The sequence below is a fragment of the Panthera tigris genome, chromosome A1 (genome assembly GCF_018350195.1).
Source record: "Panthera tigris isolate Pti1 chromosome A1, P.tigris_Pti1_mat1.1, whole genome shotgun sequence".
Classification (NCBI taxonomy): Eukaryota; Metazoa; Chordata; class Mammalia; order Carnivora; family Felidae; genus Panthera; species Panthera tigris.
Window position 1 is genome coordinate 215,786,363 of NC_056660.1, and position 144,179 is coordinate 215,930,541.

General features: G+C 35.2%; 1 long non-coding RNA gene across 2 annotated transcripts; it reads right to left on the reverse strand.

Annotated features, from left to right (window-relative positions):
• Positions 1-11,960: 11,960 nt before the first annotated feature.
• Positions 11,961-87,072, reverse strand: LOC122231862. Of its 2 annotated transcripts, XR_006209131.1 has the most exons (6): positions 86,859-87,072; positions 65,623-65,730; positions 46,656-46,765; positions 42,756-42,822; positions 36,339-36,446; positions 11,961-12,020 (listed from the first exon to the last, which is right to left on the reverse strand). It is a non-coding gene; the product is annotated as an uncharacterized LOC122231862 (long non-coding RNA). The 2 variants fall into 2 exon arrangements; XR_006209132.1 differs by lacking the exons at positions 65,623-65,730; positions 86,859-87,072 and adding an exon at positions 52,569-52,647.
• Between the last annotated feature and the right edge of the window lie 57,107 nt (positions 87,073-144,179).

Consider the following 144,179-nt stretch of genomic DNA (forward strand, 5'->3'; position numbering starts at 1 on the left):
TACATGTAAAAAAAGTAGTTGATTGGAATATGCTGTAAAATCAATTTGTGTAACGAAAGCCTGATTTCAACAGTTATGGGCCATAGTCTGCACACGTTATGGAAGCTTCATTATTTGGAGATGACAAGAGAAGATATAAGCTTTTGCAATGTGTGATCCATAGAACAGAAGTCTTCTGAAATGCCATATATTATATTCCTTATTGGATACCAGAACCACACATTTTTACATGAATAGCTCTGGGGAGTCTTACATTAACAAAATCTATTTAATCCAATATTTCTCAAACTTACTTAACAAAAAAATGCTTTTTCACTCAACCGTTACTAACCTTGTACAAATGCTATAGTTCATGGGACATGACTGGAGAAATGTTGGCATGTGAGACAACTTGTGGGCTCTAAAAACTGACAGACTAAAAATGACACATAATAGCTGTTTGGAAATGAGAAATTCACTTACATTTTCTTAGATTAGGCGAAATCAGATACAAAATGGGTGTAATAATAACCTATCACAAAGAACCATGAAAATAATTTCATAAATGCAAATATATGCAAATAAATCTATGTCTATGTATGTCTGTGTATTTAGGGCTTACATTAGAATTAATGATATTGTTAAAAATCTTAAATATTAAAAAATACACATGCACGACCACTTTGGGAGTGAAAGTGGGATCGAACTTCTTGGAAATTGTATAATTTTCATCTACATGAAGTGCTAGCATTTCATAATCGGTATAGATTTCCCATCCTATTTAATTACCCTGAAGTCAATACATGTATCCAGCAATTTTTCTTCTGCCTATTACTCCTATGTTTATTGGTTAATTTTCCCAGGCTGCAGTGGTTTTGTTCTTGGAACTTATCATAATATCAAAAGACTAACCAATTACATGATGATCTCTGCCTTGTTTTCTCTTAAACATTTCTTTGCATTTGAACATTGGGTATGAAATGCTTCCTGTATTTCACTGAGGTAATCTTATCAATTGCAACATTTTGTGTCAGCCTTTATGAGTGAAAATTATTGGGTAAAGTCAAAACAAGTAGCAAAAAAAGCCAGAAGTTGTAAAGAAAACATATTGTTGGTTATTCTGAACTCATGGAAGTGGTAAGAACATTTTGAGTATAATGTGCAAATGATCACTGATAGAAAAATATTAGAATTTTTCTAGTGCTCATTAATTTAAAAAGTTACTCAGAATCCATGGGGTAAGCATACCAAAATAGTTATAAGGTTATCTATCTACCTATCTATCCATCTACATATACACATACATGTATGCATACGTATATGTGTCTGTATGCATACTTCATATTTATCTATATTTAGAAAGATATAGGTAAATACATATATATTTAATGGTCTCTCCTTTATAAGCATTTCAGGATTTAGACTATTATAATGAATCAGAGGACTAGGTCTGTCTGGGATAGTGCTAAATGGCGTCTATAGATATCGATCTTTATTATAGCATTTATCATTTTCTATTATTTAATAAATAACACATTTTCAATGTCTCAAAAGTCACAGATCTAGCATTGGAGATTCTGTTAATTTTGATTACCCCAGACAAAAGAATTTAGGAGACAAATTGGAGAAAAATAAACTAAAACAAATAAAATAGTAGTGCTGGATGAAAATTGAAAAATCATCAAATATGTCCTGTATAAAGAGCTGAGAATCTTGAGCTCTACCCAATTTTGTAGAAATAAAGATAACCTGAGTGATTTGGTTTTGAATGTATATTGCTCTTTATATATGTCCCAATGAATTTATCCTAGGTGTGTAGAGAAAATTGCTATTGATTTTAGAAAACAAAATTTCTTTGTAATCAAGTTAGACTTTCATAACTAACAGGAGAAATGATATGCTATAAAATAAAGATAACAGTGAAATCTGAATGTAAATACTGTTTCTGTCATTTCATGGCTACATATCTCCCATTAAGTAGCTTATCCATGTTAACCTTCTTAGCATCATATTTAAAATGAATGCAATAATTGATTAACCTCTTAAAGTATGGCTGTAATGATGAAAATAGATACAAGTTGAGAAGGGCTTAGCTTAACAAAATGTTTAGTATGAAATGAATTCCAAATAAATACCATTTCAAAAGTAATTGTGAGGAAAAGTTAAGTCAAAATTCCAATTCAACTAAATTCCTACAAAGTTATTAAAGGATAAGTATAAAAACCGGTTTAGAAATCATCTCATACATTAATTCATTGTGAATTATAAAAATTACCGGTATAATAAATTTTATATGTCAACTTGACTAGGTCGTGAGTTATTTCAGATATTGGGCCACATACTATTTCTGGTGTGCCTCTGAAGGTGCTTCCTGATGAGATTTACAATTCAATCAGTGAGCTCAGTAAAGCAGATTGCCCCCCTAGTGTGGGTGGGGAGCATTTAATCCACTGAGGGCCTGAATAGAGCAAAATGTGGAGGAAGGAAGAATTCACGTTTTTTTTCTGCCTGACTGATTGAACTGTGGTATCAGTCTTCTGAGCTCAGATTGGGATTTAAACCATCAGCTTCTCTGGTTCTTAGGACTTTGAGGTTTGAGGACTTTTGGGTTCTCTTGGACTCGGACTACATTTCACGACTGGCTTTCCTTGGGTTAACTGCTTGCAGAGAACAGATTGTGGGATTCTCAGCCTCCATAATCACATGAGCTAAGTCTTTACGATAATCTCTTTCTCTACATGTATCCTATTGGTTTTGTTTTGTTTTGTTTTGTTTTGTTTCTGGAGAATCCTAACTACTACAGATTTTGGTGCCAAGAGTGGTTCTAGAGGAACAAAATGTTAATGGTGAGCTTTTTGAAGTGGTCACAGTTTCTAGAATAGATGTTCTGAGTAGAGTTAAAGATGTTAATGTCTTTACTTTAAGTAGCAAAGAAAGCACTGATCATCAATGTCATTGTCTAACAATAGAAATATGCAAAATGCACTGGATGCCACTAATTAACTAATTATAAGAGGCAAGGAGCTTGGTGACTTTCTATATAATGCTTTTGAAGATTTTTAGAAAACTAATATAAAGGGGTTGGCTGGTTGCCCCTAATGTCACTGAACAAAGTGGTTCAAGATAAGAATGAGTTCAGGGATTCAAATTCCCAGGTAAAGCACCAGTAAATGATCTAAGAGCTTCTATGTGTGCCTTGAAGATTTTTATCTCCTATAGCAACATGGTTGAGACTGCTAAATACAACATGCAAAATGTCAGCCCAAGACTAGCTGAATGACAGTACAAGTTGAACTATTTAAGTAAGGGCATTGATTGGGAAAGAATGGGATCCTTCCAACTGGGATAGGGATTTATGGAAAGACTCTGATGAAGCTAAAGACATTAAGTCCCTAAATTCTGAAGAGTCTTCTTTGCCAGTGGAAGAAGGCTCCCTACCCTCAATAGAATAGGCCTCCCCACCATCAGAAATGGTGTCCTAGCTTCCAATAGTATCAGCCTCTCCACCCTACTCAGAGGGAATTAACCCTGTATTCAATGAAGAAACTGTAATGGCCCCTCCTGAGGCAGTTACCTTGCAGGACAATGCATATTCTGCCCAAGATCCACCCCTTGTTACCCTTCTTTGTTTTTCAACCTTTCGTTTTGGGCTTCATTCTCAGGAGGCCCTTAAAGGTGAAGTACAGAGTGTGACCCATACGGAGTTGTACTTCTTTCCAAAATAACTACGTAAGTTTTCAAATATAGAGGTAGAAAACCAGAGAATAAATGTGGCCATGGTATGTTCCTGGAAAGAACATAAAGTTGGATCACACAGAATGTATTGACATGAACTCACTTGGCAGACATCCTGTATTTCATATGGCAGTTCTCTAAGTTAGAAGGGCTGTCACTATTTGTTTGCCCGGGTGACTGAAACATGCACCAAAAGGTGAGCAAATCAGAAGTTTCAGACCTGCCTTGCTTTGATGTAGAGAAAGAGATTCAGCCTAGTGAGTTTGGAAAGTTTGAGTTGATTTGTCATCTAAGACCTACTCGACTACACCGGAAAGAGCCAGGAAACATACATTTTACCACGACAAAGATAAATGATTGTATGAGGGGATCAAGTCCCAGAATCCTTGAAGAACTCTATCATCACTCTTCTCTGCAGGCCAGACCTCAAGGTGGTAACTGTAGTCACTGAATTGGGACACCTGAATGAAACAGAACCAACTAGATCCCTAGGTGTCAGGGGCTAAGCGGTGGCACTCAAATACCATAGGCAAGGTAAATGCGATTTACCATAATAGCAGAGTCAAAACAGAAATCAAAATAGTCTGCTGTCACAGATCTATGGCATTTGATAGTTGATCAATGTGTCTCAAGAAGCAAAAAGCCTACTAAATTATTACTTAACCCATGTAAAGCAGTGAAGTTCTATTCCAAATGAACAAAAGTCTAATCTGAATTATAAAAACAAAGCCATGACCCCTGACTTGAGCCAGTTCACAGACCCAAAACCCCTTGAAAGAAGGGGAGGCCGGGTCCTTTAGAGAAAGGACATCATTAAACCGCCAAAAATTTATATTGTTAATCTTTCTTCTAGCCTTTGCCAAGGACACTTACACACCTTACCAAGGACACTGTGCACTGGGAAGAATGAAATAATCAGAACTTTCAAGAACTACTGGACATTATAACTGACATTAAGTCCAAGAGACCCAAAACATCACTGTGGCCGACTAATCAGAGTAGGGCCTGAAAGCAGTAATAAGTGGAGTTTTAGCTCAAGTTCATCTCAGAGTGGGCCCAGTGGTTTCCAAGACCCATTTTGTGGTCTACCCTCTCCTAATTCCAGAATGTGGAAATGAACAGACACTCAGCAGCTGACAGAATGCTATATTGTTTCCTTGATCTGTGCAGTGAGACCCATTATTGTGAGAAGGAATGTGGAAGCCACTAGGGTTTCCTCTACCATATATATGATTTCAACCACATTTCCATTCAATGCACCCATTTAGCCAGTGCAGAAGAAAAATGAAATTTGGAGAATGACAGTAGGTTTAACCAGGTGGCAACTACCATTGCAGTTGCTATACCAGATATGGTCTCATTGCTTGAACAAATTAATACGTCCCTCAGTACATGGCACGTAACTAATGATCTGGCAAATGCCTTTTTCTCCCTCACTGTCAATAAGGTCAGCAGAAGCAGTTGGCTTTCATCTGATGACGCCATCAATATCACTGTCCTACCTCAGGGGTATATCAGCTCTCCAGCTCTACGTCGTAATTTGGTTGATAAGGATCTTGATCATCTTTCTCTTCCACGAGTCGTCACACTGGTTCATTACATTGATGACATTTTGCTGATTGGACTCAGTAAAAAGTAGCAACTACTCCAGATTTATCAGCAGGACACTTGCATGCTACCTGGTAAGAAATAGATCCAACAAAAACTCACGGCCTCCTATCTCAGGGAAATTGCAAAGGGGTGGGGAACATATGGAGTTAACCTCTCCAAGTTGAATAATCAGTTATTGCATATGGCCCTTCCTACAGCCAAACAACAATACCAACAAAAAATAAGAATAACGTCTAGTGGACCTCTTTGATTTTTGCAGGCAACATAGTCTCCATTTGGGCATGTTACTCTGCTCATTAACTGAGTGACCAGATAAGCTGCTAGTAGGGGGACCCAGAAGAGGAGAAGGGTCTGCAAGAGATCTATACAGCTGTGTTAGCGGTCTGCCACCAGGCCACAGGATTCAGCAGATCCAGTGGTTGAAGTAGCAGTTGCAGATACAGCTGTTATTTGGACTTTGGGCAAATACTTACAGGTGAATAATAGCTCAGGCCCTTAGGAGTTTAGATCGAAATGTGCCATCCTCTGCAGATAAGTACTCTCCCTTTGAAAAATATCTCTTGACCCGTTACTATTCCTTAGGAAGATTGAACACTGACCAGGAAGCATCCAGTTACTATGCAACCTGAGCTGCTCAGCCTGATGATCACACCCGGATTCCTGGGTTAGCTGACCCATCAAGCCAAAAAGTAGGAGCAGCACTCCATCATCAAAGGGAAGCTCTGGATATGTGATCAGACCCAACCAGGCTCTGAAGGCAGCCTGTAGTAAATTACATAAACAAGTGACCCAAATATCGACGGATCCTTACTTCTGCTATCAGACCTCTCTCCCAGCCTACAAGCATGGTCCCATGGGAATTTCTCTTTGATCAGTTGGCAGAGGAAGAAAATACTCCAGCCTGGTTCAAAAAGGGTTCTGTGTGACCTGTACACACCATCTAAACATGAACAGCTGCAGTACTGTAGCCCATTTCTGGGACACCCCTCAAAAACAATGATGGAAGTAAATTCCCAGAGTGGAGAAATTTTAAGCAGGACACTGGATGTTTACTTTCCTTGAAAGGATAAATGGTGGGGCGCCTGGGTGGCTTAGTTGGTTAAGTGTCCAACTTTGGCTCAGGTCATGATCTCACGGTGGTCAGGCTCAGTGCTGACAGCTCAGAGCCTGGCACTTGCTTCAGATTCTGTGTCTCCCTCTCTCTCTCTCTCTCTCTCTCTCTCTCTCTCTGCCCCTCCTCTGCTCGCACTCTGTCTCTCAAAAAATGAATACACTTAAAAAAAATTAAAGAAAAGATAAATGGTAATATGTGGCATTATATATTGATATATATTGATTCATGGGCTATAGCCAATGGTTTAGATGAATGGTCAGGGAATTAGAATGAAAATGCTTGGAAAATTTCTGATAAGAAAATTTGGGGAACAGATATATGGATAGACCTCTCTGAGTGGGCAAAATAAAAATGAGGCATTTTTCTCCCATGTGAATGCACACAAAAGATTTACCTCAGCGAAGGAGAATTTTAATAATCAATCAGATAGGATGTCCTGTCATGTGGATACCAGTCAGTTACTCTCCCCCAGATTCCTCTGTCATTGTCCAACAGGCTCATGATCAAAGTGGCCATGGTCGCAAGAATGGAAATTACACATAGACTTAGCAACCCCATTCACAAAGGATGACCTAGCTACAGCCATCACTGCATAACCAATCTGCCAGCATAACAGAGACCAATACTGAACCCTTGATATGACACTATTTCCCAGGATAATCAGCTTACTACCTGGTGGCAAGTTGATTACATTGAAGTACCCCCGTCATAGAAAGACTGCATTTTGTTCTCACTGGAATAGACAGCCTGGATATGGATTTGCCTTCCTTGTACACATGGTTCTCCCAAAGCAACTGCAGTCAGACCTATAATGCCTTATCCACTTTCATTGTATTCCACACAGTATTGATTCTGAACAGAGAACTCATTTCACCACAAAAGAATTGTGACAATGGGTCCATGCTCATGATATTCACTGTTCTCACCATGTTCCACACCATTCTGAAATAGCCTTCTCGATAGAATGGTGAAATGGCCTTTTGAAGACTCAGTTACAGGAATAGCTAGGTGGCAATACCTTACAGAGCTGGGACAGGCTATCTACAAGGCTACATCTGCTCTGAATCAGAAACCACTATATGGTGCTCTTTCTTACAGCCAAGATTCATGGGTTCAGGTGTCAAAGGATGGGAATGGGAGCGGCACTACTCAATATTAACTTTTGTGACCCACCAGCAAAATTTTTGCTTTCTGTTCCCTGACTTTATGCTCTCCTTGCCTGGACGTCTTAGTTCCAGAGGGAGGAATGATTCCTCTGGGAGACATAACAATGATTTCATTGAATTGGGAATTAAGATTGTCACTGGGCCACTTTGGGTTGCTCATGCTACTGAGTCAACAGGCAAAGAAGAGAGTTACTTTGTTTTGGGAAACTGGTCATGGCTACCAAGGGGAGTAGAGGTAAGGAAGAGTATACCTGGAATATAGGAAATCCCTTAGAGGATCTCTTAGTAGTATCATGCTCTATGATTAAGGACGATGAAAAACAACAACAACAACCCAATCCAGACAAGGTTCCCAATGGCTCAAACCCTTCAGGAATGAAGGTTTGGGTCACCCCACCAGATAAAGAACCATGACCAGCTAAGGTGCTTGCTGAAGGCAAAGAGAATACAGAGTGGGCAGTGGAAGAAAGTAGTTATAATAAACACCAGGTATGACCACATGGCTGGTTACAGAAACAAGGTCTGTAATTATTGAATTATTTCCTCCTTAGTTTGTTATTAATACATTTGTGTGATGTGTGTGTGTTATAAAGCAAATGTCTCTTTCTTTCCTCTCTTATTCTCCTATCATATAACATCATAGATGCTGAATTTATATTACAGTTTTTAATATTTTTAATTTTACATCATAGTATTCAAGTTATAGCATATCAAGAAGAAGAGTGAACCTCACACAAAGACTTTGTCTCCTTTCTGGGTAAGGGATTAGTGCATTTTCAGTATGTAGGATGGTTATATCATGCTAGACAGAGTTATGACCTTGTTGTTGCCTTTATTTAGAAATTAAGTATAGTTTAAGGAGGTGTGTGTGGGCACTGAGTTGATAAGAAGTAGACTTGAGATAGTTAATTTTATGTGTCAACTCGAGCATATTACAGAGTCCCCAGTTATTTTGCTAAACATTATTTCTGGGTGTGTCTGTGAAGGTATTTCTCAATGAGATTTGCATTTAAACTTGGTGACCTCAGTAAAACAGATTACCTTTCCTGCTAAGGATAGGCATCATCCAATCCATTGAGGACCTGAATAAAATAAAATGTGGAGGAAGGTAGAATTTATTCTTTCTTTTGCCTGACTGATCAAGCTAGGACATCAGTCTTTTCCTGACTTCAGAACGGGATTTACATGATTGACTCCCTGTTTCCCAGGCCTTTAGACTTGGACTGAAATACAGCACTGATTTTTCTTGGTCTCCAGCTTCTAGACAGCAGAACGTGAGGTTTCTTGGGCATTCATATTAACCTATTTCTCATAATTATCTCTCTCTCTCTCTCTCTCTCTCTCTCTATCATCTATCTACAGATATTTCCTATTGGTTCTGTTTTTCTGGAGAACCCTGACTAATACATACCTAAGATGCATGATAAAATGATTTTCTAGGATCTTTTCTGGAGGTTTTGATTCAGAGCATACAGAGTGGAAGTCAGAGATACATATTTTAAATAAGTACTTAAGGCCATTTTTACCATCACTGTTCATTCTAGTTCAGGCCTAAAAAATAAAAATAAGTGGGTTCACCTATCAGGTTTACTTGTCAAAAAGTTCTAGTAAAATTCTATTTACTAGATATTTGAATATGTATGTGGCACTAAATCTCTATATCCATAACATAGGGGAAATTATGCTTATTTCATAAAATTATTATAAGAATCAAATGAGAAAAAAGTGTATACTGAGGATGTAATACAAAATATTGGTTTTTGTGTAACATAGAAACCTCTTTTTCACCTCCACTTTATCACCTTATATATCCATACATCTAACTATCCATGTACCTACGTATCATTTATCTATCATCTATCTACTTATGTTAGAGTTTTCTAACCATAAATGACCTAATGTTGATATATATTACTAAAATAAGGAAATGCCAGAACTCCATGTAATTAAAGGTGATTCATGGCTCAATCAAAAATTAATGAATTTACCTATTTTGTTTCTTTTTATAATAAAGAAAACCTTATTGAACAAATCTTCAAAAAAAGATAATAGAAATCAACCTTAATTCCACAACTTGGATATAAAAATGTTAACATTTTGGATCCAAATGACGGTTTTGTTGTTGTTGTTGTTGTTGATTTTGCATGAATAGGTATGTGTTTATCACATTAATGTTTTATTTCAATTTTTGCCAACGACAGAATTTCCACAACATCATTGTGCAAATGATTTTTGCTTTCCCATTAATTATAAATTCTCTTTATAACATATATTAAGCACTTACAAACTTTAAAGCTTATGTACGTGTAAGCATCAATAATTATATAATATATTTATATTAATTAACATTACATTTGCATCACTAACATATAAGCTATAGCTGTTAAAATATAACAGACATTTTTGCCTTATATGAAAGAATTGTTGCATATGATAAAAATTAAATGAACTAGAAACCATTAAACATATTTTCTATGTTAACAATCGAAAAGAAAAACTTCATAAATGTAAATTAATTACTCCTTGGGAAGAAATGATTCTAGCTGTCATCCAACCAAAAGCATTACTCCTGTTCGTTTTCTCATTCTAAGATATAAGCAGTGCTACAGCAGATTGCAACACAAACTGCAGTTTGAAAAATATATATTATTAATTGGTTTTCGTTGGCATTCCATTACTTCCATTTTCAAATTCTGAAGACCTATCGTCCTTGAGGGACTTTGAACCAAATAAGTCATCTTTATTATTTGACAAAAGTTTATCTCGGATTCTCTGCTTCTTCTGTAGTGAATTTTGTTCTTTTTATTTTTCTCTTTAATCTCCGATAAGAATTGCTTTCAGTATCCCATACTTTCATTCTGAAGCAGAGACCTGCTGGTTATTGGCTAGCCCAGGAGTGATAGGTGGTCACCAAATGCTCTCAACTGCCCATTACTTACCCATTGACTTGGCTTGGCTTAAATTTAATCAGGTTTTATTTCGGATGACACATTAGATTTGCCCCTAAATACTCTGGTTCCTCTTCAAATAGTATAAATCGTTTGCCTTTTAGGTTTGCCTCTAAGCTTTAAGTAAGAAGTAAAATGCAGAACATCTTCCCCTTACAGCTCATCCTGAGAACAGACTGACTCCAGCGGGGAAAAATCTTGTTAAACATCCCTCATAATACCATCTGTTCACCCCCACCGGCTATAAAGTTCTGCTACAAAGTTCCCGCTAGCCTTACACAGTGCTACTCCTCCTTATTTAAAAAAAGAAAAAAAGAAAAGAAAAAGAAAGAAAAAAAAAGAAAAGAAAAAGAAAAAAAGTTTTCCTTTGGTTTGCTTTTTAAACTGCAGACCTTGTGGTTACAACATTCTCCTTATGCAATAGTCTTTTTATTTTTTTATTTTTTATTTTTTTAATTTTTTTTTAATGTTTATTTATTTTTGAGGCAGAGAGAGACAGAGCATGAATGGGGGAGGGTCAGAGAGAGGGAGACACAGAATCTGAAACAGGTTCCAGGCTCTGAGCTGTCAGCACAGAGCCCAACGCGGGATTCGAACTCACAGACCGCCAGATCATGACCTGAGCCGAAGTCAGCCGCTTAACCGACTGAGCCACCCAGGCGCCCCAGCAATAGTCTTTTTAAATAAATCTCTCCTGAGTTAAAACTTACTGTTTACTTGATAATTACAATCTCAACTTTAGGGGAAAAATGAAGGTAAAAACGAAGATTTGGTAGGATGAGAAGAACTTCATAGAGAGAGAAATATATCTATTTCTAGAGAAAGACGAAGAGAGAGAGAGAGAGAAAGGAAGAGAAAGGAAGAATGACATCTCAAATGCCAAGATTCAAGTGAGAGTCTTAGGAAAATGAAATGTGAATGTTTCATAAGTAAACATTTGCGTTGTTTCATTAGACTTTAAGCATATTAATTAATTAAATGTTCACAATAGCTTTATGTAATATGAACTATGATTATTTCATTTTTTACAAATGAGTAAAATGAGAAACAGAGAAGCTAAGTAATTTGCTCAAGGTCACGGTTTTCAAATGAGATTGCTTGGACCTTAGCTGGCTGACTCAGGATCTCTCCTTCCAAACATCACATTCTCTAATTCATTCTATTGGTGATTTAAAAAATCCAAGTTTGAATCATAAGAACATGGCAACTGATTATTTCTAAACTAGTACACATAAAAATGGAAGCGAATTATCAATTGAGTGCCTCAGAATCACTCTACTAACTTTGTCTCAAGAAAAGTAAGGACATTTTGTACTTTGATGCAGCTTTCACTTCAAAAGAGAAACACAATCACCTAGTATGATTATACTTATTGTTTTGGTCATTTTTTTAGGGGATATGGAGTTGCTTTCTCACCACCATTCTAGATTTCTACATCATTGTAGATTGCCACATTGCCAGTGTTATCTGCAAATTATTAATAAGCATATTTTACTTTGCTGGAGCACTAATTCTTTTGAAATAAAACAAAAAAATGTTCTGTATAAAATGGATACTGGTGAAAAAGAACGACGTCGACAAGAGCAGATGTTTCCATTTGATTCTTAATCCCCTTCTAAGTCAATTCAAATGTTCCTGACTCCCTGAAATTCCAAAAATAATTAGTGAAAAAAAGTGCTTGGAAAGACATCCAACTTTGATAATATCATAATCTTTCTCTTGAGATAAATCTGACTAGGACTGGATCTGAACAACAACTGGCAATCAGTGACACATTCTGTATTTTCATAACTTAAAATGATGTCAACTCTTTTTGTAACCAAATTTTAAAAATAGTAATTGAAAATAGCAGACATTTATTTTTTACTATTCCTTTTGTAGATTTTAGTTTAGAAAGTCAAATTAAAGTACTGAAAATCAGCTCTTATGTTCACAATTGCTTCAATTTACATAAATAGTTAACACTTATCTTTAGGATAAATTCTCTAATATTTAAATCAGCTTACATTTGACTTTTGATTAAAATGCTTTCCTAGTTTAACATTGTACCATGTTTCTGTCTGAGCAGAAGTACCAGAGTATATCTTATACTTTATTTAAATTGATGATGTTTATTGAAAATCTTAACAGAACTGCAAACTTGGCTTAAATATAATATATGACTTAGGAAAAGTAACAAAATCATTTAATAAAAGTGATCAAAGAGCAAGAAAATTACATTTTATATCCAAAATGTACTGTTTTCTAAATCAAACCCACCCTCTAAATGTTTATGTCAAAGGATTTTTCATTTTTAAATTATTGTCCATTTTTATTTATAAAAAATTTGAAAACCTGTATGTCGTTCATTTCTTGTGACCAATTGTTAATGTTTCTGCAGTTTCCATTTCTTAGTATTTCATTATTTTTCTTGCTCTCTTTCCCTGTATTAACCATTTGAAATTTGCTAACATCCTGGTCCTTTACACACTTTAGAATGCATCTCTGGGGCGCCTGGGTGGCTCAGTCGGTTAAGCGGCTGACTTCGGCTCAGGTCATGATCTAGCAGTCCGTGAGTTCCAGCCCCGCGTCGGGCTCTGTGCTGACAGCTCAGAGCCTGGAGCCTGTTTCGGATTCTGTGTCTCCCCCTCTCTCTGACCCTCCCCCGTTCATGCTCTGTCTCTCTCTGTCTCCAAAATAAATAAACGTTAAAAAAAATTAAAAAAAAAAAAAAAAAAAGAATGCATCTCTGAAAAATACACCCTAATGATAATATAGTTATTGCACCAGAGACTTAATACTGAAAATAATACCATCTAATGTAGAGTTCCTTTTCAAATTTGCTTTTCAAATTTGTATATTTTATACCTGTTTATTTTTGTTTATTTGCCTTTTCAATCCAAGACCCAATAAAAGTCCAAGCATTATATTTAGTTATCATGTAACTTGAGTCTCCTTTGATATTATGTGTCTTCCCTATTATTTGTGTCTATCATGATACTGATAGTTTTGAAGAGTCCTGATGGATTTATAGGTTTACCTTAGCATCTTTTTTCTTAGAAGATGCCAGCATGTCTAATTCATTTCACCAGTTCATGTCTTACAGATTGTGTGTTAGCCCACAGAATTTTTTGGCTTTTTTCAAGGATGAGAAGGAGTCAACATTGATTTATTGCCTACAATTCACAATGTAATATTTTTATAAAAGTGTACTACTTATTTATAAATATATATATGTTATCCATATACATATACTATATGTATTTTTGTGTGTACATATACTATATATACACACAGATAACATAGCATACACGTGGGTTTGTTTGTTTGGTTTTTTTTCATGAATGTTCATCAGTATTTATTTTCAGGTAAAACGTATCACCATTTTTGTTATGAGATGAATGGAGCTCAGTTGTTAGCATGTTATCAAGACCATTTTTAAGTGGAAGCTGGGATTTTAACTCAGGCTCTTTCCATGAAAACACACTGCTTACTCATTGGGCAGCATGCTGACAGAGAAAACCTATAAAGTATTTCTATTTTATTTTATTTTATTTTATTTTATTTTATTCTTTTTTTTAAGTTTATTTATTTATTGAGAGAGAGAGAGAAAGTGCCAGTGAGGGAGGGGCAGGGGGAGAGAGAGAGAGAGAGAGAGAGAAAGAGAGAGGGAATCCCAAACAGGTTTTGCACCATCAGTGCAGAGGCTGATACAGAGCTCGAACTCACAAACCATGAGTCATGACCTGAGCAGAAACCAAGAGTCAGACAGAAAACCAACTGAGCCACCCAGGCACCCCTCATTTCTATATTTTAAATCAAGAGTTCACCACGGGGGGGGGGGTGGGGTGGGGGGGTGGGGGGGGGGGATGAAGTACAAAATACCATGTTAGCTGTTGGAACAAGTGAAAGTAGGCCTGGGGTTGTCCAGGAAAGCCTTTCTATTAAGCAAATTCTGCTCAGTTAACCTTTGTCATCAATCTTTTAGAAACACTCTATTCAAAAAAAAAACAATTGTATTCAGTATTTTCAGTTTGATAACCATGGTGGTATTACTTAATTGTTATAAGTAAATTGTCTCACGTCTGTAATGTATATAATTGAATTGAGTAAACTTTTAAGTTAGAAGTATGTCAGTGTTTATTTTAAAACTTAACATCAATGCACGTATATTATTTATATTCTGAGGCACAAACGTACCAGAGTTAGGCCCTCTGATGAAGTGAAATAAATTTGCAACCAATGTATCCGGGACCAGAGAGTATAGAGAGTAGTCTGTAGCTAGACCTGAAGTTAATCTGACCTTGTTGAAACTTTGTTGCAGCCTGAGAAGAAAAAAAGATCAGGTGTTTCTCGGTTTCACCTTTGCTTCTGAATCCTGATATGGCTTTTTATCCAAGGTTGATAATTAAGGAATATTTTTTAAGTAGTTATTTTTTACTTTAATTTAAAAAAAAACTGTATATTTAAGATATACATGATGCTCTACTGCACATATATGTAGTGAAATGATTACTATGGCAAAACTCATTAGAATGCTCTCTCTCCATATAGTTACTTTTCTTTTAATTTTTGAAGAATTTGTTGAATTTGTTGAATTTGTTTCTTCAAAAACTAGGGGCAAACGTGGCCTTCAAAATTTGTCTTAAGAACTACAGTAAATTGAGAATCCAGTTTCTCAAAATATGCTCCACCGGAGAGGCTGCATCACAATCGCCCGCGATTTGAAAGTGGAAGATTCTAGGCCTCAAACCTAGATTTCCTTCATCTGGATGTCTGGAATTTGATCCCGATATTTGTGTTTTAAGTGTTTATTTATCTAATTTGAGAAAGAGAGAGAGAGAGAGAGCAGAGGATTGGTAGGCAGAGAGAGAGAGTGGAAGAGAAAGAATTCCAATCTGTCAGCACAGAGCCTGACATGGGGCTTGAACTCACAAACTGTGAGATCATGACCTGAGGTGAAATCAAGAGTTGGATACTTAACCAACTGAGACACCCAGGGGCTCCTTGATATTTGTGTTCTAAAAAATCACCTTGGGGTTTTGGTCAGCATTAAAGTTTAAGGATGATAGGGGCGCCTGGGTGGCTCAGTCGGTTGAGCGTCCGACTTCGGCTCAGGTCACGATCTCGCGGTCCGTGAGTTCGAGCCCCACGTCGGGCTCTGTGCTGACAGCTCGGAGCCTGGAGCCTGTTTCAGATTCTGTGTCTCCCTCTCTCTCTGCCCCTCCCCCATTCATGCTGTGTCTCTCTCTGTCTCAAAAATAAATAAACGTTTAAAAAAAATTTAAAAAAAAAAAAAAAAGGAAAGTTTAAGGATGATAGGATTGGAGGAAATGAGGGACCCGCCCCCCCCCCCGATGATTTCTGGGTTCAGAAGATTCATGCAAAACTGATTTCTTAAATATGCTTTTTAGGTCAGAAAATAATCACCACAATGATTTTGGTAGTTCCGAAAATGTCACAAATTCTTTTGCAATTCTACAGAAGCAAAAGTGCCTATCTTTATGGGTTTGGGACAAACAGGAAAAATGATTCAAGAAAAAGATAGGTTTCTCCAGCTCTGGATGGCGGACAGAGAGAGTATTTAGACATTCTGGAAATTGCTGGACAAGGTTGCTGTAATGGAGAAAAGAAAATAAGTACAGAGCTTTGGAAATTAGGGAAGTTACAGGCTAGCATTTCCGCTGACTTGTCAATGTCAAAGAGATAAGGTTGTAGAGTTGGGATAACATCTCCAAGAACCAAACACTATTTACACTGTGTTTCTGCAGGTTTTCTCATAATTATCATGTTCTGATCAGCCAAAAACACAAAGTGCTAGCGTAGCCCCACCATTGATCTCTTTACATCTCTGCCTCGAAGACCTAACCCTATGAACTCCAGATGAGAAAACTTCTCATGTTCCCTGCCTGAGCATACCCAATACCTTCTCTTCTTGTATCTGCTAACTAACCCTCAAACTTGAGGGCACCAGTTCCACTGAGGGTTTCCATTATGATGGCTGTTTATTTCCCCCCCACACCTGTCACTTTTACTGCAAGAGGTGGGATTTATATACTATTTGATCCATATATATCCAAAGAGATTTTTGGTGGTATTTTTTTCCTAAGAATTTCTAATATTTTGAGGTTTCTACCATTTCACAATGAGAGCAAGCATGCTCTCACTTTCCTTTTAGTTATTCTTAATTTATTGAATAATAATAGTAAACAAGTAAAGAAAGGAAAGATGGAAGGAAGGATGGAAGGAAGAAAGGAAGGAAGGAAGGAAGGAAGGAAGGAAGGGAATAAGGGAGGGAGGGAAAGAATTGCTACTTGACTTAAAGTTGTCTTTTCTTTTCCATGTTTTATAACCCTCCTGGTAATTCCAGCATCCATGAAATAAACTGTTAAGCTCTTGGCCCTTTAGCAATTCAGATTTTCTATGTATAAAATTCTTTCTCATTGACTCCAATAATAAGATACAGCAAAACTCATAATCCGTTTTATCACTTATCTTGCTTCACCATCAAAACTGCTCACACACACACATCCCATTCCCTACATACAAACAGGATCCTTGCATCTTGTTTCATTCAATCTTCAATTGTTCTCCAAGCTCGTTCAGAATATTCTGCTTTCATGATATTCATTCGCTCTTTATGTCCCTCATTATTAATCTCAAATTTCTCGGTCCATCACTTCAAAAATAGCTTTCTATAAATCCCAACTTTCTAGTGCTCTGTCCTTTTGTTTCACAACTGGAACAATCCTCACATCCTAGTTGAATTTCACTGTCTGTTCTCTCCATTTCAGAATGAGAGCAGACTATGTGTTACTCAAGGAAGTCACACAACAGAGAATGTGGACATGCGGGTTCATACATGTTATGTAAGCAATAGCTAATCTCTGTACTCTTATTAATATTCTCTGATGAATACACTCTCCCATAATCCCCCTTTTATCACTGCTGTGTACATGGAAAATAGAATTTGATTGAAATTTACCCATTTCACAGATACTAAGTATCTCTTTTTCTTTTCCAGTTGTTAAAACAAAGATAGCCCCATTTCTATTCAAATATCTTCCAAGTATTTTAGATTCCATCCGTACCAAGTTTTTTACTTTCTCATCTAATATATATCGAAACTCTCCCAGACTACTAGATCTTTCTCACATGTATATATGTTTTAATATATGTTTTAGTATATACGTAGCATTTCTTTCAACAACAAAGGTCACAAGGATACCTATGGGAATCTTCTTACCTATGTCTCTATTTAATAATCTTGAAATATATTGCTCAACTCATGATTTTATCCCGCATGATCTCCTGACTAAAATTAGCAAAAAAGTTCATCCTGTCATTAGAATCTAGATGGTGAACCAGCCCTGAGGATTATTATTAGAAATATAAGACAAAATGAAAATTCAAGACAATGTTAAATAATTATATAACACTTACTGTATGTTGCTGTTATACCAACTGATGTGTATGGATTATCTAAAACCATCCTCATCACAAATTATTTTTATTATATCCTCAAGTAAATTTCATTTTTAATGGAAAGTGGCAAAAGAAGACAAAGAGGTTCTTGAGGATATCGCGATATCAAAAAAGAATGAGTAGTCAAACCAGAGTGAAGGTGGTAAGGAAGATTGGTAAACCTTTAATTAAACTATTAACAATGTTATAAAGGTCCTATTGTATATTGTATATAATACTTTCTTGAGAAAAAATAAAGTGGAAAGACATTCTAAATTTTTCACTGTGTAATGCAAATAGAAATAGATTTTGAACTGACTTAATGGCATTGAAATCTTGTGCCAATAGCATCTCAAATTTCATCAACATTGCTATTAGTACTCTAAAAATTATTTTTTTAAGAATGCCCAAACTTTTACGTAACATTGTACTTCTAAACTTTTTTTTTTTTTTTTATCGCCAACATAGTGCATATTGACTCTGTACGATTTAAGAGTATTTTGCTTTGTTGTTGTAAGGAAATAGGTAAACTAAATATTCTTTTCCATAACATTTTTAAAAGGGGAACCAATCTATAAAATTAAAAGAAAACATTTGCAAAATTGCAGTTTCTCTTATCTTAATGATTATTACAAGCTTATATACATCATCGCAGTTTTAAGTACCTAAACTTTCTAAAACTAATTTAGACTCTTTTAGTAATATGCATACTGAGTAAGAACAATGTTCACTGAATGTTCTATGAATTAGAAATCAGTGCTGCAAAGACTGTGCTCAAAAACATAAGCAGCCATAGAAACAGCTGGAAAAAAATTATGCTTATCCAGCCTTATGAAATGTAGTTTAAAGTGAAAGAAATGAGGAAAATGTTATTCATAATTTCTTTTAGACACAAAAGAATCATAAAAAGGCCTCCCAGAGGACCACTGCAGTCAAGTCCCCCTAACGCTAAAGAATAGAATCCACAAAAAGTCTGTGAGAATACAATAACGTGACTTGTCAAAACTGGACTTGTTTTTAGTCCTTATAATTTGGAAGAAAAAAGTAAAGGCCTTGTTCTGAAATACAGAGCAAAATTAAAGTTATAATTTTACGAAAGACCACATAGTGGCAGCTGCAAAATGCCTTATATTACTCCCGAACTTTAACTCCCAGAATTAATCCTGATCTTATTGACTGCCTTATTAGCTGCTGTAAATAGCAAAGCAAAGTGCGTTTGTGGGAGGAAGTTGGAGGTTCTGAGTATAGGATGACAAATGACATTGTGATAATGTATTCTCCCCATCCTCAATGATATATTCAATTCCCAAATATACGAAAAAGCATATCAAAAATATTGATAATAATATCAGCAGTTTATTACTTTTGTAATTAAACTTGATGTATTTGATATTTTTTAATTTTACATGGGCAAGGAGCATCTGTTCTGCTGATTTGTTAAAGAACACAGAATATAATATAATCATTGCAATTTTCTCCCCTAGTAATTTTACCCTAATTTTTCCTGTATTAAACTAGCTGTTCTTTGCTTTTCAGTCACACAATGTCAGTTGCTCACAACTATTTATTATGGCCTCGCCAAAAACCCAATATTTTCATTCAGCGTGTGTTATTCTATCATCTGAAATTATGCTATTTGGCACACTCACTTGTTTTTCTCTCTGCTTTGGATCTCTCAGAATTTTGCATAGTGGATATTTTAAATAAGTTCCTAATATGTATTTTTTTTAAGTTTTTATTTATTTATTTTGAGAGAAAGGGAGAGCACGAGAGAGGGAGGGGCAGAGAGAAGGAAGAGAGAGAATTCCAGGCAGGCTCTGCACTGCCCGCGGAGCCTGATGCAGAGCTTGAACTCACCAACCTTGTGAGATCACGACCTGAGTGGAAATCAAGAGTCAGAGCTTAACTGACTAAGCCACCCAGACGTCCCACAATTCTCAGATTCATCCTGTACCCTGCACTCCAATTTCTTCTATCCATTTGCATGCATAATCTTTCCCTTGCATTTCTAACAGTATTTTAAACCTAACAAGTTACAAACCTAAATCTTTTTTCCCCCTAGAACATGATACAGCGTATGCCCAGTTCTCCATTTCAGTAAATGTCATCACCAGCCATCCAACTGCTTCATCCTGAAACCTTGTTTCTCCTTATTTATTCCTCTTCTCAAGATAAAGCGCACACACACACACACACACACACACACACGTATACAGTTTGGAAAGGAAGAAGTAATGTTACTATTTTTATTCTCAGAGTATTTGATCATCTATAGAGAAAACTTTTTCAAAAAAGAATAAGTTTGTTTACAACATTTGTGGGATAGAAAATCACTTTAAAAATAAAATTCATTTCCATGTAATGTAAAGTACGTTTAGGGATTGAAAATTATGCTCCCATTTATTCTGATAAATTATGATATATTTATGTGAGATCTTTACACACAAAATGGAAAAAAAACACATTGATGAGAAAAATTAAAGAAAATCTAACATTTTAAAAAGTACTATATTATGTTCTTATAATTAAAAAACAAAAAAACAAACAAAAAAACAAAAAAAAAAACCCACCTCGGGGCACCTGGGTGGCTCAGACAGTTAAGTGTCCAGCTCCGTTCAGGTCGTGATTTCACAGTTGGTGAGTTGTAGCCCCATGTCTGACTGTCCACCGTCAGCACAGAGACTGCTGTGGATACTCTGTCTCCCTCTCTCTCTGCCCCTCCCCCACTCATGCTCTTCTGCTCCTGCACCCTACACGCATGAGCCCATGAGCTCACTCTCTCCCTTTCTCTCCAAATATAAACAGTGAAAAATAAAAAAAAAAAAAAACCACAAAAAACAAACCCTCAGTATAGTTAAATGATACTTCTCTCCCAAAACAATCTGTAGATTCAGGGCTATCCACATCATTATCTTAGCAAGCAGGGTTTTTTAATATTTGTCACAAATTGAGGAACTATTTCCAAAATCCATTCATAAATGCAAAGAACATAGAACAGCCAAAACTATTACCAAACAACAACAACAACAACAACAAAGAGAGAGAAAAGAAAAACAAATTTGGAGACTGTATACCTTACTCTTTGACTTCATGCTTACTATTAAGTTACAGTCATTAAGAACACATGGTATTAACATCAAGATTGACAAATAGATCAATAGGACAGAATTTCACAAATAGAGCAACAAAAATAAGATTGATTATCAATTCATTAAAGAAAGGACAGTCACTTCCACCTATAGTTCTAGAACAACTGGGAAGTTACATGATGATAAATAAACTTTAATCCATAATTTGTATCTCGTAAAAATTAACTCAGTTTATCATAGACATAAATTTAAAAATCTAGATCTGGAAGAGGAAAGCAGAAGGGAAAATCACTTTAACTTTAGGTTAGGCAATGATTGTTTTGCAAATAATATCCAAAAAACCCCCAAAACTTCATAAAAGAATAAATTGATAAAATTGATTTTATCAAGTAAGGACTGCTGTTTTAAATACACTGTGAAAAAATGCAATAATCAGTTTGGGGAAAATATTAGAAAACATATATCTGGTTCAAGCTTGTATCTAGAATCCATAAGGAACCTTTGAAATTAAATCATAAGACAACAACCATTTTAAAAATGGAACAAATAATTCAAACAGAGAGTTCATCAACGAAGACACGTATGAATGACAAACACATAAAAAGACGCTCAGCACCACTAGTCACTAAAAGATATTCAAATTGAATCAACAATAAGATAAAAATATTAACTGTTAGAACAGCTGAAGTTAGACTAATTTTAACAATTGTTGCAGAGGAAGCAGTTTTCAAAGCCTGCCTATTTGAGGTGAGTTTCCTATTATATTGAAATTGTTCCAACCGATACCAGTTAGAAGCTACTCTAGTGAAGTATATGCTTTGAAATTATCTTTATAACTCATAATTCTCATTTCCTTATGAGGCGGGTGATCTTTTAGGAAAAGCTTGCATGAGAAATAGGTCTAGAGGTAAAAGTTTGTGACACTGAAGTCTGTAACAACAGAGAGGTCTATAGAAACCCTAAATATAGCATTGGTGATGATATGAAGTTAACCGGGCTGAAGATTTAGGTAGGTAATTTTTTCCTGGCAAGAAAATATAACAGTATTTGAAGATCAGATAATCCTCTTGAAAGAGACTAGTTTAGGAGCTGCAAAGAAAAAAAGAAGGAATCAGTAGGTGAAAAATGACAGATGCTGGAAAACCAGTTTCATTGACTCACCACTTATTCAATCATTTAGCAACCATCTTGAATGACTTATTTGTGACTAGTATCGCTTATTATACTGAGGATACCACATGAAATAAAGTTGAACACTTTTGCCCTCATAGACTTAGGTTAAATAACTTTCCCATGATAAAAACAGCACACAGGGGCGCCTGGGTGGCTCAGTCTGTTGAGTGTCTGACTTCAGCTCAGGTCATGATCTCATGGTTCATGGGTTCGAGTCCCACATCGGGCTCTTTGCTGACAGCTCAGGGCCTGAAGCCTGCTTCAGATTCTGTTTCTCCCTCTCTCTCTATCCCTCCCACTCTTGTTGTCTCTCTCCCTCGCTCTCCCTCTCTCTCAAAGGTGAATAAACATAAAAAAAAAAAAAAAAAAAACACCCCACACAGGTTGTCTGTCACTATGCAGACCTTTTTACTGAATAAACTGTAATTTTATGAGGCACTTATAATAAACATTGTCTTGCACTATTCAACTAAATTATATTGCTAACTGTTTAAGAATGACTATTAAACATGGATTTGCATTCTCGTTTGACTACAAAATCTTGGAATATATTTTCAACAACATAAAGCCATATCTTATTGAGAAACAATATGCATTTAATTCAGGCAGATGAGACACTGTACTTTGGAAACATATGTTTCCAGGTTTAACAGGAAGCAGCGCTACAGCCAATGGCCAATGGCTACTAAAGCAAGGGGCCCCTGAGATATTCAATTATATTTTATATAAAAATGTGGATTACATCAACAAAGGGTGCCAGTCCAAGAGGTAGTCCAAAATGCTGTTTATCATGACTTAAAAGACAATCAAAACGTTGCAGAAACTATCTTGCTTCGCATAATTTCATGCTGACCAGCCATTATGATTCCATAAAATCTAGACTCTCAAATCATGTCTGGGTGGTTGGAAGCAGTGAAGTTTGGTGAAGGAATGAATGGTGAATGGTGGTGCACCATACTCCTCTGTGTGGTGAGGCTCTTCGTTCTCAGCACGATGCTTTTGGTAGAACTCCTTTGTCTGAATCTGTTACTTGGGAAGAAGCCATTAAATTCAAGAACTAAGTGAAGTTATTATCACAAATATTATAGTATATAGGGGGTTTGTTCTCTGCTAAAAGAGCAGGACTGATAGGCATACAACGCATTAGCACAAAATTCTTGTGTAAGCTCCGAGAAAGATGATATCCCTAAGAAAATGATAACATGTGTTTAAAAGCAACACAAACTAAAATTATATGAGAAAGAGGGAAAAAAAAGTTGCTTTCAGGGAAAACAAAATGAGAGCACAAATTGAAGAGGTGGATTAAAATCTAGCATTTTAATTTTATAAACCAAGAGGACATATTTGAGAAAAGAAGATTGTGATTAATGCTAATAAAACTGTTGTTTGTGGATAGAAACAGTGCCTGTTGCTCTTACAAAGCTCTCATTAGAGATAAAATAACATACTAAAATCGGCACCACAGAATTTCTAATTATGTATTTTTCACCAACCAAAATATTTTATTGGATTCATTATTTGTTCAGCTATAAAAGACTCCAGAAAAACTAGTTTCAAGACAAAACTTTCAGGAGATTGTATGTCTAGTTCCTAAAAATAAAATAAAATAAAATAAAATAAAATAAAATAAAATAAAGTAAAGTAAAATAAAATAAAATAAAATAAAATAAAATAAAATAAAATAAAAACAAAATAAAATAGTTTTCTGCAGAAAATGATATTGAAAATTCCAGGCCTGAGCAATTTTGTTCTTAAAGATAAAATGAAATTGTAACATTTGTCTGGATTAGGAAGTCTCTGGTTAGCTTTCATGGAAGTCTCAACATAAGGAAACCATATAAACTAGCACATTCAGAGATGAGAAAGGGATATTCCTAAAACAATTGGATTAAGACCCATTGTAGGTTAAAACTAGATTTCCCCTCATGCTAAAATTGTATCCCTCTTCTGGATTAGTCATTTCCCTAGCAGGAAACTGGATATCATTTTAATTTACATCTTTCAGCACAAAGGTGCTAAGGGATGAGATTTTTACCCAGACTATAAAATTTCAAATCATGAGGACTGAATAATTTACCTGAGTGAAATGTATACTATTTCTCAATAAGATATGGTGCTGTGCTGTTGAAAATATATTCGAAGATTCTATAGTCAAATACGGATGCAAATCCACATTTAATAGCCATTCTTAAACAGCAGCACAATCTGGTTGATTTGTGCAAGATAATGTTGGATATAGGTGAACTCATAAAATTGCAGTAATAAGTATCAAATGCATTTTGGAAAGTGCAAAACTGATGGATGGTACTGTTGTGTATAAATTGTCTTACGTTTAGAAGTTTTACATTTTTGCATTATTTATTTAGTAAATGCCCTAATTACCCATGATAAAATCAAGACAATCCTGATTTTCTACTATAGATTTGACATTACATTACAATTAAATTAAAAAATAAACATCCCACACCTAACCTGAGTAGTCACATACGATTGATGAACATTGCTTTTATTTATTTTTTTGAGAGAGAAACAGCGTGTGAGAGGAGCAGGGGCAGAGAAAGGGAGACAGAGGATCTGACATGGGCTCTGTGCTGACAGCAGAGATCCCGATGCAGGGCTCAAACTCACAAACCATGAGATCATGACATGAGCCAAAGTCAGATGCTTAATCGACTTAGCCACCCAGGCGCCCCTGACTGACAAACATTTATATGATGATGGATTATGTCAACATTTCTAAGGCTCAAATGCTATTTAGGAATATTGTTTTTAAATTTGCTTAACGAGATTAAAAGAACTTGACTCAGTGATAGTGTTTGTATATTCATCACCTCATTCATTCCAATGAGAACGCAGAAGTATTGTGTTGAGAACCAAAAACCTAGGCAAAGTGTCTGTTCATAAGAAACCTGTTGTATTTTAAGTGGAGAGAAGCAAGCCTTGTATATTTTTTAAACATAATAAGAAAAATTCATATAAAAATATGAAATGCACAATAAAGATGACAACTTAGAACAGGATAATGCGACGAAGACAGGAGGCTGGGGGAGGAAACCTCTTTCACTGGTTATTCAGGAAAAGCAGTTTCTGAGAACTTAACCATTTATTTGCTCACAGGGAGCCAACTTTGAGACAACAAGGCAAACATCTGGAGGCCTGATTCAAGGAAATGCCTCAGGGGGAAAGAGCAGCCTGGTCCTGACAGTAACAGAACCTAAAGGCAGTAGTCAGGGTTTCTGGTTCAAGAATGGACAAACTGGAAAAAAAAAAAACTCCAGACTAAAGAAAACCGCTTACTGTGCGTAGAAGATCTAAGAGGAATCAAGAATCAGAATCTAGAAAGTTTCAGGTATTAAAGGCTGAACTCACTTTAACATTAAGCAGAGAATGAGGGCAAGCTGCCTATCCAAGATTAGCATAAATATTTATTCAAATGGAAAGTAGAAACCTAGAAATTAGGAATAAAATTAAACTCTCCTCTGCAATGCTGGAAGGGGTATAAAAGACATGTGAGGAAAACAAAACTGAAAAAAAAAAAAACAAGTAGGCAAAGAAATAGCATTTCTGTAGATCTTATGTCAAATAGCAGCATACACACAAACATAGAACAATTTAGAACATAAAAAAAAATCATCTAAACTATCCAATTGGCAGAATTGATCTTTTTACGTATTCTGATAATTCCTTTGGTCTATATTATTTGTTCATTTTTTTTGTTTGTTTGTTCGTTTTTCAAATCAAGCTAGAATTTTACAACAATGTAACTGTTTGGAAATCAGAAATTCTTAGTGTATATGTTTACTTCAAATAATGGGACAAGATTGTTACCTTCTCTGTCAATCGGAGACTTTAATCTCCATCTAGCAAATCATTTATATCAGTGTATTTCGGTCCCAACCTACATCCACAATAGGGGGACAACTATTAGAGATAATACACAGATGTATATTAGGAGAATCATTTTGCTTTTTACAATTCCACAATATGCCAAGAACTTAGACTCTAAAGGCAGGGAATGATCATTTTACCATTAATACATCATTAAATGTGTAAATGCTTCAAAACACTTTGGTGAAGAAAATGGTTTCTTTCTAATAAAAAAATATTTAAAATCATTTGATCTTGTATAAAATTAAACATAAACTTTGGAAATATTGTTATAGCACCACCAAATCATATGCTATATAAATGGCTTTAAAGGCAAAGTAACAGCCTAATTTGGAAAAATCAGGAATTTTTTTTCCTAAGGCTTTACAGGAATATAAAAGTCTCTACCTCTGTCAATGATATTTTATATGTCACCAATAAAAAAACAAATATTTTCTAAGCATTGGGAGGCATTGTATTTATGGGTTAGGCCTTGAATTCTTGACAGATTTGTGACCATTTGGGGCAGGAAATCATTGGGTCATTTTCTCCTCTATAAACAAGTAAGCATCTATTGCAACTGATAACCAGGCTTTCGTGGATGTTATAGATGAAATTCTAATAATTTAAATGGTTAAATGACTGCAACATATTACTGGAATCACATTTTAATCGGCTGTATAAGAAATATATGACAGCAACCAGAAACAACACCATTCGTGAAGAAATTTTCTTGACGTATGTGTAGGTTTCATCTCTTGCTGAGGGAATCATGAAGTTGTCAGTCATATTTAGCATCATATAGTATGAGGATGTTGATCCTGCTCTAGCAGTGTTCTTCTAATTACCTTGGTTAGTCAGCTGTTGTTATTTTGCTCAATCAATGGGCACTTCTGTAGTTAGCTTGTTATTGTTACCGTTATCGATGTTATTATTACTGTTATTGTTGTTCTATACTGTGCTCTTACCATAAGCCAGAAAGCTTTCCATGCATTCCATTAGATTGCACATACCATGAAACCAGACTATGTACCTGTCTTTTACAGAGTCCAAGTTTATGTCATTAATCTGTGTTGCCTCCTCCTGTAAAGCATGTATGTGTTCAGAGTATTTCACCTGGATACAGGTGATGTTACATACAGAGGAATACATAATAGCTACAAGACCTAGAAAACCGCTACTGTATTAGCTCTCTTTCTCCCCAATCCCAGAGGGAAAAAAGGGTCTTATGTTGTAGGACAATGCTCAGAGTAGAATGGTAGCTCCAAGGATAATACCCAGCTTCTTGGGGTTCAGAAAACAAATAAACAAAAATGCACTTGCAGAGGACTTTGATGAAATAAAGCCTCTGCATTAATATATTGTTGAAAGATATACTTGGAGTAAACTTTGAATATTTACGGGATCCAGTTAAAAGAGGACCACCACTGGAGAAGTGAACATTTCATCAAAGTAGAACCTGAGAAAAATACACTAAGTCATATGAAAGGAGATCAAAAGACAGAAATTCAAGTGAGACAGTCAACCAGTATATAAGAAATGCATAATATATGTGAGAAAATCCGCCTGGAAATTGTAGCAATTCCAAGGAAGAAAACTCTCTCTAGTTGTCAAGGAAATGCATAGTTGGATAAACAATGGCCTGTAACTATACAATTGAGAGTAATCAGGAAAAGTTAAAAGACCAGCAAGACCCAATGCTATGGATGGAAATGAGGAGAATAATCTCATAGATAATGGTAGAAATATAAACGGTTATAGCTTTCTTTTGAAACAATTTGAAAAAATGCATAATATGAACACATACATATGCAAATATAAGTTTGTGTATATATATACATATATATACACACAGATGTGTGCAGCAGTGTGTGGTAGAAATATATTTCATATCAGTGTTATAAATGACAGACTATATTAATAAATGGTGAATGTATGCCCCAGAATATCATGTAGATATTATATAGTTGGGACACATGGAAAACTGTCTATTACATGTTATGAACTGAGAAAATTGTACATAATAAAATCCCCTAAAATGAGTGAGAACAACTTTCCAGTATGCGTGATTTTATTTATTTATTTATTTATTTATTTATTTATTTATAATGATGACGATGAACATGAAAAGGTTTGGGATACCACAGAAACGACTTTTAAAATGGGGAGAGCCTGGGGACTTCCAAAGGGGAATAAAACAGTAGGAGCAGGTGAGTTACCATGAAAGACCTTTGAAATTTACATCCAAAACTAAATAGCATTAAGATCCTGTTATGTTCCACAGCTTTAAATACCCCTTAGTCTCAGCACACTTGTAATTTGTATTAACATCCCTATATCTTCTCCTGAACCCCAGGCTCTTATATTCAAATGTGTTTTTGATTTTTATTTGTTTATCTAATAGTCATCACACATTTGGTAAGGTTTAAACAACACTCTTGATTTTTCTCTACAAATATGTTTCTCTTCACAGTTTCCCCATGAGGAAACAGCAAAACCATTCTTCTAAATGATTCTTAGAGCTCCTCTCAGAAAGTCTTCTCTCCTGTCTCTTTAAATTACATCCTGATTCTGATTATTCTCACAGTCCCCTACAAAGAACTATGCAGATCCAAGCGACCGTGATTTTTCTCCTAGGCAATTGCAACAATCTCCTGGCATTTCTCCTAGCTGGCACTCTTTGTTTCTCTAGTGTCGGTTCAAAAGCACAAACACTAAAAATAAATAAAAAAGAAAGAAGCAATATGTCAGTGTTCTGTTAAGCTCTTGCTATAGTTTTCAATCTTGTGTAGAGTAGTACCCATAGACCTACCAAAAGCTTAGAAGGTCAGCTTCCAGATTTCTTCTCTGATCTCATTTTTTAAGGCTCTTATTCATTCTGGTGCAGCCATTCTGGCCTCATTGCTGCTAATCAAACTCATCAAGCATATTCATTCCCAAACCATGGCCTTAATTCTTGCTCATTCCATCCGGTATATTTCCCTCCTGATATTCATGTCTTGTTCCTCAGTACCTTCAGATCGCTGCTCAAATTTCACTTTATCACAGTGGTTTTCCTATGTGACTTACATAAAGTGGATCCTCCCTGTCTCTTACACTATCCATCACTCCCACTACTCCATATTATCACCACCTCAAACACCCCCCTACACACACGCACACACACACACAGATAATAGAAAAAAAGATAGATGATGGATGGATGGATGGATGGATAGAAAGACAGACAGATAGATACATACATACATACATAGATACATAGAAAATAGATAGATAAATAGATAAAGTGATAGTCTCCCCCAGTAACCTTTCTCTCCACCATATCTATGAAACTTTGTTTTTAGAAATGAACATAGTAGAAATAGCAGATTTATTAAAAAATAAAGGTATCATGTTATTACTAAAAATGCCAAATTATTTTATATTTTTCAAAATAGTCTCTTTTTCTGGTTGCCTTATATTTTTACAATGGCAATGATGGACTACAAACATCTCCTCTGACTCCTCAATACAGACTTAGGCACACCCTCTCCATTAGATGACTCTCATGCTTACAAGGTGCCAGCGTCTTCTTTTTATTCTCACTACCGCCACGGCGAGAGAATTATCTCTAATTCTCTGTCTCCTAGATTCCACAGATCATATCTATTTGAAATTCATGAACATTTTTGTTACAATTTCCCTACCTAATTTCTAAGCCCTCGTCAGGTTTGTGGCATACAGTATTTTTCACCTTGATTTTGTAGCCCCCTTCTCTATAAATACGCTACCTACAGTGTATTTATACGATGTATATCTACAGCATACTGTAGATACAGTTGTATCTACAACTTTCAAATCCTCTCCTTTTATTAGGGCCAAGTGTTATTATATTTCTTCCCTAGAAACATTAGCTAAGGTTGATCTGTTAGTTGCACTCAGCATTTTCGACTTTTATCACATCCAGTATGATATAATAGTTCTTTGCATATATCATAAAAGAGGTACATTTTTGAAAATATAAACTGATGTATTCACCTATACATATTTAAAATATTATTCAGCTCAAAGAGATAAAGTGTATCTATAAATAATACAAAATCCTCTAACAAAATTAAAGTTTAAATGATAAATTGAGGGGCGCCTGGGTGGTTCAGTCGGCTAAGCGTCCGACTTCAGCTCAGGTCATGATCTCGCGGTCCATGAGTTCGAGCCCCGTGTCGGGCTCTGTGCTGACCGCTCAGAGCCTGGAGCCTGTTTCAGATTCTGTGTCTCCCTCTCTCTCTGACCCTCCCCCGTTCATGCTCTGTCTCTGTCTCAAAAATAAATAAACGTTAAAAAAAAAAAATTAAAAAAAAAAAAATAAATGATAAATTGAGTGAAATGTTATCACAATAAAACCAAGGAATGGTTAATTTTATCTACTGAACAATGGTAAATAGATAAGGGTAGTACATTCGAAACTACTGGGTGGATGGTAAGGAATTTAAAAATATATTGTTTAACAAATTATGAATATGGAAGCTTCATTTAATCTATTTCGCTCTGAATTGGTCCCTAAGGTATCTATAACTGACAGTATTGAGTTGGTTGTTTTAAGTTTTTGGGGTTTGGGGGGGGTTGTTTGTTTATTTTGAGAGGGAGCACAAGTGTGAGCTGGGAAGGGGCAGAGAGAAAGAGGGAGAGAATCTCGAGCAAGCTCCGTGCTCAGTGAAGAGCCTGATACGGGGCTAGATCTTACAAACCGTGAGATCATGACCTGAGCCAAAATCAAGAGTCAGATGCTTAACAGACTGAGCCACCCAGGCGCCCCAGGATGTCACTCATTCTTGAGGTCCCACCCAAATGACTTTGCACAGCTGAAGCTATTGATATTTTTTCACTGAATATGAACCGTCTGCACGTGTCCCTGGCTAACATTCCTCCTTCTGCTGAAGAAGTTTGGAGAGGTTTACAGAAAAGCCTCCTCTCTATCTTGCTCTGTTTTGATATGTATCTATGTACTCCGAGACTTCGTGGCTCCATAGACGTCTGACGTGATGACATCTGACAAATGGGTATCTCGCCTCCACTGGCTGCATTTGTTAGATCTCTTGTTTCTTTGGTAGAGGTTACACAACAAGAAATGCAAAGGAAAAAAATAACCTACTTATGTAAATAAATCTATCAAATGTACCAGCCCGTCCTATTAACTGATGGTCCTATTTCTATAAAGTATTATTTGGTAGAGATATAAGAATTCATGATCCTCCTAATATACTAATACCTTCCTCCAAATTATGGAGTCTATTTGGCATAATTAAGCTTCCTAGTATTTTCCCCATGATTCGAATACATACGCATAGAACTCTAGAGTATCTGTCTAAATATTTTCCCCTTTGCATTTCCTTTAAGAAGACATGTATATTTAAAAATGTTTAGACATACCAACTTACAAGTCAAAATAATTAAATGTTGTCACTTACTTTGTCACAGAACACATGCTATGGCTATAAGGAATATAATTCATCACTTAGCAGTTGAGATACCCAAAAAAAAGATAACATGAAAGCACTCAATTTTATGTACTAGAAACTGAATAAAATGCAAAAAAAAAAAAAAAAACCCAAAAAGGTAAGAAAAGAAAAAAATAAAACAAAGTATTTTTGCTGAAGAATGATATACTTCTTTGAATAGACATTCTCTTGTGAAGTTACTAAAATTGTATTATTTCCAGAAAAGGCAAACAGGAGCTCACAGGGTGTGATGTGTGGCTTCCGGTGACTGTGGGGAGTGAGCGCGGTCCTGGTGGAGGGTCAGGGAGAAGGTGGGATACACTGAGCATCAGAGAGTGTTCAGAGAATGGCCCAATCAGGCTGGACGCAGAGGCTTGCAGGACCCTTCCTTCCAGAGGAATCCTGAAAGAGCAGGATCTCAGAAGTTCTACAGGGACCGCGGGGGAGTCCTGTGATGAGAAACACCAGGAGGCCCCTTGTCCCAGGTTCCTCTGTGAGGACTTTGGCTCGGGCCACCTATCAAACTAACCACAATCATTGGTGATGCTTCCCCTCCCTAAGCGTTACAAAGCAGCACTCAGAGAATCAGTTAATATCTACTTAAAAGGCTTAAAAAAAAAGATATGGAAGTGCAGGCAACAGAGACACAAGTAAAAAGAAATAACTCAAAAAGTAGAAAAGCTGTGATTTAAATGGACAGATGACAAAATGTGGAAAACAATAAAATATCAGTTAATTATGAAATCTATGGTTATAAAACAGAAGGCAAGTAACCTTGAACTTAGAAGCAGTAATACGTACACATATATATATTCATACATGCATTTATGTTTAAAATATGTGTACATGTAACTGAATTGGATGCAAAGAGAGTGAGGGAGAGAGACACAGACAGACAGATAGACACCAATTTCACAGAATATACCAAAACAAATATACAGAAGGAAAAGTAAATGAGCGATATTATAAATGAACTATCTGTGGCATTCTCAAATATGGAATTCATTTGTGCTATTTTATTTATTTATTTATGTATTTATTTATTTATTTAGAGAGACAGAGGGAAAGCAAGCAGGGGAGGAGCAGGGAGAGGGAGAGACAGAATCCCAAGCAGGATCCGCCCTATCAGGGTATAGCCAGACGAGGGGCTCGAACTCACAAACCGTGAGATCGTGACCTGAGCTGAAACCAAGAGTCGGACGCTTAACTGACTGAGCCACCCAGGCACCTCCATGTGAACATTGTTGCATGTTAATCCTTTAAATATCCAGAGGGATAATACAAAAATAAAAAGACTATAATAGCACAATATAAGAGAAAAAAAAAAGTATGCAAACAATGAACGTGGCAGAAGGTCAAAGAATCCAATAAAAGTACATTTTCACCACTTCTGCTACTATTCCTTGATCCGAACTCCATCAAGATCATTGCAAGGGATTTCCTGCCTGCTCATGTCTCCCTATATATCCTAGTGTCAATACAGCAACCAGATTGAACTTTATAAGATAGTAGAGCATTTTAAATTTCTTCCCTGGCAAGTACATTCAAATGGTGTCTTAGGTCACTCAAAATAAAAGTCAGTCATTTCCATAACCAAAGAGACTTTTGTGGTTCACCCACTTTTAATCCCCTTTACCTATCTAAACTTATCTACTATTCCTTTCAATCCACTGCATTTCCTTAAACATTGCCCGATGCCAGTGTCCATGCTGTAAGTGTAAGCACTATCTTATATTGCTATAACAGAAGGATAGAAAGAAGAAACAGTTTATCCATTTTCTTTTCATGCAATAGTATAATCCTTGAAATGAATTTGATAGAAATGTTAAAGAGAAAATAAAACTAGATGTCCATTTCATTTATAAGCTTGCACACAAATATTACTCGCAAGTGTTCCGTGTTCTATGCTCCTTCTTGCATTTGCTAAGGTTTTTTTTTAAAGAGTGTCCCATTGGTGTCTTCTTTTTTTTTTCATGTTTATTTATTTTTGAGAGATAGAGAGACAAAGCACAATCAGGGGAGGGGCAGAGAGAGAGGGAGATACAGAATCGGAAGCAGGCTCTAGGCTCTGAGCTGTCAGCACAAATCCCAACCCACAAACACACACACAGCTCTGAGCTGTCAGCACAGCTCCAACCCACAAACCGCGAGATCGTGACCTGAGCCAAAGTCCGATGCTTAACTGACTAAGCCATCCAGGCACACCACCCTCCTCTCCCCCCTCCATTGATGCCTTCTGCAATGTGACAAGGACGTCCTGACCCTCACTGGTGTCCTTCTGGTATGCACATCTGGTTCTCCAAGCCTGTCCATTGCCTCTGTTATCACCACCTCCCTCTTTCTTACTGTCTATTCTCAACAGTGCATGCTAAAACTTGGGTCAATTCATGTCATTTCACTCTTTGGAGCTACGTAACTAATTCTTAATTTACTCAAAAAGTTCAAAATTCTGACCCTTCAGGATTTATCCCGTAATTTTTCTGACATCATCTTCCAATGCATCTCATTTATTCTCTCCACTCTGGCCAAACAGGGCTTCTAACTGTTCATCCTGCCCCCACACGGTCACTTCATACAACTTCCAAAAAACTATTTTCCTTCGATATCCAGATGTTATCCTTTCCCCTTACTGTACCTACTTCCTTTATATCTCTCTTCAAATGTTGACTTTCAGTGAGGTACCCCTAGGACTCCTATGTGTCCTTCTTGCTCTCGACTTCTCATATACATGTATATTGCACATTTAGTCTATAGCTATATTAAACACCTACAAGGGCGCCTGGTATATAAATGGAGCTCAATAAATATTTACTAAATGAGCATGTGGCTTTGTATCCTGTTCTCAATGATTTTAGACAATTTATCTTCACCCTTATTAGTCTTTCTCAATAATATCATTCTCAACTTGATTTTGTCCTACTTCTATGTGTCTAGTCTTCAAACAGTTTATTATAGCGACTTACGTTTCACAAGCAGGGACCCAAGTCATGGAGATTACTGACCATCTGAGCATTAGAAGTACCAAGAAGAGGAAAATACCTTGGATAAGTCACTGCTTCTTAGAGAAGGGATTTTAGATTTTTCCAGCATCTATGTGATCCCTTGAACCCGTTAAAGTGACTCTTTATTCACGCATTATGTTTTCACGAGTATAAAATAAATACTTAAAAATAATCCATGAAGTATAAAGTACAATATAGATTTCATTTAGGTAACTCTAAGTTAGATTATGTGGGCTGTTGGTCAGCAAACGTAGCTGAGATGTTCAATTGATGCCTCTACTAACAGTGAAATTTTATATGAAAAAAAAAGTGAACCATGTAAAGGATTTGTTATTAGTTCCTCTCTTAATTTAGAAAATTATACTATGAATTAACTTTTCTTAATCTAATTTTCCTTGATATAGAGGGTACCCTATTCTTTCACTATTCATTTGTTGATGCTTTCAGTAAATGAAGAAATAATTACCAAGCATCTATTTGTGTCATTCAATGGGGTTTTATAAGGCTGAAGCTCACCATGGAATTTCAGTAATGAAGTCACAAATAGGTGTTTAACTCAGTATCAGACACTCCATGGAGAACTTAGGATATAAATAAGAAGAGATAGAATATTAATTAACTGAATTGTTACTTCAATTCAATAATTTAGGATGAATATCCCTTTTTTACAAATGGGAACCAGAAGAAGAAAGAAGGTCCCTCGTTTGTTCAAGGCCACGTAACTCATATTTTTGAAAATTCATCTCAGAACTATTTGGTTCCAGAATCCTTGTTCCAAAAGACTAGAGTCTACTTTCTTGAATATGAATAAATACAATTCCTGCTGCCAAAGAGTTCAGAGTCTAACAGGAAAGATGAGAATATAAAATATTTAATATTATGGTATAAGTGCTATAATAAAAGTTTGTATGGAATTTTACAGAGGCTCAGATTAACAAGTAATTTGCAAATGTGTAATAGGTAGCAAAGCATGGGAAGCTAAAGTCTGATGATGACCTCACTAAATTTGAGAGATAATTTAGCAAGGATATCCAGCCTCTCCTAGAAAATAAGAAAAAAACAATTATGATGAATTATTAGATGAGTTTGTGAGGTCACTTCCAATTCTCTGTGAGTTGTTTTTATCTCTGTCTCCACGAGATAGCTATCTTATTACTCTGAGGTGTGAATATCTATTTTTGGAGCATTTAACTTTATAAACACTTGAAGATTGGAAGGGAGAGTATTAACATTCATTAGATGAATCCTTTGTTCACTGTTAACGTGTCTCGTTTCTCTCCTTCTAAATACAAGCGGTACCTTTCAATTCCACATACAGTAAAAGATAATTGGGTACTTGGAAATAACATAACCAAAGATGAGATCCATGAACATCCCATTGTCAGTCTGTCGCATTAATAAAAGCGCAATCATCTTGCTTTACTTTAAATATGCTGTGTGAGAAAATACAAAAAGAAATCCAGCATCCCTAGTATGCACCATTGTTATTTTTATTGCCAGGTTATTCTCTAATGCAAAAATCACAGATGTTGACCAAAATTAAAGTAATAGTTCACTCTCATGAAACTAGTGCTTTACAGATTGCTTAGATAATGTGATAACTATGAACATAGCCATATGCTTTATGTCCAGCCATTAGAAATGTTACTACATTTATTTGATTTAAAACTTTACATTGCATAATCAAGCGTTCCAAACGTTTATATGAAAATATTTTTACATTAGATAAGATGGTACCTTATGTTTTCGACTTTGGGTATTATCCTACACAGTTTCAGTTTATCTTCAGGACACCTGGAATTACTGGAAGTTTCTTTGTCCGCATCCATTCCTACTAGCCATGAGCTGAAAAGTAATGAATTGCCTCAGCTTTTAATTTTTGTAATTAATGAAAATAAAAATAAAGCAATACCATCATTTAGCCCCTCCCTGTTGTTATCTAATTCTAGACAGATCCTTGCTTCAGCCAGTTCAAATACAAATCCTGCAATTTTGTACTGAGTTTCACTCTATCTTAGTGAGCCTCTGAGTTTTGGAAAAAGAGATATAAAAATGACACGGAAACATCTTTTCTGAAGGAGATTCATAGAAATAGACAATGACACATATCACCAAACAGAATAATACCATCTCGTTATGAATTCTGCATAGATAGTGAAAGAGTGATGATAGGAAATTCTAGCTGGGATTATTTTGGAAGGGTAAATGTGTTGCACTTACGTTTGTGTGTGTGTATGAATGGTGTCCTGAGGAGGTAACATAAAAATCCAAAATACACTTATATACTGTCATTTCTTCAATTAGAATACATTCTAAATTTGTACCATGACAAATGAAAACCAACAAGGCCAGACCAAGTAATTTTCTGTGAACTCTTATAATACCATTCTGTTCTGAGTATGCTCAGCCATATTGATCTCTTTTCTGAAATTTTAGAGGAAGAACCATTAGGTATGAATTAAATATAGAAGTAGAGCAATTGCATATGATTACAAGTGAAAGAAAAAGAAAAGAGAAGTGTTGACCTCCTAGGGTTTGGACCCCAGTAACTGGGAGGATTTTGGAGCCATTATGGAGGAACTATGTTTCTCTCCTTCCTCCTCTCTTCTTCTCTCCTTCCCTTTCTTTCTTTTTTTTTTTCCCTCCCTCTTTCTCCCTTCCCCCACATCACTTCTCTCTCTCCTTTCCTTCCCTCTTTCCTTCCTTCCTTCCTTCCTTTTCTTTGTTTTCTTTCCAGAAGTAAAGATTTCAATATATTAATCTTAAAATAATTTTAAATATTCTAGTGGTTCTTAATCCCGCTCACCCATTCATCCCCACGTCTGTATGCTTCAATTCGGTAATATTTACTTTATTTTTTTATTAAAAAGTTTTCTTTTAAGTTTATTTATTTGTTTTTAGAGAGAGAAAGAGAAAGAGAGGGACGGAGAGAAAGAGATCATGTGCCAGTGGGGGAGGGGCAGAAAGAAAGAGAGAGAGAGAGAGAGAGAGAGAGAGAGAGAGAATCCCAAGCAGGCTCTGCACTGTCAGCCAAGATCAAGAGTTGGACACTTAACCAACTGAGCCACCCAGGTCCCCCAGTTATATTCGCTTTAAACTAACTTGTCTTTTCTGTTATTTACATATCTATGTCTCATAATATACTTGTGCTCTTACTAATAAATGTAGAAATGTTAAAATTAAGAGACTAAATACAGACATTGCAGGGTAAAAGAAGATACCTTGTAATTATGAAAAAATTAAATTTCAATTTAATTCCACCTAAGATTGGCCAGAGAAATAAAAAGGCATTTCACAAAAGAAGGTATCCATGTGGCCAAATAATCATATGAAAAGATGTTCAAATTCAGGAATAATTAGAGAAATCCCAATTAAAACCACTAGAAGAAACTAATATAAACTCATAGAATGCCTGAAGTTAGAAGATTGACAGTTACAAGTATTGAAGGGGAGGTAAAGTAATGGAAACCTTCAAAACAATCTCAATATACTGGTAGAAGTCTTACATTTGATGTCTTTACCTTGGAAAAACTGTTTAGCTTATCTATTCAAGTTGAAAATCATTACATCCTGTGACTCAACAATTCCATTTCTAGGCAAGTACCCAACTCGACTGCATGCACAAGTGAATCAGAAGACATTTCCAAGAACGTTCCTAATAACATTTTTCATAATAACCTAAAACTGAAAAATACCTATGCTCGTCTACTGTTTAATAAATTATGATTTATTAATATAGTGAAGTATCACACACATGGTAATATGAACAAGCTACAGGTGTACACATCCAGATGGATGCAACAAACACAGTCTTAAAAAATAATTCGATCACCAAAAAAAAACGCATGGTAAAATATAGGGACCTGATACTTTATTCTGTTTGAAAATGAGTTTGGCTTGCTTCTGCATTTTAATTGAGGTTGATCACCTAACCATAACTATAGTTACACCAAATTAATATTTGACCTGAACAACCTATTTTGAACTGAGGGTTAATTGTTTCATTGACCCATTAAATAGAATGTGCACCTCAAAAATTCAATTCCACAAGGGAAGTATTAAATAGAGTGACCAGTATGAAAGGTTCAAATGGTATGAGCAGGTTCAGATTTCTGTTATACCTGTCCATACTCGTATTGGTTTGCTAGGACTACCATAAAACATATCACAGATTGGTTGGCTTCAATAACAGATATGTTTTTTCACAGTTTTGGAAGCTAGAAGCCCAAGAGCAACGTATCAGCAGATTTGCTTTCTTCTGGGACCTCTTTCTTTGGATTTAAAGAATCTTTTCACTGTGAATTCAAATGGTCTTTTCGTATGTGGGCATCCCTGGTATTTTTTTTTTTGTTTGTTTCCAAATTTTCTGTTTTTATAAGGACACCAGTCAGGTTGGATTAGGGTCCACCCTAATGGACTCATTTGAACTTAATCACTTATTTAAAAGTCTTATTTCAAAATAAAATCACATTCTGAGGCACTACAGGTTGGGGTTTCAACACGTGAATTTTACAGGGACACGATTCAGCCTACGACACTATTGTTTTGTCATCACACCCTAGAATCATTCTGTGGCTTCATGGAATGGTACCTATCTATTGATTGAAATGAGAAATAAACATAGTCTAGTCTTCTGCTTAATCATCACAGAATGCTGCTTATATGTAGTATTCTATATGTAGTAGTTCATAGACAGAGGCTAATATCTTATCTTGCTGTTTAAAGACCTGGAAAAAAATTCAAATTTAGCAATATAATGGGAAGATGCTGTTTCTTTCTTTAATGCCCATGAAAATATTTATCCCAGTGGAAGAGGATCTAAATCAAAATGCAAATGTTAAGACCCATCTTTGTCAATGACATTCAGCCCCTTCCTCTGTTTAGTGAACCTGTGTACCTAGCAGTTAAGATGGCAAAGACCAAGGCCAGTGCTGGGTTCAGCAGTATGAACTTCCACCCACCAACTCCAATTCGATTATCTCCACTGATCAGTGCCCACCATTGCAGAGGCTAACACATAACTCCAGAAGTGGTGCCATTTCATGGACATTGTTCAGTGGAGAGCAATCAGATAGTTCTCTGGGAGCGGAAGAATAACACTAAACACTGTTTGTCATGGAAGGCTGGTGCTTTCTCATCATGTGAACAGAGACACATGTCAGGGAATAGACTTGCACTCTTTGGGTGCAACACTTCTGCTGGCACTAACATTCATGGACATACAGAATATCTTATCTATCCCACATGGATAGATGTGGGATAGATCTCATACAAGATCTTTTCTATGTAGACAATCCATTTTGTGATTATGGATTCCTGTGGTACCTGGCTGCCTCAATCATGTAAGCATCCAACTCTTGGTTTCAGTGCAGGTCGTGATTCTCAATGTTTGTGAAATCAACCCTCGACAGTGCGGAGCCTCCTTGGGATTCTCTCTTCCCCTCTCTCTCTCTGCCCCTCCTCTCTTCTCTCTCTTTCAAAATAAATAAACTTTAAAAACAAAAAGACAATAAATAATTTATCCTGGAATCAGTTTATTTGATAGGGTAGTGAAATAACTTGCTGAAAAGTCAGGTACCACACCAACTGGGAAATAGAGCCCTAAAAACGTGAACAGTTATCTCGGAAGATAGTTTTAGACATGACTTAAACCAGAATCCAGTATTTGGTGACATTTTTGTCATAGCAAGGAAACAAAGGATAAAACTAGCAGTTGTTTTGGTTTTTTTAAGTCATAATTATCATAACCCTTCAGAGATTTTGTTTTCTTCCTGCACCATGATTTTGAACTCAGTTGATTTGAAAGCATCAGCGACCTAAAAGAAGGCTTTTAATAAGGAACCTCTTCATTCTTTCACTGAATCTGACATCGAGACTGTCCTAGGGCTATTGATTTACTACTGAATAAGCAGATATGGCGACATCGACTAGGGAATCCTAACTGCCATAGGGAAAGTGGATTGCTGCTAGACATTGCAGGAATGGAAGATCATATCTGAACTCTAAAGGAGTCACTAAAATTACTTCTGGTACCTTCATGTCCAATCATCCTAGTCAATAGATAACTAGACAATAAAGATCAGATCAGCAGAGACTCAACTCCTATAAGACTAAAGTTTTGAATCATTCCACCAGATAGAGGCCCTGTTAGGTGATGTGCTGGGAGAAGAGAAATGGAATATAGAAAGCCTGGTAGAGGGGGACAGCAATGATTATCAACTTAGACTCAGGAACAGTTGTGGAAGTGAGACAGTAGAAGCTATCCGTAATGTTAATCTCTTTGCTGTTTTATGTGAAAAGCCCGGTGGTACCTAATATTTTAAGTTGCAGGTGGACATGTGACTTAATTGTCACATCTGATAGCTGATAGGCTTTTTTGTGTTCTCTGATACACAGTTTTTCAACTGAGAGATGACAATAGTGGATGTAGTGAAGCAGAAGGGATGTAATGTACAGGATATTTTCCATTCATTCAACCCCACTTTTGTGGTGAAGACGGACAGACCTTGATTAAGTCAAAAGTCTTTCTTGCTCTCTGTGCTCTGGTGACCAACGACCAAAGATGGGTGCCAGCAGGGATGAAGGTGAGTGAGGTTGGGATATTTATTGTCTAAGCTCCATCTATGAGGGTTTATTTCATTATGATGTCATCCTCTTATCAAAAGTCAGTGCTTATATAAGGTAGCTCTCTTTAAACAGAGAGGTGTTCTGGTAACACCTCTTCCCCTCCTTTATCCTGCTGCTTCAAATCCCCGGTGGTTCAAGTTCCCCACTGTTAGTAGTTGTAGGAAACTACCCTGTTCACACAATCATCATTAGGCCATATGTTCAACTCTTTTAAAGTTAGCATAGTTTATTGGTTCGTGTGACTGATTCAGATATTAGGAATAAAATAGGATATTAATAGAGATTTTATAAATATAATTAGTTTCGTATGGGTATGCCCACATAAAGTCAACTAACATCTCAAACAACCTTGAAAAAACAGTTGGGATTTTCTTTACATTGTCATAAATTACTTTCACTTGACATCTAAAACTATTAGTATATATTGATAGGCAGAATTGTCTACCAAAAGACTATTAATGTACAAGAGAATCAGGCAAAGAAAAAAGTGTCATTTTAGGAGAAATTTAGTAACTAATGGCACTTTGCCAAGCAAGAAGCAGATGTTTAACTATAACTGTCAACAAAACATGAATAGAAAAAGAAACAGCATCATATTATGGAAGTTTTAGTTTAGAAAGTACAAAATCTGAACCCTAAATAAACACCAAGATGGAAACACAAAGGTGTAGTGAAATCAGTCACTATTTCTGGAATGTTTCTAAAGGAAAGATGGTTCCTTTTTTAATGCAAACACTATTATAATAAGAGTGATTGCAAAATAAATAAATGTGATGGTTCACAAGATTTTTTGGAAAGTTTAGAATAAAACTTCTGGCAAGTAGTGAGAGCAAAGTTCAGTGATGTGGCTAGACTCTATTAACATTTGGAACAGATAGGGATATAGAATCCAAGAAGCAGTGTGCCCGTTTGTAGAGCTCAACAAAAACCACTGATCTAGAAAGACTTGTTTTATGAAAACAGTCTTTCACCAGAGAATTAATATCTTTCACCAGTGAGTTTATTCAATAAAATGGAGAAAAAAAATACATTCCCTTATATGAAAAGTGTCAGTTCAGAGATCCTTCTACGCTCAATTTACAGATCATTTCATGGGCAAATGTATAAATCTCTTTTCCCCTTGGCCATATAGCATGCATTCATTATGCTTTCATGGATATTGAATAGTAACTACAAAATGGTTATCCCTTAAAAGGCTAAATTTTATATTTGGTAACATAACCTTGCCAAGTGTGCAACAGCAATCTTAAAAGTGTAGCCTAAGTTATTTATTATATTGATATGTAATGACCCTTGGTTTGTTGGAACATTCTCTTCATTTTTTGAGCATTCCTCCTCCCCCCAAAAATAATAATATTGCAGCGAATGTAGGTGTGGAAATTTGTATCCAAAGGCAAAACTGGCATTTTATGTGATAAGTTTTGAGAATAAAAGTCAAAGATTCAGTATACTTTAATGGTTATTACGCCTTACACACTCACAGGTATGATTGCGTACTGTTGTTTCCACTAATAACCAGTGTTATACCTACAGTCCACTCCCTGGCAGATGGTGGAACAGATAATGCTATCCTCCCACTGCTACACATCTGAGTCTGTAAAGAACAATAGTGCATTGTTAAAAGAAACACAAACCGGCAAGCTTCTTTTCACACATAAACATTTATTTGAGTTTAAATTATCCATTTAAAATGGTAAGTACAATTTCTTTTTTTTCTTTTGTAAAACACTGTTAGCAGTCTTAATGTTTATGTAGGTGTGTGCTTGAAGCCTAAGGGGGACTTTTTTCCATTCTTTTAAAATGTAGTTAAGAGTCAGAAGTGAAAAATACCCGATATTATTTCAACCAACACGTCCAATTTTATATCTACACTGTTCACATAGGCATAGGGTATTTGTAAAAGACAATAGAGACAACCCAGGCTGTTACGTTTATTCTCTAAATGTGAAAACTGACAGTCAGATAGCTTAAGTGACATGTGAAAGGGCACAAGGCTAACTAATGACAGAACATCATTAGAGTTCAACATCCTGTTTCCAAAATGTCTCCACCAATTCTACATTCCCACCAGAAATGTGTAAGTGTTCCCTTTTCTCCATACCCTCATTAACAATGATTTTTTGTCTTTTCGATGATAGCCGTTACAACAGAGGTGAGGTTACATTTCATGGTGGTTGTGATTTGCGTTTCCTTGATGATTAGTGAAAAGAATTCCAAACAAAACTACTAAATGATCCAGCAATCCCTCTTCTGGATATATATTCAAAAACATGGTATCGGGATCTGGAAGAATTATCTTCATCCCCGTGCTTATGGCAGGGTTATTCACAACAGCCATATATGAAAATAACTTAAACGTCTGTCAACAGATGAATGGGTAAAGAAAATGTGGTGAATATGTACAGTGAGTATTCAGCCTTATAAAAAAAAGGAAATTCTGACATTTACAACAACATTTGTGATGAACCCGAAGGACATTATATTAAATGAAATAAGCCAGATGCATGAAGGCAAATACTCCATGATCCCCCATACGTGTGGAATCTAAAATAGCCAAACTCATGAAGCAGAAAGTGGAAGGGTGGTTTTCGGAGGATGGGGGGGAAAAGTGCTGTTGGTCAAAGGATATGGTGATATGAGTTAACAATATTGTATCATATACTTGAAATGTTCTAAGAAGGTAGATCTTAAGTGTTTCTCACCACATAAAAAAAGAAAATGATAACTATTTGAGGTGATTGGATATATTAATTAGCTTGATTGAGCTGATCATTTCAAAATGTATCCATATACTAGGGTGGCTTGGTGGCTTAATTGGTTAAGTGTCCAACTCTTGACTTTGGCTCAGGTCATGATCTCCCAGTTTGTGAGTTAGAAACCCTCATTGAGCTCTGCTATTCTCTCTCTCTCCCCCTGTCTCTGCCACTCCCCACTCATGCTCTCTCTCTCTCTCAAAATAAATAAACTTAAAAAAATTTAATGCATCTATACATCAAAATATCAGGTTGTATACCTTAAATAGAGACAGTTTTTATTTGACAATTATACTCCCAATAAAACTAAAAAAAAAAAGTACAATGTCTTGAATCATAGTTAAGAATTTTTTTTCTTTCCACTGCTAATAATTTATGTGACATTTTCCAAAATTTATATGTCTTTAGAATGCACTTATTTTCCATAGTATATATTCCGCTTTAGGAACTAAAGACCTAAAATATTTTTAATTTACACAAGCATAAGAGATTATTTCCAAAAATGTGAGTTAGAAGAAAGATTTCACCAATTACATTGTTATTCTGAGAAACATATTAGCGAATACAGAATATCAATAGGGGGCACATTACTAAATACATGATAAATGGCAAAATATGTGTTACCTGTTTTAAACAAAATGGAGACCTGATTATTGACAAATTAATACAATATTGAAAAAAGTGATCATCTTCGGCTGAGCTAGTTGACATTATGCAGTTCAATAAACTGAACGAAATCTATAAGCCTAAGAAAGAGTGTGAAGAAAATCACTCATCAAGTGTGAAGAATTTGTCTGTGTGGTGCAGGCAGCTGAGACATCTACTCATCAGAAAATACCTACTCTCCTGATTTCCTTCCCACATATACTATCACAGGTCATATTTCACTGCAATTGGGTGAAGTCATAAAAAGCATGCCTCTCCTGCTACTCAACACGTATCAATTTGTGTTTGTCATAAGACACTGAGACTATGTTGGTCAGTTGCCCAGTCTGGACAACAGCCTTTTGTAAGTGTGACAAAAGACTCCATTTGGATTTTGTTTCTTTACTGGTCACTTGATATGAGTGTAACCTGTTCAACACCAAATGAAAAGGGTGGACCCATCAAGATGCAAATAAATCCACTGAATGTTATGCTTCCTTCTTATTTGTGGGATCATCCTTCAAACACAGTGTTTTGTCTTCCAATGCTTGGGGAAATCATACAGCAATTTCCTAAAATTTCATACTGATGACTGGCCTCTGAATTTAGCTGGCTGCAGAATGTGTCAACCAACTTCTATATGTTGTGTCAACAATTATTCTTGGTAAGCCACCCATTTAAGGCTAGCTACATAACTCGTGAAGACCAGCACAAAATAAAAATTCAGGTCCTCGGGGGCACCTGGATGGCCAGTCAGGTAAGTGTCCAACTCTTGATCTCAGCTCAGATCATGATCTCATGGTTTGTGAGATCGAGCCACTCACCAAGCGGCTGACAGTGTGGAGCCTGCCTGGGATTCTCTCTCTTCCTCTCTTTCTGCCCCTCCTTTGCATGCTTGCACTCGGGTGCATTCTCTCTACCAAACAATAAATAAAAAACTTAAAACTTCAGGTTCTCAGCAAAGAACCCAGGAATTCTGTTCCACGGTTGTTACTGACTGAATTTTGCCAACAGCCTCAAAAGCTTAGAAGCAAATCCTTCCCTAGGTGAGCATTCAAATAAGTCTCTATCCATAGCTAATATCTGGATTCGAGCTTGTGAGAAACGCGAAGGTAGAGAACCTCGTTAAGACATTTTCCAAATTCCTGACTTACAGAAAGTATGACTTAACAAACACGCTGTGTTTCAAACACTAAGTTTGTGGCGATTTGTTAGGTAAGAATATATAACTCACTTTTAATAAACGTTGACTATCACATCTGATTATTGATCAGTTAGTACTCATCAAGTAAACCCTTGATAATGGTATATCTCTTATGAAGTTATTAGACTCCTACTCATTTATCCTGAGAATTCAAAATAGTAAAGACTCTTCAGGCATCCTTTATTTTTACGTATATATGCTAATTATTTTACACTGTAGTTTCAGTAGATAATTCTTTATTCTTACACTGTCTCTGGACAGCTGTAAATTTTGTTATTAAATGTCTCATGGATAGCACTATAATTATGATATTTTTAAGTCTCATAGAAGCTTTGGATGGCAATATGAGCCGGCTCTTATTTCCAATACTAATCTTAAAGTAATGTGATTAGGGTCTCCCTCTTCCCTGGTTATTGGATTCACTTTTGCCAATGCTTTCTGTGGCTGCCAGGATTAAGAGCATTTATAACTTTCCTGTCACTTTGGCTTTCTTTTTCTACTAATTTTGCCATTTACAAAAGGATTATATGAATAATCTAAATTCCATTGATATTGCCTGTCACATGCCACTGAATTTTCATTAGCTCAAACTTGGATCAGTTGGCAACCATTCAAACATAAAAATATTGAAAGTACTTCTTTCCTTATCATATTTTAAATCCAATAAACCTTTTATCCCTGTATTTATGGGGAGGGGGATGTCTTTGCATGAATCTCACTATTGTTATTAATCTGCATGCTACATAGTCAGGAACTCAGTATTAGTTGGTTTTATGTTCAGAATTCACAAAAGTATCCAAGAGAACACTTAACTAAAATGCTTACACAGCAAGTAACAGAGATTTTCACAGTATTCTGAGTGCAACTTCCAGGCTTCTCGACGACATGGTGGACAGGATGAGCTGGTTCTCAGGAGACATGGTTCTCAGGATGAGCTGAAGAAGATAGGAACAGTTTCATATTATACAAGCTATATCTTCAATTCTCTACCTATCTTTTTTAAAAAAAATTAAAGTTTATTTATTTTGAGAGAGAGAGAGAGAGAGAGAGAGAGAGAGAGAGAGGAGTAGAGAGAAAAGGAGAGAGAGAGAATCCCTATCAGGCTCTGCACTGGATTCACTTTGGCCGACATGCTTGAACTCACAAACTGCAAGATCATGACTTGAGCTGAAATCAGGAGTTGGAATCTCAACCAACTGAGCCATCTGGGCGCCCCTCTACCCCTCTTTTTTGTCATGCTTATTCTGTAGCTCCTCTGAGAGCACTTACTACTAAGGTTCACTCTTCTTGAGCAACTTTGTATTATCAAAGTATTCAGAATAATAAATCCCAAACACCAAGTACAGTCCGAATGCTCCATCTTTGTGTCAACTGATTTTGCCAAGCAATATTTCAAGATAGATCAATGTCATAATATCAAGTCTCCCTGAGATTCTTCTAAAAATGGAAAAGGGAACAAGAACAAAGAAACAAAATTGAATGGAGCCATGACTATGAAATATATAAATAAATAAATAAATAAAGTCCATTATCTACAGATGTTTTCAAATGGAAACATCTCTAGCAGGTAGGACTAGGAACTAATAGAAATAACAAGTTATGTCAAAAGATCAATGTATATTCTTTGTCTATTGTTAGCCCATTATTTTTATAGATTAGGTGGAAAATATGAAAAATTTAACTTTGAAAGATACTCTCTCAATACTAAGATTATAAAGTTTATATTTATGCTTATTCTTGATTATAGAAGTTAGACTCTTTTTGTCAAAGCACTTTATAAGAAGAAATAGAGTCATACCATAAAAGCATTGGCATAATTGAAATCCTTCAAAAGTAAGCACATAACACATAGCAACAGAACAAACAATAAAATGATAGTCATATATTTCAAGCTAATGGCTTTTCCAGATAATGCTTCGTCTTTAGAAGGGGAAGCCGTATATGTCTAAAATACCAATGGCATTATCTATAGATTCAGCCTATTTATCACCATCCTAAAGGTAGAGCTTTGGGTAAGGAGAACACATGATTATTTTCCCATAACAAGTTTTGCTAGCTCTCTGTTTTAGCCCTGGGCTGATGTTGTCGCTAGCTACCAACATCACTGAACAGGAGGAACTTCTGTCTGTCTGTTTGCTTGTTTTGCTTTAAACAACCAACAGCTTTCTTGGAGTTCTGGAGGCTGGAAAGTCCAATATCAAGGTGCTAAGTGAGTTCTTGGTGAGATTTTCTTTTCTGTCCTGCAGAAGTTCATCTTCTGGCTCCCATGGTTGAGAGAGATCTTTGCAGCAAGCTCTCTGTTGTCTCTTCTTATACGGACACTTATAAGATCTCATTATGAGGGCCCCATCCTCATGATCTCATACAAACCTGTCTCCCAAAGGCTTCTTTCCCAACTACCATAATACTAGGGATTAGGGCTTCAACATAGAAATTTGGAGGAGGCACATTCAGTCCACAGCAGTATTTTTTAAATTGCAAGATGACTGAAATTACTGAGTTGCAAGGGAGTCTAGAAAATATAGTGCCCTTTCTTTGGATTCTTCATCTTCTGGAATAAGGAAGGTACTTTAAAAGGGGATAAGGGGAGTCTGGTACCATCTGATGGGCATGACCTGAAGGCGTCATCAGAGACCGCATAGAAGCTGATTCACCACCCACAGACACCTCTCCATCTATCACCCAGAGGAACTCCTATTGGTACTGTTTTGTAGTTCTTGTCGACTTTTAATCAACATCTATTAACAACTAGGTAAATAAATGAGATTATATGCAACATATAGCTCTATGGCTATTTATCCACTTGATACATTATTGAATTTTTTTCTCACATCATAAACACTCACTTATTAATTTTAAGAGCCTCCAGACATTTCAGAAGGGATAAACCATACTGTATTTAACAAAGGCCTACGGTCAGAATTTTTAGCAATATATGTAGATTGTTTCCAAATTTCCCCTATTAAAAATAAAATTATGAAGCAAATTTCAGAAGTGAAATCTAATGATAAAGGTCTGAAAGCAATATTGCTCAAAAAATACGTAGTTTAGACTTGTATATGCAATACTAAATAGTCCTCCAGAAAAATTATATCAAATTATACCTAGGGGCACCTCAGTGACTCAGTTGGTTAAGCAACTGACTTGATTTCAGCTCAGGTCATGACCTCCCTGTCCTTGGGATTGAGTCCCGTGTTGGGCTCTGGACTAGCAGGACAGAGACTGCTTGGGGTTCTCTCCCTCCCCCCTGCCCCTCATCTGCTCATGTTCTCTCTCTTTCTGTCTCTCAAAATAAATAGATAAACATTTAAAACATATATATACCTATGAGTTGCATTAGACACTGCTTGTTTGCCCGTATCTTCAACAACACCATGTATTATCATTTGTATTTTTTCCTATTTGACAGGGAAAAATCTCCTCACCCTGGTTACACTTCTTTTTCTAATTAAAATATAATTTACATATAACATTGTTTAAGGGTACAACCTGCTGATTTGATACATTTATGTATATTGCAATATGATCACCACTATTGTGTTAACTAACACTTCTATTAGTGGCATAATTATAATTTCTGTTTTGTAGTGAAAATATTTAAGATCTAGTCTTATAGCAACTTTGAGTATAACCACAATGCTATGCATTAGATATCCAGAACCTGTGTTTTAACTTCAAGTTTGTAATCTCTGGCCAACATCCATTTCTGGAGCCTCTGTGTTTGAAAAGTGAGAGCTTTTCAGAGCTGGGAATGATACTAGCAGCAAGGTGATATGAAGTTGATAACAGCCCATCCTAAGATCTAGGCCTCTCATGAAAGCAATAAATAATTCTAAAACCCCAGATAGGGATTATCTACACTTGAAAGGAAACTAGAGAGAATATTTACATACCATGCATGAGTTTGCATAATTTACATAATATTATTATTAAAACATCATGAGATAATTTGTACTATGCACTTAATATGTTATAGGTAATTTACATGTATTAAATTAATCACCACAACAACTTCTGAGGCAGGTAGATCAGTATTCCCATTTCCTTGATGAGAGAAATAAAGCACAGGGAGGATAAATAACAAACAATGTCACTCACCAAAGATTTGAACAATCTAATTCTTGAGTTCATACCTTCAACCATGGAATTATTATGTTGCCTTTTCCAAACACTTAGTGGGTAGAACAGTGCTCACCGATTGAGAATTAGATATTGGAGACATGGCAGTATTTCTATACCAAGGGAAGTATTGATAAAATACTGATATTTTATTATTTGTTTCACACTATATTAAGTGTACACACTTCTAACATACACACACACACACACACACACACACACACACACAGAAAGTAATTTTATGAAAAATTGGCAGGAACATTGTTTTAATTATGAAACATACTTTTTAAAGTTTATTAATTGATTATGAGACAGAAAGAAAGCATGGATGGGGAAAAGGCAGAGAGAGAGAGAGAGAGAGAGAGAGAGAGAGAGAATCCCAAGCAAGCTCTGGACTGTCAGTGCACAGCCTGTCACAGAGCTTGAACTCATGAGCTGAGCCAAGGTCAAGATTCAGATGTTTAACTTACTGAGCCACCCAGGCGCCCCAAGAAATATTATTTTTAAAAGAGTGCTGGAATAACAATTACAAGTTACTTGACAAAATGGAGAAATAAGAGTGAAATAAGGCTGATGAACACAGAGATCAGTTCACTGGACATTAACAAGTTTTTTATCTGTGTGGTTCCAAAAAATCTATTTCTACATTGGTGTGATATCATTATAGGAATACTTTGCATGTGGCTTATGTTAATATTTTATGATTTTTCCTCTTTTTACATTCTATTTTTAAGCAAAGTGCGTTTTAGATTTTTAAAATCTGAACGTTTGTGAAACAAAGATATTGCAAAATTAAGTCTAATTTTTTCTATAATCTTACAAAAATATTTTCATAGTTACATACATTTATTACAAATACCACAACAGAGACCAATTAATACCAAAGCTGTTGAAATGTAAATTGGTTGTATTTTTAATAATGAAATAATAGTGAAACAAATGTTTTGTATACTCTTTTCCTCATAGGTTACCATTTTAACCGTGACTCTTATCAGATTTTGATTTATCTCTTTATCCATTCTTGTAGCTAATGGGGAACAAATTACTTATTACTCATGAAAGACACTAACTACCTAGTGTTGCAGAAAAAGAGAATATTACAATTTACATTTAAATGAGATTTGAAATGTTAATGAACAGATCCAGTATTCTAATTATCTCTACAAATACTTTAAATTAAGGTGAACTTTTGTAGATGGATCATTCCTTGAGTCTTAGTCTAGAGTGCCCTACAGGGTTGCATATAAAGTGTAGAGCATACATATTAGGTACATGCATTATTATAATGTAAATTATATAGTCAAATAACTACAATTATTATTAATAAATATACTATTTTACTGTAATGAAGGATCATAACCAAATAAAATATTTTTAAATTAAAATATTATGACAGTATTGATTTGAGGGTTTTATTCATTTCTTTTTCTCTGGTTAAAACAAATAGAGACATGGACCGCCTGCGTGGCTCAGTGGCTAAGCGTCTGACTTCGGCTCAGGTCACGATCTCACAGTTAATGGGTTCAAGCCCCACATCAGGCTCTGTGCTGACAGCTCGGAGTCTGAAGCCTGCTTCAGATTCTGTATCTCCCTCTCTTTCCGCCCGTCCCCTACTCACTCTCTCTCTCTCTCAAAAATAAATAAACATTAAAAAATATTTTAAAAAATAGAGACATGACTGATTAGAAAGATAGTTTTGATAAAAATTGCCCATACAACGTAGATATTTCCTTCTTATCTTAACATAATACTTTTTACAATGCATCAATGCATCAGTAAGCAGTGTATAAGAGCAAAATATACATTGTGAGCAGTGTATAGAACAAAATTTACACTATAAGCGGTGTATGAGAACAAAAATGTAATTTTTCAGGAGTTCACTATGCTTCGAGCTACCAATGAATGTGAATTCAATAGAAGAACCTTCCATCTGGCTAAACATAGTGACTCACAGAGAAAAACATAAAACGCAAACATTGCATCTTTTTTTTTCATATCCTGTTTAAATATTTGCACTCTCCTAGAAGAGGGCATTGTGCTTTCCCCCCAAATTTACGCAATTTTCTTGACAAATGTATTTGGTGAAGCGTCCCAAATATGACAACGTCTCCAGGATACAAGAACTAAGTAGTGACTAAATAAGAGGGGCCATAAATACTATAGAGAAGTTAATAAAACATTTTGAAAAAAAAAAAAAAGAACAATAGGCTTAAAGGAGTTTAGATTGCTCATAGACATTGAGGGTAAGAGTGGCAGGAACAAAAGCTTAATATATCAAGTTAGCATAGTTATGATCTGCTTTAAATAGGATTGAAAAAAAAATTCAGTGAGCTGAAAGTAACGGCCATAACACTAGCACTGCCAAATGCCACGTCATGGTATTTGGTCTTATTTGGGCATAAGAGTAACTTCTTCCTCCATGGAGGAAGCAAGCACATCAAACATTAGACTTATGTTTTAAATCGGGGCAAAGAAGAAATAGGAAAGTGAACCACAGTCATCGATCCTCCCTGACGTCACAAAATTTCATGCGGATCATGATGATGTCTTGTATTCGTTTGCGCAGGCGCTAAAACAAAATCCCATAGAATGGTAGCTTAACAGAAATAAACTTCTCACAGTTTTAGAGACTCAGGATGCCAGCATGGTTGGGTCCTGGTGAGAACCTTCTTCCTGGCTTACAGAAGACTCCCTTCTTGCTGTATCCTTACATGGCAGAGAGAGAGGGAGAGGAAGTTATGTGGTCTCTTCCTATAAGGACACTAATCCCATCATTAAGACCCCACCTTTATGACATCATATAACCTTAATTAACTTTCTTTTTAATTTTTTTTTAACGTTTATTTATTTTTGAGACACAGAGAGACAGAGCATGAACGGGGGAGGGTCAAGAGAGGGAGACACAGAATCTGAAACAGGCTCCAGGCTCTGAGCTGTCAGCACAGAGCCCAACACGGGGCTCGAACTCACGGACCGCGAGATCGTGACCTGAGCGAAGTCGGACACTTAAGCGACTGAGCCACCCAGACGCCCCAAACCTTAAATAAATTTCAAAGGCCCCACCTCCAAATACCACTGTGGTGGGGGGTTAGCGCGTTAACCCACGAAATTTGGAGGAACACAATTCAGTCCATAGCATTTCACCATTTTTGTGCTCTCAAAATACGACAGTGAGACAGGCAGAGGACAGACATTCCAGTCTGAAAGGGAGAAATAGGAAAGAAAGAAGGGGTGACGGGTCTTAAGCAAGTTCAAAACCTAGCAAAGAAAATTCTATTAGATCTCAGCACACAAGAATAATACTTCTTGGTTTATTATTCTGCCCTGCAAGCCCACCAGGGTGGCGACTGGAGTCAGAGAGTCGGCCCTATTCTTTGAAACGAAAACTGAAGAGGAACTAGTCTTGCCCCCCAGCCTGTGATGGGAGTAGCAGCCCTGATGATCTTCGCATTGCCTTTGTCCTCATTCCTTCATTTTCTTGGGGAATAATGCCTATTCACAGCAGAATAGCTCTTTGTGCTTTCTTTTAGAGTCCAAGAAGTTCCAATGGCATTCCTTCATCCGTTTCCTGTTTGATCTGCCCCTTTTAGTTCAAACTGGCAGTGTCTTTGCTGGTATAATCCTGTCTCGATTCCTAGCATAGCCGCTTAGGTTTACAAATCACACCCATAATCTCTATCAAATGATTGCTGAGGCATCCCTTTAGCGTTTCTTCCGATTAAGCCTTCTCCCTTTTTGCAGTATAAATAGGCTCTTCCTTTTGGCTTAACAAACCCATCTTCAATTTTCTCTCTCTCCTGTCACGTTTTACTGGAAGCACTCAGGACAAACCAAGGTTCTCTCTCATCGTTTTGCTTGGAGATGTCCTCAAATTATCCAGTTTCATCTCTTCCAAGTTGTACCTTACACAAAAACTAGGACACAGTTCAGCCAGGTTCTTTGTAACAAGAAAATCCCTTTCCTCCTGTTTCCAATAGCATCCCCCACATTTCTGTGTGAATGGCCTTTACTGTCCCTATTTCTACGAACATTCTGTTCATGATTATTTATGTATTCTCTCAGAAGGTGGTAGATTTCTGTGCAGCTCTCCTCTTTTGTTTTTTTTTTCCTGAGACGTCATCAAAATCACCTTTAAATAAGTCCCTTCATGTCAATCTCAGCTTTCCTGACATGCACCTCAGAACAGTTCCAGCCTCTACCCATTCCGCAGTTCCAAAGACACTTCCACATTTTTAGGTGATTGTCACAGCAGCACTCCTCCTGTGGTGCCATTTCTCGTCGTAGCTCAGGTTGCCATAACAAAATGCCACATACTAGGTAGCTTAGACCACAGATAGCGATTGCTCACAATTATGAAGGCTGGAAGTGTTAGTGTAGGCAGTTAGTTAATTCTAAAAGGATGCCTGTAGGCTAGCAAAGATGAACTCATGGCCAGCTCTGAGGGAATCAGACGCCTGTCAGGCAGCTCTCCAAAACAAAACCACCGGAAGCAGGATTAAACCAGACAGGCCCAAGGTGGATGACACAATAGGCCAAAATTCACATTATTCTTTCATTATACTTTATTACCATACGAAAACCTCCTCCCTAAGGGTGCCAAGACAGGAAACCCTTGACCAAACAAGGAAGAAAAAACATGTAACCTTGTTTCCAAAAAATCCCTGCCTCGAGTAATGAATATTCCACCCCCTTGTTAACAACTGTCAACAAAAGAGAGAAACCCAGACTCCAGGGGCACAGCTCTCCCTTAGGCTCACCTGCTCTCAGACCTGAGATCTGCGCTCCACTTTAAGAAACTTTCCTATTTGAGGGCACTTGGGTGGCTCAGTTGGTTAAGCGTCCAACTCTTGACTTTGGCTAGGTCATGACCTCACTTCACCGTCTGTGAGTTTGAGTCTGCATGGGACAGTGCGAAGCCTGTTGGGATTCTCTCCCTCCCTCTTTCTGTGCCCCTCCTCCACTTGCTGTCTCTTCCTCTCTCAAAAATAATAAAAATAAGCTTTACAAATTATAAATAAATAAACTTTCCTGTTTGTACTGCCCATCCACTGTGTTATGTCTGCCCTTAACTTCTTTCTCATGGGGAGACCAAGAGCTTCCAGTGACATCTTTTGGATGGGCTGGGCCAAGGCTTCAGGGCTCAGTGTGACCAGTCCTCTCAGCAACAGAAGTCTGAGATTAAGGTGTCAACCTATGGACCCTCTTCCTGGTTTGTAGTTGGCCTTTGTTTTTTTTCTTTCTTTCTTTCCTGTGTCTTTACACGACAAACAGAGCAATCTCTTTGGTCTCTACTTACATGGGTGCTAGTCCCAACACGGGACCTAACCTCATGACCTCATCTAAATCTAATTACATCCCGAAGACACCATCCTCAAACAGCATCACCATGTTAAATCCATGACACTTTCTTTCTATCTTCTCTCCATAATTCAAAAGCCATACATCTCAACCACATCCACCTCACGCAAGGGAACTTCAAGTCTTTTGTCTAGCTTTGGTGCTAGTACCCTCTGTTAAAAAACAGTAAGATAAATAAGATGCATAACTGAGAAGAGAAGAGAGGTAAAAAGTCATTGTGGTTATCACTCTCTCAGTTCCATTTTCTCCTGGGTCCCAGTTGTATTATCATGTCTGAATTCTGCAGGAGTCTGGAGTTATTATAAGTCCCTCCTCAGATAGCCCAGTAAGTCTTTGTCACAGGGTCATGATTGCACATCAAGACTCTACAAAGCATAGCCTATATAAGGTTTTTCTAAAGGCAAAGGATACAGGACAGCAGGAGAGAAAAATAGCCAAGCAACAGCTTAACAGCTAAGCAATGAGGACTAAGAATTCCAGGCACAGCTCCTCAGCATGCACTTATCCAGATTATAGCCATCAAGATATGCACACAAAAAAATCTTAGTTTCAGAGGAACTTTTGCAAAAGTTCCAGCAGTGTCTTTCTTCCCCCTTCCAATTTTTAGTTAAATTCTAGTTATTTAGCATACAGTGCAAGATTGTTTTCAGGAGTAGAATTTAGTGATTTATCACTTACATATAACACCCAGTGCTCAACATAATAAGTACCTTCCTTAATACATCACCCATCTAGCCCATCCCCCCACCCATCTTCCTCCATCAACCCTCAACCTGTTCGCTATGATAAAGAGTCTCTTACAGTTTGGTTCCCTCTTTCTCTTTTTTTTTTTTCCTCCTTCCCATATATATCTTCATCTCTCTTGTTTCTTAACATATATAAACAGTAAAACCTTGGTTTGCAAGCATAAGTTGGTCCGGAAACATGCTTGCAATCCAAAGCACTGGTATATCAAAGTGAATTTCCCCATAAGAAATAATGGAAATTCAGATGATTCATTCCACAACCCCAAATATTCATATAAAAATGATTACAATACTGTATATAGTATAAAATGATAAAGGAAATACAAAATATAAAGAAAAATAAACAAATTAACCTGCACTTACCTTTGAAAACCTTCATGGCTGGAGTGAGGGAGACAAGAGAGGAGGGTTATTATGTAGGAAGATGTTCACTATCACCAATGGATGTTGACTACAGTACATTATTAATGCACTCTCGTCATATACTGTATTTAATGTAACTGGCAATAAGGCAGCAGAGGAAAGGGTCTATATCTGAAGGCAGCAGACCTAGAATGAAGCAAAACATTCCTAAGCTCACTTTTGTATGGAAAAGCAAAGGACTGTCCGTAGGTGGTTTGATATGACAAAAATACACTAGTGCTGTTTGTGGGCACCTTCCAACGTTCTGAAAAATCACTGATTTCTGCCAAACATGGTTGCCTGAGACTGAGCATCCAAGCATAGGACATGATCACCCAATCCCACAGCGAAGGAGAGAGAGAGAGACAGAGAGTAGAACAATTGGCTCAGTTGTGATCATGTGACATTTGGAGTCGCATACAACTCATATTGTAAGCTGTCACTAATTTAGCAAGTTAAAATTTATTAGAAATGTTTGCTCATCTTGTGGAACCCTCACAGAACAAGTTAATTGCAATCCAAGGTTTTACTGTAAATGTATACACACACACACACATAATGGAATATCACATGGCCATCAAAAGGAATAAAATCTTGCCATTTGCTATGATGTGGATGGAACTAGAGTATAGTATGTTAAGAGAAATCAATGAGAGAAAGACAAATACCATGATTTCACTCATATGTGTAATTTAAGAAACAAAACAGATGAACTTAGTAGGGTGGAAAAGAGAGTGAGGCAAACCATAAAATAGATACTTAATTATAGAGAGCAAACTGAGGGTTGTTGGAAAGGAGGTGGGCAGGGATGGGTTAAAAGGGTAATGGCCAATAAGGACGGCACTTGTGATGAACACTAGGTGTTGTATATAAGTGATGAATCACTAAATTCTACTCTTGAAACTAATAATACACTATATGTTAACTAAACTAACTGGAATTTAAATAAAAACTTGAAACTATAAATAAATGAATGAATGAATAAATAACTTTTGTAAGTGTCCCCCTCCAAAAAAACAAACAAACAAACAAAACAAAGCATGTTTTAAAAATACTTTGATCTTGGGGCGCCTAGGTGGTTCAGTCGGTTAAGTGGCGGACTTCGGCTCAGGTCATGATTTCGCGGTCCGTGAGTTCAAGCCCCGCGTCGGGCTCTGTGCTGACAGCTCAGAGCCTGGAGCCTGTTTCAGATTCTGTGTCGCCCTCTCTTGACCCTCCCCCGTTCATGCTCTGTCCCTCTCTCTGTCTCAAAAATAAATAAACGTTAACAAAATAAATAAATAAATAAATAAATAAATAAACTTTGATCTAGTAATTTTTTAGAAATACACATAATCCGGGAAATGGGTTAACATTTCCTCTACCATTGTGCGTGTATACTAGAATTGAACAATTAACTACATAGATGAGAAGTGGTGGGAGCCAGGTTTCTTATTATTGGAGAGAAAGATTACAGATAAGCAAGAGGAGAAAGCTGGAGTGATACATGTGGTAATAGATTAGAGCTAGAGACATCAGTGTGAACGTTTAATTTAATATAGATACAGATAGTTACATCTAGAAATTCTTATATGTGCATAAATATGAGGCTCTACAAGGGTTATTATAGGCACCTTTATTCCCTTGTCTGTCAGCTCTGTGGTCTAGAGGCAGGGACATCGAGGTAGCAGTAAGGACACCCAGAACTAATATTTTCTAGTATTAGAGGGAACTAACTCTCCTTGGAGAAACGGGGATTCTAGAGTTGGGACAAAGTGTATGTAACATAAGCCTAGAGCATCTTACAAGGCTAGAAAGTAAGGAACTGCTCAAAAAATACACACACAACAATGAATTATATCAAAGAGACAAAGGAACCAACTGAATGAGCTTCCAAAGGACAAATTGGAACAATATGAGCAGCAAAATGAAGTGTTCGAGTATAAGCCAAAGAACGAAATGCTCATATGTCCATACCGAACACGTATATACATATCTACATACATACATACACAAATGGGAAAAATTTGGCAATCTTCTGTGCAGAATTCCAGATAATTTGTATAAAAACTCTGTTCTCACAGAGGTGGAGAATAAGCACGTGCTGCACATAGTGATTTTCTAAAAGGCACATTATGGAAAACGGAATGGGGAGAGCACTTGGTAATACAGAAGTCTGACAAATATTATCTTAGGTGATCAAATTTAACAATATTGTTAAGTCATATTGATGGCATATGCCCTTGATATGAAGTTATAAGGATGACACTTTATTTCTGAGAGGATTTGCCTCTCTAGAGCACATAGACCATATCTAATAATGAGAATAAAACCTCAGGACATATACCCAATTGAAGAGCATTCTACAAAATACCTGACCAGTATTCCTTGAATCTATCAAGGTCATGAAAATGAAGAAAACCTGAGAAACTGTCACAGTCAAGAGAAGGCTAAGGAGACATGATGGCTAAATGGAATACAGTATCTTAGAGGAGATCATGGAACTAAAAAAAACAAAAGCAAAAACAAACAAACAAACAAATACATTAGGTAAAAACTAAGGAAATATAAAGTAAGAATGAGGTTTAGTTAATAATAATGTATCAATAGTTTTTCATTCGTTGTGACAAATGTATCATACTAATGGAAGTTATAGACAATGGAAGTGTGGGTTTGATGGAGTCTGTATTGCTTTTGAAACTCTTCTATAAATTTAAAACAATTATAAAATTAAAAGTTTACTTTGAAACACATATAAAAACTCAAGGAGTTTTTATCCTCAGCTTTTTATCCTCAGCTCTGTGCTGAGCTATCAGCACAGAGCCCAATGTGGGGCTCAAACTCGTGAACCGTGAGATCACAACCTGAGCTAAGTAACTGAGCCACCTAGGGACCCCAGTTTATTTATTTATTTTGAGAGAGAGACAGAGAGAATGTGAGCAGGGGAGGGGCAGAGAGAGAGGGAGAGAGAGAATCCCAAGCAGGCTCTGCACTGTCAGCGTGGAGCCTGACGCGGGGCTCAATCTCACAACCTTGAGACCGTGACCTGAGCGAAATCAAGAGTTGGACACTTAACCAACTGAGGGCCACCCAGTTGCCCCACTTGGGGACATAGTAAATGGAGAGATTTAATAATTGATGGAATATTATGCAGTCATTTAGCATTTTCATATTTGAAACTTTATTGCAATAATCACCATATTTGTATAAGTATATAACACTATAGAACACTATAACACTATATGTAAGGCTACATGTAACCCTGTATAAAATATATAAAATAACTTATCTTACTATAACCAGTATGCTTCATGTGTGTATCCATGCCTGTGCATACAACACCATAGCTTCATATACATCGCAATTGCCAAATGTTTTTGGGAAATTAGTTTTATTAGTAGTAGAGTGTAAAGTTTTACAACTTTGACCATTCTCTTTTTAACACGACGATATTATTTTTACAAGAAATAAACAAGTAAATGCAAATTTTTATTCTAGTAAATTCAGTATCACTACACTTTTGGAAGTAACCTATTTTTTACAGGTAATGAGGAATTAGTTTATTTTAAGTTCTCTTTTGCAGAGATATTCAGCACACATGGCCGTCCTTAGGCCATCTAGCAATTAGAATTTGGGAAGCAACTCTTCTGGGTGACTGCAGTTATTTTCTTCATCCCGAGAGCTTATCATTAATTATGTCTTTTAGCAGAGTGCAGAGCTCAATAATAAGGTTCTGTGATTTTTAGCCATATGAGGACTGCTTTGCTCTTCCTGATTACCAGAATCTTCTCCCACAGCTCGTTTGCGGAGCCTTCACTGAATAGATACCACCTTGCCCCCCTTCTCCATGCTTCTTCCTCCACCTTGCAATCTAATCTGTCTTTGCACAGTTGCTGTCCGCCAGAGGCAGTTCCAAAACATCATCCAAGCCCTGTGTTTTCCAAATAACTAGAAGAGTATGATCAGAGTCCAGAGGTTGGCAAGATAACATTATTTTCCTCCTTCTGCAGTCCCATTGGTTTCTATCCCCTGGTGAATAACACTCTCTCTCTTTTTTACATCTACATTAGGAACGTAAAACTCCATGAACATTTTCTAAATAAGGGAAAGTGGTAAGGCTATGGCTATTTCCACGTTTTGTTTCGTGTTGCCACTGCATTTGTAGTTTTGTTTTGTTTTGTTTTGTTTTGTTTTGTTTTTAATGGGGCTTTCAATTCCTGGCGTGTAATAGAACAAATAAATGTGAATGGATTGGGTCATGTCTCAGTTACATACTGCTCTTGTAAACCAAGGCACAGTTTCAGGGATTATTGTAATATTAAAATTTAGATAGAAAGGTAATGAAAAAGATGCATTGGACATACACAAGCAACTGTTATTATTACTTTTAACGTTCTTTTTTTCATGGCAAGACATAGTTCAGCTATAATGCTCTTGAGTATGCATGAAAAAGACAATGAAAAAAGGTACTGGGCTATGCTTCTGTCAAGATAAAAGGGGTACATTGTATATATATTTGATTATACAGCTACATTTTCAAAAGTATTTTGTACATAAAATCTCATTGACTTCAATTAGAATTTGCAATCTAAGTACACCATATGGCTTTGCTTAAAAGCAATGAGACTATTAAATTTAATCACTTTTATATGTGTCTCGCATGGTAAAGGTGCTTGTTAAAGGAGCAGCACTATACGAGAATTATTTCTAGTAAAAATTGAAAACTAAGAAGATGGCTACCTCCTGGTGGTTACTAATTGGCAGTCAATGCCACAAGAAAAGTAATTTTCAGTAATACTGAAAAATAGCAGGCAGAGAACAATGTCACTTTGCTAGTTTCATTGCCGCTTTATACAGCAATATTTGAATATAATGTGAATTACCCCTAGTGTTCTAAAACCAAAGTATTTATTCTACTTAGAGGTCTTGTCTTCCCTTCTCCTTTCCCCGTAACAAATATTGATGGCATTGTACTTATTTCCTTCATCTTGTTCCATTGGAAAAGCATTGCAAAGTCAAATCTTTAATAAAGTCAGATATTCAATATAGTGGATAGAAATGGGCTATATTTCACTGTGCAAATATTGTTGGATATCATTAGGGAATACTAAAGTCTGTGGCAAATTGGAAAGTGGATACCATTTTAAAAGTATGGTGTTACGTTAGCTGCAGCTAATTTTCCCATGTGGCAAATGGATTTTGTCCACTATTGCGAGATATGGTGAATTTTTTTTTAAGAAGCTGAAAATCTAGATGTGAAATAAAATATTGAAATTTTAAAATATGAAAAGAATTAAACAATTTATGACCCAAACAAACATGTCTGCGGGCTAAATATGGTTCATGAACTGCCTGTTTTCTTTTTTCTTTTTCTAGCAATTCTGACTTGATGACACCAAAAAGGTTGCTAACATTGAACAAGAACCATTATTTCCCTGCTTGCTTATGCAAGCAACAAAATCAGAATTATCGGAAACTCTAGGCAATGAAAGTAGCTGTTTTTCCTTAAGCAAACAAAACATAAGAGGTTAAGGAAACGGTCCAGTAAAACGGAAAGTAATTTTGCATTACAAAATCTTATTAAAAGCTAACAAGCTTCGTTCAGACAATTTCTAAAAAGTAGTATAACTTCCTTTATCCTTATGGTAAACTGTTGTTTCTGATTTTGACTTGCTTTAAAATTCAGTGCTTATTCCTCGTTCAAAGATGGTTGACTTGGGGCACCTGGGTGGCTCAGGCAGTCAGTTAATTGTCCTACTACGGCTCAGGTCATGGTCTCATGGTTCATGAGTTCGCGCCCCTTGTTGGGCTCTGTGCCCAGCTTAGAACCTGGGGCCTGCTACAGATTCTGTGTCTCCCTCTCTTTCTGCCCCTCCCCCACTCATACTCGCTCTCTCTCTCTCTCTCTCTCTCTCTCTCTTTCTGTCAAAAAACATCAAAAAAAAATTTTTAAGATGGTTATCTGAACACAGATGATTAACATTCCTCATACTAGAAACTTGTTAAAATTACATAATAAATACTTATTAAAATCAGCACAAATTTCATTATTGAAAAACAATAAAGGGTATATCCTCCCTACCTGAGCAGGTATTTCCTGAAATATAATGCATGTGATGATTACAGAGCTAGTTAACCTCAAGGGGGCAGGAACCTGCTACTCTATGCAAACAGAAAGACAATGTCACTTGACCTTGCCCTTTAGCACTCAGTTTGGGGAGGGGGGGGAGTGAATCCTTCCACTTTCAGATCATGCTAGGATTAGCTTCAAGATAAGAGGAAGAAAAACAGAAGGATTTTTCTTGTTTCTGTTTCTTCTTTTATTTTTGTCTTTTGGAAGTGGCCCTGACATTCTTGACAGGGTAAATGTTTAAGGAGCTGTGGAACAGCTGTATCTGTCACCTGTTTCACTTAGCAGCTGTTTTCTGCATTTTCCTCCTGTATTATGTCCACAAGAATCTAAATTGGAGAAATACTCATCTGGGACACCCAGAACAGAACTAAGCAAAATCCTTGGATATCTTCCCGTTTTCCTAAGAAACGGCCATCTTCACTCCAGAGTGGTATTTTCTCCACATTTCCTTACCAGCAACCTATGCATGCACACCACTAACTCACTTTTAGCCAAACTCCTTTAACCATGGCCAGAGGAGTAGAAAGTGGTACTCATACTAAGGAAATATATGTTAGTAAACAATATATCTCAGTAGACACCCCTACTTATAAATATTAGAAGGCAATTATAGATAAAGTTGTTGGACACCTTAAGGAAGTCAATACTATGGAGAAAAATAAATATAACAAACTTTCAAGGAAAAAGAAAACACCAAAGATTGCTAGAAAAGTAGTGATGCAGGCAGGTTGGTCTGAGGACACAGAGGGCCACCCCACCCGCACCCCCTGCAGGACCAGCCAAGAGGGTCCTTGTGTTCATACAGGATGGAAATCAAATGTCAGCCAGCAGGGGGTGAAAGCAGAGTTTATTGAAGAAAAAGCAAATACAGATGGACTGGGTGTTCAGAAAGGAAAGGAGGGAGTCTTGTCTTTGTTCGGGGTTTGGGTTTTTTATGACAATTGTGCTCTGGTCTATGTGTCTTCTTGGGCATATAGGAACTGGTCAGAATGAGGAGAAAGTCCATGTGCCCGTCATAAATCACTTACTGCCTGAAGTCAGGGGTCTTGGAAAAGGTCTAGAGTCAGTGGTCTGGAATACATGTATGATAGCTTTGTCTGGTCACTCTCACCTGGTCCTTCCGTGGATGTTATCTATTCTAGAGAAATAATTAATTCCTTGTCTCTAACAAGGAGGACATATGCTATTTGTATTCTGAGACATGTATAGAGTGGGTTGGGGCTGCAGGTCCTAGCCAGAATAGAAGCTGGATAAGAAGAAAAAAAAATTAGCTTTTTCTCTTGTGGAGTCCCTTGGATTTCCCTGTCTCAGCAGCATGAATTTTATAAAAATAAAATTAATACCCTTGAAGCGACTAATGATAATATCTCACATAAGTCAAAATTATGTTGTTGTCAGAAAGTAGAGGCAGATTTAAAACTAAAATTTATGACCATTAAGAAAAAAATGCAGAAGACAAAATGAAATGAAAATTGTATACCCTAACAAACACATTTTTGAGACAGAAAAATCTAACACTGGCATATTATCAAATATTTGTGCAGAAAATCTAACAGATTTGAAAAAAAAAAAAAAAAAAATATATATATATATATATACATAGCATGAATAATTGATCCATTGCAATAGAACTTTACACAAAGAGGGAAAGGAGATAAATGGTGGGGGGGGTGGGGAATCCCTGTACTAAAGAATTTCTTAATCTCCAATGATGAAGGCTCATATATTCCTTCATAGCAAAAGGAAAAACTTCACGTTTAAATGTACTTCTGTGTGCTTACTAAATGCAGAGATCCTAGAAACATTGCTCACAGGACTCTTTAGAGAAGGGATTGATTGCAGGCTAGGAAAATAGAAGACATGCCTGAAGAATAGAACGGCCGCAGAAAATTAGGAAACATTCAAAACAGAACACGGCATGCTGTAAGTGCAAAAGAACCAAGATAAAAGAACTCCCAGAGGTCAAAGCTAAAATGATTTCAACAGAAATATAAATAGCAATAGCATTGGATTATAACCCATCAAATAAAATAAATACCCATAAAACCATACTGTTACCTATAAATAAATGAATGAACACAGGCACAGGGAAGTGACAGCTCTCCCTTGTGGAAGAATTCCACTCAACGTGAAAGGAATGTGGAAAGCAGAATTCTGCCATCAGGCACCATGATCATAGTTGTTGCAGGACCAAAACATGAAGAGACTGAAAGCTATGTGCATCATCTCAAATCGTTTCCTCCAAAATACTTGTTAGTTTCAGAGGGAAAAATGGTCAGGTTGCAGTGGAAGAAGCCAGCCAACACTGTACTGGAATGAACTGGAGGGGGTTGATGGCATATAAAAGACATTTGGTAGGAAAACAAGTCATTAAATCTACATTACAATTGTAAGAAATATAAAAGTAAAAGCTTAAAAGGGGCCCAAGATTCGTGGGTTATAAAATGAGTATATTTTTCCTTAAGTAGCAGGGCTCTGATCTTTACGAGCAAGTCTATTGGTACCTTTTCAAAAAACTGTTGAATCAGGTAAGAGAATTTCCAAAGGGCTAAGGAAAGCATCAAATGTTGAATGGCTGATTATCCTACTCCCTGTCATTCTACTAAAGTTATGCAAAATTATTCTTGATCTTATTTGTTAGTAAAATGAGCTGAGGTAACCCAAATGAAAAATCAAGTATACTTCCTATCTGTAGAAACCTGACCATTGAATAACTATGTAATTTTACTCAATTTTAAAAAGTGACCAGGGATGCCTGGGTGGCTCAGTCTGTTCAACATCTGACTTCAGCTCAGGTAGTGATTTTATGGTTTGTGAGTGTGAGCCCCACATCAGGCTTTGTGCAGACAGTTCAGAGCCTACTTGAGATTCTCTGTCTCCCTCTCTCCCTGACCCTCCCCTGTTCACATACTCTCTCTCTCTCCCGCTCTCAAAAATAAAAAGACGTTAAAAAATAAAATGTGAGGGACAGCCATCTGTTTTCTTCCTTTAAATACATACAAAGTTCAATGAATAGGCCCAAACTTGCTGGAAAACCTGTGAAATGTTTAGCTACCTTAGAGATGAGCACCACATGTTTGGATCTTAAGTTGGGAGTTCATGCTTCAGAGTTTTTCTTCTTGCGCAGCAATCCTACTGCAACCCACTAGGTCAATCAGGTATTCTATGAAGTGACAGAACCAAATCTTAGAATGGGTTTGAGAGCTTTGGCATGGTTGAGAGGAAAGCAGAGGATTTCATCTTAACATTGAACCATTTACCTTTTCCCCCAGCTAGGGATCTATTTCTCCTAATTTTGCAAAGGTGTTAAATTCAATCTCATTATGGTATAAATCTATTTCAAAGGATATCATACCTCTTCTTATATACTACCAAATATTTTATCTGTGATTCCTGGCCATTTCTGTAAAAGAGAACTGTATTTCCTGCTTTGGAAAATCTTGGATCATATTTCTTCTGCTTGTGATAAACCCTCAATTTTACCTTTCCTATCAACAGAATATGATGTTATTAATAATATAGTAGACGCCATAGTATCTCAATCATATCAAAGAAGAAACAGGCAGGCATTGAATTATTTTGGAGTCCAAGAATGACTTGGCATAAGATGTAGCCAGAAGGAAACGTGTTAAATCATTTGACTGAAACTTGTATACCATAAAAACTGGCATGGAGGCACTTTAAGTCAAGCTGATCTTGGTTTATTTGCTGTGGTTAAAGGAAGCCTTTTCTTATGTTCATAAAACCAATGGAATACATAATTAAATATGGACATTTAATTTGTGCTCATAATAAGGAATTTGATAAATTATAAAGTTATCTTTAGTTTTAAAACTCTGATGTAACACTATTTCATTTAAATATGAAATGTACAAATATGTGTACATATACACATATATCTGCATGGAGAAATACAGATTATGTAATTTTACGGTATGGATATTTATTCTTTTTTCTGAAAATGGCCAGGACACCCTCCTCAATCCTAGTGTCTACTTCCACTGCATCTGTGTTTGAAGCCTCACAGTGCAATGGGCCACTACTCTTATCTTTCAAAAAACATTGATCCGGTCAATCTAGTATGTGTATTTTCTCATCTATTGCCTTTGTTCATTCACCCAATCCTCATAATAATCCCTTTTCTATAGGTATAACAGACATCAACACATTGTGCAGATGATGAAAGTAAGAGCCTTATACTAGTAAAATTTAGTTTTCAAAGTCAAATGGGAAGATTTTAGCCTAAGAGGTAATTGGGCTAAAGCCCAAGATATAACTGGTCCAAGCCCAGTATAATTATAGAATTTCTAACTCAATCATTATCCCCACAGATGCAAGTTTCTTTAGCCTGCAGTGTTGTTCATATTTTTAATTATCCAAATAATGTCAAAATCTCTAACTCTCCTCTTATACCCTGTCACTAGGCACACACCAAAACCAGAATATTGCCTATATGTTCTCCATCAATGATTGGTTTATATAGAGCCAGGACTATATTTGTAGAAATTTCTACATTAGACACAAAGTCTGGGAAAGTTGAGAGTCAACTCTCTGAGGAGCTCAAGGCAGAATTGAAAAAGTGGTAAAATCAAAGACCAGCAATGAAACTGATGTGAAAGTATGCTGTGAACATTTGAAAGTGAGGACTAGCAAAATGGTAGATCAGGTTTCAGAAGATGGATTTCAACAGAAGTTGCCTCATTTAATAGTTAATGCTTACCAGCATGTTCTTTGATGTACAATGTCGTGTGATAACACCTCCCAAAGATATATCCGTAGCCTAACACCTGAAAACTATGGTTTTTATCTTACCCAGTACACTTTTGAGAAATGTGACTAAATTAAGGATTTTGATGTGAGATTATCTTGGATTATCCTGGTGACCTCTCTATCTAATCACACATAATCTTATAAAAGAGAAGCAGACAAATGTTTGATCCACACAGAAGAGGAGGAGCCAAAGTGACCATGAAGTCAGACTTTGGAGAGATGCAGCCACAAGCTAAGGTAAGCCAATACCCACTAGCAGGCACCAGAAGCTAGAAGAGGCAAGAAACAGATTCTCCCTGACAGCGTATGGAGGAAGCATGGCCTTGCCCACACCATGATTTTGAGCAGCTGGACTCCAGAAATGTGAGAAAATAAATTTCTATTTGTTAAGCCATCAATTCTATGATAATTTGTTAGCCACAGAAAACTAACACATTCCTCGTCATGTTCTTTAGACACTGAACTTGGTCCTTGAGGAGATGGCATCTTCCTACAGTGCAGAATGTAGTGACATTGGAAGGAGAGAAGGCATTGCAAAATGGTGTCATTTTGGAGTGAATAGCATTATGTTAATAGAGTGAGTTTTATGTTTTTAGTTATAGATGTACTTTATTGACTACAAATCCAATTGTGCATTAGCTGTTTAATATACTATTTTAGTACATTTGACTAATTCCATCAGTGCACAAAGGTAGGTAGATCCTGATAAGGAGTGGTGTGTGTAATGCTCCCAAACTTGTTGGAAAATAAAATTGGTCATTGTCGTAGGCTAAATTATCCCCCCACCCAAAGTACATCTATGTTCTAATCCCCAAAACCTGAAAATATCATTTACATGGCAAAAGAGTGAATAATACCTTTACAAGACAAAATATGTGATTAAATTAAAGATTAAGCAAAGTATTATTCTGGATTATTGGGGAGGGCCCTAAATGCAATCACCTATACCCTTGTAAGAGAGAGACAGAATTCGAAGACAGGCACAGAGAGGAGAAGGCAATGTGAACATGGAGGCAGAGATTGGAACGATTCAGCCACAAGTCAAGAAGGCACTTCTTGATTGCTGTTAGCAATCAAAAGGTGGAAGAGAATATTAAGACAATTAATATATTCTCTCCCAGAGTCCACAAAGGAAGCATAGCCCTGCTGGGTTTGGGACTTCTAGCTTGTGTGAGAGAATATATTTCTGTTGATTAACCACTAAATGTATTTTGCTATAACAACCACAGGAAACTACACCACAGGTAGTGGCTTAGCCATAAAAGTGGAGTATCATTTGGTGCAAGGAATGTCAAAGGGGCCATTGCGAATAATTGTCCAATGCAGACTGTAAAAAGTCGTTACTTTGGTGACTGATTTCACCACAAAAATGATTTATGAGGATATTTTGGAATGCCTCACATTATGCCAAATACCATATTTCCTATTCTTGAGAATAGAGAAACTTGTCCAATCAAAAGTAAAATAAACAAGAAAAAATAGCACATAACATCTCTAGATGTTGTTTAGTTTAAGAATAAGCATATTTAAGATCAACTGCCGATATGCAAATGAAAGCTACTGTTACAGAGCCATTTTCCTAAGGTGAAGGCCTAGGTCATAAAGATTGAGTAGATAAGGTAAAGAAAGCTAATTAAGAAAATATTGTTTACTATTCTTTTGTTTTATTTTGTATCATATACTTTTACGTATTTTCACTTTCCTACACAAAAATATTTTGTAGTTTAATTTTTAATGCACATGGAATAGCAGATGGTAAAGAGATTTAACCATGCCTTTCATATTGATTAATTAGAGTTTTAAAATCAATATAATCTTAAATAATGGTGTGGTAAACCCAAGTGACATACCCATACTTCTATATTTTTCATAATATTTCCAAAGGGCAAATTTTTTATGACTTTCATACTTGTTCTTTTGTTATATTTTATAAAATAGCATGTTGAGAATACATATCATGTACCTTCAACTCTTTAACATTAAGATTATTACTAGTTTGTAATAGACATAAAATGCCGTCTTTTGTAGTAACATGTACGTCATTTACAATTATAAGCAGATTTTTTTTTATTTACTCAAGAATAAATAATTTGAATTGAAGAGAATTTTACCGTATAGAACAAGGCTGGCATGGTCAAAATAAAGAAATAATAATCTGAGTCTCAACCAAAGAAAAAGTATTCTTTGGACAAATGGTCCTGAAAATATGGCTGGCAATAGATGTACCTTCTCGGCAGTTTGTTTCTTACTTTACACCCATTTTTTTAGCTAATGCTTTTCCATCTCTAGCTGGAATGTTATCTTACATAATAAGAACACAAGGATATCTTAGTATCTGACTTTCACAGTTGTAGTAAATTCTAGGCAAAAAGTGTCAATATCGTCTTTACCAAAGACTTTAATTCTTACTATTAAGCTAAACTTCATGCCGAAGTAGCATTTTCCCATTGTTCTTCATGAAAAACATCCACAAGAATGCAACATGGCTTTCTAGTAATTCTTATTATATGATAGGGCAAAGCTAAATCACTTCTTTTGAAGAACATTCATTATTATGGATAATATACAAGTCGATAGAAAATGTGTATAGCTAAATTAAAGTCTTTCCTTTTCCATGATCAGCTGCTATCAAACAAATCCGTAATGCTAAGCAAAGTAAAATAACTTGTGCACTTTCCAGTTGCATTTTCGAAACTTGTCTAGAAAACATTTTGACATCTAAACTTACATACTATAGTCTTAATTTTCACAATCAGTTTTTAGCAAGATTGCAATGTCCCCCATATATATCTGTATGTGTATTTGTATATATATAAAGATTGAGAATTTTTTAAAGTTTTCTTTAAGAATAGAAATATCACTTAGAGCACGATGTCAATTTTTATTGAAATGGTGGTCTTTTTGATATGTAACACAGATGTATTCAACCTACTAAATCATGTACCATCTGAAAATACACAGCATTATTTATTTTGATTACTAATTCAAAACTACCTTGTGTATGAACAGATGTTTGCTACTTTTTGCCAAGCAATTAAAAAATATTGGTACAGCTGAGTTTTGCACCTGATTGAAAAGATGAACAAAGTGTTTGTCAAGATTTGTAACACTTGAAAAAAAAAGGATTCATAACACTTGAAAAGTGGCCATTGATTGCAATAATCCTCACAGAACAAGGTTATTCAAATGTATCCCATAGCACTCTTCAAAAACAAACGTAGAAACACAAACAGATTACTAAAACTTAGTGGTGAGTAGAGCCCAGTTACAAACTTTTTCTTTATGTTGCTAAGTGATCATAAGTACAAGAAGTACAAATGAGAGTCCCAGTTGTGGTCAACTATCACAAACTTTATAGTACCTGAGAAATTTCGAAGACATAATGCATCATTTGACATGAGTATCAGCTTCCTCACTGAAATATCTGTAATCACTAACCACAGGTACATTTAGATATACTTGTTTGCTTTTAAAATATTTAATTAAATGTCAACATTTTAACGTTTCTCTTCTTAAAGGGAAATAGCAAGCAAGGATAATATTGAAGTAAAGAGAACAAAGGGGTATTTATATTATGAAAAATATTTATATATTGTATATGTTCTATTATAACAAAAATATTTTTCTATATTGGAATTGCAGTGCTAATCCAATAAAATAAAAATGAATTAATTTTTTAAAGTTTATTTATATTGAGAGAGAATGTACACACATGAGTGGGGAAGGGGCAGAGAGAGAGAGGAGAGAGAATCCCAATCAGGCTCCCACACAGAGCCCGATGTGGAGCCTGAACTCACAAACCATGAGATCATGACCTGAGCTGAAATCAGACGCTTAAAGGACTGAGACACCCAAGCACCCCAAAAAGTGAATTAATTTCTTGCAGTGTTGGACAAATTGCAGGCTAACAAGACTATGCTATAGTCTGAAATAATATTTTCATCTTTCTATATTTTAGAACACTAGTAATTTGCCTCAGTTATGCTACTGTTTTTATAAGACTTGTTACACGACTCAGAATTTCAGCATGTTTTCAAATCATTTTCATGATAATTATATACACCTATATGTGTATGTGTATATGCATACAGCATATGGATAGGTACAAATATATCAGCATAAATATGCCTGAGTTGTACTAATATTGATATATAATATATATGTAATTCCTTCATTTGTTTTTCAAAAATATCTATTGATTGCCTTCTAAATGTCAGGCAGTAATGTGGGTTCCAGGAATACAGTTTCCATGGTTGTTTCAGTGAAGAAAACCAGGAAATAAATATTTAGCACATGAGGTAACGATAAAAGACGCAAAGAAAGTAAACAAGAATGAGAGAAGCAAGAGCAATGGCAGAAAGTAGGGCGTTCTTTTGACAGATGGTCACAAAAGAGACATTTGATGAGGGGAACCTTGAGTAGAGATAAAACAGAGAGAGTTGAAAAGTAACCTACATGAGTGTCCAGCAGGAGGTCTTCAGAGGAAGGATGGACAACTGTGAATGTCTGAGGCTGCACACTTCCAAGCACGCGAGTGTGAGAAGGAAGCCAAACAGAGCACAGTAAACGAGGGGAGTGCTATGTGAGGTCAGGTTGGAAAACCATTCACAAGTAAGCTCGTGAAAGTTTCCTAGACGCTAAATAAAGGCGGCTCTCTTCTCTCCAGTCCTATGTCCTACAAACGCCTTCCTTAATCCACCTGAAACTTCAACTCCACCGCCTAGATTCTGGGAGACTTAGTGTTTGTTTCTTCTCCCCTTCCATATGTTAAGACCTGGAAACTCTGAGGACCATTGAGGCTCACTTTGTTTTGTGAGGTTTTATTTTCCTTCTCACCTCCCAGGGATTGATGCCCTTCGTAGACCGATGTGTCGTCACTTGAAAACTATTGTTCCATGTGTATTGTCAAATTAAACATAAATGTTTTAGGTGGGAGGGTAAATCCAAACTTATAACTCTATTTTGGTCAGAATTGGAACTTGAACTACATTGGAAGTACCAGCAGCAACCTACTGTAAAATGAAAAATTAAAAACTCTAATGAACATCAAAAAACGTAAAGTAATTAGGAAAAAGTTTAACAAATGTATGCAAAATGCTTATGCTTAAATAGCACAAAATATTACTGACAAAAAATAAAGCCAAATAAGTTGAGAGGTAAATTTACATGTATATGGAAGGCTCAGTATTATGTCATTGTTTCCTAATTTACTATATAGATTATTGCAATCCCAATACTATTCCCAGCAGATATTTTTTGGTAGACATTGACCAGCTGATTCTGAAATATATGTGGAAATTCAAAGATAAAACATACAACATGATGTTCCACAAGGACATATTTGAGTAAGGCAGACCAGCTGATTTCTAGCCTTATATAAAGATACAGAAAGTTTGAGTGATATTGGCATAAAAATTGACAAATTGAAGAATGAAGTAGAATAAAGAGACCACAAATAGTCCCACACTTCTCTATTTGATTTGTGACATAAATAAAGTTGTTTTTTTGTTTAATTTTCTCCAAGCAATCCAATGAGGAAATACATGTGTTTAAAAAAATGGTGTTGGAACAGTTGGATAGCCATATACGACAAAAATGAACTTTGAATTCTGCTTTACATCATACATAAAAGTTAATTTGATGAAGATCTTAAATTAAAATGTGAACTAAAATTGTAATTTTAAAACCGTAGAAGATCTTTGCAAATTGGGCATCACAAAAGTTTTGTTTTTATTCATAAGTGAAATAAAAAATAGACCATATCAAAAGAAAACAAAATCCAAAAATATTGTTAACCCAATTAAAAAGTCATCCACAGACTAAGGAAAATATTTTTTAAAATATACATCTGACAAAAGATTGTTACTCCAGATATACTTAACAAAAAACCCCAACAGCCTAATAAAACAAGCAAGAGACTGCTAGACACTTCACAAAGAAGATCTATGAATGGACAGCAAAGCATAAGTGTACAAAAATATTCAGCACCTTTTATCTTATTGGAACAGTAAATTAGGTAATAATGAGATGCCAGTGTATATCCACCAAATAATTAAAATTATGGAGTCTGACAATACAAAATGTTAGCAAGAATTTGGAACAATGTAAGTGTTCACTCCTCACTTCCATGTAAAAATCTCTGCCAGTTTCATATAAACTAAGGAAAAACAAACCATCCTTTGACTCCACAATTCCTCTCTTAACTCTCACCCTAAGTAAATAATTTTTAATAATAGCTTTGTTAATATCAGTCACAACTGGATGTATGGAATTGGTAAGCAAAATCTGACATTTTATATAATGGAACACTGTTAGTCATTTAAAAAAATTAACTTTCAATTCACACAACATATAAATCTCAAAAGAAAGCTAATGAACAAACATTTATGCAAAGAGCATATAATGTATGAACCCATTTATATTAAATTCTAAAAGAAGCAGATCTGATCTATGGTGGAAAAATCCCAACAGTGGTTGTTTCTGTGTTTGGGAGTGAGGAATGAGCCTGAGGGAATTTTCTGGGGTGTTGATAACTGTCTTTGCCTTGATAGTGTTTTGGGTTAGGCAAGTGTATGTATTTATGAGAATTTACCTAATGAAACACTTAAGTTTTTGCATGCCATTGTATTTAATTTTAGCTAAAAAAAAATTATATACAAGAATGAACTTTACTTAATTATATGTGTAGTGAAATATTTTGGGTTAAGTGTCTTGATATCTGCCATTTGTTTTGAAATGCATAGCATAGTAAGATAAATGATGGATATGTAGTGTGGTAAATGGATAGATATGTGAGAAAATTTAGTAATATATTTATTTAATATAATAAAGTATTTATAAGTTTATTTCAACTTTACTGTATGCTTGATAATTTTCATAATTAATTGCTGAGGTAAAAAAGCATAACAAGCAACAATCACAATTGAAGATTATGTTAGACATCAATAAATAGTTTCATTTGTATTGTGAATAAAATGGGATTATTCTCCTCCACCTCCTTCTTTATTGCTGTCCCAAACCAGCATCCAAAACTTATAAATACTTCCATCAATTCATTGGAATATAATAAATATGTCTTTGTGTGCATGAGCACATTTGTGTGTGTGTGTGTGTGTGTGTGTGCAATTATTCTAAGGTTTGTCAGATGAATGACAGGCGTTGGTAAAGTAACATACAATATATTTTTTAATACTTACAATTAAAATAGCTTTTACTTTGTTGAAAGAAAATATAACCTGTCGGGTCTTCCGTTTTTAAGATTTTATTTTTTACCAAAACTCTCAAACAATGTATAAGTGACTCATTACTTTTATATTTTTCATGGTAAGGCTTAAATTTAGGAATACTTTAAAAACCTCTAATTATATTAGAACATGATTCAAATAGTCTCGGTCTCTCTTCCACGTGTGAGAGCTATCTTTCAGATTATTTTAAAGACCAAACACTATTATATATGGTCTATAGTAGGTTGTGTAATTATGATTCAATAAAATTACCAATTTTCTTTTAAGTGTATTTATTTATTTTGACAGAGAGAGAGAGAGAGTGAGGGAGAACAGGGAGGGGAGGGGCAGAGAGAGGGGGAGAGAGAGAATCCCAAGCAGACTCCACACTGTCAGCACAGAGCCCTACATGGGGCTCTATCTCTTGACCTGCTATACCATCACCTGAGCTGAGATCAAGAGTCAGATGCTTAACCGACTGAGCCACTCAGGTGCCCCAACCAATTTTCTATTCTAATGGCTCTTTTTGGCCTATTAAATAATTTGCTGGAGATAATTTGTCCTCAGACACAGTGTATCATTATATTTAAGCATGCTTGCCTTGAATCACGGAAGTTATGTCTTCCAAAGGCAAATGTAAAGGTTAGAACTGAATGAGATATACTGTAGCTGGGGCATGGGTTAGGGAGCAAAGCTGGGAAATTATACAAAAGTCAGAATTCATTTTCCATAGCATCATGAAAAAGGACTATCCTTTTTTCTCATTAAGTTAGCCCCCATGTCTTCAATGTATGGAAGAATTTGAGTGTGAGCCAAACATGTTATCCCCACCCTATATCTTTATACATCTGCACAATAAACAGCATGAATAGTCCAAGACTAATGTCACCCCAGTGACACTCTACTCAGGAGAAAGTCTCCTGTTTCCTTCAGATTTTGGTAGATGGCTATCTCCCATCATTGGTTTCTAATATTCTTATTTTTACACCTTTTTCTTTAAGATGATTTGAGTAAAATAAAGCAGTGATTGCTGGTTGCTACCAGGTAATCTGAGTCTCTAACCATTGGCTTCTGTGAAGGAGTTATAGAATTGAATCACCAGTCCATCAGAAGTGGACACAGACCTTGCACATATTCGACATGAGCATCAAAATATGGTTCACTTGTTTTGAGAAAAAACATACAATTACCTCTTCTCATAAAGTGCTTTGTCATATCTTACAACTTTGGTCAAGATAAACTTTAAAGATTTGTATTGAAAAGTCTACTATGTGGAAAGTTCATGTAAAGTTTTCTGATTGCTTGAGATGGCAGAATTTTTCAACTTAAAAAAGAATATTTTAAGACATTAATAACTTCTATTTTGCAACATTTTAGGAGAATATATTCCAAAGAGAAGGCAGCTTCATTATGATTTCTCCCTCATTTCTTTGAGGTGTATTTCCATAATTTAGAATACTTGGTTTTAGACAATCAAACTCTTCTTTCAGAATTTCTTTTGATTTGCAAGTTCAGACTGACAGTCCAAAGAGCTGAAATGTGAATATTTTTCTAAATCCTCTATAAAAAAGAAAGCTATTGTCACTAAGTTGTATTCTAAAAAATGCAGAACTTTCACAATTATGTTGCTGAACGCGGTAGGTAGCTTATTCACCCATCCTTGACGTCCTAATTTACATGATATGAGGCAGTTGTTCCCTATTTTATGCTAATGATTTGAGTTTACATCAGCCACAAAAAATTTCCCATGTAGAGCAAGTACCACACATGTGCAACTTATTTATAGCCAAAATTTACTTAAGTCTAGAATATGTCAGTGTCAAACCAATTTACAAAATATGAAATGGGGATGTAGAGAGATAGAGTAATATTCCTCCAAAATCAGGCAACCGTTATGCTAGTATTAGATCTCATTTGAAGGGTGCCATCATTTGGAGAATTTATTCTTTAATGATAAATCATGTGTAACACAAATAACCCCAGAAATTATGTCTACAAAGTTTTCTGTCATACACACCCAAATTCTGCACACTATATCTTTAAGAACTTTCATAGTTCGGAAAGAGTTTCCAAATAGTTCTTGGAGGTGCACACCTGCATTATTTTTTTTTTAAGAGTAATTTTGAAACCGCTGGTGCCCAACTATTAGGCCAAAGAAGCAATTTCTTATTCTCCCTCCTTAGAGCTTGTTTAAATGATAGAAGAAATACATTAATAACAATAAATCAATAGTAATGCTGGTAAACTGAAAAGGAAAAAAAACAGAGCAGTGAGAAAAAACTAGATTTAAAAAAATATATGTTTTAATTGAATTAAAATGGTTCTCAGAAATATGCAAGAGAATTTCAGTAAAATAGGTGTCTTTTGACTCTGTGATTTTTCCCAATGGAATTCCTAAATTAATTCTTAAGATGAGAAACTGCAGTAGCTAGGGTCAGGAGAATAGTAACTAAGAACTATTGGTAATTGTCCTTAGCTGGGACAAGTTGACACTGTGTTGATATTTGTCAATGAGGATTTATTAACTAGATTTTCCCCTTGAAAACTATTCAGCAAAAATAATATGACATGTAAAGAAAGAAAGATGTAATAAAAGTTAATGGTGAATAAATAAAACTTAAGTAAATATAACAAACATGATATATATGTACCTACGCACATATTTTTTCTTACATTATGTACATTTCTACTTATCAGCATTCATATGACATCAGTGTACCATGTCAATATGCAAAATGACAGAACAATGGGTGAAGTAATGCCAACTGTAAGAAAATAAATTACATGTCAGTCCTGAAAAATATATAAAATGTCAAAAAATGGCAATCTATGTAATAATCAAGGGCACAGAATTATAAGACATAACACATGACAAATTTAATAAGAAAATGTTCTCAACGTAATGCATCAAGTATATACATTGAACTGTGAAACTAGTCTCCGTGTTTGACAAGAATCAATTGTTCAACACCAGAATCCTGCAGCAACCCAGAATTTCATTTTTTTCCCTGTTTTAGCCTAGGTATATTAAGACAATAGCAACCTTAGGAAGATCAGGGATAGGAAACTCTTGGAAGTTGAGAAATAAAATTAGAATGCAGAGTATAGAATAAAATTAAACCCATGGTATTTTTCATGTTTAAAAATGGTTTATAATTCCAATTTTGTAATCATGTCAATGGTTTATGGGTACTTTATTCTATGGTGTTTTCCAACACCATCAACAAACTTTCTGATTCCTCAGACACCAAGTGGGTTTTCAATAATTCAATTCTGACACTATTGAGAGTTAGTGCAGACCCTACAGATTACAGGCTCAGTTCCATAAGACCACTTCTCACTTTAGAGGGAAGTCTAAGTCCCAGGCCTCCTGTACTCTTGACCAACTAGCTGTAAGTCAGGGGTTCCCACCGCCCACCCTTGCATTCAATAATTTGCTAGAATAGTTCACAGAACTCAGGAACACACTTTACTTACATTTACTGGTTTGTTATAAAGGATATTGTAAAGAATACAAATGAATAGGCAGATGAAGATGAAGAGGCACATAGGGTGAGATCTAGAAGGATGTCAAACAGAGGAGGTTCTATCACATGGACTTGGGGCACATTGTCCTCCCAGCATGTGGATGTGTTTACCAACTTGTAAGCTCTCCAAACCTCATTGTTAGGCATCTTTATGGAGACTTCATTGCATAGACATGTTCAACCAATTATTAACTCAATCTCCAGACTCTCTCGCCTCCCCAGAGACTGAGGATTTGGGCCAAAAGTCCCAAGCTTCTAATGGAAGCTTGATCTTTTTGGCAACCAGTCTCCATCCTGAAACCATGTATCTAGGGGCCCTCCAAGAGTCACCTCATTAGAACAAAAGATGCTCCTATCACCCTTAGCACTTATGAAATTTCAAGGTTTTTTAGGAGCCAGGAACCAAGATCAAATTATATCTGTGATATCACATTTATATATCTATAGAGTATTTAAAACATGTTTTCCAATCTGATATATCAGATTTGTATATTTTATTAAACATTTAACAGTGTTTATAGAATGATTTCGCAGTGACTAATATGCTTTTTAATTCACAAGCTTTGCATTGTTTGTTAATTTTTATTATTTATGAAAACAATAGTTTATAAATTACATACAATTGACAATTGGAGAAAACGTAAGTAGTATTGTACAAAACTCATCTCAAGCATTAAAGAATGTATACCCTCTACCCGTATTCCTCAAGCATTAAATAATGTATTAGTAAAACAAATGAAGAGAAATCCAGAAACAAAAGTAAAGAAGTTTTATCAGACGCATAAAAGGAGAAGAGCAAACAAGAATAGATGAAGAATGTTTGAGCATTGAATAATATTTAAATTTGAAAAAAAAAAGTTTCATTGACATGAATAAAATTATAAAAGGTCTTGACAACTTCAATGACCTAATCAGTGATAATGGCACATGTTGGGTCAGTGGCAAAGCACAGTCGTGTTTCTAGAACCACATGACGTATGGTAATTTTTAACTCAAAATTGTACAAATATAATTTCAAGAACATGCCTAGGAGTCAGGCAGGACATGACCAGATGGTACCCTTATTATGTTGATGGACTCTGAACACTTGCTTTGGTCTTTGCCTAAAGTTATCAGGCTCTGACTCATACTTTCTGCAAATAAAGTGCACAGAAGATTTTCATAGGTCCCAGATCTGGCCTGGGGATTAAAATATTCAAAATGAAGATGATTAAAATAGCCTTTATTTATTTGTTTATTTTTTTTTTTATTTACTTTGAGAAGGGGGTGGGGAGGGGCAGAGAGACAAGGGCTAGAACTTATGAATCATGAGATCCTGACCTGAGCAAAAGTCAGATGCTTAACTAACTGAGTTACCTAGGTGCCCCTAAAATACCCTTTACATGACCTCAATAGTCTTTTGGCCAAACACTTGCTTCTTAGCCACTTATCTATTGTCTAGTTTCCTCTCTGTCAAGCTGTTTGCGTAAGTTAATTATTTTACCTATTTTCTCTGTAGATGTGCTAAATCCATGGTCTATGCAAAAACTTTAATTTGGAGCTACACTATGATTAGTTGATTTGTAGTTATTCCTCATCTACCCACTTTGAAGTTGGGGTTACTTATTTGGTGAAGATTCTCTTCAAACTCTGTAAGTTGAGGCTGAGAGGAGAGATCATCACTTACACATATCTGAAACAAATCTGTATGTATTAGCAAAGGAACAGCACCTGTAGAAAACAATGAGACTAAATCATTAAGAAATTGAATGGCTTCCACAACTCAGAAAGACTAAGGATTTTGGCAGATTTTTAAGATAAAATTAAGGGACTGGCTGACTTTAGGCATTAGTCCTGGAACAGAATGAATACTGATCTGGATGGACTTCAAAAGTTAGAGTCGCAGGCAAACTGATTGTTGGACATGAAACCTCTTCTGCGGTTACTTGTTTACCTCCTGGAAGTAAGAAGAGTAGGCAGATTTTTCTTTTTCTTTTTCTTTTTCTTTTTCTTTTTCTTTTTCTTTTTTGATAGTTTTAAAACATTTATTCTCAAGGTCGGAGTTCAACTGCTTGACACTATTTCCTTTATTTCAGAGAAGCTACATTGTGGCTTCAAAATAATTACAGGGTCATGAACATCACGAGAGAGGAAAGAAGAGGGGGGATGTGGTTTTGAAATAGGTATTTTGTATAAGAAGACATCTAAAATCAGAGATGAGCTACAAGATCGAGATATCCCTGGTCACGGTTCTGAGCTTTTGTGAAATAATGAGAATTCTCCACGTGAGAGCTATTCTCAACATAAAGCTAAGTATCACTTACACAGGAGGTCTTTTATTTTAAATGGGAATTTCAAGGGACATTCAAGGACATTCAAGGGAATTTCAAGGATTGAAAGAGGTAAAATAATAGTTGGTGGAAGGCTAGCTGAAAAATGACCCAGAATGTTTGAGGATGAGAATGCAGGAGAGTACAGATGACCAGAAAAGTATGCGTAAGTGCTAAGGTTAAGTTAACTCCATTCAGGCTTCTGGACAAGCATAATTAGGAATTCCATATAAAGATGCATACTTGATAAGACTGTAGTATTGTAGCCTTATTAATTTTTTAAATAAACTATTGCTGACCCTTTCTTAGCTTTCACATTTGCCATTCTTTAATTCACTGAAGGTAAACTAGAGTCTACAGTCTCCCATTAACTGTGACCTGATTTAGAAACAGAGAACATTTTTATTCGGCAATTTTCCCCTCTTCCTTCTTTCTTTAGTTTCTTTTCTCAATTATTGATGAATCATTTACATAATGCAAAATTGACTCTTTTCAAGCTACAGTTCTGTGGGTTTTGGAAGAAATACATGTTAATGTAGGCAAAACCCAAATTAAATATAGTAAAGTTCCGTCCCTCCAAAAAAAATCCCCTTAGGCAATATTATTTATTTATTTATTTACATTTAGTGTTTATTTAAATTCCAGTTAGTTAACAGTCAGTGTAATATTAGTTTCAGGTGTACAATTTGGTGATTGAACACTTCCATACAAAGCCCGATGCTCCTCACAAGTGCACTCCTTAATGTCCCTTTGAAAAGGCAACTCTATAGACAACTCCCATAACCATGACCTTTTGCTACCATTTTGCCTTTTCTGGAATGTCATCTACATTTGATCACAGAGTGTATGGTACTGGGCATCCTGTTTCGTTCATTTAGTATAATGTATTTGAACTTAACTCATGGTCTTGTTTGTATCAATATTTAATTCATTTCTATTGCTGAACAGTATGGATATACCATAGGTTATCCATTCATTCATCAGCTAATAGACATTGGGTTCTTTTCAGTTTGAAGTAATTATAAGTAAAGGTGATATAAGCATTCATACACAGGTTTTTGCGTGATCAAAGTTTTTTTTTTTTTCAATAGAAATTCTACCAAATTAGAATTGCTGAATCTTGTGATGGTGAATGCTTAATACTAAGAAAAAATGCTCTATGTTTTTCCCTGTGGCTATACCATTTTACATTCCTACAACTTATGAATGAAAGATTCAGTTGCCCTGAATCCTGGGAGCCCTTAATGCTATCATGTTTGTTTCTGTTTTGTTTTGTTTTGTTTTCAATTTGTCCATGCTAGTAGGAGTATGATGATACAGCATTTTGATTTGGTTTATGAATTCAATATATGACTATGAATGTTGCTATCAAATAGCTTTTCATCTGCTTACTATTTATACTACTTTTTTAGTTAAACGTTTGTTAGAATCTTTACATATTTTTCTATTGAGTTGCTTATTTTCCTACTATTTAGTTATTAGGGTTTGGTGTATTCTGAAAGCAAGTTCTTTTTCAGATTTATGGTTTGCAAATATTTTCTCCTAGCCAAGGGCTTATAAAGTTTTTAGTATTGATGAAGCCCATTTATCACATTTTTACCTTATAGATATGTCATGCTCTTGACATCATCAAATACAATTTTACCTAACCAAGATTTCAAGTTTCAATTATTTTATTCTATGGTTTCTTCCAGAAGTTTTATACCTTTAGGTTTAGTGTTTAGGTCTGTGATCTCCTCCTCCTTTCTCTCTCTCTCTCTCTCTCTCTCTCTCTCTCACACACACACACACACACACACAATATGGCATGACTGCTGTGTGCCTCTGGTTTTCCCCTTTTTAAACAGAATTTTCTGTGTCATTTATGCTATGTCTGCCCCACCATTGTATGTTGGGGCTCTGAGGGCACAGTAATGTGTATCTTTATTTCACTGGTCTTTAAATCAAGAGGAGCTGCAATCAAGGAGATATACTTAAGGAACAACATGTCATGAGCTCTATCTGTACATAGATGTTAAGATTCTGAGGTTCTAATTGGTTTTACCCTAGGATGGAAATGGTAGAGGCTTTTTGAGTGGGTAAATATCTTTTGTATGCGAAATAAATAGAAATAATCTATGGCTAGCATTGGAAATCAAGTCAATGATATTGTAAAAGCATTGTGAGCTGACAGATGGTAGCTACACATGTGAGCACAGCATAACGCTTAAACTTGTTGAATCATTATGTTCTACACCTGCAACTAGCATAACATTATATGTCAACTGCACTGAAATTAAAAAAAAAAGAACCTATGACTAGAAAGGAGACTGTTTTAATATGTCTACAAATGTCTACATATGTTTACATATGTCTACATATGTTTAATCTGTCTACTAATACTCTAGCTCTCAACAAGCAGAGACTAATTCCCTCTCCTTCAGTGTGGACCTAACACGACTACTTGCTTCTAATAACTGATACAAAGCAGACATGATGGTTTGCAACCTAGAATACTAGGTCACATGAACCATTATAGCTTCTCTTTTCTCTCTATTTTACATTACTTGCTCTGGAGACAGCACTTATCGTGACATGAATACATTTAAGCTGCCTATGAAGAGGCCTACATAGCAGAACTTTGAGAAGGACACTGACCAATAGTAAGGAAGGCACTGTGTCTTCCTACCAAGAGCCAAGTTTGGGAGCTATCTTTATATCTTCAGATAACTGTAGCTCCTGCCAACATCGTAACTCTAACATATAAAATATTTTCTGCTAGAACCACCGATCTTAGCCACATCCAAATTTCTGATCCACTGAAACTATGATAAAAAAATATATGTTTGGTTTTAGCTACCAAGGTTTGGGGTAATTTGTTATGCAGTAGTGGATAACTAATACATCAACTCAGACATAAATCTCAGTTGGGTTTTCTAAACACCATGGAATAGCAATTAACAAGCTGCTTTATCCTGTGTGCTGGAAAATACTATTATCTAAAGAAGATTCTTTACAATGGATTTGTACCTTTTAAAGTGATGAATGCTTCATTTCAAATCATTTATCTTACATATGTTGAGAAATATTCATGATTCTTACTGACTGACTCATTTGCTGACAAAGAAGAAAACCTAAAAGATTAAATTTCCACATCAACTACTTGTCTGTACATCTTTTAGAGGTAAACAATAAAAGAAATTAGTTATTTGCATAAACATGCAAGAAGTAAACTTTTCTTAGTGGAGTTAAGCATACAAATTTTAGGAGGAAATACAGTTCATAGCATGATACAAATAAGTCCTTTTTTTAAATTTATGTGTCAAAAATATGGTTTCTTTGACATAGAGATGAATATCGACCATTTTGATTTATTCTAATATCAATATTTCTTGAATATTCTTGCACTCCTAGTACCATCTCAAAATCACGATGTATAACAAAACTGAGAATATCAATGTCTCTTGTCAACAGACTTTGAAAACAATAAAGAGAATTGACAGATTACTTAAGACTACTTATTTAAAACAACCTTGTGTAACACATTAGGTATCTTCATTGGGAAGAAGTTAATTTTCATCTTATATTGTTATTTTCTGTGGTGTGTAGACACAATATATTATTTATTTGAGAAGTTATTTGAGAATCAGTCTTTTGTTAGTGACTGAGACGAAAAATTTCAAGTTCAATTATGCAGTATTGATGCCTTTACGATTGCTGAGCTCTTGACTTGAAGATACATATGTAATCTAAAGTTTAAGACCTCACTAGAATAGGTATTTTCCATATAGATTTATGACCGCTGAGCAGCAACTGGAAAACCAATGATCTTTTAACCATCGCTGAAAATAAATTCAACCAAGGACAATGACTAGTCAACCATGAAATTGTGCACTTAAGCAGACTTCACACTGACAACAGAAATGCTGAAGGGAATTTATATATACTTGCTAGGATCTTGTCTGCTGTTACTCTGGAAAAATCTTTTCTATGATCAATTTGTAGTGCAAACAGCAGTATATCCATTTGCTATTTCAACGTCTATTCTCAACACTTATATTGATCAAGAATAGTGACTTCAGGTTTTAAAAGGCAGTAACTCATAGTTTCATTTCAAATTTCTCTAGTAAAGATCCTTTTGATTGGTCTAGAATAGTAAAATCTTGAGAAATAACATAGAGGACAAAAGTCATATAAATTGTTAATTACATATCTGATTACTTTTATTAATTATATATCTGATTACTTTAAGGTAATCCTCAGAAACAAAAAAAACATAGATATAATTACTATTCTAATTTTATAAAGGTCAAGAGACTAAGGAAAGGAGGTTAAGTGAGTTGTCATGGCCATAATTTTGAACTTATTCAGTCATTTTTCAGGCGCATCCTCTTAACTATTGGGCAATGTGATTCTACCGCTTAATATGAGTGTAGCAGATAACTAGTAAATTACAATACAGTATCTATCAACATCAATATTTAAATATTTAAAAATATAGTTTAATACAGTTTATTTTTAATATACATAATACTTATAGTAATTAAGTTCATTATAAAAATAGCTATCATTCATTATTTTTAAAATATGTACTAAGAGGGGTGCCTGGGTGGCTCAGTCGGTTGAGTGTCCGACTTCGGCTCAGGTCATGATCTCGCGGTCTGTGAGTTCGAGCCCCGCGTCGGGCTCTGTGCTGACAGCTCAGAGCCTGGAGCCTGCTTCATATTCTGGGTCTCCCTCTCTTTCTCTCTCTCTGCCCTCTCCCGCTCACCCTGTCTCTCTCTGTCTCTCAAAAATAAATAAACACTAAAAAAAAATTTTTAAAAATAAAATATGTACTAAGAATTATATTAAGGGCTTCATATAAATTATGCACAATACTGTAATTCATAATAGTGCTCTATCCTTATTGTACAAATGGGGAAACTATCTAAGGCAGAACGTGTGACCTCTTGGAGCCCTATTGCTGATTTGTGGTCGATTCAGGATTGAAACACATACACTTAAAGACACTAATAAAAACTAACCTTTTATTTTATGGATTTCTTATTACATTACTGGAAACAATTTTAAGTCAACATTGATTTTCATGGATTTTTCGTTTATACTTGATTTATCTAAAATTAAATGGTGTGCAGCAAGTAGGAACTAAAACTGGTTTACATGCCTGAAAGATGACTGAACAGTTGGATAAATGACAACACAAGAAAGTGACAACTAATAATGATCGACTAGCTCTCATATACATATATCTTACTGTTCTTTTTAAACATTTTAAATGTATGTGTCGTATGACGTATTCGTACGTGTTTCTTTGAATGGACTTTATATCTCATTCAGGAGCATATTGTACAACAGAACAAAAATCGCACATCTTAATTTAAGAAATAAAAACAATCAGTGGCATAACAATATGCTGAGAAAAACCTAATTCATATGAAATGATTACTGGCTATTGTGGGTGCACAGTTCAAGTCTTTTATAATTATACTTAATACCCTAAGATAAAGTACCAGAATTACAGCCATGTAAATTTTACTTCTGACTTGGGATTTTAAACATTTATCACAGCACTATTCAATAGGTATAAGCATTACACCATATTTTTTTTTAGTTTTCTTAATTTATTTGCATGGGAAAGTTAAAATTTGGACTTGAAGAACTTGCAATAAAATAAGTATAAATGGTTCTTAAAACAGGATCTAAAGCAAATGTTTAGCTTTTCTACGAAAAATTACTCATTAAATGTTATATTCAACATCATCCTCATCAGGTGACCAAAATATTCACTAAATAATATTTGTGATTAGATATTAGGCTGCCAAAATGTAAAGGGTCAGGGAAAGTCGGATGCACGACAGAAGGATAAAAATGATTGTTATTGTATACTAAGTATACTTCTCGAGAGATTGAATGCAAAAGTGATGGCAAACGTGATAAAATAAAGGTGACATACAAGATGGGATGGAAATGACAAGGAAAGACAAACGTGCATTTCTGCTTTGTGTTCTATAAACATACTCCACCAAATCGATACATTGCCAAAGTTGCTTTCCTTGCAAAGTTTCAAATATCTGTTCTTATAATTTTCCCCACCTTAATTAATATACATTGTATTAAAGTATTAAACTAATTTTATTTTTTTAGGGAAAAAAGACCTAACAACAGCAACCAAACCTCGGTGATTTGCAGACCTGCCCAATCACTACAATTATTCTTTCAAATGCAGTGATATCGGTGGTTTAGAAATTGTTCCTTATCAAACTGTCCCAAATTCTGTGGTACTTTCTGACATATTTATGACTCTGTGGAATAGCAGATGTTTATCTCCTTTGAACAAGATAACCATATGCATATCTCTCATGAAATAACAGGTCTGCAACTTTAACTACTTTTGAGAAAAACTTGTTTAACAACAAAGAAACATGTTGACAGGGAAGATTGTTTACCACTTCTAAGCACAGAAAACAGGCTTGCGCTCACCTCTTTTAAAATTCAGTGTCTTTCTTGACAAAAATGTACTTAAACCTCCAGATGTCATAGAACTGAATTGAAAATGCTGTGACTTCAGAGGATAATTTTGACGAGGAAGCCTTGTTCTACAGCTGTCATCAGAGGAAGGGTAGGCAATAAGAGAATTTTCAAGCAGCAGAAATGGCAGCAGCAGAAAGCAGGGGAAAACTTCAGGTTATCCTGGTCTCTGTATCTCCACTAGATTTCCAGCATTGCAGGAAGCAGCACTATGTATTATTACATGGTCACTTATTGTCACAATAGGGAACTTGTTGAGCCTCAAAGGGACCACACTTGAATTCCCACTTCAGCAACAGGAAGAAAGCACACCAGACCAGTCTCTAGAACCAGAAAAATCATTTAGTGTAAATACTGAACATATGGTGAAGGGAGTTGTAGGAATCTATGATAGAAAAGCTGACCTTCTTGACTTTCATGCATGGTAAAGTTTTTGTTTTCACTTTGGCACAGTAATGGCTGGTTGAAAGATCGAAATGGAAAAATAGTAACTCACGGGTGTGTCCATGTATCTAGATCAAATGTGAATGGTGTCTGATGTACATCATGCAGACAGCTCATACATGAGGTCTTTATACAAGAAGCTCATGCAAGAATCTTTATATTATGAATTACCGTTTAATACACCCACTATTAAAATGTTTGTTCTTTTAACGTTATGCAACTATTGCCATCAAACTTTCCATTCTGGTCATCTTAATGATAGAAACTGTCTCAAATGTACTGTTTTACAAAAAGACCAAATCAGTCAATCATTGATTTTTAAGGGGGGAAGTACTTCATTTCCAGTGCAAAGACATTTTTATTATATGGAAGCGTGTGTGTGCGTGCACACGTTCATGTATGTACGTACATGCAGTCATATAAACATTTCAGATGTATCGCAATGGCAAATTTTAAAAAGCACATGAATCCATGATAAAGAAAATAAATCTATACTTTTCAGCAGATGGCCCTATAATCTACATACCAGTCCTCTAATTTTCTTGCATTTCGATGACTCATTTTACATCATAAGAAACGCTTTACTAATCCCTGATTATAATACTGTTGTTACTGTAATTCTCACTTATCTCAATCAGTCAGTTTTCTTCATCATTGCAAGTTTGGCAGAAGCTGGAAATTTCTGTAGGCTTTAGGACTGATGTAATCAGATGTTTTTGATGAAATGCCCATTTTTTTTTTTTTTTATATATACAGTCAGCCTCCTACAGTTCTCTCTCATGCCTTACCTTCACTCTCTGAAATGAAACTTCCATCACAGGTTCATTTCTCAAATTTTTCCGCTGTGCCATTTTGACCTCCTTAAAATAAATCAACTCCTTCATTTCATCTGGAAGTATTGCTTTGAATGGTTTCTTTATTGACTCCTAGCTCTTTTAGCATAATATGATTTCCTTAAAGCATTCATAAGTAAAGAATATTCCTTTTTCTATAATTTTTCCACCCAGGTAGTAAGACCAACAAAACGGTATTATGCTTCTAGCTTACCTATGGGCATTGAAAACTAATTGTTTTTCATCTACTTTCAAATATATTCAAGCAATGATTCTCTATTTGTTCTGATCTCTCAAATCTGGATTGCTTGCCTATGTTTATTCAAAGTATTGCTAACCTAACACTAACATCTTTTCCACTAACCATTTTCAATTATTATGCCTGTGTTTGTAAAATTAAAAAGGCTAACATTAAACTTTTTATTAATTATTTTTAGGATTTCTGTAGAATTATATGCAATTGTAAGAATAATAGAGAACAATCTCTCATACTCTTTAGTCGTTTACCCCCACTGGTAATGTCTTGCAAAATTATACTCTAATATCACAAACTGGATATTAACATTGATACAATCAGGATACAGAGCATTTTCATCACTACGAGGATCTTTCCTGTTTCCCGATTTTAGCCAGATCCTCTCCCTTCCCAGCCTCCTCGCTTCTTGTTCCTGCCCTCTCTGGCAACAAGAATCCTATTCTCTATTTCTATAATTATGTGATTTCAAGAATATCTTATAAATGGAATCATTCATTATGTAACCTTACGGTATTGAGTTTTCTTCGCTCAGAATAATTGTTAATGATTCATCCAACTGGTTGCATATGTCAACAGTGTTTTCCTTTTTATTATTGAGTAACATTCCATGATACTTATGCTAATATTTACTTTTAAAAACCAATTATTTTCCTCCCTAATCAATTCAAGCAGTCATTGTTAATACGCAGCCTTGGTCATACTTTGAATGACTTGGAAATCTTAAATTCCAATACCCTTCTCTCTTATCATTATCCTCTATTCCTCAACTCTGCAGAAACTTCTCTTGTACTGCAAATTCTAGTCTCATAAAAGTTATTTTTCTCTGTGTCAATTTGCATTTTCCTGGAGTCACAAATTTGCCTCTCCAACTACCTTTCACACTTCAGATTACCTATGACCTATGACCTTATTTTCCTTGCCCTTGTCTAACAGCCAAAAACTTGCTCAGTCATGTCTCCAGGGATGCTCCTGAGTAAAATCGTTAACTTTACTCAGCCCTTGCACATGGGTTTTACATTCCTGGTGTTTACATTCCTCACAAAGACCATCCCAATCTTTCACGAATTTCTGTTATACTTATAACATGACACTGCCTCCGATTTTCACGTGAAAATGGTGTTCATCATGTAAGACATCTTTCAAATTCCTGTCAAATACCCTGAAATTGGGAATAGATGATGAGCTATCTAATCTTGTGTTCCTTCTCCAGTTATCACCTCTAAAAATATATTATATCAGTCCTTTCTCACTTTACTAGTGGTTTCCTTTCTCTTAATTGTCTCTTATTTTAATTACAGTCATCAGAATTAAACTTTCAAATCTGCATTATTAAGTAGGAACACAGTTATTCAACGTCCTCACAAGGAGACTGAATGCTACCTGCCGGGTTGGACCTGAGTGAAACCTAATTGAATGTATTAATAAATGTCAGTAAAGAGCGACACCCAAAAGTTTAGGAAAGGTCCGTTACCCATGGAAGAAGAGTAAAAAGAGAGGTTCAGGCATCATCACAAGCAATATCTGACCAAGTACTTCAAGTATTCTAAAGCCATCTGCAAGGCCATCTGACCACTTTAAGTCCTTCGAATTATGACTCAGTCTCTTCAAATAGATGAAAGCAAGGAAAAAGTACAATACACCTGCTGACAAAAAAAAATGTGTTATTCAGGTGACACTTCCATTTTTTTTTAATTGCAAATAACAGATTAGAATTTTGTACCTACATGAATGAATCTCTTAACTCTATTCAGTGTGGTATTTCTCTGGAAGGAATCCTGCCTTATTGTATTGCTGAAGTCTTATTTTTGAATGATCTATTGCAAGACCTCAGCACTGGATTTTTGTGATTTTACTAAAGAATCTCTTTCTGTGTGTGTGTGTGTGTGTGTGTGTGTGTGTGTGTGTATATATATATATATATATATATACGAGTGACATATATACTTTTTTATGTCAAAGGCCACATTTCTTTTATATTTTACTAATATTTGAGTCTTTCATCTGATCTTCTAGAAACACGTAAGCTATTCTTACACTAACAGATGAAGAAGTGATACCTAATCTCCTTGAGAGAACAGAAACTGTCAGAAACGGTGTTAGGTTCTTGCACCCCAAGAAACTTATGTATCCCAGGCTGACTCCCATATCAAAGGAAAAACTATAAAACCCCTATTCAAATCTGTAGTTGTCACTGTCAGTTTTCCAAACAAGGTTCTGCCAGGTTTCTCTTACCTTTATGTGTTCCCATAGCTTCTGGGAGCTTTACTCTTCACACGAGCCTCTGAAATCTTAGACTAATAGAAATGTTTTCCTTCCACAGTTTCTGTATCTTTAGGGTAACTCTCAGGCAATGACTTACTGTGGCAGGAGTGTGGAAGCCCAGCTTTCCTTCCTGGAGTAGGGAGAAATTCTGAGTTGCCACTTTCCTGCTAGAGGTTCCTGGTTCCTGCAGAGTTAGGACACTACTGAATTTCACTTGAGATCAATTTTGATATCTCAGTTTGTTTGACTTTTTTTAAATCTTTGCTTTGTTTACTCTCTTTTATGTTTCCCAAATGAATCACTTGTACATAAATCTGTGTCTTAGGTTCCACTTCTAAGGAATCTGACCAGAGACAAAAGTTAATTATAACCTGCATTTGGTACCCCATCTTCTCTTGCATTTTATAGGAAATTAATCTATCTCCTTTTATGCTGATTTCATTAAACATTTCCCTTTCTCTGACTTTTTTTGATCCATCCAAAACACTTTTCTGATAATTACCAAACTTTTTTTTAACCCCTTAGTATTTAACTGGGGCACCTAGGTTGGCCAGTTAAGCATCTGACTCTTGATTTCAGCTCAGGCCATGATCTCACGGTTTGTGAATTTGAGCCGTGCATACGGCTCTCTGCTGATAGCATGGAGCTTTCTTGGGATTCTCTTTCTCCCTCTTCCTCTCTCTCTCTCTCTCTCCATCTCTCAAAATACATAAACATTTTTTTAATCCTAATATTTAATTTTCCAGAAAGAATAGTCTGTGATAATTTCTCTAGTTTATCATCTCTTCTCTACTTTCAACCCATTAAAATTTAGGTTGTTTCTTCTCCACTTCATTAAAATGATTTTTACTAAGATTAACTAGAGCCTCTTAACTAACTAATCCAATCAGATTTTTTTGGCAACATATTACACTTCTAAGCCTTGATTTTTATTTCTTCAACTCTTTCTTCCTTGACGCTAATGAAACCAGTGTATTCATTTATGAATTCATTTAACCAATATTTGTTGAGATCTATCGAGTGCCTACTATGCCGGGCAATAGACAAATTGGGGATAGTTGCAATAATAAACAGAGGGCTATGAAAACAAATCACAAACAAACCTAACCTCATCTTTTGAGATACGTAAATTTTGTTGGAAGCGCATGACACTTTAGCTGGATCTTACATGATTTGTGGGAATTATAACCTCCGGCTCAGGACATACTCTCCCTAAATTGAAAAAGTAAAATCTGCAGCCGATATGACTATTTTCACCTAAGTCTAAGCTCACGTTAGCTCTTTGGGGAATTAAAATATCATTTTGTAATACTCTAAACTTTTACCTTGACCATAGAAATGACTCCTTCTCCTTTTTAAGCTCTTAACCTTACTACATTTTTTAAATTTATTTTTCTCTTCCCCGGTGTACCACTATCTTTGTGAGTTCTTCCTTGAAATCCAGACAACCAGATAATCCAGATGTTTTAAATACTTTTTTACAGCAGCTCTTGCTGGTCCCAGCTTCTTAGGATGTCTTCCCAATGTATTTCTCTTATCTGTCATAACAATTGAATAAAAAAAGAATCCTATGATAGCTGAGTTAAAAATCCTATACCAGTTTTAGACTTACAGATATCTACTATTAAAGCATATTGACTGAGGCTAAATCTCTTCTCTGAAATGCCAAGACTGGGAAATGCAAATATAAAGCACAGAGAAACGGTTGATTAAAATACCCAACCATGCAGGTTAAAATTGTAGCCCAGGGAAATAGGAAAAAATCTATTCCTGAATTGATAAGTAACTGGTAGAAGTCATTAAACAGAGGGCACTGGAGAAAAAACAATTTTATTTGAATTGTTGAATCTCTGTATGCAAAGCAATAGCTTTGAGAAATGGAAAATTTTTCAGTTATTATAATGGCATGCTAAAGAAGAAGGGCCTCCCCTGCCCAGGTTGTGGGACAAGAATAATGTAGGGCAGTGGAAACTGTGGGATGAAAAAATGTATATATATATCCATATTGTATGAAAACCAAATAGAGAAATTGTGCTTAAGCTTATCCAAGCATGTCCTAACAACAAAAAAGTTTCTGATTCCACCTTAATCTGTATGTTGGGTTAATCTGTGTTGCCCCTTGAGATAGATCCTCTCAAATGCAGATAAATACAATCCCCAGAGGTAGAGCAATAGCCTATGACCTCACTTGGTAAGGACTCAAGGGCCATTTTCTGGGCTAGTGATTCTAAAAGTGAACTGTTCAAAACTCGACTCTCTGTGAATTCGGGTCCCAACACCACAGACACTTTTACAACTTCAGGAAGTTAAATTTATATTGTCCAATCTTGTATTTACTGATGCTTATTCAAAAGTACTGTTTGCAAGAAAAAGTGATAAGTCTTGTAAACATTATTAGTATATGATACAAACTTCTTGATATCGGTTATTGATATTGGGAACATGTAACAGTTGTGGGTTCTACTTATGTAACCTCCAGAGGCCCCAGAAGCAGAACATCTGCTTAGCTGGCAAATCACTATCACTTTTTAATTTTTTTTTAGGTTTATTTTCAAGAGAGAGATAGCGGGTGCGGGGTGCACATTAGTAGGGGAGGGGCAGAGAGAGGCAGAGAGAGAACCCCAGCAGGCTCTGCACTACCAGCATGAAGCTCTATGTGGAGCTCAACCTCATGAACTGTGAGATCATGACCTGAGTGGAAACCAAGAGTCAGACACTTAATGGACTGAGCTGCTCAGGCACCCTATCGTATTTTTTTGATTATGGTTTATGTATGTTATAAAATCTAACAAAGAAATCTCTAACCATTGTCTAATGCATTACAAATATGGAAATCTTTTAATCTCTTTGCCTTAAGTCAGAATTTTTTTAAAAAAGTAAACACATATTTAAAAAACCCAGTTATTTTCTTTTATGTCTTACTGTTAAAGGAAAAAATTCTAAAAACAGTTCTCAAACTTACAAAGTAATCTTAGTCAAATCTTTATGAAATTGGAAATATCATTAATACTAGCTGATGGGGACAATTTTCTAAATATATTATGCATGATATGGTAATTTTGTATGCTTTCATGTTCTAGTTTTATTGAAAGCCTGCATGAAAATACAACAATATGTTTACTTTTTCTAATATTAATCTAGTAAAGCCATAAAATTTAACACCTGTTTACAATGTGACATACGTAACCTATGATATAGATGAACATCGAATGGCTTTATTTTTATTATTTCAAACAGAGAATGTGTTTTAAAACGCAACATACAAATTTTGAACCATGAAAAGAAAATATGAAAACCTTTAGACAAGCTGTTAGCTAACATTTGAAAACCAAATTAAGCAGGTTTACAATATAATGCAGCAGATGGAGAAAGTGTGACCACCCTGGGAATAAATTTTCTTTATCATTTTAACTTAGGCCTACTCATGTGCTTCTCAGATAACAAGGTTTTTTCTCCACAACATGCTTCATATTACCATGAAATCATGTTCTTTCAAGTATGTTTTGATTATACCTGCTCTAAGTTAAAGGTAAGGGAATGTTAATATAAGAAAAAAGCAACATCATGTTTCATTTTAAAGAGTAAACAATTATGGAATAGTGCTTATTGTAGGTAGGTGTGAAATCAATTTGTGCAAAAAAAGACATTTATCTAGAAAAATATTACATTATTTTTACTGTCATATACTTTGGCCTCAAATATATGTCGTCGGGATTATAAACAAGGCAAAATTTTTGATAGGATGTGTTACTAACTCATTAAAAAATTAAATCAAGTGGCACTTTTTAAGAGGATAAGGCAGGATAGAGATTTGAGGTTGACAGACCAGTTAAGGCACTGTGTTAACACATTCCATGTGAGAGATGAACTAATTCAAAAATTGCAAGAAAGAAAGAAATGTATAAGCAACCTTCCCAGATAGTACATGCTGTAAAATATCCTCAAATGAAATAGTGTCTCTGAAGCAATAGTTATTTGGGGTCAATGTCATGTTGACAAACTCTTTACTGAACAAATCTAAGATGTATGAAGTGAAGACAGACAAGTTTTGAAAGAAAACTGAAAATATTAAATGCAGCAAAGTAGGATACTTAACTAACGCAGCGGAAGTGAAACTGTAACTCATAAATCTACTCCAACATAAAAGTGAAACGTAGAAACACTGAAATTCAAATTCAAAGGCTTCACCTCAATTTTAATTTTGCATTTAGCTGAAGGGCATTGCAGAAGAGTGAAAGAAATAGCAGACTCTGTAGTGAAGACGACATTTGTCAACCTGTTGAAATGGGTAGAAGCCAACTGGATTATGCCGTACTATCTACAGACAGTAAAATTACAATATTTATAGAAACAAATACTTAAATTGACTTGGATTTTATTTTCAAATTCTCCGTAGGACATAAACAGAATGGCTATAGACACATCTATCGTGAAAGATATAAACATCAAGAGTGGCGGTGAAGAAATATTTCCTGAGGATACTGGCAGTCAAAGTTGTTCAGGTACCATTAACATTGCCTGGGCGTTTGTTAGAAGTGTCAAATCTGAGACTAGATCTGAACAAGATCCTTGGGTGATTTATATGCACATTACAATTGATGCTTTGATACACACAAATTACGTTTGGCAGATGAAAATGTTTTAAATGCTTTCTATAGTTACAATTGTAGCAATGGAAGGAAAAAGTCACCTAATTCAGAATAAGTGCAGATAAACACCATTTTACCATTTTCCCCCATAATATTCATATTATTTTTCGGGGAATAAATCAGATTTTTATCACAATTACATTACCAAAATTACCGTATGTAGTTTTTCTGGAACTTGAGACAATAAGAAATCATCTGACGTTCCGTATCAAATTTAAAAAATGTTGCAATATCTAAGTGGTTTCCCTAAAATTTGTATAGGCCTAAGATAAAAGAGGTTATAATTTTATGATACATTTAATGTGAGTTTGCCCTTGAAATAGCAAATGCAAGATGACATATAAATGATACCTTAAAAGCTTTTGAAAAAGCCACCACCTTATCAAGGAAAGACACTGAATTAATTATATCTTTATAGTAGATTTAAGAGATTAAGAGATTTCCTTTTTTTTTTTTTTTTGCTTTGCACATTATGGTATCACTCTACATTGTATAATGTATTTCCCACTGATGAGGAAATAGTTGAGTATATCAGAGTTTATAATACATGTTCCATATTTATATCTTTTTTAAAAATTTTAAATGTTTACTTATTTTTGAGAGAAAGAGAGAGGCAGAGCATGAGCAGGGAAGGGGCAGAGAGAGGGAGACACAGAATCCAAAGCAGGCTCCAGGCTCTGAGCTGTCAACACAGAGCCTGATGCGGGGCTCGAACTTGTGAACCGCAAGATCATGACCTGAGCTGAAGTCAGACACTTAAGCAACAGCCACCCAGGCTGTTTTATATAACAAATATAAAAATAATTTTGTGTATATAATCAAGCAAGAAGTGATATAAAAATAACTAGTTTTGAAAGGCTCAAAAATATTTTTTACTCTCACTAAAATGTTTTGCCTTGAATTATTTATTCAAATAAAGAAACCTTGAAATAAAGAGGCTAAATAGATCTTGAAATAACAGGTTGGCACTTAATAAAATCATTGAGATTAATATTAAAATATTTTATAATCATTTTTTCTGAGGGAACAAGTCATACTAAGATCCTACTTTTCATATAAATGAGTAGAATAAATCCAGAGAAAATAAAACATCAAAGGAAAGACAGAAGAATATTGACAGTGGTTATTTTGTGATGCTATTACTACTGATATTTTATTCATACCTCTAATTTTGATTTCTCTTCTAGAGAGAGAGTGTGTTTTTAATTAGAACAAATTCTAAAATCATAAATAATATCTACATTGGTACTGACAAATTTTTTTTTTAATGTTTATTTAGTTTTGAGAGAGAGAGTGAGACACAGCATGAGCAGGGGAGGGCCAGAGAGAGGGAGACACAGAATCGGAAGCAGGCTTCAGGCTCTGAGCTGTCGGCACAGAGCCGGACATGGGGCTCGAACCACGAACCATGAGATCATGAGATCATGACCTGCGCCAAAGTCAGACGCTTAACCGACTGAGTCACCCAGGCACCCGGCATCTGACAAAGTTTTAATATATTAAAGAAAGTCACATTAATATTAGACAGCTCAACCAATTACAGGGTACAAAAATGTATGTATATAATAATTTTATCGTCTCTTATATCTTTCCTTCTCTTATTACAATATAAACTTTGAGAAATTGAAAGAATATATTATGCAAATATGTTTTGATTAAAACATCCATAAGAAACACATGAGAACTCATTTTACGTGAAGTATTTCAGCTTCCTTTGGAAATAAATGCATTATTTAAGGTCAAATGTGTGGATGATATTCCAATATGTTTACAAAAAAATTTTCTTTTTTTTCTAATTCTATTGGCTAATTATTGTGGAAGTGTGGATACTTTTCTACTTAACTCATAATTGACCTTTCATATAATATATCAATGATATTACTATTTCCTTATGTTGCATGAGCATATTTGAATACAAAAACATCTATTTGTTCTTTAATGGCTTTAAAAACCAATGAACTAATTGGATTTGCAAAGTTTGATTGGGCACTGAAATTTATGTCAAAATTCTCTCTCCCGTTTCTGAATGGTTTAATACCTTACATATCTAGAAATTGGGACTGTTTCTTTCCAATAGTGATATAGAAGAGTTGTTTTCTAAAATGCCACTGAAAATCTGCTAGCTTTTTTACCCGGAAGTCAAAGGAACGCTTCACAGATACTCATGCTATTATAATACTTGTGCTTCTAAAACAGTTCTGCGACCTCATTCTTGATAATTTCATATAATACTTGTAACTGAATTTAGCTATCAGAAGTGACATTTGCATACAATTGTCAGTCATGCTTTCCATCTAATAGACACACTTTTTATTTATGAATTTTGTTTACTGAATGTAACTGATAGTATGCATTTTTATTTTTAACAGTATGCATTTATTTAAAATACCACTTGTATAATTATTATGCATTAATCATACTTCAATATACAAGATGTAGTTTTAAAACACTCATGTCACTAAAGTGTATAATAAAATAAAACGACAACACAGACTACACCGTGCAGTTTGAATCATTTCATTTCAGCAACATTATTGTTATTGTAAGAAACTAAATTTACAAATCACAGCAAAAACATAAAACATAACAACATTAAAGTAATATCAGAATGATGATTATTAAAGGATCTTCAGAAGTTTGCAAATTACTGGATTTCTAAAAGAACCTTTCACCGAAAGACAACGGGGCGCCTGGGTGGCTCAGTCGGTTGAGCACTTGACTTCAATGATCTCCCAGTCCGTGGGTTCGAACCCCGCATGAGGCTCTGTGCTGACAGCTGGGAGCCTAGAGCCTGAATCAGATTCTGTGTCTGCCCCTCTCTCTGTCCCTCCCTTGCTCACATTCTGTCTATCTCTCTAAACAATAAATATACATTTAAAAAAAAAAGAAATTAAAAAAAGACAAAAGTTTTACTGCAATTTATATGCATTTATAATCAGATATAGTCATTTCCCAACAACATATGAATTTATCAATATACACAATATGCAGTCTACAAAATGTTAGCAGGATGTATTCTGACCAATTACAATAGAAAGCCATAAAAGCAATGATTTAGAAGATATTTCTTTCTCTGCCTAAATAGGAATTGTCAATTAATTATTTTAAATAATGTTTTACGAGTTATATTGTATCACTTAATACTTTAAAATTATATTTGCAACAGAACATTTATGTCTTTATTGCAATATTTTATTTTACAAAACTGATTCTTATACATAATAATTTTCTCAACCATTATTCAAAATGGTAATTTTGGCATTCTCAGTTTTTGTCCCTATTTTGATTTCATTCATTTCAGGAATGAATTTTCTCAGTAGACTAGTGTTAAAATGTAAAAATGAACTTTATTACAAGCAGATGTTTATTTTATAACGTAAATATTTAAATTAGTGAATTACATGGAGTTCTTTAATGGAAAGTGTTAACTTTATTGAGGAAAATTTAATTGCAGAGCAGATATTACTGTGAATAAGTTTTGCATGTATGTCTATCTACCTGTCTTTTATTTTTATTGCATCATTAGTTTTAATTGCTTTAATTATATCAAGTTAAATCGATTTGCATACTATCATTGTGTATAGGTATATATTTTAGTAAGCAAGTACTTTGAGTCACAGACATATATAATATACAGTCTGTGGATAATTCTGAAATAGATTTACATATTTATTTATGGAGCTGTATTGGGATCACTGGGATAGTTTCCCAAAATAGAAGAACTAATTTCTGCGAGGGTATTAAGAAGACAGCTGTCATGTAATGCTTCCCAAGTAGTTTTCAAAGTACATAAACAATATTCTGTAATGAACACTCAGATTAGCATATCAGATGAAAGAGTAGAAATTCATTTTGAATAACTTCTTAAAAGAAAGACATTTTGAAGAATTAAAGAAACAGAGATTTTTTTTTTCTTGTTCCATATCACTGTACTTTTTCAATCTAAAGTTTGAGGTTATATTTGCTGGTTTAAGCACCTTCTGAAATGTCAAAACCCAAGCATACACTGTGATACCAAATGAACATGAGAAGAATGGCACTTAACTTTTAATAAAAGTGACCCTAAGAGGAAAAAAAGAAAAAGAAAAGAAAAAGAAAGAAAGAAAGAAAGAAAGAGAAAGAAAAAGAAAGAGAAAAAGAAAGAAAGAAAGGAAAAGAATTTATTTTTTATTTTGGGGGGAGAGAGAGAGAAAGAACGAAAGAGAACATGAATTGGGGAGATGGGCAGAGGGAAAGAGACAGACAATCTTTTTCTTTTATACTTTATTTATTTTGAGAGAGACAGAGAGTGCACATGAGCAGGGGAGGGGCAGAGAGAGAATCCCAAGCAGGCTCCCAAGCAAGGCTCAATCCCATGAACTGGGAGATCGTGACCTCTGCCAAAACCAAGAGTCTGACAACCAATTGAGCCACCCAGGTGCCCTAAGAGAGAATCTTAAACAGGCTCCACACAGCGTGGAACCTGATATGGGGCTCATTTCCATGACTCTGGGATCATGACCCCAGACGAAATCAAGAGTTTGACACTCAACCAAGAGCCACACAGGCTCCCCAAAAGAAAAGACTGTAAAGCATGGATTTAGGCAGTAGTTTATCAAGTTGTTTCATCTACCTTTTTTTAAAACATTATAAAAGTTAATAACTAGTGAATATATGAAATAATAATTTAGATAGCAATATATATATGAAAATATAAATACTATAAATTCTATATATTTACATATGTGCTGTGTATTTACTAGTATAGGTACTAGTAAAGTGTATATATTTACATGTTACATATATTATATACATATCACATTATTATACATTTATATTATATATATATATTATATAATATGTATATGTGTTATAATAGAACTACTCTTGGGGCGCCTGGGTGGCTCAGTCGGTTAAGCAGCTGACTTCGGCTGGGGTCATGATTTTGCGGTCTGCGAGTTCGAGCCCCGTGTCGGGCTCTGTGCTGCCAGCTCAGAGCCTGGAGCTTGTTTCAGATTCTGTGTCTCCCTCTCTCTGAGCCTCCCCCTTTCGTGCTTGTCTCTGTCTCAAAAATAAATAAACGTTAACAAAAAAAAAAAATTTAAAAAAAAAGAACTACTATTAAGGTTCTTTCTACTGTTTACATGAAAGTATATGTACAGTATATATTTAGTTCAAAGTGTAATGTATAACACATATATATATATGTATAACACACACACATATATCTATCTATATCTATATCTATATCTGTATATAGTGCTATTGAGAGTAAGGTAGCCATTCACAATCAATGATAAAGGATAAATTACTGAGTGCTTCAGGTTATCCAGGAAAAAACATACATTAAGGTAACTTAGGCAGCAAGACTGTAAGCAGGAGAGCTGAATGTAGCTGGGTAGTTTACACACTATACTTATAATCTCAGCAGAGGGAGGAAATGAGGTCTGAAATTCCTCTTGCTAATTACGACACCTAGTCGGAATTGCCTTAATGCAAAAGGAGTGATGATTCATAATGTATTCAGTCAAAAGAGATACATATGTATGTGTGAAGGTTCTCCAGAGACCTAGCACAGAAAGCCATGGCATCACAGCTCCTAAATACGCTAAACCACTGCCTAAAAGTTAACTGTGAGTATTAGTAAGTGCTTCAGCTTAATATCTTTTAAAAAATGATCCTAACATAAAATAAGCATAGAGCAGAGAAACCAAGCAGAGTGCATGTCTTCGTGTGTGCTCCCGGATTTGGCGCATATGACCATTCTAACTACAATGGTGAGAAAAACCAATCAAATTAATTGAACCAAAGAATTAAATTAGGATAAAGAAATCTTACCTTTTGGGAATAACCATAATTGAGTATAGAATAGATGTACAAACCACTTACAATAAAAACTTTACAAATCCTACTATAAAAGAGTAAAAGATGGGAAAAAGAAAATAAAATGCTGAGAGGAAAATGGGAATGATAAATCTGAATGAGTTGTCGAAAGATAGTACAAAATCTAAATGGAAGCAATAAAAAAGGCTACAGAAAGAAATAGCGAGATAGTACAGTGAGAGAAAACTTGGTAAAGTGGGACTCAGACAACTTAGGTGACACATGTTCCAATAACGTGGTGTCTGAACAAGAGAACAGACAAAAATAAAAACTAATAAAAATACAGTGTATACGAAACTATCCAACACAGAGCTGAGAGACAATGTGGATGTGTGGTACACAAACTCATCAAATTCCTGGAATAATGTAGAGCTGCAATACACATATGTATACTTTGATATCTCCTCAAAATTGAAGTGTAGGCAAATCATTTGAAAATATGAGAATCAGAGGATATATAGCCTTTATGGTGCTTCTATTTTTTTAAAATATTTTTTAATGTTTATTTATTTTTGAGAGAGAGAGACAGAATGTGAGCAGAGGAGGGGCAGAGAAAGAGGGAGACATAGGATCCAAAGCAGGCTCCAGGCTCCAAGCTGTCAGCACAGAGCCCGACGTGGGGCTCGAACTCATAAACTGTGAGATCATGACCTGAGCTACAGCCGGAGGCTTAACTGACTGAGCCACCCAGGTGCCCCTAGTGCTTCTAGTCTTTAAGTCATGGCTAAGCAAGTCTCAAGTAGAAAGGATACAGAGAGGACATGTGCTTAAAAAACAACAGCACTTTTAAAATAGCCTCTTATAAACTATATTTAGATTTTAAATCTAGATTTAAATTTTAAGTTAGATTTACATTTCAACTGGTGAAATATTAGATTTTTTTTAACTATCCCCAGCTTAAGTTCTGAGCCAAATTCAGTTTGAGTAAGCTACTTTGTCTCACTCTCCTCCTCCCATCTATTTTTATCTTGGTCAAGAATTTAAAAATATAAAAGCTAGAAGAGATATTGAAAAATTATACAATGTAAAGCCATAAACACGTCTTACCAATTAAAGGCTTAAATATTTCCAAATTCAAGTAAAGTTTTATATATATATATATATATATATACACACATATATATACATATACACACACACATACATATATATACATATATGTATATATATTGCATATATTCTTACATATAAATGTACAAAAACTTACATGTACAAAATACATAATACATTAAACAGTATGTATATACAAAAGTGGGTATATACTTTGTCTATTTATATATATATATATATATATATAAATATATACTATACATGTATGTATACATTGAGTTAGGTATGTTAACAATAATAATAAATATAAATACATAAAACTGAAATTTTGGCCAGAATGTTCCTAAGAAATTGGCTCTACAATGTGTGCAGGTATGTGATTAATACATGGACCAAAAGGGCATTTGCACTTTTACTACCTTCATTCTCCTTGTTTTCCTTTTTCTTTTTTTTAAGCTTTTATTTAAATTCTAGTTAGTTAAAATATAGACTAATACTGATTTCAGGAGTAGAATTTGGTGATTCATCACTTACATATAACACCCAGTGTTCATCACAATTGCCCTCCTTAACACCCATCACCTATTTAACCTATCCCCCCTCACACCTCGTCTCTGATAACCATCAGTTTGTTCTCTATAGTTAAGGGTCTGTTTCCTGGTTGGCCTCACTCTCTATTTTTTTCCCCTTTGTTCATTTGTTTTTGTTTCATCAATTCCACATATAAATGAAATCATTTATTTGTCTTTCTATGACTAACTTATTTCACGTAGCGTATTACTCTCTAGCTCCATCCATGTCGTTGTAAATAGCAAATTTTTGTTCTTTTGTATGACTGAGTATATTGCATTGTATATATTTATATCATATCTTCTTTAACCATTCATCAGTCAATGGACATTTGGGCTCTCTCCATAGTTTGGCTACTGTTGATAATACTGCAATAAACATCGGGGAACATGTACCCTTCTAATCTACAATTGTGTACCCTTTGGTTAAATACCTAGTAGTGTAATGGCTGGGTGTAAGGTGGTTCTATTTTTAAATTTTTGAGGAACTTCCATTCTGTTTTCCAGAGTGGTTGCACCAGTTAGTATTCCTATCAACAGTGTGGAAAGGGTCTCCTTTCTCTGCATCCTTGCCAACATCTGTTGTTTCCTGTGCTGTTAATTTTAGCCATTCTGAATGTCTTCTTTGGAAAATGTGTGTTCATGTTTTATGTCCATTTCTTAACTGGATTATTTGTTTGGGGTGTTAAGTTTGATAGGTTCTTTATAGATTTTAGATACTAACCCCTTATCTCATATGTCATTTGCAAATATCTTTTCCATTCTGTAGCCTGCCTTTTTAGATTTGCTGATTGTTTACTTCGCTGTTAAGAAGTTGTGGTTTTTTGTTTGTTTGTTTGTTTGCTTGTTTGTTTTATCTTAATGAGGTCCCCATAGTTCATTTTTGCTTTTGTTTCCCCTGCCTCTGGATATGTGTCTAGTAAGAAATTGCTAAGGCCTGTGTCAAAGAGGTTGCTGCCTGTGTTCTTCTCTAGGATTTTTAAGGTTTCCTATCTCACATTTAGTTAGCTCATTCATCTATTTTTAATTTATTGTTTTGTATGGTGTAAGAAAATGGGCCAGTTTCATTCTTCTTCTTCATGTCGTTGTCCAGTTTTCCCAGCACCATTTGTTGAAGAGACTTTTTCCCATTGGCTATTCTTTTCTGTGTTGTTGAAGATTAGTTGACCGTCCAATTGTGGGTCTATTTCTGGGTTTTCTGTGCTAACCCATCAGTCTATGTGTCTGTTTTTGTGCCAATACCCCACTGTCTTGATGATTACAGCTTTGTAATACTGCTTGAAGTCTGAAATTGTGATGCCTCCAGTTTTTCCTTGCTTTTTCAAGATTCCTTTGGCTATTTCAGATCTTTTGTCACCCCATACAAATCTCAGGATTGTTTATACTAGCTCTATGAAAATTGCATGTGGTATTTTTATAAATATGGAATTAAATGTATAGATGGCTTTGGGTAGTGTAGGCATTTTAGCAATATTCGCTCTTCCACTTCATAAGCATGGAATGTTTTTTCATTTCTTTCGCTCATGTTCAATTTCTTTCATAAGGATTCTATAGTTTTCAGATCTTTTACCTCTTTGGTTAGGTTTATTCTTAGGTAGCGTATGGATTTTGGTGTCATTGTAAATGGGATTCTCTCTCTCTCTCTTCCTTTTTAATCGATTGTAAAGTTCTTTGCAGTTTCTATTTACATACTGCCTTTGTCCCAAGATGGAAACAAACAAACAAACAAAAAAGGAGGTAACCATGAAATCACAGGTCCAGCAGACTGATTATGGTATTAAGGAACAAGTAAAATAGTAATTGTCCATTATACTGCATAACACCTAGGGTGGTTAAAATTTGTCTGAGGTAGAGTAGAAATTGAAATATGTATACTATACATTATCTATAAAATATATATGTGCTATGTATAATATCTATAAACATTTATGAGTATATAGAAGTATAAAGCCTTCATTTGGTAGGATGTGTTATTATGGCTTTAAATTATATAATTTGCAATATCACTTCAAGGTTTTATATTTTTTAATTCTTGACTCAAAAAAAAAAAAAGGAGTGGGAGGAGAAGAGTGAGACAAAGTAGCCTACTCAAGTTGAGTTTGGTTCAGAACTTAAGCTGGAGGTAGTAAAAAGAAATCAATATATATATATATATATATATATATATATATATAATATTTTACCAGTTGAAATCTAAATCTAATTTAATATTTAAATCTAGATTTAAAACCTAATTCTAGTTTATAAGAAGCTATTTTAAAAGTGCTTTGTTGGGACACCTAGGTGACTCGGTCGGTGAAGTGTCCAATTCTTGGTTTCAGCTCAGGTCATGATCTCACAGTTAAAGAGATCAAGAGATCAAGCCCTGCACCGGACTCTGTGTTGACAGCATGGAGCCTGCTTGGGATTTCCTCTCTACCTACCCCTCCATCTCTCCCTTGTGCTCTTTCTCTCTCTCTCTCTCTCTCTCTCTCAAAAAAAAAAAAAAAAAAAAAAAAAAAAGCACAAAGTGCTTCGTTTTCTAGGCACATGTAAATTAAAATATTGTTTTAGTGTAGTTTAATTTAGGTTAGGGTAAAATAAGCAAATGTTTAATAAATCTTGACATTATAATTCAAGTAAGTTTTGATAATTTGCTGAACCAGAGGCATTGAACAAATAAATGAACATGCTGGCAACTGTTCCATATTCTGTATTTTTAAATAAATTGTTCACACAAGGAAAGAAAAAGAGTATAAAATGTTCCTTTATGCGGCAATATATAAAATGATTTTAAGGAATAAATTAATAGCCAGTGAAAAACAAAACAGAAGTGTAACTTACTACCTGTAAGTTTGTGAAAATCAGAAATATAAAATTAAGAAGCAAGAATGGCAATCAAAGTATGATTATAAATGTAAGTTATTTATAACTTCTCAAAGGGCACCTGGATGGCTCAGTCGATTTAGCCATCAAAGTCAGCCTGACTTTGGTTCAGACTCATGAAGCATCTGACTTCATGATCTCCTGGTTTGTGAGTCCGAGCCCCATGTTGGGCTCTGTGCTGACAGCTCAGAACTTAGAGCCTGCTTCAGATTCTGTGTGTGCCTCTCTCTGCTCCTCCCCTGCTCATGCTTTGTCTCTGTCTCTCAAAAATACATAAATGCTAAAAAAAAAAAAAAAAAATTAAATTACTTATAACTTCTCAATCACTATGCACAGAAAATATAAATTTTCTTATCTAACAGATAATGCTAAAGATATCAATATATGGTATTCATTTTACCAAAAATTTTATGAGCTACTAAAAGATTTTTCAGGATCTTCTAAACATTAATATTTTGGGAAAATGCAAAGATAGGAACAAACCAACCTCAAAATCATTACTGAAGAAAATCTTTTTCAAAAGAATTTCCCCACTGTTGATACATTATAACGTGAGGCAGAAAAAAGCCAAAGTAAAAGTTGAACAGTTATCATTTATTTAAAATGAATCATTCAGGGGTGCCTGGGTGGCTCAGTCGGTTGAGTGTCCGAGATCGGCTCAGGTCACGATCTCCCGGTCCGTGAGTTCGAGCCCCGCGATGGGCTCTGGGCTGATGGTTCAGAGCCTGGAGCCTGCTTCCAGTTCTGTGTCTCCCTCTCTCTCTCTGCCCCTCCCCCGTTCATGCTCTGTCTCTCTCTGTCTCAAAAATAAACAAAACGTTAAAAAAATTTTTTTAAATGAATCATTCAGGAGAGTTCTAAATAACGAAGTGCATTGTAACTAGGCTGACTGCAATAAACTGAAAACCAACGCTGAAAATAATTTTTATCATTTTGAAATGATTGACTTAGCAGCATGTAACTATTGCCACAAAATCCAAGATATCAGTGCTTTAAAGACCTCCAGGTTTGTTTTAGCTTCCTGTGTGTTTATTTAATGAAAGTCATGTAAAAAATGTAAACTGATCTTCATTAGAATCCTATCCACCAAGGCCCTAGAAGTTCTTGGGAACTCATTTGGCTGCTGAAAGTTTCAATTCCCAAGATCATCCAAGCAGAGCAAATGCCAGATGCTCCCATAGCAACAAGACTGAATGCCCTATGTGGTTAGATATAAAATGTGATATTTAGCGAGGGAAAGTTATTTTCCCTTTCTTTTTCTACCAAAAGAGTCACAGAAATAGTCACAGAAGCAGGAGATGACTTTGCTGTTTGCGTTATCCCAATACAGCCAGTGTCAAACTTCTAAGATCACAGACAGTTCAAAGGGGAATAGAGCCTATTTGTTTTGAAGCAAATTCTCACATTGTCATGCAGTTCAATTTGGTACATGGTGAAAGGCAAATTAGTTTTAAGATTTAATTTAAGAATAATTCATAGGAATTTACAGAAACAGAAAGGATTTAGAGAACACATAGGTCAAATCACAGACTGCATAGTTGACAAGATACAGTCCGTAAAATTCATCAAACTAATTCAGGAAGTGGCCACATTAACCATTAATGTTCTTTCATTGGTAAAAACCGTTATGTAGTTATTGCAGACCTTTTGGATATACAAAAATTATATCTTAAGGCACTTTAATTTTGTTAAAACGAAGCATAATGTCCTTTTTTCGAGGACATTAAATATTAAATGTCAACTTAAGTTGAATATTACCTATATGCATAAAAGTATAATATTATGAATATATAAAAGTGCTTTAAAGATCAGCTTCAGTATGTTGCACTAGTCAGATTTCAGTATTCTTCATACATGTTGCATCCTACACCTAACCTGTTCTGTATGTTAAACGACATAACTTTAGCATGTTTAACTGTGACTCTAGATCATTATTAATATATGTGCATCTTGTGAGAGAGTAGTTGTAGGCAAATAACCAATGTGTGCATATCTTAAATTATTATATAAGTAAAACCAGTGAAAACATAAGTTTTTTCTATTATGAAAACAAATCCTTAAAAGAGGAATGAAAAAAAAGGTTTGCACAAAATTTTGTATCAGAACAAGAACAGCCAAGTCAGAGAATACTATTTTCTAAAGGATTTTCCCCAGATCTCAGTTCAGGGAGCTGTTAAGAGTAGAAAAGCAGAACAAAGTATTTCAAGGTCAACAGTTATCCTTATTTTCAACACAAAACCCATAGGATCATAGGGCACATTAGATTTGCAATGGCTCTGATGAGCCCTGAAATAAAGAGATTACCTGACTCTGCTTAATGCAGATTTTCTTTTAGTGGGCTTGCTTAATTACTAATATTCTTAAGAATTGTGTTATGTGTAACAGAGAACCAGACTGGGACAATTTGCTATAGAAAATTTCAGGACACACGAGGATGATGAAATATTGTCTTTGGGAGCAGAAGTCTATAAAGAGATCTTATTAAATTTATTTTCAAGCATAATATTATTCAACTTATCCATTTTAAATGTTTAGTGGATGACTAATACATTTAATTTTTAATTTCCAGTTTAGTTATAAAATTATTAACACATGAAATAGAATTATGAGTTTTAACTCATAGAACAGGCACAAAAGTTACTATTTTAAAATAACACCTAGCAAATCTAAGAAAATAAGAAAATTATGACTTTAGTAAAGTACTTGAATACAATCTAAATATATTATAGCAACTTATTTACATACCCCAAACTAAACATAAAGAAGACATTTCATTAATGGTAAGAAAGAAACCTACAAAGCTTGGGATAGCTTTTGCATGAAATGCTAAAAGTTAAGTTTAATGAAACTATGAAACATTAATGTAAGAAATACTTTTGAATAATCAGAAGCCATATAGTGCTGGCACAATACGGTATGGGGATCAATGAACACAGATTAGCACCCAGATTTTGATTATGAAATACTGTTCTTCACTAAATACAGCCAGGGTTCTTCAAAGAAATGTGACTTCTGACTCCAGGAAGGCATAAAGAAATAAAATAGTATTAAAAAATAAAGGTGCAAGATGAGCCAGGACATCTTTTTGTGCAAGACAACAAATGTGCAAAGAATGATGGGGTCGTGTCAAAAAAACACAGACTCCAGCTTGAAGATTCTCCAATTGGATAAATACACAACAATCTGTGTATGGTTATAAATAATGATATAACCCACTGTATAAAATAAGAATCCATTATAAGTTATCCATATGTCACATGGATTTACATAAATGAATAAATCGTCGTATAAGACGAGAAATGTCATTCTCATCCAAGACGAAGCCATGGCAATCATATTTACCTTCCAGTCTTAAACAACTAGAAAACTGGAAAATTTTATGAAAAAATAGTTTTCAGACTTTGAATTCCAGGAATCAAAGGACGTGCAAAAAACAGAGAGGGGGGATGGAGACTGGTTGCCTTGTAATTGTCTAACTTCTGTGGAGGCAGTTTGAAGACTGTAGCACAGGGAAGCGGAACCCAGAGAGTGTGATACTATGCCTAATTTGGAGGTATTGTTGGAGTCTAGAGAAGCAAAGGCAGATAAAGTCTACTAAACAAAGTACTGGATAGAGGGAGCAATACAAAAAGAGTGCTTTGAAATTCGACAGAGGAGCTCCTGGATTTTTTTCCTCTGATTATTGATCTTTACATGTGTGGAAGAAACTACTTAAGCCTGGGGCGAAAATCAGCATAAATGAATAGAAAGGACAGTGTCTGTAGATCACATAGAAGCGGGAATAATTTGTTGCATGACTGATAGAAAAAAAATATGTGATATAGCAGCAGAATTTTCAGAAACGTATTGCCATGAGAGCAAGGCAAAATTAACCCTTGAATAAGAATGCTCTGGATCTGCCCAGATAAATTGTAAAAGCCAACCTTGAAAAGACTCAACTGATTCCAATCAACTGCCCATAAGAACAAAATCAAATAATATTAAAAGACTGTATTCAATGTTCAACAAGAGAAAAACAATTAATATAATCTATTAATATGAGAAATAATACCAATAGGATGAAAAACAAAAACTACTGAATCATATCAGTAAATACAGAAAGAGCATTTGACAAATTCCAGCACCATTTCAGATAACACTCAGAAAATGAATTATAGAAGAGAATTTCCTTGACCTGATAAAGAACATCTAAGAAATATCCACAAGTAACATCATACATTATGGTGAAGACTGTTTACTTCCCTTCTAAGATCAGAATCATGATAAACATATCTGCTGTCTTCACTAGTATTCACCATTGTACTGAAGGTTCTAGCCAGGGCATTTAGGTATATATATGACATGAAGATTGGAAATGAGGAAGTAAAACTAGAAAACATCTATGTAGAAAATATTAAACAAATGACAAAAAAAAAAAAAAAATAAAATAAAACCCTCCTGGAACTAATAAGCAATTATAACAGAGTTGTAGGATACAAGTTTTATATACAAAAACCCATCATTGTTTATATGTGATCTATGAACAAATAGAATTTGAAAATAGAACACAATGCCAATTACATTAGCACCCCCTAAAATAAACAATTTTGCTATAACTCTAACAAATAGAGGAACTATATGAGAAAAACTACAGAACTCTGATGAGATTTTTTTTAAAAACTAAAATTCTATATTTATGAACAGGAAGACTCAATATTGTCAAGAGGTCAATTCTTCCCAAATTCATGTATAGATTCAATAAAATCTTAATTAAAGTTGGACAAGTTATTTTGTGAATATCAACAAACTGATTCTAAAATTTATATGGAGTGGCAAAAGACCCAGAACAGCTAACTCAATTTGGAAAGAGAATAACAAAATAGACAACTGACACCATTCCACTACGAGACTTAAGTATAAAAGCTGCACAGTCAAGACAGTGTGGTATTGGTGGAATAATAAACTCCACATAAAATATCAAACAAGCAGAGTAGAGAGCCCAAGACTAGACCCACATATATAAACAACTGATCTTTGACAAAGGAACAAAGCCAATATCATGGAGAAGATAGTATTTTCAATAAATGGTGCTAGATAAATTGGACATTCACATGCAAAAAGAAAAAAGGGATATAGACACAGACTGTATAACCTTCACAAAATTAACTCAAAATAGATCATAATGTAAATGTAAAATCTGAAACCTTAAAACTTCTAGAAAGTAATGTAGAAGAATATCCAGATGACCTTGAGTATAGTTGATGACATTTTAGATACAACATCAAGTGATCCATGAAAGAAATAATTGATAAGCTGGACTTCATTAAAATAATTTTTTAAAAAATCTGCTCTACCTGTGTTGGATGAGCTTGAACCCCGTTTCAGGTGAACATAATCCCTGCTTTGGGTGAGCCCCGCTTCTCTCTCTCTCTCTCTTTCTCTCTCTCTGTTCTCAATCACTTGTACCCTCTCTCTCTCTCTCTAAAAATAAATAAATAAATAAATAAATAAGAAGTTAAAGAAAACTACTCTGTGAAACATACTGTCAAAAAAATGAATGAAAATGCAAGCTATGATTGGGGAGGGGGGAAATATTTGCAGAAGATATACCTGATTAAAGACTGACATCCAAAATAGACAAAGAACTTTTAAACCTCAGCAATAAAAAAATAAACAACCCAATTAAAAAATGGGCCAAAGACCTGAACTGACATCTCAGCATAGAAAATATACAAGCAGAAAATAGTCATATGAACAGATATCCAACATATATAACATTCGGGATTTGTGAATTAGAAGAACAATGTGATACAACTAAAACCTATGAGAAGGGCAAAACTCTGAGACATTGACAATATCAAATGCTGGTGAAGATATGAAGCTATAGAAGCTTTCACACATTCTCGTGAGAATGCAAAATGGTACAAGCATTTCAAAGACAATTTGACAGTTTGCTACAAAACTAAACATATTTTTACTATTTGACTCAGCAATCTTGTTCCTTGATATTTACCCAAAGGAGTTGGAAATTTATGCCCAAACAGAAACCTTCACAAGATAGTTATGGGAGCTTTATTCATAATTGTCAAAACTTCTAAGCAACCAAAATGCCCTTCACCAAAGTAATAGATAAACAAACTGCGGTATATTCAGAAAATGAAATATTATTTAGTGTTAAAAAGAAATGAGTCATCAAGTCATAAAAAGATATGGGGAAACGTGAAACACATTACTGAGAGAAACCAAAAGCCTTTGCACTGCATGATTCTGACCTCTGACATTCTGGAAAAGGCAAAACCAAAGAAACACTAAAAAGGTTAGTGAATGCCAAGAGTTCAGAGGAGAGAGACGAATAGGCTGAGAACAGAGGATTTTTAGTTTAATGTGATTATTCTATATGATACTATAACAGTGGTAGATGATGTGGTGCACATTTGACAAAACCCAGTCCACTGACTGTGGGCCCTAATGTAAACTATGGACTTTGGTGGATAATGATGTGTCCATGTAATTTTATCAGTTGTAACAAAAGTACACTCTGAGGTGGGATGTTGAGAGTGGGGAGGCTGGCTGGATTGCGGCAGTTGAGCATATATGGGAACTCTGTACTTCATATAAAATTTTGCTGTCAACCTAAAACGCTTCTAAAAAACAAAGTCTATTTAAACATCTTATAATAAATAAACATGAAAATTGCTATCTTCATCTTGTAATCAAAAAAAGGAAAATCAACATTATGTACCAGCCAAGGAACTGCGATGAAAGACTACACTTTTCTTTATGATATTCTAGTCCTAGTGTGAAAGGATAATGAGCATTTGGTTGAGTTCACGGCTTACTGCAGAGCTCCCCTGTAGTGGCCCATGTGGACCAAATTTCAGTACATAATAGATCTTGATGAATTTTGAAAAGAAATATCTTTGTTTCTCTAGTACTTGACTCTTACAGGAAAACTTGTGGGTGTGAGTTAAAGATGATTAGTAAAAAGCTAATATCTGGCTATTACACTGGGACTCACAATTTTCTGGTGATTTTAGAGAGGAAAAGTCCTGGCACTTGGGAAAAAAAAAAACACATTAGACCCTGGGTGGCATGAAGATAGGAAGAATACCAATAATCTTTCCTCTCTGAGTCAGCTCTGTGTCCTCCTTCACGAAGAGAAAATGCCTAGATACACTTCTTTCAAACTCACAAAATCAATTGTGACCATGACGTAATCTGCACCTCCTTAACCCTACCGTGCAATTCATCTGAAAACAGCAGAGGGTGATTCCAGCTCCTGCACCACACTATTATATTGCTATAGCTGCTGAAACCAATTGCCAAAAATCTGATGGCTTGAAACATACATGCATTTATGTACTTACAGTTCTAGAGGTGAGAAATCCAAAATCAGGTGTCAGTAAGGTCACATTCCGTCTGGAGAATCTAGAGGAGAGATCTGTTCCTTTGTCTTTATTAGGTTCTAAATCTGTATTCCTTGTATTTATTTCCTGGATCAGTCACTTCCTCCAACTTCAAAGCCATAAACATAGTATAGAACTCTTCTTCTGTAGTAGAACCTCACTCTGTATTCCTCTTATAAGGATGATTGTAACTAAAATTAGATTTACCAGGAAAACTCAGGGCAATTTCTGCATCTCAAGATCCCTGATTTAATGCAAAGTCTCTTTTTGCCATATAAAATAACAATTACAGATATACATTTGGACATCGATATCTTTTGGAGACCATTTGGACCTTGACAGATGTCTGGTTGGGCCCTAGGATTCTGCAGCCGAAGCCTACGTTCGGGCACCAGGCTTTAGGCCTCAAGGAAGGCTCAAAATTGTGTCCTGTGCATGTGCAGTTAACTCTAGCTTGTGAGGTCTGGCGGGCAAGAGGTGGGTGGGGGTCAGAGGTTGGGGCAAGAAGGCGACTGGGTTTTGCTTGATAGATGACATGAGGCAGGCTCCTTTTTGGCAGCTGCATCTGGGACAAGGGCGGCTAGCTCACAGGCCATCTAGGTGTTTCTCATGCCAGGTCTCCCCTGCTGGCTCTGAAGTACTCCTGAGATCCCATGAAATTGGCTTCTGGGAAGGGTGGGTGACAGAAGCTGCTCTTCGCACCTGTTTCCTCCTTTCTGGGAGCCCCCTCTGATGCTCTGTGCATCCCATACCATCGTCGTCTTGCCTCTCCATCAGGACTTGCACTTGCTGCTCCATGAAAAAAAAAAAAACAACAAAAAAAAACAAAAAGAAAAATTCAGCCTAACAGACATCCACAGTTCCACAACACAACACATCCCACATACAAAATATAGTCAAAATACATTTGCCTCTTCCAAACCTCCTCTGGTTTCTTGGGGGAGTTACCAAGAGGTATATTTCACAGTTATTAAATTCACACTCCGGAAAGTTATCCCTATGATGGAAGTCATCGAATTAGAAAAGGCAATACAAAATTCATCCTTGACTTTAACTGAAGTAATCAATAAAACTACCTCAGCCCAGGAAGGCATTCTGGTTAGACTCAACACACTGGGGAGAATAAATTCTATGGGATATTCCTTTCCACATGAGTATTTTCTTTAGGCTTCCAGGTAGGTTATTATTTTTATATTTACTCTCCTAGCACATTATACCGCCGTTGATCATACTGATTTGTGTTGACTTAGTTTGCTGTGTGTGTCATTAGACTATGCCCTCTCTAAAATGAGATCGTGTTTTGCTCACCTTTTGTATTCTGAATAGTGTGGTACCATGTAGTATAAAATACGCTTTTAGTAAATTGTAGTTGAAAAAAAAATGTCTACTCAGATATTTTTGTGGAATATTTTAATTGGGGTTTGAACAGCTCATTCTGGGCTTTTACTAAAGAGGCAATTGGAAGTCCATCGACTACTTTTTAGTACGAAAATGATATAGTCACATATGCAATTTAGCAAGATTAATTCGAAAGTGGTTTTTATGGTGCAGTGGAGCAAGACGTGCATGAGACAATTACTTCTGTGAAGAGAGTGTTTCAATAGCCCAAGTGGTAGATGTAATAGAGTTAATCTTAGGTGGCTCAGAGTCGTTATGGAAAAGAAATAAGATATCACATGGAAATATGCCACAAAAATTAGAAGGAAGAGAATCTAAAAATTCAGTGATGATGTCGTGGGAGGGAAAGAAGTGCATATTCATTTTTTAAGTAGACCGTTAATTATATAATTCATATCTTATAACTAAAGGTTAATATAGCACCCAAACAATAAGTTCATGAATTAAATATGACTACCTATTTATTTTATGTTGACGGAAAAAAACTTTTGAATCACTCAATTTTTTTAATTTGTTTTTGTGTGAAGTCATACAAATAGAATCTGCATTGACAATATTTATAGAAATCTCTGTAGCCTACAGAATAATTAACAAGAATATATTCCTTATTTGTAATCAATACCCAAAGTATTAGTGGCATTGAGTTTTAATGAAATAACATTATCATTGTACTTTCTGATATAAAAGTATAAGTCTCATTATAATTCAAATAGCTAATGGCCATTTAAACCATATGTAGATTTTAGCTATATTCTAATAATCTCCTATAAATATAAAATTTAACAACTTTTTTTTCACTAAAAGTTGAATCTGTACGTGTGATCTTCCAAGGAAATCATTAGAAAGACTATAATTATCTTTTTGTATTAAATTAAATGTTCTTAAATTGTTTTTAATGACTCGTTTCTTGAAATTGGCTTTGAATTATCTATACATTTTTAAAATATATATGCATATGTGAGTATGTATGAAAAAATGAATCTTCATACAGATAATATTGCTAAATTTTCTTATATTTTAAAACAACTATAACATGAAAGGTAAGAATTACTATAGTACACAAATGTGTTTTCAAAAAATAAATATTAAAATTTAAAATGTTTTCATCACATACTTTTCCTCTTTTAGTCTATATTTTGTTATAAGATACAAATTCAACTGAGAATGGATATGCTCACTAGTTGCTAATAGGTGGGGTCACACCTATGCAAAGATATGGATTCAAATTTAATATAAGCTAAAAATTACAACCTCCAATATAAAGTCAAACTATTCATCAAAATCTATGAGCATAAGACGATTGTAATTTTTTTAATAGATTTTATTTTTTAGAGCAGCTTTAGGTTCAGAGCAAAATTGAGTGGAAGGAACAGGGATAAAGATATATTAGGGTTTATTAAAGAAGTGATCCAAGAGAGATGGGAATTAAATGGACATGAAAACCCAGAACTTATGTTTTCATTAAACATTGAGAGATTACATATAGTTTTACTAGAAGTGGCATACACTGGCTATTAGGAGCCTATTTTTATTTATTTTATTTTATTTTATTTTATTTTATTTTATTTTATTTTATTTTGTTTTGTTTTTTATAGTTGTTCAAGAGCCTATTTTTAAATGTCAAGAATTTTTTAGTTGGATGCCAAACAAAATAAAATAAAATGTTTTTTTTTTAATTTTTTTAATGTTTATTTATTTCTGAGACAGAGAGAGACAGAGCATGAGTGGGGGGAGGGGCAGAGAGAAAAGGAGACACAGAACTGGAAGCAGGCTCCAGGCTCTGAGCTGTCAGCACAAGGCCCAACGCAGGGCTCGAACTCACAAACTGTAAGATCATGACCTGAGCCGAAGTCGGTCGCTCAACCAACTGAACCACCCAGGCACCCCAAAATAAAACATATTTTCAAGGGTAAAATACAACCCATTGCTTTCTAATTATTTTTTTTTAATTTTGCTATTATCTGTCCTTTTGAGATTATTTTTGTCTACTGTATGGTAGAAAAACTATATAATGCATTATTATTAGTCTCTTCCTAAATCTGTGTTCTGTAATATCACATAGGTAGTGTTATAGGTTGGATTGTGTCTGTCCAAAACTCAAGTCCTAACACCATGTGCCTTAAAATGTGACTGTGACTGAATTTAGTGATAGGGTCACCATTAGTAATAGGTACAGAAGTAATCAAGTTGAAATGAGGTCATTAGGGTGAGCCCTCATCCAATATGATTGGTATTTTTATAGAAGGGGGAAATGTGAGTGACATCTGGGTGGCTCAGTTGGTTCAGCATCTAACTCTTGCTTTTGGCTCACGTCATGATCTCACAATTTGTGGGACTGAGCCCGTGTCTGGCTCTGTGATGAGCATGGAAGCTGCTTGGGATTCTCTCTCTCCCTCTCTCTCTGCCCCTCCCATGCACTCTCTCTCTCTCTCTCTCTCTTTCTCTCTCTCTCTCTTTCAAAATAAATAAACTTTAAGATAAAAGAGAGGGGAAATGTGAACACAGATATGTACAGAGGAAGATGATGTGAAGACACTTAGAGAGACAGCCATCTAAAAGCCAAGAAGAGAGGCCTGGCATGGACACTTCCCCCACAGCCCTCAAAAAGAACCAACCCTACCAACACCTTGATTTTAGACTTCTATCCTCCAGAAGTGTGACCCAATAGCTATTCTTTGTTTAAACTGCCTAGTCTGTGGTACTTTGTTATGGTAACCCTAGAAAATTAACACAGGAGCTTGGAATTTTCCACGGCAGGAGTTTTTATGTCATGAAAATTGGCCAAGAGTACAAATCACATCTGTTGTTTTTGAAGGGTTGATTGGTAAACACCTAGAAGCATACACACTGTGTGTGTGTGTGTGTGTGTGTGTGTGTGTGTGTAATTTGCAGGAATTATGAAATATTTTACTACTATAAATGACCATTCTACCCTCCATAAAGACTTGTGAAGTAAAGCAGATTTTAATTTGCTAATAATTTAATCTCTGGCTTAACAAACCATCATGAAGTATTTTGAATAAAAACTGGAAAAGTCTACTTTCATGAGTAAAAAAATCACAAAGGCAGATGGAAATATACAGTCTGTATCTCCCTAGATCCTTTGTCAATAATAGATGAAAGTAGGACAGTGATCTGAGAAAATAACAGTGAGTCTGTCAAAGAAAAGCTGTACAAGCCAGATATCAGTCCGAGAAACCTAACAATATCTGGCAATCATATTTAACATGTCTATCTAGAGGGAGTTATGAGTCCTCTTTGGGCTACCGGACATTCCTATCAAGTTGAGAAAAAAGGTTACTTTTTTAGTTACTAAGTGCTAGGGCAGGAGTGATTCTTGATGTCTACAAAATCAAATTGCTTGGACTACTGTCTCCAAAAGCAGGCTCAGCTCATAAAGACACCTGCCGATCAAGCATTGAATGAAGATACTAGACACCTGCTGTGACCTTCCTATGTTACAACCTTCTGTTTGTCTCACTGTAAAACAATTATGGAGTGGGGGTGCAGGGAATTATTTGGCACTTCTGAGCACTATGAGAGAAATGTAAATAACTTAATGTCCTGTATTCCTCATGTGTAAAATGGAGAAAATAATCTTCCCATGCCACTTACTTCTTGCTAAAGAGGTAATAAATGAAAAGTTTCCTAGAATGAAATCTGGGAAGTAAGTGCTTAAAAAAATTAGCTACTACCTTTTGGTAGTCATATTATTCCTCTCTCTGTGAAGGAGGGAGGTGGAGCTGCCCTCATCATCATGACAGGCCATTACATATGGAGAATCAAATTACGAAACATCATCTTGGTGGAGGTTACGTTTTTAATATTTTAAAGTCAAGTGGACTTGGGTTTGCTTCTGGATTTTCCGTCACATAGAACACAGCTTTGAGCACATTTCTAGATTTCCCAAAAGCTGGATTTACTCATGTTTACAATATATAATTAGAGTGCTTTTCAAAGAGGGCAATGTACAAGGTAATATAATGTAATATGTTTATATGTATATGCAAGATCACTCTCTGGTTTGTGACAAATATTCAATCATTATACCTATGGTTGTTATATTCCTAACATTACTTTTATCATTACCACTAAAACTCCTGGAGGGCTTCAAGTATAAAAGTCACATAATCTTACATTAGTTTTAAAAGTATTACGGGCTGATGGGTAGAGACTATAAATAGGCAAAAGTAGAAACAGGGAGATCATTTTGGAAGTTGGAAGCGGATGCTACTTTCTATGCCTATCAGATATCCGGTTTGTAAATACCACCTTAAGGGAGCCGATTAAGAAGAGGAAACTTTTATTTTTGTGGAGACTATATCTCCTTATTTTGAAAAATAAACCTCAATGTGTTTTATACAAACCTCACTTTGTATTTAGTAAAATTACATTTTTATTCCATATTTTTCCTAAAGAAATGATGTACAAATATTTTCTTTTAAAAAATCATATCAGAACATCTATTTTACATTTGTCTTTTGCACCGACCTTAAAGTGTGTCATTTCTCAATAATTATTTCAGACCTTCATTGATCTCTCTTGGTAGTTAATTCATTGTCAGTGAAGACAGAAAATTATATACATTTTCACATTTTTCCTTCTTTCATGGTAACTGGTCAAATGCTGCCAGCTCCCCATGTGACAATAGCGTTGTGTGAGATTTGATAATCTTATCATGATTTCTCATACATCTTACACCTTCTAAAAATCTTACAATTTCATTTCACAACTTAGTTGTATAATTTCATTGCACTGTATTGGATGCTGTTTATAGTTAGAAAATGAGAACAAGAAGCTGATGAAGTGGGCTGGGATAAACATAATAAATATCACTTAATTTTATAATGACTAAATCCACTAGTAAATACTTTTATTTCATGATGACTTCAGCTAGTAATGCCAAATAGGTGATATATGATTTTAAGGACATGAAATATTAGGGAACACTCCTTTATATGAGCTGAATTTTCCCCCCAATTTTTCAAAACTATTCTAAGGCCAAATTCGAGAGGATTTATGCCCTCTTAGAACATATATCTGGAAGATCAAAGAGCAATGTTGGTCCTCTATGGTCTTTATTTATACCAAAGAAAGTTTACCTAAGTCAGGGCTTCAAGGTCTTAAGGAAGCAGAAGGAAAACATTGGCCTGCATTGGAAATATTCTTGAAAATATGCTATTAACAGTCTGTTAAATTTTCCATTTTAATGGTACAAAAATGGTCTTATATGTCTCAATCAAGACAAAAGTAAATTGTCTGTTAAATGCCCAAAATGTTTTTTCCATGGCCAAGAAGAGACAAACACCATCAGGTGCAAAGGGTTGACAATGTCAAATAAATTGCAAGAAATACAAAAACTGCACGGTGTTCAGACTGTCTTGTATCATGTTGGTACACATTTGTTTAGCACAATATTGAGGGCCTGGCTCATTAGAAAATATAAAGGGTGTACGTTGAAGGGAAACACATATGAATCTACTCTGTTAATAACCAAGTGATTAGAGAGGGGGATGCATGTAATAAATGTGCATTGATTATTGGAAACACTTCCAATGGAAAGTTCAATCTTTATTATTTTTTTTTTTCAAGAGAGGGGAAAATAACAACACAGGTTCCTCTGAAACTAATCTGTTGCAAATGAGTAGTGAAGGGAATGGGGAAAAATCATGAAGGAAATGCATTAGTAAGCAAGTGCTTCTCTCTGTAGATAGATGATTGATGATAGATTATAGGTAGATAGAGGATAGGTAGATAGATACTTAGATACATAGATAGATAGAAATGGGCAGTTAGTTATATAGGAAATTCTATGACAAAAACTCTCCAATGTTCTGGATCTAGAAACATAAAACATAGTTTCTGCCCCTAGAAATCTTACAAGTGAGTGGGAGCAGAAAGACACATAACCTGTAATTATAGTAAAATGTGCTATCTTCATTACTAATGGATGCACAATACAATATGAAAATACAGAGTAAGGTAGATTGAATGCCAGATTTTAGTTGTCACTACATTTTAAATGCATGAGTCTCTAGAATTTATAAATATATATTGGTAAAAATCAGAGTTAACAACTATGTGATAAAGAATATTTATCTGAAAATAAGATTTCTAAAGATTCATAACATTAAGGAAAATACACTTAAAAAGTACAATATCTGATGAATCATTAAATTCTACTCCTGAAACCAATATTATACTATACATTAACTAACTAGGATTTAAATAAAATCTTATATATTTATATACGAAGATATATATATACATATATGTATCTTCTAATCAACAACTGGGCAAAAAACTTGGATAGGTACTTCACAAATGAATATTTCCAAATAGGTCAGAAACGTATAAAATGCAAGCAAAATCATTAGTTATCAGAGAAGATAAAGAACCCAGAAATATCCTCGTATAACCAATGATATAGTTGGTTTATGTTAGACAAAGGTACAAAGGCAATTCAGTACAGAGTGAACCGACTTTTTGATAAATTATGCAGGACTAACTAGATGCCTGTATGCAAAAACATGATTCCTGGGGCACATGGGTGGCTCAGTCAGGAAAGTGTCCAGCTCTTGATTCTGGCTCAGGTCATGAGGTCATGATTCATCCATTGGAGCCGCGAGTCAGGCTCTGCACTGGCAGCATGGAGACTGCCTGGGAGTCTCTCTTTCTCACTCTCTGCCCCTCTCCTGCTTGTTCTCGCTTTCTTTCTCTCTGTCTCTCTCAAAATAAATAAATAAGCATTAAACAAATGATTCCTGATACATACATCACAAATTATACAAAAACTAACTTAAAATAGGCCAAAACATAAATATAAAAGAAAAAAATATACAAAATGTATAGAAAAAGAAAACATAGGACAAAACTAGCATGATCTTGGATTTGGAAAGAATTTTTGATATGACACAAAGACACATTTGATAAAAGAAAAAAGGTACATTGGGCTTTATCAAAATTAAGACTTTTGTTCTGTGAAAGACCTGTTAAATGGAAATAAAAGCAATGGGTTATACTTAAAATTTATAAAATGCATTTATGGTAAAGAACTTACACCCCGAATATATATAAAGAACTCTTAAAATTCAATGATAAGGAAATCATGGCACACTTGTTTAAACAACAGGCAAAAGATCAAATAAGATTCTTCACCAAAGAATATATATGATAGCAATAATCATATGGAAAGACTCTCAGCATCATTATCAGGAAAATACAATTTTAAATAACCATGAGATAACCAAGATATCAGTGAATATCTATTATAGTAGATAACTCACATACATTGTTGTTGGAAATAGAAAATGATACAACCCCTTTGGAAAACAGTTTGGAGTTACGATAAAGTTAAATATATACATATGACTCAGAAATTATATTGCTAAGTATTTATCCAAATTCATAAAAAACCTGCATATAAATATTTATAACAACTTTATTCACTATTGACAAAAATCTGAAGTGCTCTAGATACATATCAACAAGTGAATAGGTAAACTGTGGTACATTCATACAATGGAACGCTATTCAGTGATGAAAATTTACATGACAGCCCTAGGGGGGGCCTGGGGGGCTCAGTCGGTTAAGCGTCTGACTCTTGATTTCGGCTCAGATCATGGTCTCAAGTAGTGATATCTAGCTGCTTCAGGCTCTGTGCTAGGTGTGGAGGCTGCTTAAGATTCTCTCTTTCCCTCTCCTTTTGCCTTTCTCTTCCCCAGCTCATGTGGGTGTGTTCTCTCACTCTCGCTCTCTCTCAAAAAAAAAGGAAAAAAAAATTATATAACAGCACAAATGTGTTGCAAGAATCCAGGTTTAAAACGCTACATTGTGTATGGTTCCATTTTTATTCTGGGAAAGGTAAAACAATAAGGGCAGGAAAATGATCAGCTGTTGCCAGGGAATAATGGCAGGGGTAGGGGTGAGGAAGGAGGTGAACTCAATGAGGCAGCCCAAGTTCACTTTTGGTTCAGATAGCTACTCTGAACGGTCAGTACTTTTTTAAAATGCATGAATATCTGGAAAAGAAATTTTCCAGAGAAAATTTGTTTGGCTTTGCACAAAACACAATGATCAGAGACGTACAAATTAAAACCACGATTATAGTCGACCACGTTCACAGTAGAATGGCTAAAATTAAATAAACAAGTAAGCAAGTGAATAAATAAATGACCGTATTACATATTTGAAGATGTGGGGCACCCGGGATTTAGTATATTAGCTGTGGGAGGGTAAACTGGTACAACCACTTGGAAACATTTTGACAGAATCCCTTCAATTAAATGTATGCATATGTTATGACCCAGAAATTCTACTCATATATACAAAATCCTACATATATAAATGTGTACTTGTCCATGTATTTGTTCCTATCTCTCTACTCTCTATCAAATACATGTGTAATAATGTTTGAAATTGCATTATTCATAATCATCCCAAACTGGAAACATCACAAAAGGTTCAGCAGCACTGGAAGAGATACATACATTTGCATATATTCCCATAATGGAATACTAAGCAGCAGTGAATTGAACAAAGTAGAGCTTGTACATCACTATCATAAATTGTAATGCCATAGAGAAGAAACCAGATACAGAAGGTCCATACTGTTCTATTTCATTTACATAAAATTCAAAAAGAGAAAAATACTCAGATTATTTATTGTATTAATTTCCTATGGTGCTATAGAATATTATCTTTAATTCAGTGGTTTAAAACAACACAAATTTGTTCTCTTACTGTTCTGGAGGTCAAGAGTCAAATGTGTCTTACTGAGCTAAAGTCAATGTGTGGGCACGACTGCATTCCTTCTGGAGGACCAAGGGGAGAGGCCATTTCCTAACCATTGTTAGCTTATGGAGAATGCCTGCATTCCTAGGCCTTGACCTGCCCCTCCACCATTCCTTCATCATCAATGATTACTTCAGTGACTACTGCTCTCCAACTTCTGCTTCTGTTGTCACAGATCCTCTAACTGATTTTTCTGCTGTCTTCTTTGACTTACAAGGACCCTCGTAATTACATTGGGCCAAACTAGATAATCCAGAACTATCTCCTCATTTAAGGTCAATTTACGAGCAACCTTAATTCATTCTGCAATTTTAATTCCTCCTGGCTATGTTATATAACATATTCATAGGTACCAGAGATTAAGATATGGTCAGTCATCTTTAAGAGTCCATTATTCTCTTTCATTAGGTGATAAATATTAGAACGTTGGTTACACGTTCATAGGAGAAATAACCTATAGCCAGCACTAAGCAGGCTTGTCGTGTTAGTAAGATCCTATATCTTGATCAGGGTTGTCTTTAAAGAGTTATGTTCCCTTGGGGCGCCTGGGTGGCTCAGTCGGTTAAGCGTCCGACTTCGGCTCAGGTCATGATCTCACAGTTTGTTAGTTTAAGCCCCAGAACGGGCTTTGTGCTGACAGCTCCCAGCCTGGAGCCTACTTCCGATTCTGTGTCTCCTTCTCTCTCTGCCCCTCCCCCACTTGTGCTGTCTCTCTATCAAAAAATAAGTAAAATTTAAAAAAAAAAATTAAAGAGTTGTTTCCCTTTGGGTAGTGATGATGGCTTTAACCCTACATTCATATTTTTTTCACACATTCAAGTGATATAGTAAACTTTGATGAAATAGTACATAAAACACAAGAAAGGGGATGTAGAAAATGATTTTTAATGTAAAATAATATAAAACATTTTGTAAGAGTAAATGGATAATTTTAAGAAAAATTAAATTATCTTTTTATTTCAGAAAGGAAATATATATATAATAACATATATAATATGCTTTAAATGACTTTATGACCAAACAATTGTTTTGGTAGAGTCTTTAAAGTTTATGATAAATATGTTTTTAATGTACTTTACAAGAACAACTTAATGAGATAAAACTATTCCAATGTATTTGAATCATACCCTAAGCATCATACCAAGAGCTGAGAAATATGTCACTTAAGATTTATGTATGAAATGAAAATAAAAATAATGCATAGTAAATATTTTGGAGGTAATACAATGATAACTTCAAAATAAAGTTAATTAAATCCATTATGGACCATAGAGAAAACAGTATCAGGCAGGCATTTAAAATATATTATTATAAATAATAAGCCGGTACGATTTCTAGTATTGTACAGAATCACAAAGGAGAATGTTCTTTAAGTATACGGTCAAAGAAAGAGTTTTATGTTTACATTCTGTTTATATATTTTCTCTATATTCATAAGTATGGATTTTATTTTGAAAATTAACTTTTTGAAAATAAATTTACATTATTTTTATTTTATTTTTAAATGTTTATTTATTTTTGAGAGAGAGAGAGAATGTAAGCATGGGAGGGGCAGAGAGAGAGGGAAACACAGAATCCGAAGCAGCCTCCAGGTTCCAAGCAGTCAGCACAGAGTCCAATGCAGGGCTCAAACTCACAGACTGAGAGATCATGACCTGAGCTCAAGTTGGACGCTTAACCGACTGAACCACCCAGGGGCCCCACGTTATTTTTTTAAAAAGAATAATTTTATTAAAATCAAGTCAAAACCCAGAGAATGAACTTTTGCTAGGTAAAAATTATACAACTGAGTCATATTTTTTAGTTCTTTTCTAACAATGTTTTTCTTGAGCTTTCAAGCACTCTTAACAGCCTGGTACTAATTCTCACTTAGAAGCTGTTGAACTGAGAGAGGTCTGGAAATGCACCAGTTCAGTGAAATATTCAGCCCATCAAGAGGTTCTGAGAGTCTCTTGGGTTTAAACCCTTTTCATCTTTTAGCTCCCAATCTTCTAATCCATTTTTGGGAGGAATCTTCAATTATCCCTGTTTTTAGCCCCTTATTTATCACCTTCCCTTTGAAAAGCAGGATTTCAATTACGTGTTAGAGGTGAAGCAATTGAAAAGTCTTCCTTCAGTAAAGCCACGTTGTTTGCATAAAGATACCAGTCATATCTGTTCCTTGAGGCTCCAGTCTGGCATTCTCTTAGATTCTGTTCAGCACTATCTGTGATCTTTTATTTCCTTTATATTTTATTTTTTTTATTTAAAAACAATTTAGTTAATATATAGTGTAATAATGATTTTAGGAATAGAATGTGGTGATTCATTGCATACATATAACACCCAGTGCTCATCCCAACAAGTGCCTTCCTTAATGCTCATCACCCAATTAGCCCATCCCCCCCACCAAACACCCCACCAACAACCCTCAGTTTGTTCTCTATATTTAAGAGTCTTTTATAGTTTGTCTCACTCTCTTTTTTTATGTTATTTTTGTTTCCCTTCCCTTATGTTCGTCTGTTTTGTCTCTTAAATTCCACATATGAGTGAAATCATATATTTGTCTTTCTCTGACTGACTTATTTAGCTTAGCATAATATGCTCTAGTTCCATCCACGTTGTTGCAAATCGCAAGATTTCATTCATTATGATCCCAAGTAATATTCCATTGTATATATATAGATATCTATATATATACACCACATCTTCTTTATCCATTCATCAATTGATGGGCATTTGGTGTCTTTCCATGCTTTGGCTATTGTCAATAGTGCTGTTATAAACATTGGGGTGCATGTGCCCCTTCAAATCAGCACTCCTGTATCCTTTAGATAAATACCTAGTAGTACAACTGCTGGGTTGTAAGGTAGTTCTAATTTTAATTTTTTGAGGAACTTCCATACTGCTTTCAAGAGTGACTATACCAGTTTGCATTCTCACCAGCAATGCAAAAGAGTTCATCTTTCTCCACATCCTTGCCAACATCTGTTGTTGCCTGAGTTGTTAATGTTAGCCATTCTGACAGGTGTGAGGTGATATCTCATTGTGGTTTTGATTTGTATTTCCCTGATGATGAGTGATGTTGAGCATCTTTTCATGTTTCTGTTAGCCATTTGAATGTCTTCTTTGGAAAAGTGTCTATGACTTCTTTCCATTTCTTCCCTGGATTATTTGTTTTGGGGATGTTGAGTTTGATGACTTCTTCATAGATTTTGGATACTAACCCTTTATTGGATATATCATTTGCAAGCATCTTCTCCCATTCCATTGGTTGCCTTTTAGTTTTGCTGATTATCTCCTTCACTGTGCAGAAGGTTTTTGTCTTGATGGGGTCCCAACAGTTCATTTTTGCTTCTGTTTCCCTTGCTTCCAGAGACATGTCAAGTGGGAAGTTGCTGCAGCTGAGGTCAAAGAAGTTGCTGCCTGTTTTCTTTTCTAGGATTTTGATGGTTTCCTGTCTTACGTTTAGGTCTTTCACCCATTTTGAGTTTATTTTTGTGTATGGTGCAAGTGATCCAGGTTCATTCTTCTGCATGTCGTTGTCCAGTTTTCCCAACATAATTTGCTGAAAAGACTGTCTTTTTTCCTTTGGATATTCTTTCCTGCTTTGTCAAAGATTAGCTGGCCAGACATTTGTGTGTCTATTTCTGGGTTCTCTATTCTGTTCCACTGATCTAAGTGTCTGGTTTTGTGCCAGTACCATACTGCCTTGATGATTACAGATTTGTAATATATCTTGAGGTCTGGGATTATGATGCCTCCAGCTTTGGGTTTCTTTTTCAGGATTGCTTTGGCCATCCGGGGTCTTTACTGCTTCCATACAAATTGTAGGATTGTTTCTTCCAGCTCTGTGAAGGATGCTTGTGCTATTTTGATAGGCATTGCCTAGAGTGTGTAGATTGCTTTGGGTGGTATCAACATTTTAACAATATTTGTTCTTCCGATCCATGAGCATGGACTGTTTTTCCATTTCTTTGTGTCTTCTTCAATTTCCTTCATAAGTTTTCTATAGTTTTCAGCATACAGATCTTTTACATCTTTTGTTACGCTTGGACCAGTGATGACTCTCTGGGGAGGGTCTCACTGAGCAATGGCTGGGTGCCAGCTTGCCCCAGAAAATGTTCGTGTAATCACGTGGCAACAGAGATTTGGAGATTATGGTAAATCACAACACACAGCTGCCCTAGGTTTCGCTGCACTCTGGTCTTTGTCCCAATACCTGTAAACATGGCTGCTCTCCAGATTCTGCTGGGACCTTGGCCTGAAAGGAGGCCATATGGCCTCTTCCAAATGCACTCCAAGCCAGGGAACTACTTCTCCCCATGTGGCACATGGACTTCTCAGACCCTGCTGCCTCCTCCTGGAGATTCACCCTACTTCCTCACCAGAGCACCGCCAGGCACTGAGCTCTGAAACATCAGACTCTGAGCTCCACTGTTTATAGAATCCTGGTGGTACTGAAACCATCTCCTTTCTTCCTGTTAATGGTTTTGGGGAGCAGATTCCTTGTTCAGTCCCCTGTGGGTGTTTTCCTTCTTTCTATCTCTCTCCAGCTACTTTTGGGGGAATGCTATTCTTGCATGATCCCGATGTGCCACACTCTCCCCCTCTCCCTTCCTCTGTCCTCTTTCTACAAAAACAGCTCACTACCCTACATGGCTTTTCTCTCCCCCAGTTCATCTCTCCTCACCATGTACCTGCTGAGTTCTGTGGCACAAGTGATGCAGATTGCTGGGTTAATCCTCAGATCAGTTTCCTAGGTGTTCAAAATGGTTTGGTGCTGATCTAGCTGAGTTTCAGGGATGAGACAAAGTCAGGGTCTCCATGCTGCTCTGCCGTCTTAACTCCTCCCCCAGATAAATTTACTTTTTAAACATGTTGTATACATACACACATATACATATGTACAAACATGTATACACACACACATATATATGCATATACAAATACAAGTGTATATGCAAGAATGTATATGTGTGTGTACATGTACATTCATATATTTTTATTCATCTTTTTCATTTTCCTTCACAGCACTTATCAGAACCTTACACAATGTATACATTTGTTTATTTGTTTGTTTGTTTATTATAAACGAGCTGATCCATGGTAGCAGTGTCTTTTAGTACTGCAGAAATATACCCACTTTGAAAACAGTATATTTCTTAGTTATGGGATCTTCATATACTAACATTTGTATTTTTTTAAGTTTATTTATTTTTGAGAGAGAGAGAGAGAGAGAGAACACAAGCACAGGAGGGGCAGAGAGAGAGAGGGAGACACAGAAATCAAAGCAGATTCCAGGCTTTGAACTGTCAGCACAGAGCCCGATGTGGGCGTCGAACTCATAGACTGGAGGTGATGACCTGAGCCAAAGTTGGATGCCCAACCAAGCCACCCAGGTGCCCCTGTATTTGTATTTTATTTAAACCAAATATCCCTTCTATATATTTAATGTTTCAATGTAATTTTAATGACCTTAAAGTTTTTAAGTATACATGTATACGTTAACAGTATAGCTTTCATTAAATAAAACGCAATATTATTTGCTCATAATTTTCATTTCTGACATAAATAATTTTTAAAGTTTTTATCACCTTTTATTTACTTTCCTGGAACTCTTCCACGTTTCATCATGCTTTGCTTAAACCCTGCTGGCCAGACCTCTATGAAAACAGGAATACACTAGAATTTTATGTAGATAGAGGATTATGTCACACAGTTTAAATTTGAACATGTCTATTTATTTTAGTGTTTCTCCAAAACACTCTATATTTTTGTTTATGTTTCAATATGTCAAGTAGATATTAGGCAGATTATTATTGTTAAATAATTAAACTGAAATGACCAAGCGCCTTAACTCAGCAAACGTACATACTAGAAACATGTCTACTTTTCTGAATGTGGGCTTAGCTCAAACACACTTAACTAGTCCGCAACAGTTCGTCTCCCACTACAGCCACTAATACGTCCGTCTGCAGTTACCAAGACATTTTTTGTGACTTTTCCTGAAATCTTCCTCGAAACAGTAACTCACCCATAATGTCTCTGGCTCTGTATTATCAGAAGTTGCTTTCCCTTCTCCTAAATCATACAGTGATGTGCCCAATTCTTATCAACTCCACTGAAGAGAAATCTTTAAGAGGTGATTGATGTGGTCATTCTGAAATGAAGCGGCTACCAGCATTCCAACCACAAAGGTGATCACTGAAGATGATGAACCACTGAATTCCGCAAGAGAGAGAATTTTTCTATTAAGGTATGATAAACGACGGCAGCTTCTGTGTTCATTTCCTTTTCATTTTGCTTTAACTTCTTCATTTTTTTAACTGAAGTTTTCTAATCCATCTCGAACTCAGAAGTGGCTTATCAAGTGTTAGTTTAAAAAAATAACTGTAAACATGTCTGCAGACACCGCCACTACCTGTTCGAGTAGAATGACAAAGCGTAGTTTGATAATTTCATCAAACTGAACTCAGTAATTTCACTACAAAGTTAATAGCGGTCTTGCTAGATTTACCAGAATTTTCTTTTTTCCTGCAGCCACTTATTCAGTTAGTCTTGTACCAAAGGCCAGTTGTGGCCATTCTAAAATGCACAGTTCCTTGTGAGCTTTTATCGGTATAATGTTACCACTGCATGCGACCACAGCAGAATCAGTGTTGAGATTCTGAAGTGGAATTTAACCTGAATTTCATGTGCTTATAATAAATTGTGAAGTTATGTAATGTGAACATATAGGTTTTTGTGTGTGTGTTTGCCATTGTGCAAGAAATCATTCCTTTTCTCAACATATGCTTTTAAAACAAACTTTAGTACATCCACAAATATGTATTTCCACCTTTGCTATATTTATGTAAGCATAAAAATGAATGTCTGAATCCAACTAACCTAGCTATATAGATCTGCCAACATTTTTAGAACCTGTCCTATTGATAATAATAAGAGTGGCATATTTTATTAGATCTAGAGTTCTGTGCTTTTGAAAAAAATATCATTTATTTTGCCAACATTTATGTAAATGAATTGTAAAATATTCAGTGACTGTTACATTTCTGTCCCTTTCTTTTCCAGTTACTGATCAGAAAGTTAGAAGGAGTTTTCATTGCCAACTTACTCAAAAATTTGAAGAATTTAAATATTATTTGCATTCTTTCCCATGCCATAATTTGGCATTGAACTATGTTAACTACATGCAGTGTTAGCAAACTACAGGTAAGGGAATTCAAAACTAACTCATATTTTGGCTAATGTGTAAAACACTCTCTGGGAAATAACCCACCCGTGTTAGAATTCTAATGTTCTTTTAATCCTTTTTGACGGCTGCAGATCTGAATGGCTTCAAATTAAAGGACAACAACACAATAGGAAAAAACACAAAGATGATAATGGCAAACAATTTATTGAGCTGAATTTTATCCAGACGGATCATTTAGCCTTTACAAAATTATATATACAAATTACTGATATGTTGTCTATCACAGATATAAGGAATTAATTTCTAGGGAGACTAAGTGACATTCCAAGGTAAGGAAGGTGGTCAATGGAGGGATTTAACACATTTTACGTCCAGTCTCCAACACAATTGTGTGTGGCTACGTATTTGAGTTGTCTCCACACAATACACTCTTTAAAAATAGTTGTTCTTTTTATTACCTCTTGTTGAGAGAAGTCCAGTGGGTGTATTTTTTTCTTAAAGCTCACTTATTTATTTTTGAGAGAGAGAGAGAACATGAGCTGGGGAGGGGCAGAAAGAGAGGGATACACAGAATCTGAAGCAGGCTCCAGACAGTCCGTTCAGAGCCCAACACAGGGCTCGAACCCAGGAACTGCAAAATCGTGACCTGAGCCAAAGTCAGACGCTCAACCAACTGAGCCTTCCAGGCACCCCAGTAAGTATATTTTTAATATATTTCAACTAAAAGAATATGCCAAGTCCAGTGGCCCTGACACATAGCTCTGACTTATGCTCTGTCCATTCATTGGCCTTGTTTTCCAAAATATTAGGGTATGTTCCCATTTTTCCAGTTCCACAGACTATTATACCTAAAATAGGTGTTTATCTCCCATTGCCTTTTTTCCTTCAAAGGACACTCAGTTAAGCCGGTAGTAACATTTAATTGGAACAATGATTTTATTGGATTTAAAAATTTTTAACTAGATATATTTAGGGATCAAATTATGTATGTGCTCTAAATATATTTTATCAATTTAGTCATGGCAACTAGTCCAAGATAATACATTTTAGAAGAAATGTAAGCAGAAATGATAGTAAATCCATAAATATAAATTTATCAAATGCCATTTAAACATCTAGTATGTCATTGAATAAAATAAATGATTTTATATCCATGAAAAAGTGAACTACATGTTTTTTAAAATGCAGTATGACATTAAAATTAACAAGAAAATTAGTAATATTAACAAAATTAAGTACTGTTTAATTCATGGTAAAATTGTTTCAATCCTCTCCTTAGAAACATTGCCCCTTAGAAATACTGTGTTCACTACTACTTTGTGTGTTTTTAAGTTGTTATCTCCTAGAATTAGAATTATCCTTTCTTGACAACAAAACAAATTTCTATCTAATTGAAAATTCAATATCATACATAAGCATAGCATTAGCAACATTGTTATTCAAGAAAGTAAAAAGGACATGCTTGTGTATCATAACTACTCGTAGTAATATTGATCTGAATTTTCTAGCCGAGGTAAAAATACATACATACATACATACATACATGGTCATGAATACCAAAAAGACTGCAAAAACACTATCACTGTTATAGATGGCACACCATTCTCCTCCTGAGAATTCCTAAACATCAAGTAAAATAGAAAAACAATTAGTGTTCAATTATATGGCTGCATAAAATAAATAATAAAATCTATATTTCATATATGTCATCAATAGGCAAAAATTAAAATGGTTGAAAAAAATCCTACGAATAGGAGCAAAGTGCAAGGATAAGCAAATCAATTCAATAGAATAGTGAATACAAAAAACAAAAAACTAACAAACAAATAAACAAAAAACCAAAACCCTCAAACCTGCGGACATTTATTTTAGGAAAAGTGAGCTTAATCTTTTTAATATCCTCATGGAGAAAAAAAAGGAATTTGACTACTACCTCACTTTGTTCTTGAAAATCAATCCCAAGGCAATTGTAGATTGCATACTGATAATAAAACCATAAAGTTTCTAGAAGAAAATTTGGGAGACTGGTTTCAAGTCTTGATATTTGGAATTTGTTTTTTTTAACAAATAACACAAAAGGCACTAATTTCAAGGGAAAAATATTTATAAATTGAAATGCATTAAAACTAAGTAAACTTGTTCATCAGAAGACCCCTCTGTGAGGGTGAAAAGAAAGCTACAAAACAGTAGCAGATATGTGCCAGACAAATACTAAAGACTTATACCAAACAAAGGCTCTGAGCAAGAATAATCTAACTTCTGCTAGTTAAAGAATATCATATTAAAGATGTAACTTTTAAAGTCTTTTACAAAATTGGATATCCAGCTCAATAAGAATATAATAGCTATTCAATCTCAGTGATGATCAAGAAAATACAAGGTAGATCATGATATGATGTCACTGCATTGCCTCTGAATAGGTAAAGTTGGGGGAAAAAACTGAATTAAATGATAATGCTGAGGGTTGAAATGCTTGTGGAGTAGCAAGAACTCTCATGACTCCTGGTGTAGGTAAATTACTAAAAACACTTTGGAAAAATCTTCAACACTGTCTATTTAATTGGAACATACACATTCCCTTAGATAAAGATACATATGGAGATGGAGATATATTACATAGGTGATTTAGACATGCAGGTAACAAAAATGAGTACATATAAGAACCAATAGATGTATATACAAATATATCTGGCACAACTCTTCATAATAGCCCACTTAGAAAACACTAATATTTTTCAACAATAGAATTCACATATTAAAATAATATATGCTGTAATGGTGCTGTCTAACACAACTGTTGCCAGATATAGACAGTTTCTATCCTAGCACTATGTTCATTGTATTGCTATGTAGGACAGAAACAGAATTAGTCTGTGCTACACACAACCACGTTGATAAATGTTGCAAACATAAGGTTGATTGAGAGAAATCAGTCACAAAAGAATGAATACTGTATGGATTCATTTACATAAATTACAGGCAACCTGATCTGTAATGCTAAAAATCATGAGGTTTATTTTTCTTTTGTCAACTCAGGAGAAATTAATGAACGAAAAAGAGCATGAAAGGTGAATTCTGATAAATGATTAATATTTATTTTGTCATCTGGGAGTAGGTACATTGGTGTATTCATTTTGTGACAGTTCATAAACTCTTCACTGATTTGTTCACATTAAGCAGGAAATGGTATTTCAAATGATCAAGAAAAAAGAGAAAAGAAACCTGAGAAATTCAAAATAATTACAAACAAGACCAAAAATTTGGTTTAATATCAATTTTCCTTAAAGGGTGTCAATTTTCACCTTGTCAGAAATGCATTTCTAATTATCTATCTACCATCTATTTATATGAAATTATATGAATACAAATTAATAAATGTTTAACTCCAACATACAAAGTATATTTTTTTACATGGGATGTAATCCATTTTCTAAGTTAAATCAGTTTCATAATGTGAATTAGAAGAGGATAGATTAAATGTGTATGAATTTGAAATTTCATGTAATACATTCCATTGATGAAGGTCATATCTGTACTGGGAAATCATTTTATTAAATAATTTTACTGAAATTACACACCTGACATTATAAAGGGATACTTTTCTAGTTGAAGTAAAATAGATCTGATGCATTGGATCTCTGAGTTATCCAATCGGTTCAGTGTTTTAATGATGCGAAAACAAGATTTTCTTTAGCATAAATGAGTAATTAAATGCGACCAAAGCAAATATGTATAATTGAGAAAACATATGGCTCATTGTCAAATATCACTAAGAGTTCCACTATCAGTTTCTTGAAATCCATTTTTATATAACAGATTAAATACCTAAAAATAGACATGAATTTTTTAATGAGAAGACCACTGAATTTTAGAGAACGGTCAGTCCAACTCTTTTCTGAATCATTTGTTTTTACAATGAGGGGAACTTTTTGCAAGTGATATCTAACTCAAAACCCAATATATTAAAAAACAATTTGAAGTTTAAAAAGTGTTATTGTATATGGGGGCACCTGGGTGGTTCAGTTGGTTAAGCATCTGACTCTAGGTTTTGGCTCAGGTCATGATGGTCCTTACGGTTTTGTGAGTCGGGCCCCATGTCCTGCCCTGAGCTGGTGGCGCAGAGCCTGCTTGGGATTCTGTGTCTCTCCCTCTCTCTCTGCCCCCACCCCCACTCGCACTGTCTCTGTCTCTCTCAAGATAAATAAACTTTAAAAAATTAAAAAAATAAAATAAAAAGTGCTGTTATGTATGAAAAAACAGCAGAAGCTACAGTGTATTTCTCTGTTCCCTTAATTTCCCAATACCCCTCAGCAGAGGCCCTCACAACACCTTCAAGTAACCACTATAGGTGGTCAGAAAACGGCTTAAGAATCAGATAACAGATTTACTTGATGCTTTAGGTTATCAAAATAAAATCCATGTTTCCTACACATTCTTATTTCCTTTTTTGCCTGCTCAACTTCCTTCATGACCAGAGTCCTGAGGTTGAGAAGGGACACAGAAGTGTTTTTGGGAGTTTCTTATTAGATCTTCTGGCTTCTTGTCAGAACATTGTCCTGTTTTCATCAAAACAATTTATACAGAAATTTTGTTCTAAATCATGTATAATCTAAAAGCAGATGCTGTTTTTTTTAATGAAAGGAGTGGTGTATTTTTATCTCTTTTAATTGTTTTTCTTATGAGTTAATTTTGATTTTTTTTTCCTCTTTGAAAGGAAAACATTTTGATTATCTCCTTGAGTTAATTCATTCTTTGTATGTCCTAGTTGGGAACATAGGATGCAAAATGGGATTATAACAATTCCATAGGCATATCTGATAGAAATGTGAATTGATGACCATTATACTTATCAAACAACTCCCCCCTAGAATCTAACAATACATAAATGTATCTATCTGGCTCAGTAAGAATAATACATGTAAGGGCAATATGAAAGATCAGATAGGAAGAAAAAGAATGAAACAGAGAAGGGTTACAAGAGATATTTAGGAATGGTGTTAAAATCCTTAAAAGAATATGCATATATGGTATCTGTAGCTATTAGATTAGCAAGATCTATTATGAACATAGAACATACAAAATGAAATAATAAGAGAGCTTATCCTGGCATTTTACTTTGAGAACATTAGCATCATGATCCATCTACAATGACAACAATTTACTAAACTACCTGACACAAACATAACACAAAGGTATGTAGCTATAACAGCTATAGCTGTTACTGAGGAATCAGTTATGACTTGTAAAAATATAGCAAAAAAAAAAAAACCTATCTCAAAGAAAAAGGTCAGATTGTTTTATCAACCTTACGTGTCACATACTTACGTAATACAGAGGGCCAGAAGGCTAAGGAATCAGCTCTATTTCTGACTCTAAATTATAGATTGACAAATTGATCTGTGTTGTTTCTGACAACCATTTGGTAGCCTGTTCTATTATGGGCTTTGAATATATTTTGAGAAAATTGTTATAGCATCTTGTTCTTGGTTACTGTGTCTTTACACGTAAGATTTGCGTTGCTTCGTGAGAAGTGGTTGTTAGGTGCCATGGATATTTGGGGTCTTGCAGGAATCAAGATTGTGGAGCTAATGGGAAGGAGGTGGAGACAAGGTAATGAATGACACTCTTAGAAGAGTTTCAGGAGCTGAATCTCTGCATCACACTTGAAAATCACCTGAAAATTCTCACTAGAAAAGGGGCTCTTAAAAATGGACAGAACAGGGTCGCCTGAGTGGCTCAGTCGGTTAAGCATCCGATTCTTGATTTCAGTTCAGGTTATGATCTCACGGTTCATGAGATTGAACCTCATTTGGACTCTGTGCAACAGCACAGAGCCTGCTTGAGATTCTCTCTCTCCCTGTCTCTCGCTCTGCCTCTCCCCCACTCATGCTCTCTCTCTCTCTCTGTTTCTCAAAATAAATAAATAATCATTAAAAAAAGTGGACAGAATAATATGTTTTATGAATACCATTCATAACTAATACTCACTGGGCTCATGACCACAAAAGCAGAAATTTCTGTGAGTACACCGAATGGATATCACCCCTCAAGGCTGAACAGCTTTTGTCATCACGGCATTGCTAGTTTCCCAACAAAAACCCCAAAGGGTATCCGATAACATAGCGCTGTCCTCAAAGATAACAGTCAGTTACACAAGGTGTTGCAGGTTGACCATACTGGAATTTCATGATGTGAAGAGTGAACACTGGAATAGATATTAATATTGAATTTGGATGGGCCATTCCTATTCCACGGGCCTCTGGGAGTATCGGGAAATACTTACTTACGTTAATTTACTAAGGTAGTGCGTGAAAAACTAATAACTTCCAAGATGCCAGCTTAGAGACAAATAAATGGTGCAACGTAGCCTAGCATTCATAAGAAATTAGACAATTTACTAATGAAATATTGAAAGAGAGCATGCAAGATAAAGAGCTTCTTTAGTGAACTTTCTCTTAGAGTCAAGTTACAAGAATCCAAAAAAAAAAAAAAAAGTGATCCATCTAAGAGTAATTTCTGAAAACATAATCTCCGACTGTTTCTCTATTCTTGAAAGTCTGGTTTCACTGCTATAGATATTCTAAAATATGAGAGAGAACTAAACCAGAGGTATTGATACTCATTATGCTACTCCAAAATAGAAAATTCCTAAAAGTTTCAGGATCTCAAAGTTAATAAATCAATAGACTGAACAAATAAGGTTGTTGTCAGAATCACATTAATTACAATGTAAAGATCTTCTGAGTGCTTCACCCTTAGTGAACCCCTTATCAATGTTAGCTTTTGTAATTGATAAAATTACAGATATATAGTTTCTTGTCTTGGTATCACAAAACTTCTCCCACTTTCCTTTCACTGTATTTAACTCCTTATTCCATTCACTTCAAACGAGATCCTACATAATTCCGAGAGCCCTCAAATAGCTTCACACTCTCAAGACCAACAGATAAAATATTTACCAAATGACTACCAAAACCTCCAAACACCAGCATGCTCCCCATCGTACTTGAGTTTACCTCTTTCTCTACCACTTTGTCTCAGTGCTTATGTCAGTGGAAGGCACGTTCCAATATATTTCCCCCAAGAGCTTGCTTCAACTGTCACTCCTCTTATTTCACATATGTTCGCATCCCTTATTCTACCCTTTTTCCCTCAAGTTCATGAAAATGTTCGGTCTGAATTCTATATTACAAAAACTCCCTCCCTAATAAAACACGCTCCTCTAAAAGCACTTGTGTTTCCTTGAGATTTTCATTGCTAGACGAATTACTATACTCCATAATTCTCAATTCCTCATCTGCTATTTACTTTTTAACAAGCTTTCATTTAGTTTTACCCCCCAATAATTAATAATGTTAAGAATTTGTTTTGGTGAGTCTTAGGGACATTTTCTATAGGTGTTCTCTTCTAATCGATTTCACTTCCCTATCAAGAGTGATGCAACTCATACTATCCCAAGAAGATTCTGACACTTTTCAATGCAGTTTCTAACGTGGAATTTCCCAATTCTACAACATGTGTCTAGAGGAATGCTTCAATTAGTTACACCCAAGTGCTTCCTGGTGGCTCTACCTAGGTTAACACAATTGCCTCAAACCCAGAAGGTCCAAGGTCATGAAATTTTGCTTCCTAATACCTTGTCAATATTAAATCAATGGGCCCATTTTATACAGTTTCCTAAATCAGAATTATGTGATTTGACAACCGCCAAGTCCTGCCACTTCTACATCCTAATATTTAATTTGCCTTGTGTCCGCCTATCATTTTTCCTACCACTCAATATGCCGTTCTCATTGATGTCCCGCTACTTTGGTCTGACGCTTTCAAATCTTTTCTCAATCAGAATGCCAATCTAATCAATTAAAAGCATTTTGGTTTTTTTTTCTCCTGACTTTTAATTCTTCCACACTACATACTAATTAATGTCTATGTTGTTTGGTAGACTATATAAGATTCTTTGTCCAATTGAATGCTCGTTCATATCCTCACTTATGTACAAGGATTTTCTCAGGCATTTTGACCAGTATCACAGAACTCCTGGGCTTTCCTGGGTATACCATTTGATTTCAATTGTTCATATTTTTCACACTCATCTTTTGCTTATAATGATTTTATTCTCATTAATATACCCACCTCAATCTTTCCCTCCTTCTTGGCAAACTCATTTTCATTTTTGAAGCCTAGAGAAGGTGTCAGCTTCTAGAAATATTTTTTGTTCCACAACCACCATAAAGAGTTCATTATTATCCATTGTTACAGTTTATAAATGCTTCTATTCTCTCATACATTATGCCACATAATAATCACTTTTAATAATTTTTATTTCCTTACAAAGTCACAATCTATTTAAGCCAAGATCTATTGAATCTGCCCCATGTGATTAAACATAATGTCCAGAATAGAATTAGCATAAATAATGCATTTAATAAGCACAAATATGCATTTAATGATTGAAAAATTATATATAAATAATACATAAGTATATATAGTTATTATAGGTATACTTTTGAGTATACCTATAGTATAGGCACCCCTTTTATTTATTTATATTTATATAATTATATTTATTTTATATTATTTTATATTTATATTTATATTTTATATTTATTTTATAATTATTTATAAATTATATTTATTTATTTATTTATTTTTATTTTTATTTTTATTTTTATTTATTATATTTATATTTATATTTTATAATTTTTATATTTATATTTATATTTTATAAATTTTATGTTTATATTTATATTTTATAAATTTTATATTTATATTTTATAAATTTTATATTTACATTTTATAAATTTTATATTTATATTTATATTTTATAAATTTTATATTTATATTTTATAAATTTTATATTTATATTTTATAAATTTTATATTTATATTTTATAAATTATATTTATATATTTATATTTATATTTATTATATTTATATTTTATATTTATGTTTATGTTTATATTTTATATTTATTTTATAATTATTTATAAATTATATTTATTTATTTATTTACTTATTTATTTATTTATTTATATTGAGGCACCCCTTTTAAGTCTTATTTAAAGTTCCTGAGCTTTATCTTCTACACATACATAAGTATACCTATAATAACTATATATACTTACGTATTATTTATATATAATTTTAAATGAAAGAAAACTTCACATTTTCAAGAGTCAGGCCAACAAAGCAACCTGTAAACTTCATATGTCTGAGGAACAGTTTCCCCTCCTCAATTTCCATCTGTGTTTCAGGAGAAATGGAAGGGGAAGATGTGGTAGGCTGAATAACTCCTTTTCCTCTGAAGATGCCCATGTTCCAATACCCAGAATCTCTGAATATATTTCCTTCATGGCAAAAGGGACTTTGCCTATATTATTAAACTAAGGGTTGGGGTACTTGCGTGGCTCAGTCAGTTAAGCATCAAGCTCTTGATTTTGGCTCAGGTCACAATCTCATGGTTCTTGGGTTCAAGTCCTGTGTTGGGATCCATGCTGACAGTGTGGAGCCTGCTTGGGATTCTCTCTCTTCCCCTCTCTCCCTCTCTCTCAAAACGAATAAATACATTTAATAAAAATAAAATAAAATGAAATAAAATAAAATAAAATAATAATAAAAGAAGGATCTTGGGTACCTGGGTGGCTCAGTTGGTTAAACATATGACTCTTGATTTCGGCTCAGGTCATGATCTCACAGTTCATGAGTTCAAGCCCACTTCAGTCTCTGTACTGACAGGGCATAGCCTGCTTGGGATTCTCTCTCTTCCTCTCTCTCTGCCACTCCCTGGCTTGGTCTCACTCTCTCTATCAAAAAATTAATAAATAAACATAACTTTTTTAAAAATAAGGATCTTAAAATGGCAAGATTATCCTGGATTATCTGAGTGGGTCCAATGTAATCAAAAGGGAAGGAAGATCAGAGTTAGAAACAGGAAATATTGTTATCAAGAACAGAAGCAAAGATTGCGGTGATGGGAGAAAGGAGTCTTCAGTCCAAGAATGCAGATGATCTCTAGAAGCTGAAAAGGCAAGAAAATGGATTCTACCCTAAAATATTCTGGAGAGAACAAGCCCCCCTGAAGATACCTTGCTTTTAGCCCAATGAGATTGATGTCATTCCAATCTCCAGAACTGTGAGATAACAAACTTGTGTTGTTTTAAGCCACTACGTGTGTGGTACTTTTTTCACAGCAGCAATAAGAAACTAATATAGAAAGTTTGTTCATGTTGTTTACCAGATCTTAACAGGTTACTGTTCTCCCGGCAACCTTTGCTATGAGCTTCCCTTTCATATAGGAAATGATTGCCACAATGACATCCCCAAAGATTTTTTGTCTTTAAAAAAAAAAAATTAACGTCCATTTGTTTTTGAGAGAGACAGAGACAGGGCGTGATCAGGGGAAGGGCAGAGAGAGAGAGGGAAACACAGAATCTGGAACAGGCTTCAGGCTCCGAGCTGTGAGCATAGAGCCCGACGTGGGGCTCGAACCCACCAACCGTGAGATCATGACCTGAGCCGAAGTCAGATGCTTAACCTACTGAGACACCCAGGCGCCCCTTTTCAGTCTTATTTGGAGTTCCTGAGCTTTAGTTTCTATCATCTAATAGGAAAGTAAATATGCATCAAGCGTGTTAACATTCCTGTGGTATAAAGCAAGTTGAAAACATAAGAAAAACAAAAACAAAAAACAAAACCAGCAAACCTCAGGTTACATTCTTTCCTCAACCTGTAGCCTTACTGAATTATGTATTAGGATTGGAAATGCTAAACATTCAGGTAATGTCCTGCCCTGGTGACAGTCAAATGAACCCACCCCTTCCTAATTAGGAAAAGCACTGTCATGGAGTGTGTTAATACAGATTCTCTAAGAAGCGATAGGAGTGGGGGAGGGGCAGAGAGAGAGGGGGACACAGAATCCAAAGCGGGCTCCAGGCTCGAGCTGTCAGCACAGAGCGCGACACGCGGCTCGGACTCACGAACTGCGAGATCATGACTTGAGCCAAAGTCAGATGCTCAACTGACTGAGCCACCCAGGCACCCCTGCAATTTTTTATTCTCACCTAATTTGTATCATATTTTCTAATAGACATTTCTTGATTTAAAAGTCAGTCAACACATTTCTGCTGAGAGATAGATATACGCAGACATACAAACACACACATATTTCTATTTCTATGCTAATATTCAGTAACATTTTCGAGAAATTCTAGTTTATTTATCTATTTATATTATCTATCTATCTACCTATCTATCACCTATCCATCTATCTATCTATTTTTCCTGTATCAATTTTGGCTGAGTTGTTCTTCAATAGAAGCACCATTGCAGTATTTTTTCTGAATATTGAAAATAGAGTGAAACTCAGTCTTCTACATAACTATAGAAAACAGACTCTTCACTATAGAGAACAAACTGAGGGTTGATGGAGGGAGATGGGTGGGGAGATGAGTTAAATGAGTGATGGGGATTAAGGAGGGTGCTTGTTGTGATGAGCACTGGGTGTTGTACGTTAGTGATGAATCACTAAATTCTACTCCTGAAACTGTTACACTGTTCATTTATGTTAACTAAATTTAATTTTTAATGTTTATTTATTTTTGAGACAGAGAGAGACAGAGCATGAACGGAGGAGAGTCAGAGAGAGAGGGAGACACAGAATCCGAAGCAGGCTCCAGGCTCTGAGCTGCCAGCACAGAGCCCAACGCAGGGCTCGAACTCACGGACCGTGAGATCATGACCTGAGCCGAAGTTGGACGCTCAACCGACTGAGCCACCCAGGCGCCCCAATGCTAACTAAATTTAAATAAAGACTCGAAAAAGATAGATAAATAAATGAATAATTACATTAACAAATAGTCCTGTATGCTTTACTCCTAAAGCTCAGTGATAGAAATACCACTTACATTATGTCTGATTTTTTTTACATATATGAAACTATTCAATAGATGGTTGTTTTTCCAATGCATAAAGGAAACTAAAGAAACAAAGTCACCATTCTTTTTCACAACTTGACAAATTACCAAAAAAAAAAAGAAGTTTATTTTATCATAAAGGTAATTGAGGACAGGCAATCTTTACATATGGATGCTATAAATTAGCACTAACAATCCCGGTAAATTTTAGATAATGTGTTCAAAATATTTTCCACAAGCCATATTCACTTTGCCTCTCATTCTTCCACCTGTTCAAACAAGATTAGCACCTGCTAGCAAAAATAAAAACAAACAATTCAGAAAGAATCAGACATCCCTGAATTTATTAAGACAGAGCTGTTTTGGCTGAGTATTTCATCATCTGTTCCAAAGTCTACACTTATTGGGTATAAATGTATTTCTTCAAAGGGTCCAGAGTACTTCCTGTTTTATACAATTAGGAACTAAAATATTACATTATAAATAAACAACCTGATAATTTCACATGTTATAGAGCTGTTTATTAAATACTGCAGTTAAATATTAAATTTAATTGCTTGCTTCTCTAGAATTCTGAATGTATAAAATAAACATCCCATTTGGGATATAAGCCATTAACATATAATGGACAGTGTTTATGTTTTTTTTTTCCTGTTGAGTTTTCTTCACTCAAGTATTTCAGCATACTCACATATAAGATAGCATCTATCCATGTGAAAAATAGCCATTAAATTAAATGTTTATCACTGATCAAACATTTCAACAAATTATTGTGTTTATATACTCTCTGTGAGATTGTTCTAAACTGGGGATAAACAATGAATAGAAGATACATTTCTTACTACTAATAACAAAAGCTTTTAAAATGCCTACTAGGTTAAAAATGTGGTACAACATATGTAGAGAGCAGATTTGAAAGGAAATCTAGGAAAAAAACTCATTCAAATGAGCAAGTGGTAGCTTAGCTGTTTTTTTTTTTTTCCACAGTAATGATGAGAGGGAGAGGAAGACAGAGACAGAGACAAAGAGAATGGAAGGGAACACGTATACCAAACAGAGAAGCCTAATGTTGGAAATGACATTGTATTCCTTTGCCATGTTCCATTCTTTAAATTATAGTCAGGGAAACCACACGTAAGGGGAGGGAAACTAAGTTCCATTTATTGAGGAGAGGTGAAGTAAATTATGGTGGATATCTTTAAAAACACTATCATTCCTTCACTCTTCAGCTCTTGATTGGATTTCAACAAGTAAGTCACGGCAGGAAATTTGTTTTTCCTCTTTTTTTTCTATTGAGATATAATTGATATATAACATTGGATAAGTTTAAGGTGTTTATTTGCTGCATTTTTATATTGTAATATGATTATCACCATAGAGTTAGCTAACACTTTCATCACTTTGCATAACATCTCCTTCTTTTGTGGCGAGAATACTTAAGATCTAGTTTGGTTATTTAACACCTTATTCTTGCTATCACTCAGATCATTATATGTTGGTCGCTCCCTTCCACCAAAGTCCACGGCCACAGCACCATATACCTCTCATCCCTCAAATTTTTATAGTGCATCTCTCTTATTTCTTTCTTCGTCTATGGGCAGAAATATCTCTCTCTCACTATTCTTTGTGGTTGTACAATCAAATGCACTTAAAATGAATGAAGAATGACATTGGATTCTGATATACAGTAGGAAATGGTATTACACTACGAATGGAATTGCACAGTTAGCATTATATATTATCTAATTATATATGTAAATATTAATTAATGGAAGAATGGTAATGAACTAAATATCCTATTACATTCTTTGTTGTTTTT